General features: G+C 43.6%; 1 long non-coding RNA gene across 1 annotated transcript; it reads right to left on the bottom strand.

Moving 5' to 3' along the window:
- Window positions 1–41,441: 41,441 nt before the first annotated feature.
- LOC144824997 (uncharacterized) lies at window positions 41,442–140,586 on the bottom strand. Its single transcript, XR_013609232.1, has 3 exons — window positions 140,536–140,586; window positions 124,101–124,241; window positions 41,442–41,593 (listed from the first exon to the last, which is right to left on the bottom strand). It is a non-coding gene; the product is annotated as an uncharacterized LOC144824997 (long non-coding RNA).
- Between the last annotated feature and the right edge of the window lie 3,593 nt (window positions 140,587–144,179).

Genomic DNA, 144,179 nt, shown 5'->3' with positions numbered 1-144,179 from the left:
TGCCCAAGAAGGACAGTTTGCGGCCAGCTTATTCCGAGAATTCAGTGTGTTTTTGACGTATTATTGCCAACGTCTCAGGACTGGGGTGTGTCGCCTGGGTGGCATCCAGATCGGTAATTTCCGCCTCGAGCTGAGCCGGAGTAGTGCGGATAGAGCAGAGGACACCGGCCTGTTTACAAATACATTTGCCCCGAATGACGGCCTTAAACCCTTCCCATAATGTTGAAGCTGAGTCCACGGATCAAGTCAAAATAGTTGGTTATAGATGTGTGGATGTCTGCACAAAAGACAGAGTCCCGGAGGGCGTTGGGAGGAAGACGCCAGGTAAAAGCATGTTGCAGGAAATGGGGAGGGCGGAGATGGATATGAACCGGCGCATTTTTGGAAAAGGTGCGAGCCATGTGCACTGCATCGGTGAGCCAGGACAGGGCGTCTGATGAGGTCAGCCAGAAATCTATGTATGAACAACAGCCCCTCACGCTGGTGACGCAGGTCCCCTCACGGGTGTCAGGGCGGAAGTGGCGCCAAGCATCATAAAGAGAGTTATCAGTTAAAATAGATGTAAGAGCCGCGGAGGCACGCGGGCCCGACCGATCCTAGGCCGCCGATATAGTGACATTGAAATCACCTCCCCAGACGACCACTGCAGGGCCACAAGTGGATATGAGGTGCCAGATGTGGTTAAAAAAAAATCTGGGTGTTCTGAGTTAGGACCGTAGACCGCGGCATTTGTAACGGTCTGGGCTAATAGTAAACCGTGGTGGATCACATACCTGCCCTCAGAGTCAGTCAGCACCTGGGCGGTCTGCCAAGGGAGGCCCCTGCGCAACAGAATTGAGACCCCCTTAGCATATGACGAGTAGATGGAGTAGTGGGATTCCCCCCAATATCGCACTTGGAGTCGGGAAATGGATCCGGGCAGCAGGTGCGTCTCCTGTAAAAGACATATATCTACCTTGTGTTGCTGTAAGTGAGAATAAATCAATCGGGCCTTACGGTGGTCATTCAGACCACTGACATTCCAGGTCCAGCAGACGATGTCAGCCATAAGAGGGTGGTCCAGAATGTGACTAGGCGCAAAGCAGGGGGTAAGCACCACAGGCTGGCACAGCGAACATGAAAAGAAGGTGAGTCAAATGGCATCGAAAGGCAGCTCAGGCAGGAGGCTCCGCAAGCAAATAGAAGCAACCCACCGGGGACATCCACAAACAGGGCAGTGTGGGGGGCACGCAGGTATCTAACTGGCGGATGTGGCACTGAGAGCACGGCGCCCGGTGAGCAGGGATAGTGCCCGCATATCCAAACACAGGAGGTGTAGCAGATAAGGGGAAGGAGGGACCAGTGGAGCAGCGTGATCACAAACAGTGAATGACCAGTGACGTAACAGAACGAGGCAGGAAACACAATGCATTGTCGCAGTCAAGACTTGTGAAAGCAATACTGAAAAAAACATACAGTGGTGAACTGAAGCCACCTCCCCCGTAGAGGAGCAGAAAACCCCCAGAACAAGCAGCATGGAAGTGGAGATTTAAAGGCCATTAGTCCGGCGAAATAGGTAGCCGGAAGCACAATGCGGTATCCAGGACCAGACATGTGTAGGCAATGCAGAAAAAACAAACAGTCCGATAAGAAAACAGCATCACCAGAGGAAAGACAAACCCCCCCCGCAATCCCTACAGACCAACCCGACCCAACCACCCTGAACCAAAACAGGGATATCAATGCTTTACCACCCACCCCAATCAAACCCCCCACCGAAATGAATGAGAAAGAAAAACAGAAAAAACCCCAACCCCACTCCCACTCCCACTACAACCCCCCCAATCAGGCTGAGACACCAACCCGTCCCACCCCAGGGACCCAAAACTAGGAAGGGGGAAAACAGATGTGCAGTTGGGAATCATCCCGTGAGGGCAAGGCAGGGCTAGGCATACACCCCTGCAGTAAAGCAGGGTGGCCAAGCTTGGGTATAATCAGGCATCACGTAAGAAAAGGAAAACAACAACAATCAATAAATGGCACTTCATTAATTGTTGCTAAGGCGGTCCGCAGTCTCAGATGGGGATTTAGATGTTGGTGGCCGGGATAATTTTTCAAGCTTCTTGGCGAATGCCAGTGCCTCCCGAGGATCAGGGAAGACCAGAGTCTTTGCGCCCTGGCGAACTCTGAGTTTCGCCGGGTAGGCCAGGGAGTATGGTACTTCGTGTTTCTGTAGGATTCGTTTGGCAGGTAGGAATTCCCGCAGAGCTGCCTGGACAGTAGTGGTGTAGTCTGGGAAAAAGGAGAGGGTATTGCCCTGGTGGAAGTTGGTGCCCCTGTCCCGTGCAGCTCTGACTATGGAGTTGCGGTCTCGGAAATTGAGCAGTCTAGCGATGATGGGGCGTGGGGGTAGGCCGGGACTGGGACGAGGAGCAAGGTGGCGGTGTGCATATTCCACAATGAACACGGAGGAGAGGACGTCGCCGAAAAGTTCTTTGACCAGGGTCTCTACAAAGTCCTCTATACAGGAGATGTTGCTCGATTCCGGAAGGCCTGTTATGCGGAGGTTGCTCTGGCGAGAATGCAGCACACATAGAAAAAGGAAAAACAAGGCGAAATAAAGTATTTCTCCTAGTTGACGCATACCCAGCTTTACAAAACCTTGTACATCTGAGAATGCATCATGTTCCATGAATGTTGCATGGCTACACCCACAGCAATACCTATTGAACACCCCTCTGACTCAGAGTAATGTATAAAAGGGGTCATATTTACAAGGCCATGAAAAGCCATGCAGAGTGACTTTACATGGCCTTGTAAATATGGGCAGGCACACTATACCACTGGTGCAACAAAATAATTGACCCACCGGTGGCGCAGTGGGCTTAAGCCCCTGAATTTCCAGGAAAGCCATCAACACTCTATTCCACATGCTTGCTAGGCCTAGACATACTCAAACAATTCCCTTTGACTTCGATAACAAACTGGCCAAGCTCAACCAATCACAGCAATCATAGGAACCTATCTGTTTATGGGAATGCATTTTCAAGCTGAAGCTGTACAATGTCTTGGTTAGAGTCTTTTCTGCTTACATCTCCAACATCTCCTTCATCTCTGTCTTCTCTGATTTTGCAAAATATGAAGTGACATAACGAGCAAAAGCGAGGGAGTTGTCTGCAACAAATTGTATATCCATATTAGCATTCCATATTTTGAGAATCACAGGGTTGTAGTCATTAATATAACTGGAGGCCACTGTTCTTCCGAGGTTGTATGTATTTTTCGGTGATGTTCATGTCACTGAATGTCTGACTACAGATAAAAAGCTGTTTACTCTTCCTTGAAAAATGACAGGTCGTGGCAATTCAAACCAACATCTTGAGCACAATTTCCATTTGCATCTTTATTTTCAACTATAGTATTTCCCACATCTGTGTGTTTGAAAGCACAGAGCTTGGTGTCTCAGACGTTTTACCCCACTGTCTTTCAGGATGGCGCATGTCACACTCTGTTCTTTAAAAAAGAGAGTACCTACTCATCATTGTCTGTTCACATTTTTAGTGCTTCTTTTATCCATAACAGCATGTGAATATGAGGAGCACCTCTTGCTTGGTACTTTTTACGTCAAAAGAAATCAGTTACCTCATCAAGAGGAGGATTTGTTTTGTTGCAGATGAAAAACAGAATCGCTTGAAACCGGTGGTTAAAATATCTACGAACATTAGGATGATCCACAGGGCAAAGTTCTCCTGCTGTCTTCAAGTTACTGTCCTTAATCCTTGAGTTTGCTTTTCTCAAAAATGCAAGCAGGCATCCCACGCGGACTCTGCACAAGTCAGTTTCATAAATAGGTGCACATACGTTTTGTAACGTACATTTCAGTTCTCCATGAAGATGATCCCACAACTACTTGGTCCGGCTTTGGTAAATTAATCAGGTTGTTCTCCAAGTTTTCATTCTTGTCATGTACTTTGTCAATGAATTCCTTTGCAGAGAGATTTTGTAGGTTTACTCCTGTCTTCAGTATGTGGTTCATAGAATATGATAGCTCAGACAAGTCACTCTCAAACAGAAATTGGAACATGCATGGCACACACTGTGAAATCTAGGATTCTCCGAATATTATCTGGTTGACAGGTATTTAGCTGCTGGTATTTGTACAGGGTGATCATCACAGCTGCCACCTGACCCAGTGGGAAATAGTTGTAGAAAACAGTAAGCCTCTAACCTTTTTTCCGACACACTCATGGGAGCTCCTTTTGCTTGTTTTACTTGAAAGAGATCAATGACATCACCAATAATGTCTTTAAAACGCAGGGGACAGTCTTCTACTCTTACTTTTTCTTTCACTTTCTCTGTTTCTTCACTGCCTTACTCACCTTGTCTCACACTCAATTCTCTTTATCCAGTCTGTATCTCCACTCTTTCCTAAACATCACTGCTTTTTTCTTACCCTTCCACACCACCGTTCTTTTACTACATTTTCTTCACTTATCCACATTCCCCATGTTCACTCAGCTTCTCCTCACTCTCCTTCCACACACTCACCTTCTTTCAGTCCCCCTACTTCACTTCCCTTCCCCTCTCGTCCCTTTCTTTGCTTTCCCACTCATTTTCTTCTCTTCTCCCACTGCACTCCACTTCAGTTACTCTTTCATTTTTTTAAGAATACAGCTCTTTGATGAGAATTGGAGGTAGTTCTGAAAAGAACTTTTTTTTTTCTTCTTTTTTCTTTTTTTTGGAACAAAAACAGGGAATGGGAAACTGCTCAACAGGAGCAAAAGATAATAATCAAAATTAGGACTGGGGACGGCAGCGGTGGTTGTCTAATGCTCGAACCATGAGCATAACACTATGTTCCCCATAACAAAGTAGCTGATCACATGTTCTGCATTTAATTACAGCTAGATTAAAAGCAGGCTGAATATTGGGGATCAGCTCTTCTGGTCGCCCCCTCACCGATGTAGTTGGTCCTCCGGTGGAAGTAGAGGCACCATCCCTGGGAGCCTCTTGTGCCAGAGCCCTGACACTCTCCGGGGCATAGTTCTGGGGGTGCCTCCTCTCGACGTGCCGGATCATTGTGGAGTTTCCAAATGAATATTTATTGGTGGGGTCACCCCGTGACAGGACAGTGTGACAAATCCTGCACTCCACCTTTGGAGCATTTACTTTTTTTTATCATCTGGAATGGAAAAAAACTTCCATATGAAGTGTTCTTTTACCCTGGGCTGAGGAACCTCTTCATCAATGAATCCCTCTGTATCATCTTCGCTGCTGGATGCTCTGGCAGCCATGGTAATCCAAGAAAGATTCGAGATCAAAAAGACAGGTCTTGCAGTCACAACATTGAAAGAAGAAGTGAAGGAAATGGGTGGGGATTTCATTGTTTGTAAAAAAAAACGGTTAGCAACCAATGAAAAGAGTTATTTTAAGGTCACATGACTTGACGCGCTTACGCTGCGCGCACCGGAGCTTTCCGGGGGAGCTTACGCGGTGCGAACATAGGCGTTTCCAGGGGCGCTTACGCGGCACGCCTGAGTGACGTTTTGGTAGCTTTACGGAAATGCAAAATCGTTTTCATTTCGTAAATCAAAAATACTGCTTTTATAAGTATGGTACTAAATGTCTTGCATTATTATTTACTTTTCATACATTTTTTTTTAACGAATGCAGAAATAGCGCTCTCGGTGCGCTCTCGGGAGAGCTTACCGGTGCGCGCACCCAAAGCGCACCAGGAAAAAATGTAAAAAAAATATATATACATTGAACAAATATTTTTTTTTTTAAATATAATTAAAATTGTTGTCAAAAACAGCTAATAAAAAAAATCGTAGGTTACAAAGTCGATATACAAAGGAATTAGCTTTTAAAAAAACTATGAAATTCACAGAAAAAAACCATAGATTACACAAACGTTATAGTTAGGAATTAGTTTTTAAAAAACATTTGAAATTCACTAAAAAAAAACATAGGTTTCACAATCGTTATAGTTAGGAATTAGCATGTAAAAAACCTTTGAAATTCACTGAAACAACCATAGGTTTCACACCTGTTATAGTTAGGAATTAGCATTTAAAAAACCTTTGAAATTCACTGAAAAAACCATAGGTTTCACACCAGTTATAGTTAGCTGAACATTTAACTCATACAAAACCATTGAAATTCCCACGTATAGTTAGTTGGACTCACTATAACTCGCGCGCCCGCAATCCACTGCTGATGATGTCACATATTACATCATTCATGACATGGTCAGTGACATCACTGATGACATCACTGATGACATCTCAAATGACATCACTGATGACATCATCCATGTGATAATACGATGCACCTCCTCACACTCTAATCTAACCTTTGATACACCCAGTGCTAAATACAAACTACCATTGCTGAAACCATTGACACACCAATACCAGTAACTACATACGCACTCACTGATTCCTAGGTCTGCACACACATCCACTCATTCACCCATACAATCACTCATACATACAGACACTCATCAATACAACACTATCATATACACTCATACACCTATAAAGACACTCACACACTGCCACTCATCCATGGAGTACTCACACACCTAGTCAGTCATGCAAAGAATCAATCACACTCCCATTTCCTCATCTATACAGTTATACAGACAACACCTCAAAAATAAAAACATATACTAACACATACTTACTCTCTTATACAATCACTGATACAAGTACACATTGATCCATACAGCCACTCACACAATCACTGGCTCTCATGTACAGTCATTTATATATGCCAACTCTCACAAACACTGTGTTTTACATATGTACCTACTTGGACATGTAGCACTGAGATATCCATTCACTCACCCACACAGTCATGCACACAGTCAACCGCCCATACAGCTGTTTCCACATGCACTCTTGAACCCATACACCTAGTGAATCAACTGGTCACACATCTATGCACAGAGTCACACACCTCACAGTCACCCACACACACACTCAGACTCCCATACAAATACTTGCGCAACCATTCAATAACCCATATAGCCACTCATATAGCTATTGATCAACACATGCAGCAGCTTACACAACAACAGACATACTGATGCACACATTCAGACAGTTTAGTCACTAACCCATGCATTCACTAAGATACATTTAATCATGCACTCATACAGTCAGTCACGCACCAACTAAATCCTTCATCCAGACACTTATACACCCACTCATTCTTGAATATGTAAAACATATTTAAACTTTACAGAAACACACAGTCACTGCATGATGTCACTGCATGATGTCATCAGTGATGTCATTTGAGATGTCATCAGTGATGTCATCAGTGATGTCACTGACCATGTCATGAATGATGTAATATGTGACATCATCAGCAGTGGATTGCGGGAGTGTTAAACCTATGTATTTTTCAGTGAATATATATATATATTCACTGAAAAAACCATAGGTTATAGACCATATATAGTTAGGAATTTGCATTTACAAAACCTTGAAAATTCACTGAAAAAACCATAGGTTAGAGACCATATATAGTTAGCTGGACATTTTATTGACATAAAACCAATGAAATTCCATATATAGTTAGTTGCACTAACTATATATCGCGCACCCGCAATCCACTGCTGATGATGTCACATATTACATCATTCATGACATGGTCAGTGACATCACTGATGACATCACTGATGGCATCTCAAATGACATCACTGATGACATCACTGATGACATCTCAAATGACATCACTGATGACATCATCTAGTTTCTGTGTGTTTTTGTAAAGTTTAAATATGTTTTACATATTGAAGAATGAGTGGATGTATGGAAGACTGAGTGTGTGTGTGGCTGGCTGGGAGGTGTGTGACTCTGTGCATATCAATGTGTACTTGTATCAGTGATTGTATAAGAGAGTAAGTATGTGTTAGTATATGTGTGAAAAGTATGGTGTTCTGTGTTTAACTGTATAGATGAGGAAATCGAAGTGTGATTGATTCTTCACAGGACTGACTAGGTGTATGAGTGCATATGATAGTGTTGTAATAATGAGTGACTGTATGTATGAGTGATTGTATGGGTGAATGAGTGAATGTGTGTGTAGACGTAGGAATCAGTGAGTGCGTATGTAGTAACTGGTATTGGTGTGTCATGATGTCATCAGTGATGTCATTTGAGATGTCATCAGTGATGTCATTTGAGATGTCATCAGTGATGTCATCAGTGATGTCACTGAAGTATGGTGTTCTGTGTTTAACTGTATAGATGAGGAAATGGAAGTGTGATTGATTCTTTACAGGACTGACTAGGTGTGTGAGTAACTCCATGGATGAGTGGATGAGTGGCAGTGTGTGAGTGTCTGCATAGGTGTATGAGTGCATATGATAGTGTTGTAATAATGAGTGACTGTATGTATGAGTGATTGTATGGGTGAATGAGTGAATGTGTGTGTAGACGTAGGAATCAGTGAGTGCGTATGTAGTAACTGGTATTGGTGTGTCATGATGTCATCAGTGATGTCATTTGAGATGTCATCAGTGATGTCATCAGTGATGTCATTTGAGATGTCATCAGTGATGTCATCAGTGATGTCACTGACCATGTCATGAATGATGTAATATGTGACATCATCAGCAGTGGATTGCGGGTGCGCGATATAGTTAGTGCAACTAACTATATATGGACATTCATTGGTTTTATGTCAATAAAATGTCCAGCTAACTATATATGGTCTCTAACCTATGGTTTTTTCAGTGAATTTTCAAGGTTTTGTAAATGCAAATTCCTAACTATATATGGTCTATAACCTATGGTTTTTTCAGTGAATTTCATTGGTTTTTTAAAAGCTAATATCTATAGCTGTAAAATATATTCTTTATTACGTGACGTATCACGTAGCCACGTGAGACGCCTCATGGCGCGTCGCATAACCGTGACGTATCGGCTCTGCAGCGCAAACAAAACCCGTAACGTAAGCGTGCCGGAGCACGCTTACAGATATATATATATTTTTTAACCTTAATTAGACAAAATCCACACGTGCACATATCTTGAGGCCTTGCAAAGGCACATCAAACAAACAGTCCCTACAATTTTGCCAAGTTTGCTGGAAATCTATTCCCTTAATTTTTTTTTTACTGTTTCTCTTGGTTTTCCCCTTGTTACGCTTACCGGGACGCTACCCGTTACGCGAACCGGACGCTCCAAAAACACAAGATGGCGGACTCCCGTTACGCTGCCGGTTAGCTGCCCGGTTCGCGTACCGGGAAGCGCCTCTACCGCGAAAAATCGCGGGGGACTTTAATATCCCCCTCATCAATCCTAGGGGGTCATGAGGGGTTTACCTTGCCCCCTTTCCTTCATTTCCCCCTTCTTTTTTCACCACATCTTGTCTCTCGAACCTACCGAGAGACAAGATGGCGGCCGCTCCGGACTGTTTAGAATGTTGACAGACACCGGAGAGCCACTCAGCTTCGCTTCGCGAAGTTCCGTTACGCGTCAGGTACGCGAACCGGGGCGCTAACCGGAGCGCTGTCACAGATATATATATTTTTTTAAACGTTAATTTCTCAAAATCCACTGGAGCACATATATTGAGACATAGCAAAGGCACGTCGGGCAAATCATATCTACAATTTTGCCAAGTTTCATGTAAATCTATTCAGCCGTTCGAGCTAAAAGTGAGTCCAACCGCCCTATGGAAAAATGAATGGGAAAAACGCGTTTTGGGACCCCCCTTTTTTCTCGGCCCCCCTTGATGAAACCCCCCCCAAATTTTCAGGGGCTGCTATCGCCAGTAGGTAATATGTACATGTATATTCTGGGCATAGTACCATGCTCCTTGAAATGACTGAGTTTTGTTTATTAAATAACATCTTTCTATTTGAAGGCAATATGTACAGACAGGTCTCCGGAACCGCGATGGGCACCTGCTTCGCCCCCAGCTACGCAAATTTATTCGTAGGCTGGTGGGAGGAGCAGGTGGCCTGGTCGGACGGTAACCAATTATGGTCCAACCACATAGTCTCCTGGCACAGGTATATAGATGACCTTTTCATGGTTTGGGAGGGTTCATCGGAAAGTGCCAGGGACTATATTAAACATCTGAATGACAACAATCTAAATCTCCGCTTAACGGGCGAGGTTAGCTCAGTGGCAGTGAGCTACCTCGACCTGAGAATAGAGATTAAGGAGAACAAGGTAACTACATCACTGTATAGAAAACCTACCGCTGGCAACAGCACATTACATGCTGACAGCGGACATCCAGTTTCCCTGAAGAAAAGTATCCCTTATGGGGAACTGTTGCGCCCTAAGCGCAACTGTTCCCAAGATCAGGATTTCATGAGATGCGCTGGGGAAAGTATTGAGAGATTTAAATCGAGGGGATACGATAGTGCCCTTCTAATCAGGACTCTCAAAAAAGTGTCTAAAATCCCACGTCATCAACTATTGACTAATGCCACAGATATAGCAAAACAAAGCAGGGATTAAGGAACGTTTTGTTTAATTACATCATTTTCCGAGGATGCCAGGTTTTTGAAAAATATTCTCAAGAAGAACTGGCATGTTCTGAAAACCGATCCTATCATTGGACAAGACATTCCCCCAGGTCCTCTAGTTACTTTTAAGAAGGCTAGATCTATTAACCCCTTCGACGCTCATGACGAGCTGGGCTCGTCATGAGGTAGCCTCCTCGCACGCTCATGACGAGCCCAGCTCGTCATGTAAAGTGCGAATCCGCAAAATCCAGCGTACGGGCGGAAATCATGCCGCACGCATGCGGTTAAGGACCTTTTGGTACACAGTCACCTTGACATCTCCAAAAAGAAAGATCAAACCTTGAAAGACATGAGAGGATTCTTCCCGTGTGGGAAGTGTAAGGCTTGTGCTTTCAGTAAGAGGGTGTTGGGCTACGAGGTGCCAGGATTGCAAGAGCGTAAGAAAATATCTAAATTCATCACCTGTCAAACTTCATATGTTGTCTACTGCTTGATCTGTCCGTGCAATCTCAAATACATCGGGAGCACGGTAAACGGTGTCAAGCTAAGAATTCTGGAACATATGCGGGCCATATCAAATAAGCATATGAAATCACCAGTAGCCAGGCATTATGCTATAAAACATAATAGCGACAGAGATGCCTTGCAATACTTTGGCATTGATCATGTACCTGACCATGAGAGAGGGGGGGACAGATTGACCAAACTTAGACGTCTGGAATCAAGATTCATAATTGATCTCCAGACAAAGACCCCCAAAGGCCTTAACAGTGGGGAGGAGCTTGCTGTGCATTTGGGAACTAAGGGAAGAGCCGATAGATGGCTGAATTAGGAGGTACACCTGGCCGATCCACAGCAAGATTTATTGTTATACAGGTTGTGCAATAATTAATCAAATGTATAATCATGAATATTTTAATCATTGATTCAATGTGATTTATTGACTTTGAATGAATGTTTATTTAAGATATATGTATCTCTAATTGTAAATACATTGTACTTTTGCACTCTGTAAGATGGCGCTCACCGATGTCTGATGGTGAGCAGTCCTACCTCTCTATCCCTTATTCTTTTACGTGTTGGGTCCCTTTAAAAATAAGCTTCCGTGTTTCACTGCTGTGAACACATTGAGAAAGGGGTTTCCCGAAACGCGTCTGTGTGAAGCGTTAATTGTAAAATAAATAGAGTCTTGTGAGTAAACCACCCCGCGAGTGCCGCTTCCTTCCTTCCCGGCTGGGAGAGGGGGGGCTTTGGAGCAACGATATATATATATATGTTAAATTCTCCATTTTCCTTTGCCGCTCCCTGAATACCAGTTGCACTCAGCGAATTGCAGGTAATTACAAGGTGCTAAAACAAGCAAGGAATTCTTGTGCGGTGTAAATACCTCCTTTATTTCTCCATACAATAACATGGGTAGCTAATGCTTTTCGGCAAACGTCTTCACCTTGTCCAACACCACAACCAGCTGTGAAAGTGTTTTATGTACAGTACTTTCTTTTTATTTATGCCGTTTCTGGAATGGTAACCCTGTAACCACCCCTAGTCAATTCCTATGAACCATTTTGGTTGTTCACTGAGCACCGTTTTATTCATATTTTGGCTGTCTCAACATGTTGTAATATCATAATTTAACTTGTGCACTCTACTACAGTTACCTCTGTGGACTATGTTTTCTCCTGGCTCTTATTATTTAGAACTGTGGCGCCCCTTGAGGCCTAGTTGCCACTTGACAAATTCTCAGAATAAATACATAAATGCGAAAGTGGTGCCCTATAGGTTGGCTGTGAGAGTCAAACTGTATTTCATTTGTAACACATGAACACAGAAGTTTCCACTGAGAGGGAACATTATTCATAGTCATATTCCTATTACTAATCCATTGTCTCTATAATCACCAATTAGCACCTGTCGCCGTCAATTACCTATTTTGTAACAGATGATAAAAATGGAGATTGCCGTAGTTAATAACTGCGGTAGTCAAAGCAGAACTAAGTGCTCACATTTGGGCAATTTTCCCACATCTTTATGTCCTCATTCCTGCGGTCTCAAAGGATTCGATCCCTCGACGTCCTAGCAATTTTACAAGCTATTGTTAGCCTGAATTTATTCCGGAGTTCCCAGAGACAGAAAAAAAACTATTTATTGTGAGTATTTAGATGATGCTTACAGTGATTTCCGGCGTTTGTAATGGTCAGTTCACTGCATCTACTAACAATGATGTCAGCTTTAGTTTAATAATTACATCTGCCTGCCTCTTCCACTATCCGCACTCCTTCATGTTGCTATGGTATTCAAGTCGGGCTAGGGGTTGCCTCCCCTGGCTTGTCCTTTAGTGCCCCTGTAAATGCCTTGCTCTCCCTGCACTAAGGAATAAGAAGGCAGAAGCAGCACCTGCAAGCATTGTCGAAGCCCATAGCTATGGCCATGGTGTGATGGTTATTTTTTGTATTTCATTGCAAGCAAATAGTACCAAAATAAAATGAAGGAAAAAAAGAAGTCATACCTTTACCTAAACATAGCAGCCATATACTTGCAATATTTTTTTTTAAACAGTTCAACTATTGTATATACTTAAATTCCCATCGTAAAGGGGCTTCCCAGCATGAAGATGTAGGAATAGAACCCTTTTTTAGTTTTAATACACATCACATGATACTAGGGGCCTTATATATGGCAATTGGGCATAGGGCAGCACCGCAAGTTTCCTTGCTTGTTTGCCCTACGTCAAAGTGAAAGGGAAGGAATGCACCGTACTTATACAAAACGGTACATTCCTGTCGTTTACCCCTGCGCTAGCACCTTTTCGGCCGCCTAGCGCCAATGCAGGCACACATGGAAAGAGGAAAAAACGAGGAGGAATCTAGTTATTTCTCCCTGATACGCCTCCCCTGGGGAGGTGAACAGTTTTGGCAGCCTTAAAATCCATGGGTGTTGCATGGGAACACCCACCGCTACGCCCATGGAACGCCTAACTAGCGCAGAGTAAGGCAGCACAGCAATTTGCGCAGCCTGGCCTAACTCAGCATCTATGAGGCCATTCAAAGCAACTATGACCTCATGAATACGATTTTGTAGTTTGCACCACTGGAGAGTCACAAAAAGTGGTGTTACGGTAACTTAAGGGGCTCATAAATATGCCCTTAGGATTCTTATTGCCTCTAAGGAAAAGTGATATTGGCTATAAATTACTTTTCTTGAAGTGATCATTTAAAGGCAAAAAATACTAAGACATAAAATAGGATTTAAAAATTGGAAAAGCTTGAGGTATTGAAACAGTAAAATAATGGCCCACCAGCCCTACTTCTAAACTGCACTTCATGTTAGGAGGACGTGCACAAGTGATTAGGCAAAACACCATTAATCACAATTTCAAAAAGGCCAGTAACAGAATGGGGCTATCCATTCATCAAATGCTGTATAGTTTGATGGGCAGAAGTAAAATGTAAATGACAAGACCAATGTAAAGTAAAAACAGAAGAGTGCATTAAGGCGATTCCGAAAACGCTTTTATTTATCTACATATGTATGATATTTTTACTTGCACGAGGCAGGCGAGATGGCTAAAGTAATCATTAGGCCACAAATACAAACTAAACAGGGATACCAGATCCCTAAATACTTTGGCTAGTTTACATATCGTGTCCATCCAATAATATGTTGTTGAGTTGATTAGGGACCGGGGATCAACCCTATGATGCTATCGTGCACAAAATGTTGCATAATTTAACTGCTGGTACCCATTGCTGGAAATGTAATACACTTGTTGTGTGAGCCTTTAAAATAGTGGGCAAGCGGAGGGTGCAGGATTAATGAGAGACACAGTCAACAGGCACAGAGCAGGGCAGTTCTTTGTTTTCTAAAAACTATGCCCCCTAAAACAAGTGCATCAAGTACACATGTGATAGTAAATCTGTTCTGAAACACTTAATTGGTCACAATGAGATTGCATTTTTAAATTCTGTTAGAAATGGGAGATTTATTTACGAGCTCTGGGCCTGCTGGAATGTCATTTTTAATGATGTTGCGGCGGTGCACTCTGCTGAGCCATAGCTGAAAGGCAATGTAAAGCAACCCTGCGTGGTTTTTCATGGCCTCGTAGATATGGTGTGTGGCAGCACAGCGCAACTTATCTCATACTGCAATGGGGCTGCATGCCCTGGTTGTTATGGTGGGTGTTCCCACTTAACACCCATGGCATTTGACACATTCCCAGATTTACAACTTGCTGTAAATCTGGGAATGTGTCAAAAGCCTATGCCTTCACAATGGTTGGCATAAGGGTTGTTTTCATGAAGGAAAGTGTCCACCCCCCCCCAGAAGCAACCTGATTTCAATGCAGACACCCTTGCACCGTGGTGCAAGGCTGGCTGCATTGGTGCTTGGCAGATATTTGTGCACGAGTTGAGTAGAAGAGGACAGAAATGTGCTCTATCGCATAAATATGCCACATTCCTACCCTTTTCTTTTGACGTAGGACAGCACAGCAGGAAGGCTTGCGGCACTGCCCTAAGCCAAAAATAAGTAAATAACCGCCAGGGTCTCTAATTGGAAGAGGTTTGCACCCTGTCGAAGTAGGGACCACCACGCTACTCTGGGTAAGTCAGAAACACACCCTAAATTAATGTGTGCTCACCCTCTGGTGGCTTGGCACAAAGCAGTGAAGGTTAACTTAGGAGGCAATGTGTCAAGTATTTGTGCAACACTTAAACTATAGTAACTCAATGTAAACACCACTTAAAGACTCTAAACATGTTCAGAAGAATAAGAAATATTTATCTAAGTCAAACAAGATCAAAACAACAAAAAATCCAATAATTAGAAGTTGTATTATGAATTTTAAAAGATTGAATTTGAAATGAGTGCTTAGAAGTCACTTGCGATCAAAAGTCTACTTGAGGTCGCTAGAGAATGGTGAAACATTTTCAGGCCTACTGCAATGGAGGGTAGGCCGGCCATATGACACAGACAGGTCTGGCTGAAGAAATACCTTAGATGGAGCTTTTGTCGAAATCAAGAGTTGACTGCGTCATCGTCAATCCACGAAAGGGGAGTCCTGTGTCACTGTGATACCGTTGAGGTCTCTTGAAGTTAATGCAATGCGTTGTCATCGAGCTGTGCAGAGCGTCATCATGGAGATATGCAGGCTGTGGCCATCATCATAGAGCAGCCTCTGCGTTGGTGTCGAAGAACGATGTGAGGTAAATCCTCAAGCAGTCAAGGAAACACATTGACTTTTGCTGAAATCGCTGTAGAAGTCACTTCTGAGGCTCAGGACTAGTTGGTACCTCAGGCAAGGGTAGAACGCATGGGATGGCAGAGTCCAGCAGCACCAGCAGGTTTGCAGGATGTCTTTTATATCCATGAGGCATCAGAAAACAGCAAGCAAGCTAGCCCTTGAAAATACTCTGGCTTCAAGTGAGATGGGTCCAGTTCTTGTCCTCAGCTGGGCAGAGATTAGCAGGTAGAGCGAAAGATCAGCAAAGCAGAGAAGCAGAGAAGCAGTTTCTCAGAGCAGTCAGTCACAGCAATTGGCAATCCTTACAGCACAGCAGTCTTTACTCCAGCAAAGTTATTCCCACGTCCAGTAGTGTACTGATTTGGTACGGTCTGAGCACAAGCACATAAGCACAAAAGTGCCTTTGGTTTAGGAGGTGACTTCAAAGGAACTCTCTGAAGTGCACAAGTTTCCCTTTCAACCAAGCTCTGTCTGCCAGATTATCTGTGGGGAGGGGGGTAATCAGCCCTTAGTGTGAGGATAGGGCACAGCCCATTCAGATGTGAATGTGAGACACATCTACCCCCTGCTCTTCCTGCCCAGGAAGGCTATTAGAATGCACATGAATGCAGAGGAGTTCTCATCACACTCATCTTTTCCTGTGTTTGTGTCTTTCTAGAGGGTATGTACAAAGTGTAGCTGTCACCCATCCCAGATGTGTATTGGAGACAAGCTTCAGGTAAACAGAGCAAAGTTTAAAGCAGAGAAATGTCCACTTTCTAAAAGTGGCATTTCTAAAATGGTAATGTCAAATCCAACGTTACCGCTAAAGAGGATTTATCACCAGCATTCCAAATATATGAAACATGATGTTACTACTCCTTTCTGATCAGGAATTATAGCATAAAAAGTATTTGAAGGAATCCCCAATGCTAGCCGATGAGAGGAGTAGGTCTTACAGCAGTGTAAAACAAATATAGCTGTTTGTCACTGCCAGGGCATGTAAATCTCTGCCCATAGGGTTACTTAGGGCTAACCTCAGTGGTGACTTATGTGCATGAAAAGGGGAGTTTAAGGCTTGGTAAGTGGTTTTAAATGCCAGTCAAGGTGGCAGTAAACTGCACACAGGCCCTGTAATTGCATACATGAGACAGGTTTGAAAGACTCTGTGTGTGGTATACCACTTTTTAAGGGATTTAAAGGTAAACTAAATATGCCAACCAGGTGTAGCCTAATGTTACCGTGTTTAGGGGAGAAGCACATGCACTTTAGCACTGGTTAGTAGTGGTAAAGTGCTCAGAGACCTAAGGCAAACAAAAAGAATTCAGCAAAAAGAGGAGGAAGGCAAAGTGTATGTGGTAACCATGCAAACAGGGTATTCCAACAAATACTTTATGTGTTTAGGCATTTGCTACAGACTTCTTTTTTACAAAATGGGGCACATTAAAAAAAAATGGTGCAGAGCAGTACCACAAGCAATTGTGTACAGGGATGTGCCATATTTACAACAATACAGCTTAGTCCTATACTCACCTCTTTGCTGGCACAAAAAGAGTAGCCTTGCGCCAGCGCAGGCACCTTTGTACCATGGTGCAAGGGTGCCTGTGTTGAAGGGATGATTATTCCTGCGCAAGGAGGGACACCTTCCTGCACAAAAACAATCATCAATTGTGTTTTTCTCCTTCTATGTGTGCTGCACAATGAAGCCCACATAGAAAGAGCAAAAAACAGGAAGAAAGAAAAAGATTTCTCCTTGTTGCACCACTCTTACGCCTCCCCTGGGGGCATGTAAATTTGTGGTGCTGCCTCAGATTTACAGATCCTTGTAAATCTGGAGAAGTGTCAAAAAGCAATGGGTGTTGCTGTAGGTGTTCCTTTGCTGCAGAAAACTGCATCAAGGAGGACCATATAAGGCACCAGTAAGCCTTGCACAGTGTTTTAGCAATGCCTTGTAAATATATTGCAGGGAACAACGTCACAGGAGTTTTGCAAAGAATGATATTCTGGTTGTGCAATGCCCTTGTAATATGTCCCAATATGTTTAAGGGTATAAAAGCAGTCAAGTTACGCTAGTCAATATGGCACTTGCTGGAGAGACCTGAGTCCAGTCTAATGGCAGGTTTGACCGATCATAAAAAGCATAGAGGTTAATGAGGGTTCGACAAAAGTGCCAGCTGCAAGACATAGTTTGTAACAGGCAGGTCACAAATGTGTAATATATGTAGATAGTTTAGAGGGTTACTGCTTTCCTGCTGATTCTCTTATGTTACCAGTCGGGCACAAGTTGTAGTCTTTGTAATACAGCTGGTTATGAACCTGCATGAAGAAGTTGCAATCAAACTGGGAGGCATATGTTTAAAATCCATTTGTTTCTCAATCTTTAATTTTTCTAAGTTTACTAAATAGAGCTCCCTTTGGTAGTAATAAACACTTATAAGTTAGAAGTGTATTATAAGTTATAAGTAAGTGATAACAAAAAGTTCTTAGAGCAATCAGTAATTTTGACTGATACAGTTGTACAATGCATGCATCTCTTTTACATACAGAGCTTGTAAATGAACACAACATGCCTCCAAATTATATTTCACCACTCAAACACTTGTGAAGTGACAAGTTTATTATCTTTGTTTCCTTGATGGTATTGGCACAAAGGTGTTAGGCTCCCAGCATGAATGAGAAAAGGAGTACTGATGGCCATTTAAGGTAGGCATTTGGACTGGACACTGCTCGGTCTAAAAATGTGAGACCTCCCTTACCACGTAGAGGTTGCATCTCTGAACATAAAGCACACAAAATGTGGGTACTGCCACATTTTGAATTCAACTGAATATTCTCTTTTAAAGCACTGCTGCTACTCCTTTCATTTTATTATTTTGACATTGATACTCTACACCCATTAAGAGCCACCAACATTCTCATCCTTTGCACAATTAAGGGCTCCCATATCCTCTACCCACTCAATCAACGAGAGCCTCTTGAACTGTCTAATCCTCCCATTTCTTACACCACAATGCTTCAATGCCCAGGCTGTTAGTCCCAGGTTAGTAAGACCTACATAAATAATCAAACATAAACACATCTGTTTGGAAATTACTTTTCTTTGCATGGCATTATCCCAGATTGTATCCTTCTTTTGCTGAACCCGCTTTTGCTAGCCATAGGACTCTGTACTTTCCTCATGCCAACAAGTGGTAAAGTGCTTATGCTCACCTCTCGGAGCATGTTACTATTGACATACTATGAGGAAATGGCTTTTTACAAGTTCTCAACACCACACATTTTGTCCCGCTTTTTGTCTATTAAGTACTGACATATTGAGTTGGAGAGGTGTGCTAACCAGACCTCTAGGCCAGTGATCCGTAAAAGTATGTGTTTAATTGTTTGATACCCAATTGGCATAAGCTACCTTACTTATAAGTTCCTGGTATTTGGTACCAGGAGTAGCCAGAGTCTTTAAGTGAAAGTGTCCCTCGTAGACTGCAGAACTTATTGTGCTACTCAGAATGTGACAAAATAAGCATGGCTCAGCCTGCTACTGCAGACTAGTAAAGCAGTGTAAACTGCTAACTCGACTTTTCCATTTAAACTAATGACAAAGTCCAGATTTCCCTTTTTAATACATATGTCACCACTAAGGTAGGACAGTCTAGCCCTAAGGCAGGATGCTGTATATTAAAAAGTAGGACATGTTTTTCAAGATGTCCTAACAGTAAAAGCCTCAAATTGATGAATTTTCTGTGAAAAGGCTAGTTGTGCCATTGACAAGTACAGGATTCCTCACTGACCACTTAACTGTGCTAACCTCTGAATACCACTACTAAAGTTGGTATTTTAAGGTATCAAAATAATTATTGCACTAGGATGGTAAGCTGATGATGCCTGAGGAGTGGACATAATATTGCAATCTGGGATAGCTAGATGCCACACTTTGCAGGTAGTTGTTGTTAGGTGGAAAGGGACCTGGTAGCCAATTGGCAAGTAGTAACTACATCCCCCAAGGGCAAGTTGTGGCCATAAAAGTGGCACCCTGGCACCCAGACATCAGATCACACCAGCACCAGGGAGAGCACCAAAGAAGGTCTGCCATGCTGTTCCATGGACTTTGCAAAGAGAGGTAGCACCAAAGACTAGACTGCACCTGTTTATCCTTAAGGCAGCAAAGAGAGGACTGTACCTGTGGTGTCCTGTGTGAGCAAAGTTGTCCCTGAACCCCAGACAGAATTGGGAAACTCCAAGAGTCAGTTGGATGCCTTACTGTTACAGCTCAAGAGTCACAAAAGCTGAAGAAGCCTGCCTTGCTGAGTTGGCATCCACAATCACCTGATCACCACTGGCAGACTGAGTCCTGACACCTAAAAATTGCAGTGAAGGTTGGTTGTGCAAGATGAACACAAGCCTCTTAAAGGGAATTGCAGTCTTCACTGTGAATGGAGACCAGTATAGTAGTAGCAACTGGGTTTTGGCTGGACTGCACTCAGACTCTGGGAGACATCGATCTCTGTGGCCAAAGTCACCCCACCATGTTCATGGAGCAAGGGGTAGCTTCAGAAATACCCCCATTGACCATATCAGCATCCACAGCAGCCTCACCATCCTGTATCCCTTGCATCAGGGCGATTCCATTTATGTCTACAGTGGTTCACCCATAGACCCTGAAAATGTACTGGACTCTGCTTTTACTCTGAGGTAACTGACCTACTAAACCTTATTGGCCCCTGTGACTTGCTTCTTGCCAGAAATGATCACCCAAAGTGGGCAGGAGTCACCAAACTAAATTTAGAGCAGTTTTCAAAGTAAACACTAACTGTGGTAGATGCCAAATGCTTTTTTGCAATTGGAATGAAACATACTCAGTCAGAAAGTGAGGCTTCTGGTTGGCAGAGGATACACCCTACCAAAGCAGGAACCCCAATCCTAGTCAAGGTAAGTCATATACACACTCTAAATTAACCTGTGCTCACCCTCCGGTAGCTGGACACAGAACAGCCAGGCTTAACTCAGGAGGCTATGTGTAAAGTAATTTTGAAACACTTTAATTACAGTAACACAGTGAAAACACCACCGATAGTCTCAACAGCAGTTTGGAAAATATAGCAAATATTTATCTGAGTAAAACAAGACCAAAAACACAAAAATCCAATAGATAGAACTTGAGATATGAATTGTTAAATATTAAATTTAAAACACAGTCCTTAGAAGTCAATAGCGCTAAAAAGTTACTTGAGTTTGCGCTAGACTGGGGTAAATCCAAAGTTTGGGCTGACCGTGATGGAGGGCAGGCCAAGCATAGAACCCACGCAGGGCCCGGTGAAAAATTTCTTCGTATTGATCTAGCGTTGGCGTCAGAAACTTGATGCGTCAGTTCCTTTTTTTTTTTTTTTTTTTTTAATTTTTATTAGAAGACTGACAAAAGAAAATAATCAGAAATAAAAAAAGAAAAATCAACATACATTAAATCTTTGTCATTCCCCCTCTTTTTCACAAGTTTTCCACCACCCCCCACCTTTCCCTCCCCCCCCCGGGCTGCAGGAGTGTCGCAGAACAGGATACATAAAATAGACAAAAAAACATTTTGCGGAACCTGCCGACTATACATATCAAGCTTTTAAGGGAGAGGAACCAAAAAGCCATAAAGAAAACAGGAGAACCAGCACAAGAAAGATACCCCTAGACCCATTGGGTCTCGAAAGTTGACATTCTACCCCCATCCTTAACGCCTAGAGTTCAACCAGTTTGAAAGGGGCTCCCAGATCCGTTCCCCCGCCCTCCGAGCCCTCGGGCCTCTTCTTTTAAAGACCAACAGTTCCCACTTCCCGATGTTTATAAATTTACTAAACCATTCGTGAAATCTCGGGGGGGCAGGATCCAACCAAACCGTTGCAATGCTCAATCTCAGTGTGGCCATCGCAATAAATAATAACTTTCTTTCTGATACATTCATATCCATATCCGCTATTCCTAACATTACCAGCAGTGGTGAAAGTTTAATCAAGTAACCAAACATCTGTTCTAGCCGTTGCTCGACCGCAACCAGCAATGAGGTCAGACTGGAGCATGAGGCGAACATGTGAACACTATCAACAGCAAATTCCCCACATCTAGGGCAATTAACTCCATCCACCCCACCCCATTGATGAATACGATGTGGGGTAACATACATATTTAACCAGGTCTTGAAACATTGAACCTGTAGGTTTGCAGATATGGTTGCTGTTTGACGGAAGCCTAATGACTATTTGCAAATTTCTTGTCCTGCCTGTACGACATTCAGCCAACGACCAAAGTGTTTATCCTAGTCGTCACATCTGGTTTCATTTACCATTTTATACAGCGTGGAGATAGTAGATTGACCACCCTGTATCGCATCAACCAGTGGAATATGGACCCAGCTAACCCTTTTACGACTCAAAAAATCACGTATATGCAAAAATTTAAAGAAATACCGGTTGTTGATACCGAATTTCTGTCTAATACATTCAAAAGACATAACCCCTGTTTCCAAAGCAATGTCCCCTATTGCCAAAACTCCTTGCGTATTCCATTCTCTAAAATAACCATCCATGAACATTTCTGGCAAAAGAGTATTGCCAGTGACAGGAGTATATATATGTATTCTTCCGATTTTAAATAATTTTCTCACAGGTGTCAACACCTTAAAAGCTGCCAGCACGGTCTTAAACCTTACCCGTTTAAAATAAGCAAAATCAATATGTCTGAAAAGCAGTCCCTTAGCTTCTTCCCCGTAAATCAAACGATAAATAGAGATGTCAGCACCGATTGGTTCCTCGCCATCTAATAATAAACCTATATACCGCAACGTAATTGCCCAGTAATAGCATTGAAAATTTGGTAGCGCCCAGCCTCCCCTTTCCCTAGGTAGCGTCATATATTTCATAGCCCGTCTGGGTCTTTTTCCGGCCCATACAAACCAGGAAATAATTCGTTCAATTTTCTTAAACCATATCAAATCAACAAGCAAAGGAATAGCTCTGAAAAAATACAAAATCTTTGGTAAAAAAATCATTTTAACCACATTGCATCTCCCCATCAGAGTTAAATGCAAATTATTAATCCTACGCGCCTCAGAGTCAATTTTACTTAATAAAGGAACAAAATTGATCTCTACGATCTCCTCAGGTTTGGCACTCAGCTCGATCCCCAAGTATTTTGCCTTGCCAACCACACGTGAGTCTATCAAGCTGATTTTCTCGTTGCAAATTATTTGTGTTTTGGAGTCATTAAGATGGTATCCTGAGATCTTACCAAACTTTGTTGTCAAACTCTCAATTTCTGCCAAAGCAATCTGTGGGGAATCAGTCAATATAGCAAGGTCATCCGCGTACCCAAGGATTTTAGTATCTCCTCCTTTGGCTCTAACCGGTTGTATCAAAATATTAGAAATGAATTTTTTAATTAAAGGATCAATATAAATGGCAAATAATAAGGGAGAACATGGGCAACCCTGGCGAGTGCCTCTTAGAATGGTGATTATACCTGTCTGTCTTCCCATAACCGAAATTTGAGCCATGGGCTGTTGGTACATACTCCGAATAGCGCAGATAAACCCATCACCTAGACCATAATGCCGTAAAACGGCCGATAAAAAAGGCCAGGAGACCCTGTCAAAAGCTTTCTCCGCATCCAGCAGAATTAAAGCCATAGGGTCTCCTGAAACCTTGGTGAAATCAAAAAGGGCAATAGTGCGGCGTATATGGTCTATCGTTTCTCTTCCGGGGACGAACCCGTGTTGTTGTGGGGATACTAGCTTCTTGATCATCCCGGAGAGCCGATTAGCGAGGATCTTGGCATACATTTTGACATCACTATTTATGAGCGTGATGGGCCGATAAGATCCTGTCTCAATTGGATTCTTGCCTTTCTTTAAGAAGGTAACAATTCTGGCTCTTCGCCATGATTCCGGGGGTGCCTCCCCCCTTTGGACCCTACGAAACAGCTCCAGCATAACAGGAGTAAGTTGTTGCCGAATGATTTAGTACAATTCGCCCGGTATAAAATCCGGGCCTACCGCTTTGCCCGCCGGAAGAGAGTCTATTGCTTGCCAGAGCTCGTCTATTCTAATTTCGGCATCCAAAATTCGCAACTCCTCAGTGGACAAGGCATCAACCTCGACATCTTTTAAATATTCCTGAATCTCAGCCTGCAAAATGTCATTATCAAGAGTATCCTCATGATATAATTTGTGATAGTATTTTTGAAAAGCTAGAGCAATTGCCCCCTCCTCTGTCACCAAACCCGAATCAGGATCCAGGATAGCATTAATCCGAGAGGCAGATTCTCTTTCTCTAATTCTTGCAGCTAATACCTGTCCCGCTCTTTCACTATTTTCAAACATTCTGGAACGCCATGCCATAAATTTCCCTGCCGCTTTAGCCTGTGACACTTCTGTGATGGCTGACTTGGCTATGATGGTCTGAGTTTGAGCCGAATCACTGTCTCTACCCCCTAGTATTACTTGAGCCAATAATATCTCGGCTTCTTCTAGGTCTTTATACAATCTCTGCATTTTTACCTTCTCTTCTCTCTGGCTTTCCCACCCATACCGAGTTGTCTCCCCCCTGATCCCAGCCTTAAGCGTATCCCATACATTTTGGATCCCAGTACTATTTAAATTTTCCTCTAAAAATGTCGAGATCCAGGGTGCCATAACTTCAATGTATTTACTATCCGTAAACAAACCACGATTAAAGGTCCAAGCATCCGGTTTATTTCTACAGATTTGTACCTTGACCTCGAGCACAAGCGGATTGTGGTCTGACATGACTCTTGGAAACCTCGTAATACTAGAGCCTAACATGAGAGCAGGAGAGATAAAAAAATAATCCAGCCTAGAACAAGTCTTATGTGGTGCCGAAAAAAAAGTAAATCCCGGGTCCTTCTGCTTTAGTACAGCCCATACATCAATCAGCCCGTGTAACTCCATAAGATATCGCAGGACCTGATAGACTTTGGGTTTTCTCCCTACGTAGGACACCCTAGGTTGGTTCATCCATTCGCAACCCAAATTAATATTGAGATCGCCACAAATAATGAGTGGTGAAGGCCAGCCGACCAGCTCCACACTTAGCCACTTATATAGTTCTGGGTCATCAAGTATAGGGCCATAAATAGAACACACAGTAACATTTTTATCAAGAAATCTACCATGTACTATAACCCAACGGCCGAAACTATCCACCGAGGATCGAATTACACTCATCTTCCCCCTACGAGCCAAAATTGCCACTCCTTTGGTTTTAGCCTCCAATCTGGTCCAAGAAACTAATTGATACCCATCAATGTCAAGCAGTTTGTGCCGGCTAGCCTCGATGTGCGTCTCCTGAAGGCAGATAATGTCTGCCCGCAGGAAACGCAGATCTTCTCTAACCCGGCGCCGTTTAGCAGGGTCATTTAATCCACAAATGTTAATAGTGGCTATTCGGATACTAGCCATACTTCCTAACACATAAGCCTATGAAAAAAACCAGCAAGGAGAAGGAAGAAAGAGCAAAAAAAACAGCCAGTCCCCTGTAGCAATCTAGCTTATTGTCGACTGTTTCCAAAGGTAACCCCTGTACATGCCTCCTCCCGCAGCTCCTCCCCCACCCTGCGTCAGTTCCTACTCCCGTAGTCAGGCTAATGCTTTTTCATTGACCCACACTGTAGGGGCCTCGGGTCAGTGCTGTGTTATTGTCAAACTTAACAGTCAGGTCAATGCTTCGTCATCGAGTAGTGCAGAGATGTCCTCGGAACGGCACTGCGTCATCGTCAGAGGACACTATGTTGGTTCTGATCAGCACAGTGGTGATGATGCGTTGATTTTTGCAGAAAACAGCTGCAGAACATACTTCTGAGGCCCAGGGCTGGAGAAGGGATCTCAGGGAAGGGTAGGACTCACAGATGGCAGAGTCCAGCAGCACCAGCAGAGTGACAAAAAGTATTTTGTGACCCTGAGACTTCAGAGAACAGGAGGCGCGGCAACAAGCCCTTGGTGAAACTTTGGTTCAATGATGTAGAGAGCAGGTCAAGTCTCTCTCACTCCCAGGCAAGAAGAAGCAGATAGCAGGCCAACACAGCAGAGTAGCTAGCAATGCAGCAGTCCCTCCTACAGCACAGCAATCAGCAGGCATCATGCCAACACAGCAATTCAGGTAGCAAAGTGGTAGTCCGTCCTACAGCAGAGCACCTCTTCTTCCTAGCAGAGTGTCCTTGGTTCCAGTAAATTTATGATTTGGTGCTATCAGGGGTCCAGTTCTTATACCAAATGTGCCTTTGAAGAGGAGGAGACTTCAAATAGGCATTTGAAGGTCACAAGGTCCCTGCTTTTCCTGCCCTGGCTCCAGACTCACAACACGGGGGAATGCACCTCTTTGTGTGGGGACAAGCACAGCCATATTTAGTTGCAAGTGTCAGCTCCTCCCTCCCAATCTACCACAGGAAGGCTTGTCAGCTTGGGGATGGGCCATCGGGATGCAAATGTTACACCCCAGATCCCTTTATTTGTACGTGTCTAGAGGAAATGCACAAAGCCCAGCTGTCACCCATCCAAGATGTGTATTCAGTGACAGGTAGAGGCACACAACGGTTAAAGTAAAAAAATGCCAACTTTCTTAAAGTATATACAAGCAAGGCTTGGGTCCTTAACTGCCTGGACTGGACCACTATACTAAAGAGAAACAAACAATCTGTCCAGGAAGATTATATACCTTCAGTTTCTAAAAGTGGCTTTTTGAGACTTACAACTTAAAATCTGACTCCATAATAAGTTATGATTTTAAATTGGGCGTCCAGAGACACCAAACTCCAAATCTTTACATCTTCCCATTTGGAATTTTCAGTTAAAAGATGTTTCAAGGTAATCCCAATTTTAACCTATGGGATTGATAGGCCTTGAAGGATTGAATTTTATTTTTTAGAAGTTTATCACTACGTGGACGTGTAAACTCAAAGGTACATGTCCTACCTTTTAAATACATTGCACTTGACCTTTCGGGTTGCCTAGGGCCTACTTAGGGATGACTTTAATGTATTAAAATGTAAGGTTTGGGCCTGGCAAGTCGGTTTACTTGCCAAGTCAAAATGGCAGTTTCAAACAGCACACACAGGCTCTGCAGTGGCCGGCATGAGCCATGGTTATAGGGCTATTGAAGTGGGTAGAACAATCAGTGCAGCAGGCCCACTAGCTGCCTTTCACTTGCAGGCACTGGGCACAAATAGTGCTTCCACTACTAGGGACTTATAAGCAAATTAAATATGCCAATTGTTGGTAAGCCAATGTGACCATGATTTAAGTACAGAGCACATGCACTTTAGCACTGGTTAGCAGTGGAGAAGGGCCCAGATTCCTAGAGCCAACACAAATGAATTCAGAAAAATGGGGAGGGGGAAGGCAAAATGTTTTGAGGTGATTCTGCAGAAAGGACCTTTTCGATCACAGTGATTTACAATGTGCCCTAAATTTTATATATCAGGATCCCTCTGGTAGATTTTGTTCACATTGATGTCCAAAAATTGATAAAAATAAGATTTATATGTATACATTTTGTTGTATTTCCTATGGGTCATGTTTCTTATTCAATTGTTTTGGCACATCCAAATGCCTTACACGTATTCCTTTGTTGAAGCAGGACTCATAGAAGCCACGACTATCAAGGGCTGAGCTAAGAGTGTACAAATTAGCGTGACTGAATCCAAGATGGATTAGTGAGTTGATCGTACAGAGCGCTTGCACAACAGCACCATATAATAAACTGCTTTCCTCTGACATACCACTAATTGGCTCATTTAGGGGCATATTTGATAACATTTCATGCAACGAAGTATAGCATGGGAAATTGATGTACTGCGTGAAATGGAGAGAGATGATCTGCACCATATTTACAAAGATATGGCACACTTCAGCGGTTTTCTAGTGGTGACATCAACTCAGGCACCCTTGCACCATGGAACAAGGCAGCCTACATAGTGGTCAGGATAGTTGTTGTGCAGGAAAGAGAAACCTTCCTGCACAAAAACTATCCTTTTAGGCTATTTCATCTTTGTATGGTGCTCCAGAATGCAGCATATATGCAAAGACAAAAAAACAAGGAGAAATAAAGATATTTCTCATTGTTATGCCAGCCTAGGAAAGGCACACCAATTTTGGTGCAAACCCATATGTGCTGACTATAGTAAGTATGAGTTTGCATCAAAATTCCTGGGTGAATACAAGGGCACGCCCATGCTCCACCCATTTAATGCCTTCCTGATGCTAGCACAAAGTGCTGCCTTGCATTTCATTTTTTTACAAACCCACACGAAGAAAAAAACAGGTTTTGTATCAGGGATGCATCAGAAAAGTGATGCAACTCCAATGCGAAATCATAGTAAATCTGTGCCTCAATTTATTTGTAAGTCTCTAGTATGCAGTCCAACATGCACCACTCAGAGCCTGTAAATTAAATGTAACGAGTTGGCTGCAGCAATCATTGTGCCACCCACTAAAGTAGTACTTTAAACCATGTCAGCAAGACTGTCATTACAGCCTCGATGTGTAGTGTAGTGTGGTCAGTTGCTTTTGAGACTGTTCACAATGCCAGACAAAGAGTCCCAAAAGCAAACAGGTAGATAGTGCACAGATTCATAGATGTGGGATCTTATTAAAGGATAAAATTCAGCCACAGGAAGGGGTTTCAGGGTCAGTGAGGATATTGTGGCTAGATTGTGTTCCTACTAGAAAGAATGCTACAGAAGGTAGGCAACTTGTTCTTTTGACAGAGACTTCGAGTCACAGATTACTCACCTTTTGAATAGCTATCAAAGCAATAACGTATCAGAGGTGGGTCTGGGGAAGGACTCAAACTAGGACATTCTGCAGGACCAAGTGGGCAAAAGGAACATCTCAGCCAACCTGACTATCCAGGCAATAATGCTTCGTGGGCATATGGAAATTTGCCCACATAGCCACCTGGCAAATGTCTAGGACAAGGACTCCATGTGCCAACACAGTGGGAGTATCTTGGGACCTGCTAGAATGAGCATGTAGTCCTTCCAGAGGTTGCTTCTTCGCGATTGGGTAGCAGAACTTAGTGAATGCCACAATCAAGTGGGAGTTGGTTTTCTTCTGCAATGCTGCGCCCTTTTCACTCCAACAAACCCAATAACGTCTTGATTGTCTATCCTGTGTTCTTTGGTGTGATCTATGTAGCATCTGAGCACTCTCTTTGGCTCCAAGCAATGAAGTCTCTCCTCCTCCTTAAGAGGAGTGAAGTACAGCATAGAATGCCAGCAGGGTGAGGGTTTAGCCAATGTGGAATATACATTACCAGTTTATGTGGAAATAAGGAGGTCTATGGTGGATTAATAGAAAAGTCTGAAGTTCACTCTATGCTGTGGTAAGGTGATGGAAATGAGGAACACTGTCTTGTTAGTAATGACTCTGGGAATGGGACCAACAGTGAAGTTGGGAAGCGGAGCAGGACTTCGAGCAGTCCAGTCATGGAGTCTTCTTATGCTTTACAATGCATATATTCACCTCACCTTTCCTGATGGCCTTTGGGTTCATCAATGCGCAGTATTTACAGGCGTTGTAGGCTAGATCTCAGCCCCCACAGGCACTCCTGATCGGTAACTGTCACAGTCATTTGTGGCAGCTCTCCGAGGCTTAAAATTTGTCATTTTAGGGGAAGACATCTAGTAAGCTCTAGATCCATGTCTGGAGGTGTGGAAAGAAAGGAACCGACATCAGCACACTTGAGTGGTGCCTATATAGGCCCTGTATGTCATTTTAAGAGTGGAACTGCATCATTGTGGAGCCGCATATAGATGTACTGCTGAAAAGTTTCTAGACACAATCTTATGCCTGGGATATATTCGAAATGTGAGGAATTTGCAGTTAGAAGTCTCTAGCAGAAAATTAGGAAATATATATTTAATGATTTACATTTCCTTGCAGTGAAAAACTTCAAAATTCCCCATTCACTATGGCAGGGCTAGCTCTCCCATAGGAAAACACTGGGGTACATTTTAACACCGAATTATGCTTAATTTCAGTTTGGGAGCAACTAGAAACATGATTCAAGTATTCATTTCATTAGTAATTTAAAATCCAACTTAATGGTCAAGTTGCATTTTACATTACTGTTTAAGAGGTGACATTTTTTGAAAATTGTCATTTTACTGCCTAAGCCAAAGAGACCTTTCTGCTAGTGTTCAGTGTCACCTTATTGCTGATGACTCCCCTATTGGGATATATGGATTCCTCCTAGACAGTGAACTGAAGCCTTGGGTGTGGGGATGTGTTGTTCTTCCTTGAGGATGATGGCCTGGAGACTATGCTCAGGCACTTCCTGATATTCACATAATACCTACCCTGTCACTGGCAGATGAGGCTCAAACTTGGGCATGTCTCTCTTTTGTCTTGCTAGTCATCTTGGCATCAAACTCAGTAGGAGAAGGAAGATGTCCCTTAACTTGTTCAGAGAGACCGCAGGGGAGATTTTACCCATGACCATAGCCATGGGAAATGTCTGGGTTGACTAAAGGAGCTGCGTCTGGGAGAAGAAAGGTTCTGCCGTGTGGGAATTAGGTAGATAGGGGTACCATGGAAATGTTTACAGTAAAAAACACATGTAGTATAGCAAAAGTAGGTAGGAAGACCCCTGGGAACCTATACCAAATTGTTTAGGGAATAACCAGGCGTTTTCCCCTCCCATAGCTTGGCACTGGGCAGTAATGTGGCATCCCCAGTACCCACCTCAGAACACTTCTGGACTTTTGAAGATCAGAAGGAGGAATGCCCTGCTCTCTGAATTCTGAAGTAAGACTGAATCTGCTTACCTTGAACCCAGGACCCCAGAAGTGACTCCAAAGGATATTTGCTTAATTCCTGTCCAGTTACAGGGACACATCAAGCTTACAGAGCCCTCTCTCACTGCAACTACACAGCTGACTAGTTCCACCTGTACCTGCCCTGGAACTAACTGAAGGTTTCTGCTGAAGTAAGTCCTAACCCCCAAGTGTTGCCCTTATTTATTATTCATTTATTTAACTTTTAAGGCGCACAGCTACCCACACAGGGTTTCCCGGCACCAAGGGATAGCTTAAAAGACTGAATAGAGAACAAAAAGCAAATTATTGCAGGAAAAGCCATGTCTTAAGGCCTTTGCGAAAGTTAAGAAAAATGGTTTCAGTTTTCTATGAAGTCGGTAAGGAATTCCAGATCTTCGGACCTAAGTGGAAGAATGAGCGGCCGCCCATTCTCACCAACTTATATCTTGGAATTACAAGGCCACCTTTATAAGAGGACCTGAGAGAACGTATAGGATGATACGTATGAATGAGTTCCTTAGGACCTGCTCCCTTGGCCTTTGTTAGAGTGTAGTCCTCTTGTCCCTAAACTGCAAGAAGTGGAACTCATAAACTTTTTTGTCAACTTTCTTGCTAACAGAGGCTGGGATCACCACAGCCATTGGTGTCATATTGCCAATCGACCTAACATTGCTGGTGTGCTCCACTGAAGGAGATCTGACTTCCAAAGCAGCATCCAATCTATACACAATGGGGAAAGGCTGCTTTATGATCCAGAGAGGTACTGATTCCCGGAGTTGCAGGAGCACTAACAGCGCGGGGACACACCATTTGATGTACCAGGTGCTCTACAAATGTAGAAATATCAAATATCAAATCAATTTCAAAGCGTTCCCAGACATAGACTTCACCTTTTCCTAGCTTTACCATCTTTCTTGAGCACACTGGGACCCTGCTTTTCATCAGCCTGCCAGCCTGCTGTTGTCAGAATGTGCCCCGGATCCAGCTTGAAGTTTGCCACACTGACTAGTCAATATGGTCACTTCTGATAAGAAGCCTTATTCTTTTACTTTGATCGGGTCTAGTGAAACCAGATAGCAATGAGTGGGGCATTGTGCTTTCTGGCACTATTTTTAATTCAGCATTTAAAAATTCATATCTCCAGGTCTACCTATTTGATTATTTTTTGTTTTAGTTTCACCTTATTCACTAAAATGTTCTCTATTTTTTCTAAATTGGTTTGGGGGTTTTCTTGTGTTATGTTTTCACTTTATTACTGCTTGAGTACTGAATAAATACTTTACACAATGCCTCTGAGGTAACCCCGACTGATTGGTGCCAAGGTTCCATAGGGTTAAGTACAGGTTTATTTTGTGACCTTAGTGGTTCACCCTGACAAGGATTGTGATTATCATTTGAGGTGGGTTCTCACCCCTCTCAACTAATACTCACATTTCTTACACATATGTACATATTTGAAATTATAAGCCTATGCAAATACATTTCAAAATGTGAACGCACATGTCAGAAAGGAAAATGGTGTTGCTTAAAATTGTGATGCAGATTGGCTGCAGATGTCACATAGGTTGTTACTTTACATAACTCTTATATAGTTCTTTCACATGAACATTCATTGCAGTGCACTACATGCTCCCACCGTAGATGCCATTAGTCAGCATGCAGGATCCAAACGGCCCTTGAATTTGTCAGAAGGATCATGCTATAGGGCAGAGTTGCATGACTTTATGACAAGACTTGCCTGCTTTATTTTGTTTTGCTGAAAAACAACACTACATATAGGAACACTTCTATTTGTTGCATAAGCTACAACTTTGATGTAGCTCTACAAGGTGTGCTTTCACACACATGACTGACACAGGTGATATTGATTCAATGCCCAAGTGATGAATTTGAATTACAGGTTATCATGGCCCTGCAAAACACTAGTGTGTGATTGAAAAAGCTTTTGAGTTACTAACAATCCCTAGTAAGTTATTAGGGACAACGTGGTAACATTATCAATCCTATTTCGTTATTTGCAATATCAAACACACATGCACACTCACACTCATACACACACACATACATACACACTTCCCCAAGAAGAATTAGCACTTTCAGGTAAAGTATTTATTACTACAGGAACAATCTGTTCCTCAGTACTTCTAAAACAACTACACAGAATGTTATAAAACAGCATGAAGGCACATTATAAATAATGAGAATAAAATTAATATTTCTAGCACGGTTAATATGTAATCTAGAACCTAACACCTTAACATCTACTTCTGTGCACTTCTCTGAGAGGTCATGGAAGGTAGAGCAACTTGCAGTCTAGAGTTTCTTAGGGTGAATATTCACACTGAATACTTTGTTGACAGCGAAGCTGTCTTATAAGCAGAGGAGAAAAGACAGTGTTACCCGCGAAGGTCAAACGCATGCTGTCGTAGCAATCTTGCTCCTGGACTCTGCTTTATTAGCTTCAGGGTTCAGGTAAGATGAAGCATCTGCGAAATGCGAAGCGTGCTGGCAATAGGTCAGACCATCTCTGGCAGAATCTTGTGGTATAATCCGGGCAAAAGAACTCCCCTGACAAGTGGTCAAGTGTCAATCCTTATATATTAAAACTTATAAGAAAGTTGAATTTCTGACATAAATTTATGATTGTCTAACATAGATTATGGGCAATGATGTGTGGGTCCCGGATGTTTCCTTATGAACAGTTAAGGTAAAACGACATCCAATCGGACTACACTGCCAGCTATATGTCTGTCGCATTTGTTGTTATTTAACCTTGATGCTGAAAAGTAGACATTTTTCCAAGACGAATATAGTATCAAGTGTTGCATCTATGTCATTACTCAAATGATTTGATGCTTTTACAGTTCTCAGAAAGATAAAGTCAGACGACTTCTGCATCTGATGGCAGACATGACAATGATTCTGGATAAATCAGGGAATATGGCAACTTCTACTGTCTAAGATAGAGAAAATGGTGACTTCCACTAACTAAGATGGAGACACAGCCTACAATATTGGAGTTTGACCTTAGGCATTGCACATAATCCCCGGCTTGCGAGTCTGAATGTGACATCATAGGAGTGAATTTAACAAGTAGGGATTTAGCTTATGTGTAGGGAAATTCATGGCCTCAAGTTACTAGGATCTAAAATACTTAAAACAAGATACACATCTAAGCATAATATATAGAAAAAACATAGGCAAACATCATATGTGTAAGTGACTAAAATTATGTATAGTGTTAATATATCAAAGCGCAAATAATTTTAAGCTGTGCATTGTTTTAGATAATTAATGATTACATAGATCACAAGCTATCTAGAGTGATTTATGCATGTACGCAAATACAAATGCCAGTAATGATATGAAATAGAGCAGATTAAAAATATGCAGCATATTTAAAAATTGAAGCAAAATTAAAGAAGTCTTTCAAAAGCAAAAATACTTTCGTCAGATTATAGTTCATCTTCGAAATTGGGTTTCTGGTTTCCAGAGGAAGGCACCCTGTTCAAGCAGAAACCACAATCCTAGTCAGGGTAAATCAGATACACACCCTAAATTAGCCAGTTCTCGCCCTCTGGTACCTTGGCACACAGCAGTCAGGCGTAACTTAAGAGGCAATTTGTAAAGTATTTGTGCAACATTTTAAACAGTAAAACAATGAGAACACCACACAAAATATTCTACACCTAGTTAGAATAATAGAGCTTAATTTATTGAACAAAACCACACAAAAATGACGAATTTCTGATAAGTATAACCAGTTATGAATTTGTAAAGAATAAACTGAAATGTAGTGCTTAAAAGCATAAATTGCCAACAGGGGTATCTGGTCGCAATAGGCTGGGTCAAGTCCAAATGTTCTGGCTGACTGCGATGGAGCGTGGGACAGATACAGGGACCAGCCTTGGCTTACTGTAAGAAAGAAGCCTTCAAAGAGCACAGAGTCACTGCCCTGACTCCTGACTCATTACAGGGGTGTATGGAGCCATTGGTGTGGGGAGAGAATACATGCCATTCTGGTATTAGTGTCAGCTCATCCCTCCCATCCTGCCCAGTATTGTCCACCAGGATGTGGATAGCCCATGAGTCACACCGAAGCACCCTTTGTGTGTGACTGTCTAGCAGGAATGCACAGAGCCCAGCTGTCACCCACCCAGATGTGTATTCAGAGACAGGCAGGAGGCACCAACTGTTTAAAGTAAGAACATGCCAACCTTCTAAAAGTGGAATTTTCAGAACTACAATTTGAAACCTAACTTCACCATCAGTTGAGATTTTCAATTGTGATTCCAGACACGTCAACCCTGGGAGTCCCATATATTTCCAATTAAAAACGACACTTACGAGGTGTAATAAGGTAATTCCAGTGTTAACCTATGAGAGAGATAGGTTTCCAGTAGTAAAACACAAATGTAATGGTTTTCCACTACTGGACATGACCTACTTTTTAAACATGTTGCTCCCTGCCTTTGAACTGCCCAGGCCTACCATAAAGGTGGCATATGTATTAAAAAGCAAGGGTTGGGCCTGGCAAGATGGTTAACTTACCAGGTAAACATGGCAGTTTCAAACTGTACACAGGCTCTGCAATGGCAGGTCTGACACAGGTTTAAAGGGCTACTTAATTGTATGGAATAAACAGTGCTACAGGCCGATTAGTAGCATTTAATTTGCAGGTCCTGGGCACATGCGGTGCACTTTACTAAGGACTTATAAGAACATTAAATATTCCAATTGTGGATAAGCCACTGTTAATGTTTAAAGTAGAGAGCACATGCCATTTAGCACTGATTATCAGTGGTAAAGTGCCCAGAGTCTTAATACCAGCAGAAATGAAGTCTGCAAAAACAGGAGGTCTGAAGGCAAAAAGTCAGGGGAAATAAAAACCAAGGTAACCAGGTCTAACAGTTCATATAGGCTTTTGCGCTATATATATTGAATACATGTCATTGTTCATTGGTCGACTCGCTTGTTGAGTTCATTCTTCATAAGAGAACATGTCTACATTGTCTGATAAACATACAGCATACATATGATCTTTAAGAAATCCATGCAGAGCATGTTCATTGTAATTGCGGATCCTTTTCAGGAAGCTCAAAAGATATTATTGTGTACAACACCAATTTGTCAAAGACAAATTAAATATTGTTTGTGTAATATCTGAAAAGTGTGTTGGGTGTTACATGTGTAACAGCCTCTGAATTTCTGGAGCAGTAATGGCTCTCTGCAGCTAATAAGTTTCAAGCACTGAAATCAAAAAGACCTGCTTTTGTAATAGATTAAACAATAGCTTACTTAGATCATCAAAATGCATAGATTTCATGTATATACAAGGCCAAGGGATGTTCCTAATAATATTTCAACATGGCGAGTACAAGGTCCTTCCACAACACAGTATTGTTTGTGAAACTATTATCAGGAAGGGCTGGTCAGGTTGAACCCAGAGCAAGCATGAATTCTCAGAAACAAATGAGAACCGTCATTTAGGAGTTCATGATGTGTAAGAATGGATGCAATGTGAAAAACAGATGAAACACAACTTAACTCTGGCATCAAAGCACTACAAATTCTTTGTAATGAAATGATGTTGCATAGAAGGCAGTGTTCATGGGGATTTCTGCAATGTGTTGTACTGATACACACAGGATTAACCCTGGGCATAGTTTGCGTAGTAGCGCTACGCGTAACTACGCAAAGTGCACTTCGCACTATGCAGGCTACGCGTAGCTACGCGAACTGCGTAGTGCGGTAGGGAAATGCTATTCACACTGATTGCACAGTGCCAGATGCTTATCTGCACTGTGCAATCATTGCAAACAGCATCTTACACAGTGCAAGCGGTCGTTTTCTGCCGCTCGAGTAGATTTGTACTCCAGATGCAGCTTTCTCAACGCGGACTGGTAGTTTCTCATCGCGAGCGGTCACGAGCATACGCGACCACTCGCAATGAGAAACCTGACCTCCCCGCGTTGAGAATCTCACCGTGAGGTTTATTTTCCATGCTCATGATCGGCAACTTGATGTTGTTGATCACGAACGAGGAAAACGTCTCGCCGGGATGTTGATTTTGCTCGTTCGCGGTCGCCAACTTGACATTGAGGACCGCGAGCAAGCAAAAAATACCCGCTACGCATTTTGGCACTGTGCTACGTGCAATTTGTGTAGTAGCGCAAACAATGCACGCTCCGCGAGTGTAGCCTTGTACTATGCCCAGGGTTACACAGGATCATCCTAATTTTCACCAGCAAATAGATTTGTGTTTTTGACAGTCATAAAAAATTAAATGTTTTAGTGGGCAAGAGAGTAGAAGTCAGGTAATAGGCGGACTGTTACTAACTGTAAATGATGCATCTTCAACTGGTTCTATACTTAATAGTTGTATGTAGATTCTTTCTTGGCCACTGTTTTTTGAGTAACTGTCAAGTTACATGGCTCAAGCATGGCTGTTTCATTGCGAAGGTGCAAAACCTGATCTAAATGTTTGTAGTGCCCAATTTAATTGCATAATTGCTCTTTAACTGAGCCTTCCCTTGTTGTAATAAATTCAGGTCTCCCTTCATGGGTACTAAGGTTGAAGACTGACTGTGTCTTAATGAGTACACTCTTTTAGAAAGCTTGTGCATACAATTGTCGATAACTTTATAAACAGTTTACAGGTTTTCTTGATCTATTTGCCTGCCACTTCTTTCTCTGAATATTTGTTTACATCAGTGTAAATGTTATATATTCCCGTGGCGAGGAATTTTTTATTTCTTTGAGGATGTTGTCGCGGAAGAAAGTCTGGAAAATCCATACTTTCATTAATTAAGGGGGAGTGTTCCTTTACCTCTGAAACACTAGAATTAGCCATCATTGACACAGCTTCCCTACAATGTATGTGATAACTATCATATGTATTGGTGTATTATACAGAGGGTCTGGATGATATGTTTAGGTCCAGGAGTGGTGAAAAGAAAATGCTGCATGCATGTGTCAGATTTATAGGGCCATGAGGCCAAACACGCAGTAGGAAACTGGGTTGAATTGTCAGTTCCATTCTGTGTCATATTCATTGATGTCTGATTCAGACATATTCATTTGAAATTTCCAATTATTGAACATAATCAAATTGACTTTTGGTATAGAAGGTTTCTTTAAATCCTTCATTGCTCCAAATCCCAGACAGGTTTTTTTGTTTAAAAAGATCATTTTTTTCTGTGTTATACAGACCTGAAATAAGGCTTATTTAGTTTTTTAAGCTGTCAGAATTTGATTCCTCAAATTCTTTTCTCATTAACATTTGCTTTCCAATACTCACATATCGAATAGTCAAAATTTGACTAAACTCAGTAGAGTAAACCAGCATGTTGGTAGTGATTAGATTCTTTGAAAGTTGCTGTGCCTTCTTTATGAACAAGGTGTGATCTGTCAGCACTCTGTAGGTAAGGAAATGTATTCAGGAAATTAGAATGACTATCTGGAGGGGGAACCTCACAATGTTTCCACTGTGTGTAATTGTGAATTTCTCTAGGATAGCTAGTCCGTTGTACAAAATAATGTGCAGAGTGATTATACAAATGCAGTTCTTTGTAGTCAGCTGACTTCTAATAAGGATCTTAGGATCTTGATTATTCAAATTAGCATATTTCTGTACATCACACCTCATACTTTTAACAGTTTTAATGTCCAATCATGTGAAATAAAATCAAGTATTACAATATCATTCATTGAAACCTTTATAGCATTAGGCAATTACAATGTCTCAATTGGTCCCATAATCTGATATGTAACCTTTGTACATGCTTTCCCCTCAGGCACAGGATGAGCTGTAATGTTTGCAGCAAGGAGACCTATTTGGGCTCTGTGCTATCAGCATTGTGGCTGTTGTTCACAAACCACAGATGAGGCAATTGTCCTTACAGAGACGAAATGTCCATTGAGTAGCAGTAGAATGAAAAGAATCATTTACTACCACACACTAATAAAAAAACATCCCAAAGCGACCCAGGCATAGGACCACAGAGGAATCACATGCTTGTCACTAAATCAATGATAAGCACAAAGTTGTCTCTGGGATTTTGGACTGCAACATCTCTTGGACACTACCAATCAATTTTCAATAAAAAATGCTTTGAAGTTTAACTTAAACAAGACTAAAGTCATGTCAGTGAATTACAACAAATGAAAGAAATTGGCATGGTCCTTGGATGGTCAAAGGCTGGACCAAGTTACCAACTATAAATACCTTGGCGTATTACTAGACAGTAGAGGCTTGTTCAAACCCCAGCTAGAGGCTATAGCACGGAAGGGAACTACCTTTCATTTCTCAATGAAGCCGCTACAAAAAGTTCTCCCTGAACGATCATTTGGCCCCCTCCTACAGGTGATTAATGCACGCCTCCAGCCTATGCTCACATACGGTAGCGAACCCATGCAAGGGAAGGACGCTAATGCCCTAGACAAAATAATCAGCAGAGCATACAGGGAAATCTTCCGTCTGCCAAATTATGTCTCTCCTGCTCAAATCTGTCTCGAATTTGGCATCCAAAAACAAACGGTAGAGAGAAGAGGCGCCTATATAAAATGCTGGCGCAAAATCAAAGGCTCGGAACGAGGAACCCTAAACGCTCACCTATGGCCAGAACTGTCAATACGATCAAACTCACCCGCTAAGAAATACCTTTTAAACTCTTTGGAATATCTTGACCTAACCAGCCTTTGGGAGTCATCAGCTGACAACAACAATTTCAAAAAGGTGGTAACAAAAGTTACTAAATTAATATCATCTATTGAAGATAAAGATACCCTGGCCAAGAGGGCACATGGATGGGTCGTGCTGAAAGATTACAATGCCCTGAAACCGCATAAATATCTGAAAATGGGCCTCATGCGGAAAACAAAAGATACATTTCTAAACCTGCGCTTTGGAATTCTACCAATTCTACCTCACTTGGCACCATGGAAAAGGAGGCCAGACGAACATCTTTACCGTCTTTGCAAATCAGGGAATGAGGATTTAATCCACATAATCTGTATCTGCCCTAACCTGATAGACATAAGGCGCGCCTTATTTCGACCACTTTGGAATAAAAAAGGTGTAAAAAGCTGCAGGCAAGCCGTGATAATATGCTTCAACCCAGAAGAGGTCCAGTTAAATTGCAGACTGACGAAGTTTTTTGACATTGTATCCACAAGACTTACTCAACTACACGGCACAGTGATCAACGGCATCTAATAACTCGCCAATCAAGAAATAGTCTGCCAAGGTCCTGCCAAGCCAAAGCAAGCTGAGAACATTGACTCACACTTTTAATTTTCACAAGTGGGTTAGAGACACTGTAATCGAGAACGATAACTTGATACGGTTTTATATACCTTTTTTCCTTTAACAATACACGCGTTTTCAAGCTTATAACGATTTTAATGATGTACGTTTTATATTGTGAGTTTTAATTAACTGTACAATAAAGTAAACTGTTAAACTGGTCAAGGGCCACCTGTATATTTCTCCTTGATCTAGGCAGAATAACAGTTCTGTTGCTTTGTATCCCAAGAACAGTGACAGGTAGTCTGTAGTATGGTTCAAAAACTTGCTTGTCTTGGATTTTCTCCTGAACTAGGTCCCCAACTTTGGGAATCCCACCCATTGCAGCAGTGATAGCCACTTCAAAGGTGGCTGCATCAGCGTGGTTTGTGTTATACAGCAATATTCTGGGTGAAGGGCCTCTTCTGACAGGTGGTCAAGTTAGAGTCATTATAAACAGAGGACCTCATTATGAGTTCCGCAGTCCATAGGTCCACCGAACCAGTGTTGGTGGTACAAACATCGCCACACCGCCACACTGTGGGACTGTGCACATTGTTCTTACTGAGGCCATCAGACTGCCACAAGACATCCGCCACCACCGGGATCAAGGCACCATTGAGCATATTCCGAGTTGCCATTTCATTGCCCTTTTCATGGCGGTGATCCCAGCTTGAAATGGGTGTTGGAATCGCAAAGGAATGCGGCCCTAACAGAGCCCACAGCCAGATTTGTAGCTGGGGGTGCATGTGGGGTTGTTTGTAGTGCCCCCCAGTATTTACACTCCCATTTCCTGTACGGTGTGGCATGTATGCCAGGAAGGAGCAGTCAGTGCTCTGGTAGTGGTGGTCTGCATGTGAGGCTCTCCTGTGAGCCTCACAGACCGCCACTGTCAGACCACCACAGGACCACCCGCCAGACCAGGATTTGGCTCCTAATCTGGCAGGCGATCACACCGTGGCTTTGGTGATCCTACAGCAGATGGCACATTGTGCAGTCCCCTATAGGACTGCCAAAGTCATGATAAGGCCCTGAATCTTATCAGTGATTGGAATCTTTGACATAAGTTAAGAAATGTCTGACATAGATTATGGGCATCAAGGTGTGCATCCCAGATTTTGCCTTATAAACATACAAGGTTAAGGAACTTCAATTCAGACTACATTACTTCAAATATATGTCTGTATTTGTTGTTATTAACCATCACGGGGTGAAAAGTAGACATTTGTAGGAGGGTTTGGAACTCGTGGAGTTTGACACTGATGTCAAGTTCCCTATTCATTTTGTTTCAGTTTAATTAGCAATTACACATGTTTCATTTTAATAATCAACTGCATGTTTTTTGGTTTAAAGGTTCTCCGCAACACTCACATTATTCTGGGCTTGAAAAGGATCTTCTGGGGTATTATGTATCTTTACACAACCGGATGATGTCATCCTTGTGAATTATAGGGTTTTGTGACATGCTCAACGTGGATTAAAACACCTGGTGTCTCCTGTAAATTATCAACCTCATGGTGCTCACTGTGCTGCTCTTCTGCCCCTCTGTCCTATGGTGATTCACTGAGGGGTGCCCCTACCCACCTGTTAGGTGTCCTTTACCCTGGGTTGCTTTTGGCACTGACACAACATTCAAAGATGTAGTGCCACTCTGGCATTGGCACCACAGGCTTTGTGACCCTCAGCACCACCTGGTCGTAGCATCCCGATGCTCGGACATCTCCATTTCCTTCTGTTGACAGGTAGCTCCTCAGCATCCACTATGGACTCTAGCAGGTTGTGCACGCAGATAGCAAATTCACGGTGCCTCATTTTTTCAAAAAATAAATAAATAATAACATTTATCACTTGGAGCAATATTAAAGAAACATACAAACATCAATTAACCTGACCATATTGTACTATTTTGTATAATGCCATTCACAAATAGAAAGTACTCTTTCTGCAAAGCCAAACTGGTGATCTGCAGGTCTACGCACACAAGTTCTGAACATATTATGCTGTATTATCAGCATAGCCAACGTTTATGTAATAAAGAAAACAAAATTGTAGATCCAAAGATGGCTTAAGGTTTATGATTTCAGGCACAGCCTTTTGCCTGGAAATGAGGAAGAAACATGCTGGTCATTTTTCATAAGAAAATTCAACACATTTGTGACTCACTGTGCTTGAGCTTCAGCTCTAATACATCTCCTTCTGTTAATTAGGCTAGAACAAGAGGTTACAGCCGTAAAAAAAGGAGGTACTAGTATTACCCCATTTAATGGTATTCTCCTCACTATCATTGGAAGGCATTAACGGTATCACATGTCCTGCTAATTAATGTAAGCGTGTCACTTAGTGAGTTCTGTTGCCAGCTACCTGTCCTCATGAGTGCCTCACACCATCTGTCTGCACTGCTTCTTGCCCAATCCTGGCCTCTTACCCTTTCCTTTTCTATTTTACCTCCCTGCCCTCAGATGTATGTGCTAAGGTCAGACGACATCTGTATCTAATGGCAGACGTGAAAATGATTCTGCATAAATCAGGAAATATTGGGACTACATTGTCTAAGATACGAAAGATGGTGGCCTCCAACAACCATAGGGTCTTTATGTCACTTTCTTATAAAGAAGTACAAATATTTTTTCTAATCTGCTCACCTCCTATTAATCGACTATTGATTCATATTCTCTTGGTAAGAAGATGCTGAAGAAATAGTTAAAGGCTGAAACTTGTTGGCAATGATTAGAGGAAATTGTTTCTATTGTTTGAATTGAAAAAGGATTTTTGATTCTTAAAATGTTGGAGAATGGATTTCTAGATGTCAAAAAAAGTATCCTCCAATGATAATTTACACACTTGGAAATGTTTTTTATTTTATATAGTTACATATGGGGACCCAGCACACAAATATATTATTTGTGTTTAGCTGCGTGAATCAGAAATTTTATGATTTAGATTGAAAAGTAACAATAAAATACAATATTGTAATATTGTATTATGGCAGTGTTTCTATCAATGGTTTCAACTACTTGTTTAAAGTATTTATACAAAAATTAAGACATTTAATAATTCATTAATCTTGACTTAAAGCAATCCATACATTGAGAAGTGATTTCTGAATACTTTACTGACCCATATGTTTTATGATACAGACGAAATGGAGGCACATAATAGCTATTTCTTTGTACAAACTCAATTATGCATTTGAATATATCTTTTCTTTGAGCAATCAACAATTAGTGGACGGGTCCATCTTAGCAATATAACAAGTCGCCTGAAAACATAGCACTGTCTATTACAATAATAAGCCAAAGTTCTGAAAATTCATCAAAGCTCATCAATCTTGCTCCAGTGTGCACGTAAGCTTTGTGGCTCAGTGCCGTGAGTAACATTTTCAGATATTTTTTGCATTTTTGTCAAAAGTGCACCAACTCGTACTTTCACATTTAATATAGTATTTGTACAATCAAAATTCTTGCCTGTCTAACAAAGCTGTGTTTGATTGAAGGAGCCACTGTATGACGTGATCATTAGCACTGGCCATTTGGGGTCAGATATATCATGATTCGCACACTTCTGCATTTCACAGCATTGTGTGAGAATGCGTTGCACTGCTTTAAACCACTTTTTTTGCATCATGATGCACCATATTTAGTATATGGTGCATGGTGATGCAGGGCCGGGAGATGCGTCATGCAGCTTGAAGCAAGTTTGTACTTCCTGTGTGATGCAACACTGACTTGCATGCCGCAAGACACTTATATGTGCCACAAGTTAGCATTGCATCACGCAGGAGTGCAATGCATGATGCAAAAGTTTTAAAAAGCCATGCAGCACAACACAATTGTTTGTACCAACACCTAACCATTTTTCACTATGGAAGGAGCGTCAGGAACAAAGGAGGGCACCAACCTTGAAGATGCTTGAAATCCAGGGCAAAAAGAAGACAAAACTAGACTTAACAGAGGAGGAAAGCTAACTATTGATAAGTGAGGTGACTACAAATGAACTTCAAAAAAACAGTAGAGGAAGTGTAGAGGCAATGGCAATAGAATCACCCTCCTACGACTACAAACGAACACCTTTTGTTTGTCACCTACACGTTGCCATTAGCCAAGAAGGATGCTTCATGGCAAGCAATAGTTGACAAGATCAACTGCATGGCGCCGACAAGAAGGACTGTTGCAGAGTGTAAAAGAAAATGGCAAGACCACAATTGCAGGGCAAAAGAAAAACTGTCCAGGAAGCTTTAGGCCTGCAATGAGGACCGGAGGAGGACCCGGATATCCAGGAGGAGTTGGGCCTATTGGAGGAGCAGGTAGCATCACTTATTCCAACTGAGTTGGTTGCCAGAGTTCAGGGCATGGAACAGTGCTGACATGGAGGACCAACAAGACACACAAGGAGAGTGAAAACATAATGTGTGTAATATATATTTTGAAATTTGCAATGTGATCATTTTCAAACATCAGGGCACAATTACAAACATTTCACTCAATGTATGGCAGCTACTGAAGTTGTTGTGCTACATAGCATAAAAGACAGCGAGCAGAAAATATCACTATTTTCAAAGATATTGGGCATTTCTGCTCTCTCCTTGTGCTGGTGCACTGTATGCAGCCTAGTGCCAACACAGGCATCTTTGTACCACAGTGCAAGGGTGTCTGTGTTACAGCCAGCATAGTTGTTGTGCAGGACGTGGGAGCTTCCTTCCCCAAAGGAATCCTTAGAGGCATTTCAGTCTTTCTATGTGTGTGGAAAGAGGAAATTAGGAGGAGAAATGAAGATGTATTTTCTTGTGGCCCCTAATATAGGACAACATATCAGAATGGACACATTTCCAAATTTTTAAGTGTGAATTAATTTGTCAGTGCCCCAAATACCAGGGGTAAATGTGCAGGAACACTCATGCTTCACCCACAGAATGCAACTCAGTGACTTGTTCTGTCTTGTGTTAATCCATATTTAAAATGTTTGTAGAGTTCTGCAAGGTAGCTATGATTGTAAAGTGTGCATTTAAGGGCTTGCATTGTCTTTGTGTCATCTTGCATGATGCAAGGACAATAGAAGCTTTTGATAAATGTGGCTGAAAGTGTACCACATTCATCACACAATAATCTATAATACAGAGCCACAGTCCATTTACCATTTACCTGTGGAGCATTGTGTGCTGCCTAGCTACACATCATTCATACCTCAAACAAATTGGATAGGGGTCTGCATTGCAGGGTTCTATGTGTGTGCAGGATAGTGTTATACTTTCGCAAGAGTCACATGTAGAGAACAGCCACACAGTCTTGATATTAAGATCCAGAATGCTTGACTTCTCCTCACGCGTGACACACAACACTTCAGTACCTACATATGTGGCACACATCCACAATTACAATAGTATGATGTGTTTTTAAGAACAAACAAACTGGTTGATATGTTTTAGAATAAAAGTTCAGGCTATTTGCATAAATGATAAGTGAGGTAACATGGCCTCTCCATATACATACAAATTTGATCACAACATTTTGTAAAATATAACATCTGCTCTAATTCACAACTCCATTCTGAAATCAATGTGAAACTTAGTGCTTCAGTGCAGGTAAGTGTGTGGAGCTTCAGTTACCTCTATTCACGGAACAATTTTTTTTTAATGCAGATTTTATATAGCGCAAACTCAACCCGAAGGTATTGAAGCTCTGTACATGAGCACCGGTTACTTTACATAGTCAGGCACAGGAAGATTAAGTGATTTGCCCAGAATCACAGGATGTGGACGCAACCCCGATGCTCGAACCCAGGTTTCCAGCACCTAAATTTATGCTTCTGTATGAGTTCCATTTAGAAATATGTGCGGATGCCAAAAATCCACTTCTATTTCACTGTAAACATTTTGAAATAATAGGCCCGCTGAGTCCTGCATCCACCACCAACACCTGAGTAGAAGTATGCACTGCAGAGAGCCAATCCGCAACACACGTGGCTATCTCAAGTTCTTCAGGCATTGGCAGTGGCATCAGTGGTCCACTAAAAAATTCACTTTCCCAGTTTGGGACAGGCAGGGATATAACGTTGCGATATGCTCCATTTGCATGTAGGTGTTTGTTGAGGGAAACCTGGTTCACACTATGGTAAAGTAGGCAAAATGACCAATGTGAAAAAATACTATGCAATCCGGTGGGAGGCATACCTTAAAAAAAGTACTGCAGGTGGTGGGGGTGGTGAGAGAAGGGAATCTGCTCCAATCACTGTGGGAAGTGAAAGTGATCAGGAAGAAGAGGGTGAAATGCTCTTTATGCAAAGTAGCCCAGTCCCAGCACTGCACCAGTATTAGCCACCTCAGCAACCTCTCAATTTGGGGTGTCCATCTGCCTGAAATGGAAGGTTCCCAGACGGACCTATTTTGTCAGAGTAGCTGTTCCAGCATTCCATCAGGATGTGCTGCAATTGAGAGTGCTGTTCACAGAATCCACCTGACAACAGGCTTGTGGACAAGTTGTCAAGCCTCTGATTACACGTGTCTCACTGCACAATGGATCTCTTGTGTGGGGTACAGACAACAGGTATCTCTAGGTCTCAGTGCTGAAGAAAGTTTTAAGGGTGGGATGCAACAGTAGCCATGCTTGTAATGAAGAAATCTCATATTGCTGCAAACATCTTGGAAGCCTTTAACAGCAAGATATTTTAATAGCTGTGACCCAGAGATCTCAGAATTGGATTTGCTGCCACGGACAATGGCAGTATTATAATGAAGGCCATGGAAAATGGTGGCTACTTCAAGGTCCTGTGTTTGCCACTTTGCATCAACTTCATTATGCAAGACTTTCTCACAAAAGTTGACATAGTCAGCAAATTACTGACCACCTGGAGAAGAATATAAATTCATTACAGCCATTCTTTTAAAGCCATGAAGCAGTTGAAGATTATTCAAAGTGATAACAGAGTACCAGTTAAAGCCCTCATATAGGATGTGCCAAAACACTCAAATTCGACCTATTACATGTTGCAACGTCTGAACAGCAGAAATCAATGAAATTATGTTAATAGTGATGTTTGTTTTACTCAAGTTTATAGCATCTCTAATATGTTTATTTCAATTGCCTTTTTTTAAATTAGTAGAAAATAATCATGTGTCTTAATTTGATTTGCATTTACTTTGAAATTATAGAGTAAGGTAATTCCATTTATCTAAGTGCGCACCTGATTTTAAATGGGCTTTGCTCATTCGGTTTGCCAACCATATTCTTTCCATTTCATGAAAAGATACCTATTGTACACTTATTATGTAAAATTATCTACAACTTGCTACTTTTTTCAACATTATCCCTCAGTGTAACATTATCCATAAACTCGACAGCAAATAACAATTGAGTTTTTTCATAACTTTCCCTTACAAATTGACAGAAAAAGACAAAACAATTAATATTAATTAATCTTAGATGCCATAAACAGTTTAGCCTCTTACATAGCAAAAGAGGATACATATTCAGATTGCAAAGTCACTGAATTGCAATATGTTTATGCAAAACGCTACTTAAAATTTTCTGATATTTAAAGACAGATTATTGGGAACACAGAAAATCCTTTAAGTAGCTATGAAACCATTGATAATAGTTTGATGTACAGCACTGGATCCTTCAGAATGCGTTGCCTGTACTCTTTCTTAGACTCATAAATTTGTCTGTAGAGTTTGCTTTTGTAGTAGAGGTAGTTTTTGTAATTCCATGTATATCCTGCCAACCATATTAGAGACTGGGATATCAAATGATAGTCAAACAATGTCATGCCATTTGTTTTCAAATGTCTCCTGCTTTGTTGAGGGCTCATTTAGGGATAATATTTTGGTTATGCTTCCCTTGCCTTCGGGCACATCTGTGATGAATTACATAGATCGGCCTTCCTCTGCTAACACTATATGATATGTTTTTGACGAATGTGGCTGGAACATATTTTTATTGATCTTTCTATAACCTCTTTCATTTGGCTTTGGTTTATATAGATCTGATCTGTTTCATTTACATTTCTGCATAAAGTTTCTCCCTGAGCATATTCAGTGGTCAGAGTCAATTGTAGAAGGGCCTGAAGTCCTATGTTAGCAATGGTAAGTGTTGCTACTCTAACAACAATATTTCCAATACAAACCAGAAATCATAAGCAAGAGAATCAGTGCACAACCCCTTCTGTGGGTGATTATTGTCCCATAAAACATTTTAGAAAACAAACTATAATTTGGCACTGACCTTTACAAATATATTGCCTTAAAAGCATTAGTTTTTACAAGCAGGTCATAACTCATGAAATAACAGACATTGCAGCAAGTGATGTCAGGTTCCAAAAAGGCTTTAGCAATAACAGATCTCACCTCAGAACAATGTGTCACTCATTCCATAATATTCTGGGAAAATAAAAATTTTATCCTAATACTTCATGCCAACATTTAAAGAAAATGAACACCCTTTGTTCTGAAACAGCATCCTTACTTTCCTTTACAAACAAAAAGGTCCTAACTAATACCTTCCCCATAAAGAATAACATTTTAAAGAAAAAGGCGATGGGAATGTGTGGCTCAATGCGAAGAGGCCCTATCAGCCACCTGGCTGATACTGGTTCCCTTTCCAAAAGTGTTATTCTTTTTGTTCATTCTCATGGTGGGCATTAAGGCTTTCAGCAAATCTGATTATTGTATGTTAGAACACTTAGGCAACTAATGAAAGTATGGGCAAACCAATGTAAATTCTGAAACTAAGATCAGACTTAATGTGAAAACACTTTATTGCTATCAAAAAGTCTTGAGCATTATACACAAATAGTTACACTGTCCCATTTAAAGACAATTTATTATTCCATCTAAAATGTAATTTAACAAGCCTGTCATACTTCCACATTCATTCTTCTGTTATGAAATTCATTTTATCCAATAATTCATGGGAAAAAACAGGCCTAGTCAAGGTTCTTGTTCAGATGTAGAACAGATATCTTCTTTTATATATATATATAAACAATCGTAAATACATGCTACAATATAATCAATTGTACTTTTGTGACCTATATAGAATCACATTTATTTAATCATTGGTAAAACATTCTTAAAGACTGAACAGTCTGGTTCCTAGTGGCTTGCAAAACATAAGGTAGGATGGGTGAAGATGGAATTTTCATGTACAACCCGGTTTGTAGGGCTAAGCCTTATGTATGTACAACATGGCTTGTAGATTGTATCCTACGTGTGTTTCAGCTAAGCAGCCTTCGTCAGGAAGCCATTGTAAATGAGTACCTTGTGTATGCACAACTCTCAGTATTCTGGTGGACAGTGGTAGCATAACCACGTCCCTCTATGTGAGGTTCTGCAGATGTATGGGGCAGGAAAGCTTGGACTGGGGTAGGCAATACCATATAATGAGCCTTTTTTATTAGTCGCTTTCTTCTTCTACCCAACTTCTAGTAGTTGATCTGAGCATTGTGGGTTCCAGGTCAGTGTGGTGTGAGCCCGAGGTGGAGGCAATCATTCAGTGTCTCCCCCCCAGTCATGTGGACGGTGGTCACTTAAAGTCACTCTGTTTGCTTTGGGGTGCTTGGGTGATAGGGCCCGGGTGCCGTGTCTTGAATTGCCTTAGAGGCCGAGGTTGGATGCAAATCCCAATCGTGATGGAGTCCTTGCGCCAAAAACAGCAGTCGTGCCAGCAAATCTGAGCCAGGCAGATTTTCACTGCTTTCTGGGGTGGTATTGCAGATCTGGAGTGTTCTAGGCAAAGCTGCAGCAAGGCAGCAAGTTATTTTGGAATTCACCTTTTTCACATGTTTAAACACCTTCTTCCAATATTAAATAAGCCACCTTGAAGCCCATAAGGCCATGGTACATAGTAAGAAGAATTGAGACATGTCAAATATGAGCTGTCCCTGCAGTAACTCAATTTAAAAGTCTACTTACTCAAAAAAAAAAAAAATTACCTTATCCTCTTTGCGGTGTTTTTGTTTTAAGCCTTTTATGTTATTATTAAATTGGTTTGTGAATTTTACCGGTTTAATTTTTTGACTTGTTCGAGTCCATTAAAGTAACTTACATGAATTTTCTCTCAAAAAAATCTGACACTTCTAACTCTAACACCCTTGTGTCAACCACACATTCCTCAATGAAACCTCCATTTTTCTATCTGCTTTATTTGCATCGGGTACCATCATCAATGTATATATTGGATGTGCACTTTGTATATATTACAACACTGGTATTTTTTGGTATGTTTTAGCTCTGAGAAAGTCATAAGGGGTACATTCCCGCTGCGACGAAACGCGTCGGCAATTGGCTAAATAAAGATCGCAAAGAGGAACAAGAATCCCAGCATCTTTCATTAATTTCACTAACTGTAATTTCATTGTTGTTGTTGTGTGCCTTGAATTTGGTAAAATTGTTAGTTTAATCTTTGGATTGATTAGTTTGGGGGAAGCATGGTGCTTTCTCCTCCTTTCAAGAGCACCGCACTAATTTGACGAGTTGTTACAAAGTGGTGTATTCCATATACAACGCCTGAGACTCAATCACCCATGACAGTAGAATTATTTAACATTGGGAGTGTTCATCCACTACTCTACATATTGTTAATATTCCAATTTCCCACATCATTTGAATATTATAGTTAGATACTTGCCTCTCTTCTTGCTTGAATACAGATTTGTTTTAAGAAGCACCCTTCCTCCAAATGTACCGTTTCGGATGTATGATGATACTTAGCATGCCATTACTAAGCATGCATTAACTACGATGTTTTTGCATCGCAAGTGCAATTACTACGCATTTTTTCACTCCGACTGCTATTACTTCCCAAACCCATGAATATCTAAAGAAGTGTCTTTTCACAGCAGAAAATTACTTTGCATGTCTTTACTTCGCATGCAGAGTCTGTTTCATCCATTTTTCTTCTTAGATGTTTGTATTGGATATGAGTGTGGTTGTACGTGGGAGAAGAGGGTGGAGCTGCTTGTTTGGACGTATGTCATTCTTTTTTAATTATCTTTACTTAAATTATCCTTCTTCCCCTTTTGGGGATGTCATTTCGCTTTTTCTTTATATACTACTCTATACTCCTTTTAAAATTTTAAAACGAACAGCCTATTGTTGTTCTATCTCTGCATTACTTCCATCATCCATGCATAATGTTAGCCAATCAATGCCATTACCGTAATTATGAATATTATTTTAAATTCACATTTTAACCAATGGACAGTCACTTCGCTATCCTCTTACAACATCTACTATTCTGAAATCTCCGTTTAAACAAACTCTGCCGCACTTCCGGCAACCGTTCACAATCCTGTAACACCCACAAAATATAGACAAAATAGACAACCATGGGCCAGATGTAGGAAGGCCATTACCGGTCGGTAACGGCCGAAAATTGGTATTTTCGGCCGTTACCGACCGGTATTGAGCTTTCGGGATGTAGGAGACCAAAAATCGACCGAATCGGTAAATTTACCGAATCGGCAAATTTACCGAATTGGTAAAATACCGAATCGGAAATATTACCGAATCAGTAAATTTACCGAATTGCAAAGGTTTGCGATTCGGTAAAATTACCGAATCGGTAAAGTTAAAGAATCGGTAAAATACCGAATCGGTAAATAAGAAGTGGTAAAAATGGATATTGAGATGTAGGGAAGCTCAGAAATACCAAATTTGCTTGAAATTCGGTATTTAAGAGTCGGTATTTACCATGGATTGGAATCAGGTGGTAAACAGGTGCAACCTATAAAAATGGACCCAAAATGCAATTCTTCTTGCACAATGGCGGCATTTTATGTCATTGCAAGACGGCTACGGCTACAGGAGGAAGGAGAGAGGGAATGGCAGAGAGAGGAGCAGGTATACAGACAGAGGATAACCCTGTTCATGCTCACAGAGGCAGAGATACTCCAGAGGTACAGGTTGGTCCCAGACACCATCACAGAACTCATCAGGGACCTACACCCACTGTTGGAGCACACTACCCCAAGGGCACACGCTATTCCTCCCCACGTGCAGGTGCTGTGCAGCCTACACCTGCTTGCGTCTGGGAACTACCAGAGTGTGGTTGCTGTGGTAGGTGGGGTGACCCAGAGCAGCCTGTCAAGGTTTTTCCACAAATTCCTTGATGCCATGTTACAGAGGATGGAGCATTATATATATTTTCCTGCAACCCATGCTGAACTGGTCCAAACAAAATCTGAATTCTACCAGATGGCACGTTTCCCCAATATAATTGGCTGCATTGATGGCACGCACATTCCCATTTGTCCCCCTGCTGCCACAGAATATATATACAGGAATAGGAAGTCCACCCACACCATCAATGTGCAGGTGATCAGCAATGCAAAGTTCGCCATTACTGACCTTGTGGCAAAATTCCCTGGGAGTACCCACGACTCCTATATATTTCAAAACAGTGGCATCTATGCAGAGCTGACTGCAGGGGAATTTGGTGAAGGATACCTCCTAGGTAAGACACAGTGTGCGACCCCTATAACACCTATTGCAGTAAGAAGTACATGAATGAATGTGAGTAATGTATTCCCATTACCTTTTAGGAGACAGTGCATATGCCCTCCGCTCCTTCATACTCACACCTTACCTCAACCCCTCAACACCCAGCCAAAGGAGATATAACCGGGCACACAAGAGCACATGGAATGTGGTTGAGCGAACATTTGGTATCTGGAAAAGCAGGTTCAGATGCTTGCACAAGAGCGGAGGTGCAAGGCAGTATACCCCCATCACCTGCTGTAAGATCATTGCTGCCTGTGCTATGTTGCACAATCTCGCTGTAAAGAGGGGTACTGAGGTGGAGTTGTCAGACTATGAGGATCATGACGACGACATTGCTGTGCCTGAAACACAACCTGCTGGAGTGTCAACACCAAGTGATGGCAGATACAGACGTGAGGAAATAACACGCAACTATTTCTGAGTAAGTGATGAGACAGAGACCTATATTGAAAGCACGCGAATGTGTTTTATTTAGTATGTTTCTAGTTATGTTAAAGAACAAAAGCATTTCACAGCAATGCTCACAGTGAGCAAACACACACAGACAGGTGTTGATTCCACCCACCTTAGTTGTATATTGTCACTAGGCAGGTTTGAATGGCACAAATGTGCAACAGAAATATTAACATCTAGAAATTGAAAGTCCAATGGCACTAGGCCATAGTATAAACTCTTCATTTGCGGCCACGCTTTGCACTGGCAGGTGTATGTGTCTCACCCTGTTCACTGGGCGTTTGCCCTGTACCCTCACCCTGTCGCCTGCTGCTCCTCCTTGTCTCTACGACATGGGGGCTTGCCGTGCTGCTCTTACTGGTGCTACCTTCAGTGTCCGGCACGTCAATGGCAGCAGTTTGTGCACTTTGAGCATTGAGTAGAGCCTCCAGCGCACCGGTCATTCCGGCTATGCCCCTTGTCAGCTGATTGCTGTTTTGAGTCAGGACTTCCTGACTATTCATGCTACGCTTGCATAGCAGGGATGTGGCTGTTGCCCGGCGGTGGATAGATTTCTCAGTCCTCTCTGCACGCTGCCTCTCCCTGTGCCTTGATGTTATTTCAGAGTCCAGTTTTGTGCACAGTTGCTGCATGGATTTGGTCATGTCCTGTATGCCTGTTGCAATGCTCTTGTTAACTTCCACCAGTTCCCTGATGCCCTTACCAATTTCCTGCATGTTGATGTTGAGGTTGCGCATTTGTCTTTGTCTTTGACAGGACATGATGCCCTTGCCCTGCATCCTCTGAATCCTGACCATGGATCCCTCCAGGCCTTGGAAGACACTGGACCCCTCCCCACGTGCACCTACACTCCTTCCTTGTACTGTGCGGCGTCTTGTGGTACTTGGCCCTGCTCTGTGCTGGGCTGTAGTGTGGCAGAGATGTCAGCCTCAGGCAAGTTTTGTGACTCTTCACCCACCATTTCACCAGCAGCTGTCTACATTACAATCAGTGGGGAAACGACATGCCTCCTGCTAGGGTGTGCAGCCGGTGTTTCAATTTCAAGGGATGCTGGCATTTCGGGTGACGAAACCAATAGTGGGGACTGTGAAGGTCTTGAGGAGGCCTGCATTTCTTCACTGATGTCAGGTTCTTGGGAAGGTGGCTGCCCACTCGGAACACCTGTGTCCTGTGATGCACTGGGACCTGGCTCATGACTGTCATCCCTCTCGGGTGCCGTGCCTTCCGCCTCCTGAGACTGCCTTCTGGATGTGTGACCTATGGACATATGAGCACATATCAGCTAGGTGCAAATGTCTCACAGCCACTACAATTAAACATATGAAATTACACTCATTACATGCTGCCTGCCCTTCATTATGTCTACATTCATTTGCCTTACTTGGTGGTTACAGTGCTGTGTGACATGCTCTTTCATTAACTGACTACATGTACCATGATGCATTGCTACTGTTTAGCACAGACACACTGGGACTGGGGCAACTTAGCTGCAAGGGGTGAGGGATGGATGAGGGTGTGAGGGGGATTGCTGTGCATGCATCTTACCTTTTCTAGTTGCAGCTTTCACCGAGCTGTCCACTTCTCCCAGTCCATGGACGCTTTCAGGCTCCAAGGTTGTGGCTACCATCTCCTCCAGGTCGGTGAGGGAGGGTGCTGTGTTCTTTCCTCCACCTGTTTGCGAGGCCTGTTTGTGGTGGTCAGCTAATTTTTTTGTGAGGCTCCTTAGGTCATAAAACCTCTTTTTTAAATCTTCAATGTCTCTGGTGGTCACTCCAACTGCATTTACTTTCTCTAGGATTTCAAGCCAATGCTTCCTTTTTGCTGATTCAGGCACAGTAAGGGAATGCCTTCCAAACAGTCTGTGGTGCACCTTTACCACCTCCTCCAAAAGGACCTGGAGCTCCATGCTGCTGAATTTCAGCTTTCTTTTTCTTTCTGTCTGCTCTTGTAAAAACTAGGTCATGGACAATCAATATTTGCCCGGCGGTATCGCCTCTTTAACCCACAAAATATTAATCAATGAAGAGGCAGGCGCTGGAGACTGGAAGGCAGGAAACAAGGTTTATTCTCTCCGGAGGAGAACACATCAGTTCAGACAGCCAGTATCGTCACGAGGTGCTCTAGCCGCATCTCTGAGGCCCTGGCCTCTTATACACATGTTCATGATCTTTATTGCAGGTAACACATTCTTGTAATGCTTTGAAGTATGAAAGGACATCCTCTGAATCTCCCCCTCAGGCCCGTTCCCACACACATTTACAGTTGAAGTCCCCACCCCGGTCACAACAGGTGATGATTATCGCGCAGCTGGACATCCCGCCGATTCACGGGATGTGGGGGGTTAATCGGATCTCATAGGGTGGGGGCTTTGATCAACTCGAGGGTCCTTTGATGAGGGAAGCTTCCTACTGTACGGGGGGGGGGCAATAAACAGTATCCGCAGAGCTAGGTGGCGGCCTGGGAACGAGGAAGACAAACGGGCACACAGGAAAGGGGGTTTGTATCAAAAAAAGGGCCTGGGACCATGAAAGGAATGAAGGGAGGTGTCGCGCTGGGAACAGGATGGGGTTCTGAGGCAGAGCTGCGCTGAAGAGGGGTTTATGACCCAAGGCATGCGAGAGCGGGGGGGGTTGTCAGCGTGCGGGCTTTGCGAGGGCGAAGGGCTATGCTGGGGGTCAGTGGCGTGCAGAGGGTGGTTCTGATCGAGGCACCTAAAATGGCGGGTGCACACGACAAAAGTGTGGCATCAGGGAAAAAGGCAAGATGGCGCAGATAATGTTTACCAAACCGTACTAATTTTCCACAGTCCTCCCTTTAACATATCCAAGACATCTTGCTGGCCTATTTCCTATCCATGTCTACTGTGGCGGTCATAAGTAAAGAAGTAGGAACCCAGGTGAAGGAGCTATAAACATTACATTTAAAATCTTTCGTCTTAGGAGGCGGGTCTATCGATAAAACTTGTTTGCAGGAAAGTCATAGTAATGCAATGTCGGACAAAAACGATTCTGTAGTGAGAGCATGGAGTACATTTCATAGATACTTGTAGTCATTCGGAATGTGAACTGATAGGTTATTACATATGTAAGTTCTGTTCATTTTTGGTGGGAGCATAATCAATACAATGGTGGCTGGGAGAGAAATGAGACGTAGTAAAAAACAATAATCAGGGGTGTCATTGTTCGAAGGGGAGGTCCCATTGTCATGGACCATCATTAGCGAGTTCTCAGCATTCTTTGTCGTCTTCTGTTGGCACGGTGGAGCTATGGGTCCAGCTCTATTCTAGTTTCCGCGTTGCAGGGCATGACCTTTTCCTCGCTTTTCTGGTCAAAAAGATCCTTTTCGCTCTGTGTCCCTTTGAGTCGATTGTCAAAAAGTTCAGGTGGAAGAAGTGTGTGTGTAAGTAGTCCTTAGGGTAGGTCGGAGAAAAAGGGGGATGGAGCAGGGCCAGATCGGGAACAGACCAGGGGGACGGAAAATTTTAGGTAGGCGGGCTCATGACCGAGTTCAGAGAGCGGGGACTTTTCGGCACACGTTGAACATCGAGCAGGGGCATCAGGTCAGCCCTTTCCTCTTATTTTGTCGGAAACGGTGCCTCGTCCTGCGACTCCTTACTGTTGCGGTCTCGCCTTGGCCAGTGTCGCAGATGTTCCACGATCTGTAGTCAGGCCACGTGCTCCCACATCCGGTCTCTCTCTCCTCCGACAGCGGTACCCTTAAATGAGTTTAAAAAGACAGTCTTTAGAGAATTGGCAGAGGAAGGTAATCACACAAGTCTATTTCTCTCCCAGCTCCAAGTAAATGAGAAACATCCGTTATTTTGGGGTTCACAACCAACATATAAATAATTGACGATGGGCTTGCTGGATTTATTATAACTTTCCTTCGTAACTATCTCTTTGGTGTTTGTTGGTGTTACATTCATTGTCGTGGTACGAGATCTGGTACCTATCCTTTGCATTTTGTTTATTACAATTACGTCAGTTCTTCTGGCAGAGACCCACTTTCCTAGTACGAGCCTTACGAAGCTATACCGTTCTCCAGGGCTTTATATTTTACGAAAAAAGTGCAACGTGCTATCACCATGGTCTGATAGGTATCTTAATGAGGAACGAACATAGGCTAAACAATTTTCCATTCGATCAACGCATCCTACCTTTCAGCTAAACATTTTACTTCTAACAGGGTTTATTGCAACAATTTTTTCTTCATTTTGGTCTAATCTTAACTTTTGCAAATATCCTTCTAATTCCTACATGGTCTCTTACAACCTGACTACTTCATTAAAAAACGAGGTCTTATGGAAGACAACTAGGAACATAGCAAACTGTGGTGAGGGACTATTGTCTTGTTTTGTGTCATGAGGGCGTTTATCTAGCAGAAGGCCACAGTTCAGTTGGTAAGCGTTCAGTGACATTTCTCGAATTCTAAACTCTGTAGCTTGCTCATCGACAAATCATTCCTAGGAACAACGGCTGGCCTGTGTTAGTCGTAAGACGACACATCTCTTACAACCGAGGGTGAGGGACATTAAAAACTCTCGCCCGGGGCAGCTGATACAAAACTGGGGGCGTTCTGGGAAGATGGGGATGTTTCGATCACCTTTACTGTTTGGGTATTGAGACAATTCGGGACGGGGAAGGTCGCGTTATCTGAGGCATTTTTGTTTATCATAGAAGCCGCTGACATGTAGTTCCCTTATTACGGGTCAGATTGGGGAACCTCAGTCGTCTTACCTGTCCTTTCCCTTTTGGCCAATTCTAGGTTTCACATACACAACAAATACTTGGTGGAGGGTCTCAGGGCGGGTTTAGCGACCAACCAGGTACAGGCCCCAAACATTACTATCACAACACAAAATACCTGGGTGTCAAAATCATAAGTCAAACAGAGAGGATCACAACACCGATATTACACCAATAACACCCGTGAGGACATTTTGTGTGTTAAGGATGCCGGCCAAGTCAAGGCTCAAGAGCATATGGAGAAAATGATTCCCATCAGAAGCCACACTGTACCGCCCTCTTTCTCATCATTTGGGTTCTCCTTACCCAGGAGACAAAAACGGCTGGTCAGTTGTTACCGTAGCCGATGAATGTGACAAGGGGGAGGTATATTGTGCAGAAATTAAAGAGGCTCCTGAATAAAGCAGTGTATAGTGGTAATAGTGAGAAGTGAAAGGTAATCGTAAAATTAGGTGAATTGGGTAGAGAAACAGAATTTATTAGTATCTCCCAATCCCTAAGGTTAAAAAGCAAGTGTAAGTGCGGGTTTGAAATAATAACCGTACTTAATAGTGGTCAACATGTTTCTGCATGTAAGTGGAACAAAGTTTCCAATGCATTCGTCAGGACCTATTGGTGGTAAACACTACTGCTTATAATAAATAATGAAAAAAATATCACCTGAAAGTCCCAGGTGTGTACTCAACCATGTACTGTTATTGCGTTGCATCACACGGTATTGGATCCAAACAGAAAGACAAAGACACAAAAACAGAAAAACATGAATAAATCATATTCTCAGGGTTTTTTTTGCTATACAAACCCAGTATGATGGAGACCCATTCACAACTATTCGGACATCACGTTCCAAATTACACTCACCCATAGATGTTGGTTGAGAGGCTTCACCCCACCTGGCTGCAGCTCAGGTTGAAGGAGCACCGCTCTAAAAGTAATGTTATTTTGCTTTTAGAGTTGATTAAACAACAATATGAAAGATTTTAAAAGGTTTAGGCAGAGGTCAGATGTAGCTGTTGTCACTCCATCACTATTTTCCGTGGGCGCCCCACCACCACAATCACCCAGCAATCGTATCAGAGTGGAGTATTCCACCGAAGTACCCATACATGCAGAATCAAAAGGCAGATTGCAAATGTGATAACAGTGCGGCGAGCGAGAATGCTCTCAAGGTTAGGCACTGTTGTTTTAATTTTTGTTTTAATTGTTTTTTATTTTTTATTTTTTTAATTTTTAGCGCGTGTAGCTACTGCTCTTTCAAGCGCGTATTGTACATCTAGCTGGACATGCGTTATTAAATGCAAAGCGCGCTGTCAGGTCAAAGCAGAACGCCCGCCGCCCGCGATGCACAGAGCGAACTGTCAGGTCACAGCAGAACGCCCGCCGCCCGCGATGCGCAGAGCGAAGCCATTACCGCTCCCTAGCATACGCGGGTTTGTAAACAACAGATGGATGCGTTCTAGCAGGCGAAGCGGCCGCCTACCTTTCCGTCGGTGTCTCCGGGCAGTCGTCTGTACTGTCTGGGGGGGCACCGGCGAGCAGCAAGAACAGATGTTTGTAACCTTGGATTCTGCTGAACCGCATCACGTGATGAGGGAACAGTCACGTGGTGCAGGGCATGATGGGACATGTAGTTCCAACTGTGCTTTCACAAATATTATGATAAATACAAATATGCATGTCCAGATAATTACCGGGACATGATATGTATTATAGCATTATTCAGAAAAATCACCAAGGCCTCCAATACAAGAAGATATTTGGAAGTGATTATAAATAAAATTTATTTGTTAAGCACAGGGAACTGTAGAGAGGTCTGGATAGAACCCAAGTCTATCTAATAGTGTAAGGTTCATTAGAAGTGATACTGTTGGTCATTATAAGGATTAGAGAGAACTCCAGGGAATTGGCTCGTTCAGATCCTCCTTATCGCAGTTCAATCGATAGACCCATTTTTGTTCTATTTTGAAGAGGAAGCGACTGATGTCAGTACAGGACTCCGGAATATGAGGTTGTTCCAAGACAGTCCAACAAAAGTCATCCGGGCCATGCCCTTTTTCCAGGAAGTGTGCCGTGAGGCGGGTGGCTTGCTTACGGCAACGCACTGTACTTTTATGCTCTTGTATGCGTGTCCTTATCTTCCTAGTCGTCATCCCAACATATCATAATGGGCACGGACATGTTATCTGGTAGATTAGGTTGCTGCTGTTGCAGTTCGTAAATCTATTTTGTGTCCATGGGCGATTTGTCCCTATGTCCACCACAGTTGATTTACAAGTTTGGGGACAGACTGTACACGATCCACAAGGGTGGTGTCCGACCACAGGAGGTAGGTCCCACAGCGTACCAACTTGTCTGGGTTCCTTGTTGCGTGGGCGTGTATGAATTAGTTGGTCTTTTATATTTTGTCCTCTCTTGAAGGCAAAGATTGGTAAAGCTATGTCGTCCCCGTCGGCTTTCAGGATAGACCAGTGTTTCTTTATGATCCGTTGCACTTGGTTAAATCGACTGTTGAAAGTATTAACAAAGGCAATGCGGTTAGTCTTCTCTTTCAATTCTAGGTTTCATCAATTTTTAGCAGAAAGGAGAGGTAGTGGCATCAGGGTGATTTTATTTAAGACAAATTTTGTGCAAATACTTGCGGTATTTGGAGCCAATTGGGTGGTGCACCAGGGGTGGCGGTTTGCCAATTAGGTGCTAATCGTTCGGAAGAGTGAGAGTGTGGAGGGGAGAGAGAGAGAGAGAGAGAGAGAGAGAGAGAGAGAGAGAGAGAGAAAGAGAGAGAGAGATGTGCAACAATAGGCTAAATAGTACACGTGCGACGTGGGGAGTGGCCGTGTATTAAGATAGGCTATTCAGCGCTTTACGCAACATAAGACATTTCGGGTCTGTGTTAGAATTTCGAAAGCATGCAGTTTGGGACGGACGAGCATTAGGCCAGGTACAGGGGACATGCATTGAGTAAAAGACACCATTGTATCGCACTTCTCGCACTCTCGGTCCTTCGACCAGTCAAGTCAGCGCCTCAGTCGCACAAAAACATTTGCTCATAGTTTCAGACATACGTGACACGTGCCCATTCACGCAACACGGATTAGGGGTGACCGTGTGTCATCATATCATACAACTCATTAGCTCTTTCGTTACGAGAGCAGTTTGCGGGTGTGCTTAGGTGCCACCTTGCAGCGTTAGTCCGCTTCATGTATCAGACATAGCGAGGCTTCAGATCTTCACCGTACCTCGGTCGTGATTCCAATGTAACCTGTAGAGGGAGGAAAAAGAGGGGAAGGGAGGGGGACAACATTCGAGCATACCAAATGCATGGGCACGAAAGTCCTTTACTTACCTCATACTCGTCTTATCTCCTCGGGGTAGAATCCCTGGTGTCTTGGTTTCTGAAGCCAGGGGGGGGGGGCAGTGTGTCCTTATAGGCCGTGTGTAGGGAAACGTTAAAAATCAGAAGCACTTAGTGCGAGGTATCTAGTTGGTAGGTGTATCTAGCTATCGGGGTCCTTAAATCTTTTCCAACGCTGTGATGTTCTAAGGTATATCAGTTTTTCGGCCAACTCTGCTCCCTAGTACCTTTTAGTGCCGTACCTTTATAACATTCTATTATTTACACCGCTTCACTTTACCCGTCCTCAGAAGCCGAGGTCCTTCTCCATGCGTTAGTTCCTAAGCCAGTCGCATACCTGGAGGCAGAGTATCGTGTTTTAGATTCGATCTTCCATCTGGGGCTGAGCAACCATCTTCTAATAACCTTAAAGAGAGAGCAAAGCAGGGTGCACAGAAAAACTCTCCCGCTGATCCCACATTAAAAAACATGCAATACCTGTTCATAATTTGGAAAACCTTTATTTGCACAATCGTTCAGCATGTAGATATGAGGGTGCAATCTTATTTGGCCGGACACGGCGATGGCTGAAGTACGTACAGTAAGGGGGGCTATTTTGCAGCATTAAAAACATTAAAAAAAAGGGTTTATTTAGTCATCTGCAGGAAACTAAAAAGGTCTATCAATAGGTGAGGGATCAAGGGGCATTCATTTCATAATTGGAAGCACAGTCAGGCTAGTTGTAATCAAATTTCCTATATGCATACCGTGGGCGTGTGTCACAAGCGAGGTTACGTATTAGCTACAATAATATCATAATAAATCGTACATTGAAAACAACATTTTTAACGTGATCCTTTTACATGTTCGTCGAGTGAACCCTCCCTCTTTTTCGTCAAGTGTACAAAGGATCATATACATATCTCGGAACATCGAGTCTTTTTAGCTAAAAAACACCACGAGGTGTTCGTAAGTTCTCATTGATTCCGGTGCCATTTTGGGCGGGGCCGGGTTAGTCCGGAAGTAGCATCAGAAAAAATGTTTCCTACAACCGGCGGTTGGACCAGAGTCCTTTTCGGCAGTTCAAAAATTCATGTTAACAGAAGGGATGGCTATGTCGTGGTTATTTCGTTAGCGACCAAGGCAGTTGTTCCTCACTGGAAGCCGGCAGGGGCCGAGGGCTCCGGGGACTTTTGTAGAATCTTCAAGGCCGTGGAGGTGCTGTCGGAGGTGGGGGCTCGTGCCCCGGTGGGCAAGCGTCCGAGTTACATTGCTGGTCAAAGTCACTCTAGCGGCCTAGACCCGCCTTCCAGGGGTCCAGACGCCATTTTGAGGCCCTGCAGCAGCCGCCCTTCGTCGAGTCTGCAAGAGTGGAAGAGACCTTTTGGGGTGAAAGAAATGGAACTCCGTGCCGTAGGAGCAGGACGTTCGGCTAGGGTGCAGCTGTGGTGCCCCCACCTGGGGGGGCGAGGGAGACTCGTTCGCGCCGTCTCCCTCTCCCAGTGCACCCCACGCCGCCCCTTCTCACAGGCATACATGATGGCCACTCCACATCCCGTGCTCCACATGTACTCTTGAGGGCCATCGTATGTCTTGTGCTGCGCAAGTATGGCCGCCGTTGTATGTCCGGTGCTGCGCAAGTATGGGCACCGTTGTATGTTCGGTGCTGCGCAAGTATGGGCACCGTTGCATGTTCGGTGCTGCGCAAGTATGGGCACCGTCCGACTGGAGGATTTCGGTACCGGGCCGGGGGCTGGGAAACCTCCTATCCGAGGAGGTGGGAGAGGCTCGTCCGCGTCGCCTCTCCCTCCCAGCCCAACCTGGACTAATTTCAGCGGAAGTATTTGTGATGGCCGGACTGGGGCTGGGAAGCCTCCTATCCGTGGAGGTGGGAGAGGCTCGTCCGCGTCGCCTCTCCCTCCCAGCCCACTCCGCGAAGAAGAGGATGGGACAGCCATTTCATGCCGGGCCCGTGGTGCCTCCTGGACATCCCACTGGCGATTCGATCGACGGTTGTCAGCAGGCCCCGCCCCACACGTGCTGTGTGGTTCACCTTCCGGATGGGCGTGACCGGTGACCTGCGGCATTTCGGGAACTTCCGGAGTGGGGGTAGGTATTTTGTTTGGACAGGCATGTCTGGGTAATGGGGGGTTGTCTATGCATGCCTGTAGTTGCTCCTTTCTTTTTTTTTTGAGTGGGGGGGGCAGCAGAGAGTAATCAGTCCCATTGCACTCGAAGTTTGCGTTCATTTAATGGAATGTATACTAATCTGTCCGAGACTACTCTGTGTATTGTTTCTATAGGTTCTCCGAAAAGGGTGGCTTTTTTGTGTTAGGGAACAGTAGTGGTAGTACGGGGTTCGTCGCCGGGTAATTTAGAGCTAGACTGGGTTTCCCGTCTTAGCGTTGTTTGATCTATGAGGACTCGAACATGTCGCTGAAATCGGCCTGGCGAAATCTGTGCCATCGGGCATAATCAAACGTGGTGGTTCTATCTGGCCTGTCCATGTCAGTCTGATTCATCTTTGTCTCGCGCCTTTTCCCTTTCTGCCGGCCTGTTATTCCTGTCGGTCCTCTGCTCCTACTCTCGTTCAGTAGAGTCGGGCATTGGGCTTTCCAGTGCCCGGCATATTTACAAAAAGCGCATTGGTTTTGCCCTAAGTCTGGTCGTCCTGTGCGTAGTGTCGGGGGATTACTTTCGGGTCGTTGTGTCCTGGGGTTGTCCTGTCGATATATTCCTTTACCTACTCTGTCCTCGTCTCTTTTCTTTCGTTGCATTGCTTCTTTGCGCCACATACCGAGACTGTCGAGCATAATAGGCGTTGTCTTATTATTACGAAGGGCTATTTCTAACGTTTCTATTTTATCAAGATCGAAGGATCCTATCAGTGGCCACTGTTTCTCTTGATTTTCTTTGGTATACCTGTGCCACAGCTTACTATAGGCTATGGTAACTAATCCATAGTTTATGAACATGTCTTTATTAGGGGTGCCTTCCAGCGGAGCTAGATGATCCACCTCTAATAAACGGTCCGGGCTGAACCAACTACCAACCAGTGGGGAGAAGACAGACATGACGGCTCGCAACGAGGACAAAAAGTCAGCACTGCCTATCTTATCACTGCGTGCAAAGACTAGACAGAATATTTCTATTCTACGTTGTTTGCAGGCAGTGAATACCTCATGAACCAATATCAAAACAATTAATAAACAACCAGTGGGGAGAATAAGTAGGTCCGCAAAAGGTCTGCGTCCTCTACCCTTTCACTATCTGCAAAGGGGAACCTGTTCTTTCCTGTTTGCAGACAGAGAATCTCCAGAAAACAATCCGCGAACAGTAGCTCGGGGTCAAAAACAGTTAATCAGTGTGGGAGAGGGAATCTCCCGAAAACAATTCGTGAACAAATAATCAATCAGTGGGGGAGAAAGATAGGCACGCTGGCTGCGTTACCTATCCTTCACTGTTTGCAAAGAGAAAGAGCCTGTTGTTTCTCCGTGTGCAGACAGTGAATCTCCAAATAAGTCAACAAAGAGTAATACTAGTATTTTCCGAACCATTAAACAATCATTTCGCAATTCGTCGTGTTTACACGACCTTACCCGGACCGTATGGACAGTTTCTTGTCTTCCGAATCCAGCGCCCGATCGTCCTCTTTTCCTCGTATTCCTCGCAGCACTCCTGATGGTTCCCAGTCAGGACCGTAGATCACTCGAGAGAGGTCTGTTCGGAACTAGTGAAGTTCGGATGATCGGCTGCCAGACGAGGGTCTATTGGGCAAGAGCTCTCCCGATCGTTGCAGTCGTTCACTCTGTCGTCAGGACCTCTCCCACTGGATCCACGTGTCGCTGATGGGCCCCACGCTTGGGACGCCAATTGTAAAAACTAGGTCATGGACAATCAATATTTGCCCGGCGGTATCGCCTCTTTAACCCACAAAATATTAATCAATGAAGAGGCAGGCGCTGGAGACTGGAAGGCAGGAAACAAGGTTTATTCTCTCCGGAGGAGAACACATCAGTTCAGACAGCCAGTATCGTCACGAGGTGCTCTAGCCGCATCTCTGAGGCCCTGGCCTCTTATACACATGTTCATGATCTTTATTGCAGGTAACACATTCTTGTAATGCTTTGAAGTATGAAAGGACATCCTCTGAATCTCCCCCTCAGGCCCGTTCCCACACACATTTACAGTTGAAGTCCCCACCCCGGTCACAACAGGTGATGATTATCGCGCAGCTGGACATCCCGCCGATTCACGGGATGTGGGGGGTTGATCGGATCTCATAGGGTGGGGGCTTTGATCAACTCGAGGGTCCTTTGATGAGGGAAGCTTCCTACTGTACGGGGGGGGGGGGCAATAAACAGTATCCGCAGAGCTAGGTGGCGGCCTGGGAACGAGGAAGACAAACGGGCACACAGGAAAGGGGGTTTGTATCAAAAAAAGGGCCTGGGACCATGAAAGGAATGAAGGGAGGTGTCGCGCTGGGAACAGGATGGGGTTCTGAGGCAGAGCTGCGCTGAAGAGGGGTTTATGACCCAAGGCATGCGAGAGCGGGGGGGTTGTCAGCGTGCGGGCTTTGCGAGGGCGAAGGGCTATGCTGGGGGTCAGTGGCGTGCAGAGGGTGGTTCTGATCGAGGCACCTAAAATGGCGGGTGCACACGACAAAAGTGTGGCATCAGGGAAAAAGGCAAGATGGCGCAGATAATGTTTACCAAACCGTACTAATTTTCCACACTCTGTGTCCTTGCTGCTTGCCATGTTTAAATTTTAAAAGAGCACACACTCTGTCTGCTGCTGCTCCCAGTCTCTCTGCTCCAACTGCCTCTCCAGAACCTTCTAATTAGTTGCAGCTGCCTGTGTAGCCACTTCCTGGTAGGAAGGGGGAGGGTGGTTGCACCTGATTGGCTGTTGTGTTCAGTTTCACTTTTGCTTGCTGTCCGATTCGGTATTTACCGAATCGGTATTTACCGATTCAGTATTTACCGATTCGGTATTTCCAATGCATTCCTATGGGCCTTTTGCCCCATAGGGATGAATGGGAAATACCGATTCGGTAAATACCGATTCGGTAATTACCGATTCGGTATTTTCCGAAAGTCCGATACAGAATTTTACAGATTCGGTAAAAAATACCGATTTTTCCCCTACATCTCATTTACCGATTTTTGAATACCGAATCGGTAAAATTCGGTATTTAAGAATTGGTAAATTCAGATTACCTACATCTAGCCCCATATCCTTTAAAATGCAAAATATTATTAATTTTGAATCTTCTTACCTCTTCTGCTAAGTTGCATGCTTCTCCTCCTCACTCCTATTCTCCGTATGACATATGACGTTTCACGTTATCTGGGTCACGGATTTCATCTTTCCACAAAATTAGAAAAATGACTTTCTTCTCCATATAATATAATACTAAACCGTGGGATTAAAGTCTAGACTTATACAGTTAAATAAATTAACTATGAGAAGAAAGTTCTCTTTATTTTGTGCAAAGATGAAATCCTTGACGCAGATAACTTTACACGTCACACGTCCAACAGAGATACGAAGGAGCGAGGATGAGAAGCATGAAACTTAGCAGAACAGGTAAGAAGTTTTAAACTTAATATTATTTTTTAAACGTAATATTATTTGTAAATAATAATAATAAAATAAAATAAAAAAATAAGCGAAGTAAAGTAATGCGAACTAACAATATTTGCGTAGTAAAAGCATGCGATCTTTTAGCATGCGTAATGGTCAACACGTAATAAAAAATGCGTACATAAAGCATTGCGAAGTAATGGAGCTGTAGTAATGGTAGATTACCATTTCTAATATTTTTAAGAGTGAAGTACTTTTAAGTCTTAATAGTAGTGGTACAATAGCCACAACAATTTGCATTTTGGAGGTTAGTTCTCTAATACTGTCATGAGTGGACAGACCCATAGAGGTTTAGAAATGCAGTTACTTTTATTATGGTGTCCCTCTCAACTCAATTATCTTATAATTACTATTATTAAATTCAAAATTCTGATCATTGGTTAAAAAAAAACATTGAGAAAAATCATGTCATGTTTTACTGTTGAAGTAAATTAGAGGATTGACCTTTTCAAATAGTCTGTTTTATTTAGTCTTGAGATATTCTTGCTTTTGTGAAAAACGTGATGTGTGATATGATGACTGCTTAGAAGTTGGGTCAGTTGTGCCTATAGATAGATATAGATAATTCGTGGTTTAATAAAATAGATAATCTTCGAGTTGATCTTGCATACTTTTGGGGATTTTTTATGTTTGGTTTTTTAATACTCCATATTACTGAAGCATGGAATACTGCCAACTGGTCTGTCTTAATATACTTTAAACAATATTTTTAACTGAACTAAGCCCAATAGGGTTTCTTCTTGTTTGTTTTTTCCATTTACCTCAGACCCTTGAATACCTGGAAAACACATTTCTCTGTGGTTTTCAAATATGAGACATCACTTGAGTGGGTCACATAAATTAGATATCCATGTTTGAGCTATCAAAGCACTTAAACATGTTAATATTTGTATGGACACTACTCATGGGATTCTTGGTTACAAACATATCATTGGAAGGCAGCCCCCAAATATTTTTAGTCAGAAATTTGGGGAGTAAAATTATGTCAACTTATAAAATGTACAGAGGGATAGCTGTGGATAGGGCTCTGCCATTCGCCTTGGGGACTCTAATATGTGCTATCTACAAGAACTTGGGTCTGATGCCCCAAACATTTATTCTAATACCATGCTCCTACAGTTTGCAAGACCATTGCATCTAAGATATAATCACACTCTTGCAGTAGCTGTTTTTTAATAACAGCAGAATCTTAACGGATACTGGTCGAACGTAGGGTCCACTCTCAGTGAACCAGAGGATGTCCAGATAAGCTCCTAGATTAGCTCTTTTACATGCCATGACTGGCTCTGAGATTGTCCCCAAACATAGGAAACTGTGCCTGGTGATGGGATTGGCTACTGCCAAGCTCAGTGTTCTCAGCCATTGGAGAAAAATGTTGGTTCCTAATAGAGCCGATTGGCTCAAAAAACTAGCAAAAATTGTCAGTGGTGAATGAATCATCTCTAGAATGAATTACTAGATTGATACTTCTGCCCAGGTTTGGGAACCCTTTTTGCTGCCACAGGGAGGAATAGGCTGAAGAATGGGTCACTCTGTTATATTTCTCCTCTTTTTGTACTCTCCTTCCACCCCTCCTCCTGTTTCTCTTTTGTACGTCCTCAGAACCTTCAGATGAAGGCAGCCTTGGAATGTTGACAAGCTGCGCTTCACAGAGAGTTACTGGCACCAGCAAGTTGAGGGTGCAGGTTTCTTTTACTGAATAAAGAAGTTTCAACTTACCTTCATCGTGAAGCTTTACTTCATTTTGGCGACGAGGGAAGGGATGCTGTGACAGGGACAGCGCTGTTGATTTTCGTCTTGCTGGTTGCCTGGTCGAGCTGTTGCAGGTCCAGTTCCAGTTGTAAGCAGTTCTCCACGTACCATTGGAATTTGAGTCTCCTCCATGCGGTGAGGTGTCCTTCATTCTTTCAAGGACATTCCTGTTATTTAGACTGTTCCTTCAAGGGAGTGACTGGCGTTTACATTGCCCACTGCCTACCCCCAATAATTTACTGGGGAGGTCTTCTGACTTCCAGCAGCTGCAGCGTTACAAAGAAAGCAGTCATTTGTTGTCCAGGTCTGAGGACTGCCAAACGGTGTGTAGCCTAAGGGGAATAAAAACCTATCTCCCTCACAAATAGTGACGCGGTTCCTGGGGACCAATTTCTACCTTCTCTGTACCTGTCAGCTTAGCAGCTTCATCAGTGGGATTGCGAGTTGCTTTTGAGTCGTGCACTGCACCTTATCAGGCTTCCCGGGGGGCACCAGCGAGAGGGTGTGTCTGCCTCTCAGTTTTTGTTTCCTCACGCGGTGACCTCCACCCCTTTGAGCGCCCGGTGTCCTGGAAACTGCCTTGTGTGTCACTGCACAACTCTAGTGGGTGAAGGATCCCACCTGCTGGTTGCCCTCCACATCGGTGGAACGGGCAGAATCTCTTCATGGCACAATTTTTTCCAAGAGGCAGAGAGAGTAGGAGAGGCTCCTGATAGTTTCTCCCTTCATTCTTTGAGGGTCCGAAGTGAGAGGAAGTCAGTGACGCCTGTCTCCTCACAGCGTTTACTCTCAGGAAGCCCCAAGTGCCTTTAATTTCATTCTCTGTAGGTCCTGGGCAAGAGGAAGTCTTCGGCGTCTGTCTCCTCACAGAGTTTCCTCTCAGGAAATTCCTGCCTCCTCAATTAGACTGGCCTGGCTAAAGGGAAGAACAATAGTCATAGAAAAAGGGTTATAGTACTCAGTGTGAAAGCGCTCCAGTAGACTAAAAGTGTAATACTTTCCTTTGACCTTCTTTATTATTGAAAATTGCCTCTCACTGTTTACAATTTTTTTTTTCCACAGGTATTAACTTTCCATTCCCTTACAGAATCCCCATTGTGTTTAAGATCTCTGGTAGATATTCCTCATTGTCTAATAGTACTGTCAATAGAAATGGCTAGTGCAGGCATGAGTCAGCCACCCCGCTTTTTGAATGAGTTAGGAGAGCCAGAAATACAGTGGAGAAGCAGGGAAGGGATCTTCAAATTATACCTAATAGCCATTGGGGGTGGTAATTTTTCAAATGTAAGGAAGGAACATATACTGTTGCATAATCTGGGAATTCAGGCAGGGAAAGTTTTTGAGGACATCACAGGGAGACTAGTGGAGGATGAACCAATTGAGGAGGAGGCAGGGGTTGATGTATATGAATGCACCTTGAGGAAGTTGGAGGCACACTTCAGGGTTAAAATAAATGTGGTCCTAGAATGGCACAAATTCTTCAAAAGATGTCAAAGGAAGGTCAAGAAAGTATCCTCGTATGTTGCGGTGTTGCGGGGCATGTCTGCCACTTGTGAATTTGGAGCTCTGACAGACTCCCTTATTAAGGACCAAATAGTCAGATGCACAAATTATGTGAAGGTTCAGGGGCAATTACTGACCAGGAATCCTGACCTTGAAGAAGCAATTAGTATAGCCAAAAGGTTGGAACACACTGCACTGTGTATGAGAGAGATGAAAATTTCAGAAGGGTTTAAAGAAAAGGGTGAATCAAAGGCCTCAACCAGTGAGGAGGCAGTTTGCAAAGTAGGTGAGAAAAATAGAGAGGTTTCCCAAAATAAATCGGAGGGCTTGCAGTGTTTCAGATGCAGTAGCCCAAATCATTTGGCAAATAATTGGAAATGCCCCGCTAGGAATATAATGTGTAGGAAGTACAATAAGAGGGGGCATTTTTCAAAGGTATGTAAAGTATCTAGTCCCAAAGTACATGTGATCAAACACCCAGAGGTAGAGAGAGAAGAGGAAAATACTTTTGTTTTTCAGATTGAGTATGGGAGCAGGGGTGAAAAAACTCAGTATCCTACATGTGAGATAAGTCTTGATGGTGAAAAATTCAAGGTTTATGCTAACTCATGTTCTCCTTTTACATTAGTGGAGAAGAACATTTTTAATGAGAAGTTTTCTAAACACAATATCAAGTTAGAAGATGCTGATATAAGTCCATCAGGGTATAATAGAGAAACCATACCCTTGGAAGGTATGGCGAGAATGAGAATTTCATTCAAAAACAGATACACAGTGGGGAAGGTTTATATAACCAAACAGGGCTCGAGTCTGCTGGGGTGGAAACATCAGAAAGAATTAGGAATTACCCTGGACCCCAATAATCATGAGCAAGTCTTACTTATTGAACCCCCAGTGGCCGGTGCCAATCTCACTAAGGAATTTCCAGATGTTTTTAATGAAATTTTGGGTTTGCTAAAAAACTATATGCATAAAATTGTTCTAAAAGATGGTGCTGTCCCAATAGTACACAAAACACGATCCATCCCCCTGCTCATGAGCGAACCCTTAAGATTGGAAATTGAAAAACTTGTAAACCAAGTTGTTTTTCAAGAAATATAAATTTCAGCATGGTTGGCACCCATAGTCATCACAACCAAGGATAGTGGACAGAGTATTAGGCTATGTGTTGACTTGAGGGACTTAAATGCCGGCATTTTAGTTGACCGACATCCTTTACCGAGGATCCATGAGATGCTGAGCACTATACAAGGAGCACAGTTTTTTAGTGTTCTCGACCTTTCCTCAGCCTATTATCAGATCAAGCTCCATCCTGATTCTCAACCTTTGACAGCATTCACCACCCCATTTGGCAACTACAAATTCTTGAGGATACCATTTGGGTGGGCGTCTGCAGCTTCAGCAGTTCAACGAGCAATCCAACATGTCCTTTAAGATTGCCCTAAGACTATGTGTTTTCAGGACGATATTTTGATCTATGGTTCAAGTGAAACAGAACACAATTCTAATGCTGGTTTGGTTCTCAAGAGGCTAAGAGAAGTTGGGTTCACTACTAAAGAAAGCAAATGTAAACTAGGTGTTACTTCAGTTGACTATCTTTGGCACACAATCTCGGAGGAGGGCATAAAACCAAAGATTGACCTCGTTGAAGCAGTAAGAAGAGCACCTACTCCAAAGTGTAAAGAGGAAATTCTGTCTTTTTTAGGTTTGGCTGAATACATGGCTAAGTATATTAGAAATTTTTAGATGCTATCACAACTCCTCAGAAATCTCACAAAAAAGGTCACCACATTCATTTGAGGTAAAGATCAAGAGGAAGCGTTAGAGAACATAAAGGAGTCTATCATTTCAGCCCCATTCATTGGCAACTTCGACGTGAATAAAGACACTATAATTTCCACAGATGCCAGCAGTAGAGGCATTGGAGCCACTCTATCACAAAGGATTGACAATAAAGTGAAGGTAGTGACCTTTGCCTCTCGAACTCTGTCAGGGGCTGAATCAAATTATTCCACAGTAGAAAAGGAGGCGTTAGCTGTTTTTTGGGCGACAAAACATTTCAGTTTCTATGTATGGGGTTTACCATTCGAAGTATGTACAGATCACAAACCCTTCTTGTCTTTGTTCACTCAAAAGGAAATGGAAAACATGACCCCCACATTGCAACATGGGTCCTGGGCCTTCAAGGCTTCAATTTCAAAATGGTTTATAGATTCCTGGTCAACAGAATAAAGTAGCTGATTTGTTATCAAAGGCACCAGTGGAAATGGAAAATGTAGAAGCCACAGGAAACGAGTGTGTTCTGGAGGTAAGGATTCCAGCTGTAACAAAAGACCAATGGGACTCTCACATAGAGCATGATGATATCATCAGCAAAGTAAAAACATATGTAATCAAAGGAAGGCCCAACAAATGTAAAGACCATCCTGGGGACATGCAACCATATTGGAACGTAAGAGATGACTTGTCTATTAAGGGGAGGTTTCTTCTCAAGTCAGGGAAAATAGTTCCGCCTGATGGGCTGAGAAACCAAATAATTAAACTTACACACGAAGGGCAATTGGGGCGGAGTTTCTGCAAGGCAAGATTAAGATCTGAATATTGGTTCCCTGGTATGGATCAGGTAATGGAAGAAAAGGTGAGGGACTGTTATGCTTGTGGAATGAGTGATGAATCCAGGAGTACCAGGTGCACACCTCTCATACCAGTTGAGATCCCCAAGATTCCATGGGACAAGCTGGGATTTGACATTACTGGCCCAATACATGCTAAAGGACCTCAGGAATGGTACCTTTTAGTGCTCATTGACTATGACTCCAACTGGATCACCTACAAATTAGTGAAAAAACATCAACACAAAATCCCTAATTGTGTTCTTGAGAGATGTGTTTTCAAAGGAGGGTATTTTCTCCACCATAGTCATGGATAATGGCGTTCAGTTGGTGTCGGTGAAATGAAGGAGTTTCTTCAGGACATGTTCATTGCCCACATATGCACTCCATTTTATTGTCCTAGGGCTAATGGGAAAGTACAGAGGGCAAATCAAATGATAAAAGAGTGCATTCAACTGGCAGTCAAGTCAGGGAAACCAATAGAGTCAGCAACTAGAGATATGCTATGGTCATACCATACTACATCTTGTCTCACCACAGGTCATACACCCTTTAAATTGTTGAGGGGAGGATGGCAGGCTCTAAGTTGTCCCCCAAGTGGCTGAGCCCAAAAGATAAGTTAGAGGTCAATCCGGAAGAGTTCAGTAAGAGGGTGGAATCCAGACAAAAGAAGTACAAGGAGTGGTATGACAAGAAATGGGGTGCAAAGGACAGGTCTCTCAGACAGGGGCAAAAAGTTTACATCAGGAAACTCGAGGGGATAAGTTGTAAAGGCGACAAATATTATGCTCCAGAGAAAATAAGAGAGGTTAAAAAGAAGGTGGTCATTCTGGAAGACGGGAAAAAGTGGAGCATGGATCGGGTTGCCATAGGCCCGAACGAGGTGGGACACAAGGAGGCCAGAATGCCATTCTCTCAGGGTACAAGATCTGATGAGGTTCAGGTGAGAAGAGGGCTAAGACAAAAAAACTCTCCTGGTTGGCACAAAGACTACAGGATGGTGTGATTATCTGCCTTCTTAGAGAAACATATAATATCTTCAGGTCTTCTGTGCAAGACCAAATGTTGAAATGTTTTTCTTGTTCAGCCCTTTCCTCCCCCCTTTTTTCTTTTCCCACATAGCTCCACTCTCTGTCTGGTTTTCCTGCTCCAATCTTTCCTTCCTTGCCTTCTCACTCTTCACATCATCTGCCTTTCTCTCCCCTTTCCCTTTCCTCTTTCTCCTCTGCTCCCTCTCTTTTCCTCAGGGAGGAAGATGTGTTATATTTCTCCCCTTTTGGTACTCTCCTTCCACCCCTCCTCCTGTTTCCCTTTGGTACATCCTCAGAACCTTCAGATGAAGGCAGCCTTGGAATGTTGACAAGCTGCGCTTCACAGAGAGTTTCTGGCACCAGCAAGTTGAGGGTGCAAGATTCTTTTACTAAATAAAGAAGTTTCAACTTACCTTCATTGTGATTGTTTACTTCACACGCCTGATAAATGCATGCTGACTCCTTCAAATAGTGTTCTGAATGGCTGGGGTTCCTAATTATGTGACTGTTGCTGTTTGCCCATCGGTTTACTGATAGGATGAATGCAGCATTCTTTGCATTCCTACCTGTTAAGAGGCACTTGTACCAGGCAGAGCTTCATAACGAGAGGGGGAGACCCACCCTACCTCATGCCTTACTTCCTATTACAGACATTACAGGCATTGTGACACAAGAGACGACATCTCCTGACAGTGTAGGTGAAGGGGTGCTGTGCAGATTACCCAGTGACAGATTTAAGTGTGGCCTAGCCCCAAAATGTAAGTTCCGGGGAGGCAGAGTTGAGGTATTTCGGGTTGGTGTCCCTGACTTGGGGGCTAGGCCATGAAATGCAAAGGGGTCAAGTAATTAGCTGGGGTTTATTCTTATTTGTAGGTATGGGTTTAACCTGCTTCCTGTGGGCTGAGTGGGTGATGATGTGCATTAGCCATATGCTCCACAAAAAATGCTTGGGACCCGGTTCACAAAGAGCCTCCACAGTCATGGCAGAGGCCCAGCAGTCATGGGCAAGTTTCAATACTCTTGGCGGGACCTCAGCACTGCAGTTTCTCATTGCAGAGATTCCACAACAAGAGCTAGGATTCCACCATAAATGCGACGCCTCTGTCGTGACTGATGAGACTCTTTGTGAACCGGGCCCTCGATTTTTACTGTAATTACTATTCTGCACAAAGGGATTGAAACTTTAACTAAAGAAGAATTGATGGGCAAAAGAGAACAAAATAATTGTTTTCCTTTACCTCGTGAAACAAATGTTCATTATCTCCTTACAGAGCCTTCCCTTCTATGGATGATGTTTTTCTTTGTTATTTTCGTCTCATTGTTTAAAACATATCTGAATTCCTTCCTTTTAGAATATATAAATTGGGTTTCTGGTTGTAAGAGGTATGCACCCTGTCCAAGCCGGAACCACAATCCTGGGTAAGGGTAAAACACAAACATACATTAAATAACCAGTGTTCACCCCCTGGTAGCTTATCTCACAGAAGTCATGCTTAACTTAAGAACCAATGTGTAAAGTATTTGTGCAACACTTCAAACAGCAAAAGAGTGAAAACACCACACAAAAAGATACCACACTTGGTTAGAAAAATAGAGCTTAATTAATGAACAAAACAAGATCAAAACACAAAAATCCAATAAGTAGAACAGGAGTTATGAATTTTTAACGAATAAACTGAAAGCACCAACCAGGGCTAATTGGTTGTGCCAGACCAGATCAAAGCCAAAAGTTTAGGCCGATCGCGATGGAGCACTGGTTGGACACAGGGACCAGCCCTGGCCCACTGAAAAGAAGTACCTTGTTTTCGTCTACGTCAAGGACTCGATGCTGGGAGCAGAGGAGGCGATGCATCGTCTACCATGCACAGAATACAGGTGATGTGTTGACTCTGAGCCACGCAAAACCAAAGATGATTTGGGAAGGGGTTCAATGCGCAGCGCAGTTGGCGATACATTGAATAAGATTCTCGCATGCTGCAATGAATTTTGGCTGTTCCTTGCAGTAGCAGCAATGTGTTACAGTCGATGGAGATGCGCCGGTTCCGAACCGCACATGGTGTTGATGTGTTTTTTGTACTGGAACAGCAATTTATAACCACCTCCATGGGCCCAAGACTGAGTTGGCACCACTTGGCACGGCAAGATGCACAGATGGCAGAGTCCAATTGCTGGAGCAGGGTGTTTGGAAGTCTTTGATATCCTTGAGATTTCAGAACATGAGGCAAACTGGCAAGCCCTTGGAGTCACACTTAGGGTTCTGGGTTTGAGTTATGTGGGTCTAGTCCTTGTCAACTCGGCAATGTGGGCAGCAGACAGCAGGTCAGCATAGCAGAGCAGTAGTCCAGCAGAGTAGCAGTCCAGCAGACTGGCAGTCAATTCAGCAGCACAGCAGTCCTTCTTCCTGACAATATATCCACAGGTCCAGAAGTGTACTGACATGTTGGTGTCTGAGGTCCAGTACTCACAGACAGCTATGCCTTTGGAGTGGGGTAGACTTCAAAGAGGCATTTGAAGTGCACAGAGTCCCTTCCCCTCCTGCCCTGGCTCAAGACTCATTACAGGGGGGCATAACACAGACTACTTAGGTGTAAGTGTGAGACTTTGCCCAGCTCCTGCCTCCCATCCTGCCCAGGATGGCCCATCAGTATGTGTATGGCTCATCAAGTCGCCCCTAAGCAACCTTTCTGTGAGACTGTGTAGAGGGAATACACAAGCCTCCACTGTCTGCCAACACAAGCATGTAATCAGAGACAGGAAGCAAACACTAAATGGCTAAAGTAAGAAAATTCCAACTTTCTAAAAGGGGCATTTTAGACTTCTAGTTTAAAATTCAACTCCCCCATAAATTGCCTTTTTAAATTGTGATACCAAAGACACCAAACTTGGGGTCCAATCTTTTCCCAAAAGTAAATGACACTTACAAAATGTAATAAGGTAATCCCAATGCTTTCCGATCTGAGCATTAGGCCTTGCAGTAGTGAAAAATTATTATAATAGTTTTTCATTACTAGGACACGTAAAACTGAAAGTACATGTCCTACTATTTAAATACACTGTACCCTGCCTTGGGCTAACCAGGGCCTACCTTAGGGGTGAGTTATATGTATTAAAAAGGGAGGTCTTGGTCCTGGCAAGAGGGTTAACTTTCAGGTTGACATGGCAGTTTAAAACTACACACACAGGCTCTGCAATGGCAGGACAGAGACATGTTTAAAGGGATACCTAAGTGGGTGGCATAATCAGTGCTGCAGCCCATTATTAGCATTTAATTTACAGACCCTGTGCACCTGTAGGGCACTTTACTAGGGACTTACACGTAAATTAAATATGTAAATTGTGGATAAGCCAATTGTTAGAACAGGGGGTCTCTAGTTGGCTGAGGTAGGTACCTTAGTCCAAATAGGAACCCTTGCTGCTAATCAGGGTAAGGAGGGACACACCCTTAGGTAACCCCTGCTCACCCCCTGGCAGATTGGCACGAGCAGCCAGGCTTATCTCCAAGGCAATGTGTAAAGTATTTGCAACCACACTCCCAGTAACACAGTGATAACACCACAAATTGAGACCACACTAGTTTCATAAAAATAGCGGTATGTTTATAAAAAAGAATACAATGAGACCAAATTTTAGAAATCCAACATATGCGTATTCGTAATATTTTCCTTGGCTGGTTATTAGGCCAGGAATCACTTGTAGGTTCTTGCGGTATTAAGGAGCAATTCACGATCTCTAATGCAGTCCTAATGCAATGCTATGCAGTTCGTAATGCAGTTTGTAATGTAGTAATAAGACAGTCCTTAATACAAGAATCAGGCAGTTCGTAATGCAATAATAATGTGGTTCGTAATGCAAGAATCAGGCAGTTCGTAATGCAATAATGATGCGGTTCGTAATGCAAGAATCAGGCAGTACATGATGCAATAATAATGCAGTTCAGAAATCTGCACGGTCAACTTGGGCACCACTTGGCCTCAACAGCTGAGACAACGGTCGTAGGCTTACAGGGGCACCCCCGGCACTGCTGGGCAGATACAGGCCGCTCAGGGACTCAGCGTGCCTCACGCAGTGCAGCAGGAGAGAGATCGGAGCACTCCTGTACTCCTCCTGCATGCCTCCTCAGGCCCCACACGCATGCGGCTCCTGACCGGAGTGCAAGCCTTACCTGGGGGGTGCGCTGCCTCTCTCTCTCTTGCCGCTCGTCGGATATCCTGCTGGACGATCCCAATCACGTTTCGGCTCTGTTGCTAGGCAACGCTGTAACCGGATGGGTTACGGCGCTGCCTTCTCCTTCGTTGACGATCTTGGGCAGATTCTTTTTGATGAACAATGATCATGATCCCTTTCACCTTGTAGCTTCCTTAGCTTTAAGAAATCCTTTAGCACGTTGCAGCTCAGCCCAGCAGCAGTGATCTTTACTCACAGCCTCAGTTACAATGACAGCTCGGGTCACAAACAGCAATGCAGCAGCATGGACGATGTTTCATGCTGCGTGGGCAATGTGGTCACTGGGCACCTCGTAAACAGCACCACAGACAACAATGCAGTCTAAGGCATGCAAAAAGCACATGCACACAGCGGCCCTGAGACACACTTCTTAGTTTCAAGTAATCCCTTTGCACATTGTGGCTCAGGCCGGCGGTGGCAATCTTTACACACAGGCACAGGCCCACATCGTCGCTGAGACACCATTACAAACATTTATGTTCCTGAGTTTCCACAACATGGGGACCAGATCTCCTCAGGCCCTTGGAGACACGCTACCTAAGGATACAGAACACCGAAAAGTCCTCTCAAGCAGAGGGACACAGCACACAGCAAAGTCCCTTGTCCTCTCCTTAGTCAAATCAGCAAACTACAGGCTAGCCCCAGAACACACAGCAAGGGCAGTCCTTCTCTTCAGTCTCTTCAGCTGTTCTTCTTTGGCAGAGGCTCCCCTTGAATACGAAGTAGTTTCAATCCTTTTTCAGTATGGATTTCAGTCTTGAGTACAGGAGTTTCAGCTCTTAAATTTATACCCCTAAATACCTTTGAAGTCCTTGTATTCAGGGGGCTCTGACCTCAGTCCAAACCAGACCTGGAAGCCTTCCTGCCAGTGCACATCCTCTTCCTTTGATAGTCAGGGTCTGGGGCCCAGACGCTCAGCAGGAGGTGGAGCCATTCTCTGGTGGCAAAAACACAGCCCTCCTCATATCCAGGGGTCTACTCCTCCCTCACATCAAACACAGGGCAGCCTGTTGCTGTCTCACCTATTCCTCCCTAGGTTCAGGACACTTCCCAGACCCTGTCACATCCAAACACAGACAGGCAATATACAACCAGGCAGAGGCATACAGGATGGTTTAATACAAGTAACCAGCCACTGGTTTCTAAACACACAATTCAAAAACCATCTTCACAAAAAGATGAATTATTAAATTCTGAGTTCAGGCACACAAAACTCCATCTCGCCATCTTATGCCTATAGGAAGATATGCTGGAAACATGAGACACATCATTCCCCATTCTGTCCCATGGGCATGATGGTGTTGCAACAGTGAAAAACTAATTTGGCAGCACATGGTACACACCTCAATACATGTCCTACCTTTCACATACCCTTCTCCTAAGGTGGGGTACCTTGGGCATACTATAGGGGCGTCTGATGTGCATAAAAAGGGAAGGTAAGACCTGGCAAATGGGTGAACTTGCCAGGACAACAAGGCAGTTAACAAACTGCGTGCAGGCACAGCAGTGGCAGGCCTGAGATCTCTTTTTAAGGCTACTTGTGTGGGTGGAACAATTAGTGCTGCAGGCCCCCTAGTAGCATTTGCATTACCAGCCCTGGCACACATAGTGCACTTTACTAGGGACTTTACTAGTAAGGCAAACATACCAATTATGGACATAACACTTTATACAGGGAGCACTTGCACTTGGACACTGATCTGCAGTGGCAAAGTGCCCAAAGCATCTAAGTTGGCAACATAATGTCAGAAAAAGGTCTAGGAGAAAGGCAAAAAGTTTAAGGAACTTTAGCCAAAAAGGGCCAAGTCCAACACAAATGTTACCTTGTTTTATGCTTAACTGCTTAATGCTGTCTTGTACATAAGACAATGGGTTTATCACCACAGGAACGTCACAAAAAGTGACAGTCCTCAGGTGATAAGGCCTTGTAAATATACCCCAAAGTCCCCAAATTACAGTTAGCGCATGTTGATGTGTTGTATCCCTTCAATGCTGTACAATATATAAAAATATCTGCAAATATAGCAACAGGCATGAGCACAGCAATGTTCAAAGATAAGTAAAACATAACAGTGTCAATTAAATTAAAACGTGTTTCATAATGCCTGCATACAAATGATACATAGGTAGTTATGTTGAAGTACAAAAAATACAATCATTTACTTGTGATATTGTCTATTTTCAGGTGACCAGGGATATGGTTTGCAGCCATGGCCGATGGCCCCATTTACTAATCCACAGGCAGAATGGCAGAAGAAGTACTACGCAGCTCTGTCCAAAATCTGCAATGTGGTGGAGCGCATGTTTGGGGTACTGAAGTCCCGTTTCAGGTGCCTTGACAAGTCAGGCGACTGACTGCTCTATTCACCTGCCATGGTCTGCAAAATAACATTAGATTGTACAATTTTTCAGAACACAATAAATGTGTAGGGACCAATGTCCCATGGGACTTTGAGGGGTCAATCCCACATGAGCCTGAAGAGCCAGAGGACTCTGAGGGAGAGTTTGAGGTCGGCAGAGACAGGAACAAATTGGTGACATTTTTTTAACCAGTAAAATGGAAATGAGGTGAATAATGACAGAACCCATGTTAACTTTCCCTCCAATAAATATGTATTTTTAATTCATTTTGTGGTGTATGCGTAAATGCCAATGTACATATGTAGTTTATCATAACTTATCAACTAGATGTGGGCCTTAAAATGTATAATATGTATTTCATAGCTGTTGTTAAACATAGGGGTGTATCTCCTGCTCAGAACAAATCAAATGTGTTTCTGTGTTTTGCTGTATCAAAGTGGGTCAAATGTGGCGTTCAGTATATGATGAATGACAGATCTGCCAATTAGTCTGTCCCAGAGCCAATCTTTCAATGAATGTGCATTTTGCATATGGGCTAGCATGCAAATTAACAGCACATTGCTGGTACACATGCTTCAGTAGATACCATCACAGATCATGGGAGACATCTGTCATGGCAAAGCCCTAGTTTCAGGTGAAACAATGTCAATAGGAAAGGAACGTTTCTCCGTGTTTCACCTTTATCAATAAATTATTGAATTTCCCAAACAAAGTCCAGTACACAGTCCAATGTTTTCAAATTCAACTCAAATGTTCCAAATATATTAATGAAAGCACATCATATCATCAATTACATCAAATCTTTTCAGCCTCATATCAGAGATTCAATTTCATCAAATCTTTTCAGCATACGTGTTCGTCCTAACCCAGGACTTCATCATGGCTGAAAAAAGGAGGTTTCTACAATCATCAATCCTATGCAATGTAGATAGTCAAGTCAAGTCAAGTCAAAATATATGTTTATTATGACCTTGGTCTTTAAACAATACAGTGAGTAAAACGCCGATTTGAGTATGTAACATAAAATTGTACACCTATTATTTTTAAAAACGTTTCCATTAAAATATCATACATCATTTTAAAACTACATAATTTATATACAAATATTAAAACCTGTACACATTTTTATCCCTCCGAGGGTTTCTTCTGCTAAACTAAGAAAATACAGTAATGCAGGTTATTCTTTGGCCCTTAGCGCCCCAAGGGCCTCCTTTAAGAACTTCCCAAGGGCTATTACAATATCCAAATATGGGATTTCAGAAAGGAGTTTCACCGCCTGAAACCTTGTTTTTACCTCATATTTTAGAAATACTGGGCGCAGCCACCTTTTCCTATATTCTAGGAGTACCACACAGTCTAACAGGAAATGCATCAAGTCCCCCTTAGTTCTCAAGTTGCACCTACAGTGACCTTCCTCATCTAACATTCTTATATTGAGGTCTCTGTTTGTTACCCATGGATTGATACCAATTCGAAGCCTCAGTATCTCTTGCCTGAGGCCACGGTTGGGTAATCTATCGAGATATGGGAACCAATTATCCTGGGGCCACGCATTTAGCATGTGTGCCACAGATTTTTTCTTAGTTAGGTAGCCCATATCAGTTGATTTCGAGACCTCTTTCCCCCTTTGCTTCAGATCGCCTTTGGAGATAAGTATTTGGAATGAACTCACATCCAGTTCGATCTCCAGTGCATTGCAAATCCCCTTCAATTTTTCCCTACTGGACTTTGCCCATTTTAACTCGCTTTTCTGTATTTCTTTACGACACCAATATGCTACTTTTTTACTTTCGGGGTCGTCTAGTCTCTTCCAAAATCTGATCACTGCCATCTGGGTTAAAGTCACCCAAGACTTTGTACCTAATTCAGTTCTGATGGCTTGTATCATTGCCGATTGAGGAAGAGATAGGAGCCTTTTTATGCAGTTGCCCTCTATTGTGTCCCAAGATCCCTTACCGCTCAAGTAAAGGATCTCTGCGCCATATAAAACTTGCGGGGGGATCATTGCATCAAAGGCTCTGAGTAATGGACGGTGTGATTTCTCGCCATAGTCCCCATTAAACCTTTTTAGGCCACATATGGAGGAGAGGGCCTTTACTTTTTGCGATTCCATGTGGGTAGACCAATTTAAGGCCCTGTCGAACCAGATACCCAGATAACGGTACTCATCTACGGTCTCAAGTTTAATGTTCCCTATGAACCATCTGAATCTGCATGGCTTTTTCCCAAAGCATAGGGTTTTAGTTTTGTCCAGATTGATGGTTAAGAATTTATTAGCACAGTAGATATTGAAAGCGTTTAGCTTCCTTTGGAGGCCTCTCTCGGTCTGGTCTACTATCACCAGGTCATCCGCATACAATAGGCAGGGTATCTTGTTTCCATCCATTTTAGGACTGGCACTACCTTCCACCTCAAGGTGTGCCGGGAGGTCTGACAGAAAAATCGAAAATAACTGAGGGGCCAGCACACAACCCTGTCTTAGCCCGTTGACAATAGGTATTTTGGGAGTTAGGGAGCCCCCAATGTCTTTAATTACTTGCCCCCAATTTTCCCTATGGAGTTCTATTATTATAGTGAGAAGGTCATTTGGGATATTTAGCCTCTTTAATGTATCCCAAAGGCTAACTCGATCCACAGAGTCGAAGGCTGCTTTGAAGTCGACGAAACAACAGCATAACTTGCCATTTTGTTCCGTCGACTTCCTCGCCATCGCCCATAGGGCAAATCCGTGGTCTATTGTCGAGTGGCCCGGTCTAAAACCGCCCTGTTCTATGGGGATTATTTGGTGCGCCTCAACCCACATATTCAATTGTTTTAGGACAATCTTAGCGAATACTTTTTCTCCAATATCTAGGAGATTAATCAGCCGATAGTTTCCTGGAGCGTCTTTGCTCCCCTTTTTATGGATCGGCCTGATTATGGCCCCTTTCCAGGTTGGGGGAATTACTCCTTCTTTTAGTACTACCTGGAACATCTTTGCAAGGAATTTTGCCCACCATTTAACCTCAGTCTTCAGGATTATTGCAGGTAAATTGTCTGGGCCTGCTGCCCGGGTTAACTTAAGATCTTTTATTATGTTCTCGACTTGTTCTTCATTAAAGTTAACTAAAAATTCATCTGAGATTCCTTGCCAGGATTTGGCCTTCATCTCCTCTCTTGGACCCCTCACCCCGTATAGTTCTCTTATATAGGAATCCCATGCTGCCTCACTCACCACACAGCTTAATTCGCCCTCTGATGATCCAGCTGCTGCCTTTACTAGCTGCCAGAATTGCCTTAGGTTTTTATTCTCTATGGCGCTTAAGAGTTCTTGCCAGCATTTTTCTTTATATGACCTTTTTGCTTCAAGGGCCATTAGCTTGAATTCTTTTTTCAGCTTAGTTAGGTACTCATATCTCTCTAGTGTAAACTTCTTTTTTTGTTTCCTTTGTTCAGCTCTTATCTCCCTTTTTTTATTTTGGCACTCCACAGAGAACCTTTTGCTACGATTTGAATGTTTTGCCCTTATCGGCTTATCCCTTTTTAATTTTATCTCCAGGCATTGAACTAGTTCTTCTAGTTTTTTCATAAACCATTCTAGTTTTTTATTCTCATAGCTTTCGGGGGCTGTTTTTATTTGCATGGCCTTCAATTTATCTACGAATTCCTCTGTTAAACGTGTTGTCACTCGTTTAGGATACTCAACCTCCTGGGTAGACACTGTTTCACGCTGTAATTTCTTGCCCCCCGCTATTACTATGTGTAGGGTTTTGTGGTCGCTCACCTCTTTCTGTTCTAGCTTGAAATGTCTAATCTGGTGGAAGTTCCTAGCCTGTAAAAAGATATAATCAATTGGGCACTTCTGTTGCCCTGGAATAAATGTTTTTCCCGCTGGTGTATCAGACTCAGTTCTTCCGTTTACACAATGGAAGCCCCTGCCTCCTAGGATATTTGTTAAGTCACGGTCTTGTCTCGCTATTTCCCCAGGTGGGAATCTTGCTGGGTTTATACCGTATACCTCTAACTGTTCCCTATTCCAAATATCAACCTTTTTTGGGTTCAGTTTATGATTGAAGTCTCCCAGAATCATTACTGTATCTGCAGGATAATTTTCTAAAATACTATCTATATCATTTTTAAAAAATCTCATTTCCCTTACATACTCTTCCCCATTATCCCACTGCATGTATACGTTTAATAAAATCAACATTTTGTAACTTTGATCCACCGTCATGAGTTCGATCCTACTTGCTAGAACCCATTTGCAATTTGTTTTCAACAGTTTTATTTCCCTCAATACTTTTGTTGATACCAGTGTCAATTGGCCCCCAGACGGCCTCCCGCGGTTTTTCTTTATAGCGGGATGATTAATCTGGGCATAGCCAACCAGAGTTGGGGTATCGTCGCATAACCAGGTCTCTTGTAGGCAGGCAATGTCTACCTTGATTATAGTTTCCTTTATATATTCCCATTTTTGATCATTGCCTAGCCCATTTACATTCCAAGATAAGAGACCTAGTTCTTGCGAACCCCCTCCGTCCTATTCGACGTCGCTCATACCGCCTTCATCCTCTGTATCCATGGTATTTCTTACAATACTTTCCCCCTCGGGGGTATTATATAACGACCAGTTACCCCATGAAGAGTCTTTGCCTGAGTTATTGATTATAATATTCAGCGCACTTCGGTCGCCTTTTGATTCTTTATAAACAGTAACTTGTCTCTTCTGGAGCCCCGCATGATGTTTTAAAAAGTTGTATTCTTTCGCAGATTTTGTCTCACACTCGGGGATAATCCTTAATCCCTGTTGCATTATTTCACTTGAGGCATTCAGGATTGCCCTTTTTACCAGGTCGGAATATAGGGTAATTTTTGTTATTTCCTTTCCCTGCTTATTTTCTTCAAAGCCAACCTGCTGAAGGTCTTTAGTTCCAATTCCTCTCAGACTGCCGCAATTTGCGAATGCGGCTAGAATCTGTGCTCTATTTGGGGGGTTTATGGCTCTTAACGACTTCCTTTTCCTCCCTGCGCTTATCAGATCCAGGAATAACCATTTGTTCTCTTCACTCACACATAGATTCTTGTTCATTTCGTTCCCTTGGTTGATACTTGTTCTTCCTCCTCTCCGCCCTTTGTTTCTCCTATTGGGTTCGCCATATTTCTGTGCTCTTATCCTCCTTTGATTAATAGACCGCTCCTCCCTTGGCCTTGCTCTTTGGCTTATCATGCAAGTGGGGGGAGGGATCTCTGTTGCCTCCCGAAGCGTCTTCTTGTTCCTTGGCACTCTCGGGGTTTTAGGTGGCGTAGGAGATTTTGCCTTTGTCTGGGCAGGTCTATGTGTTTTCACTGTTGGGGCTGTTGCTTTAAGTACTGGCTTCTTCCTCCCCTTCCTTGATTCTTTCACATTCCTTAATCCTGCTATTTTCTTTTGCCTGGTTCTTCCTGCCCTGTACCTGGGCCCGATTGTGGTATACCCTCTACAACTTTTTATCAGCATTGGTCTTCTTGAAATATATACGTTGTCCATAGTGATTGCTGAGTCCTTTGCAGTATGTACTACGAAGTTCATTTTGGATTCCAGAGATATCACACTTTCTTCTTCCAGTACTATCCTGTTGTTTTCCACCGTTGGTTGGGCTGCATCTGTTACCATCACCCTACTTGGTAAATGGCTTTTTATTTCTCCTAGTTCATCCTCAATTTTCTTTAAGTGATGTTTCTGAGCTTTTAACACTCCGTTATTTGCGAGGGATACTTCCAGGATTCCCTGAAGTGCTTTCTGCATTAACAAAATTAGCTCCATCAGTGAGGATGTGGGGGTTTCGGAGATCTCCGAATCCTGTGTCATATTTCTTACTGGGATTGCTGGATAGCTTGCCTTTAGGCTATCTCGCTGAGTTGGGGATTTTTGCAGTGGAGGATGTTGATGGAATTGATCTGGTGCACCCCCCCAAATTGCGCTATGATTTTGATCTACATTACCCCTAAGCTCCTCGATCCCTTGTGACAGTAGTGAGAACATTTTAGGTGAAGATGATAGACGAGGCGCCCTGATTTGGTGGTTTTGGCTCTGCAATGTCAGATTCAATGAATTGCAGTATGTCCCTATCTCCTCGTTATCAGGGATGGCGTCTTCCTGGCCTTCACCCTTGTTTGCCCGACTCTTCTTTTCGTTGGATAGCCTTATAATTTCGCCACTATCTGCGCCACTATCTGCGCCAATTTCCACTATGTCTTCTTCTAGTGCCGATGATATTGCTGGGTTTGATGATTTGTAGTGTTTACCTACAAATTCTTTTACAGACTTTGATGCTGCCGTATTCTCTTTCGATTTACTGGGAGTTTGAATACATCCTCTTTTTGCCTTCACATGGTTCTTCGTTACTCTCTTGGCTTTTCCTTTCTTCCGTCTCCCTTTACTATTTTCTACGGATGTCGTCTGGCTTTCCTGGCTTTCGACCAGGGATTTTGAGCCCTCCCGTGAATTACTCTTTTCTATCTCGTCTGGTAATTTTTGGCCTCTTTTAGGTGCCATTTCTTGGCGCCAAACTGTTGCTATACTGACGGTGGTAGCTTAATTTTTTACTTATATTAGAAAGGGTATTAAAAAGGATCACACTTACCTCTGTTCTACCTTTGATGCCTTCTGCCTGCTGCCTGCTGCCTTGCCCCACTTGTAGCTCTATCTGTTTTATTTTCACCCACTTCCCTGTGGGGGTTGGACTTTATTCTCCTTGTGCTGCTTTTGGTTTTGCCTTAAGCACTCATCTCGGCTCTGCTTATCCTGCTTGCCTTCGCCTCTTAATACTGGAGGCAGGGTAGGCTTTAGGGCAAATGCGCTCTCAAACGCGGCTGTCTTTTTGCCACTGCAGCATTTCGTGAGGCCCACAGCGTTCCACGCACGCTGCACCCACGTTCACACCCGCACCCCGGCTCACGCTGCTCTGTGTACTCCGCAGCTATACGAGGCGGGGGGGTGGGGGGGGGGGGGAAGGGTCGTCGTATGCCTCTGCTTGCTCCTGCCTCTACCGCGAGGCGAGGGCTTTCTTCACCAAGAACGCCGCTGATGTCCGCGGCTGGTGCGGCGGCTGGAGGGAAGGTCCTAGCGGTTTCCTCGTTTAACGGCCTGTGGTAATCAAAACCTTCGTAGGTTCCAGCTTCGGGACGCCGCTCTGCTTCTCGCTTCCTGCGTCTCCACGCAATTTCTCGACCTCTCGACGATGTAGATAGTCAGCAAGATAGATCAGTAGATGTAGGTCGGTGACTCTGGGCCTTAATAGCGATAATGAGTTACATTATTTCTTGAACTAATTACTTCCTGACCAATTTTTTGGAGAATTAGAGTCTGTTGAAATATCAGTTGTTTTTGTTTAGTAAGAGATTGATGAAGACTTGAATGTGGCATGTAATACAATGTAGGACGTTATGGAAAGAAATGGTGACTTTGAGACAAGTGAATGACATTCTGGCTAAATGGCTTAATAGGTGGCAAGGAGTATCAAAAAATATTGCACTGTAAAATATGTGGGAGTGTGGTTAGAGATGTAGGAGACCGGTATTACACCATTGCGATTATGGAGGGTTTGATTCACATTGAAAGTTTTAGAATATATTCGAGTGTTAGTGCTGAGGTGATATGGTGTGACAAATAGAGGAGATAACCTGGACCGTATCGGAGATGAGCGCATGGGAACCTATTAATTGCGTATTTTTAAATAAAAAACCATTTGGGTTTAATGATGTAAAATATTAGGAAGTAGTCACTCGGAGAGGATTGATGGCAGGAAGATTTGATTGGTTAAGAATGGTATCGGACCTCAGAGGAAATCGATCGTATGGTTGCATACTCAATACATTGGAGGGTAGAATTTTTTTTTAACAACGTAGGAGGTTGGAGTCAGAGTATTGCGAGTATGAAGGACTAGATTTACACTGAATGTTTTTAGGTTCATGAAATTAACGTAGAACGGTATCATTGATGAACACGTTAAATAGGTTACGCGAGTATAGGCAAAGTTGAATAGTGGAGACAAGCGTAACATTAGCATCAGAGAATAGCGCGTTGAATAGGCTGCGCGTGTGAACCAAAGAAAATGAGAGTTCATAAACAGGAAATAATTTTTTTTAAACGACGTAGGCTGCGTGTGAGACCTATGAAATAGTGCATTCACAAACAGGAAACAAATGGGTGAAAAAACTTTGAAGCAGTAAACAGGTATACAGAGGTGGGTGCAGGCAGCGTAAGACATGATGAGGGCGTTGAATAGGCTGCTCGTGTGAACCAATAAAAAAGTGCGTGTTCACAAACAAAAAATTATTCGGTATAAATGACGTAGGCTGCGTGTGAGAACCCAATGAAATTGTGCGTTTAGAAACAAGAAACAAATTGGTGAAAAGATGTAGAAGCAGGAAGCAGGTACACAGAGGTGGGTGCTGGTAGTGTAAGACATGATTGGTTAAGCAAGGTATCCGACCGCAGGGGAAACCGAATTCAATGGGTATTTTAGGGTGGCTTACATGAAGGCGAATGCTATTGGTTTAGACGATTATTGGAAATGAAATAGGATTGGTGTATTTGCTCTTTAAAAATAAAGAGTTAGCGAGTGGTTTTGAGACGGCGGGAGTTATCGGACCGGCTGTTCAGGGGAACGACTTACAAATATCATGACAGTGAGAATAATATGTGCTTGGGGTCTCAGTAAGGATAATGGAGGCAGTTAAGGGAGACATATTGATTTTTAGTATTGAATAGTTCACTTTGGGAGTGATTAACAGTAATGGGAAGGGGAATTTTTTGATAATTCAGTATATTAATGTGAACAAGTACTTTGAATAAACCACTAGATTGGGTATAATAATTATGCTTGGTGGGGCAGAGATAGCCTGAGTAACAGTCTGGGTAAAGGGAATTTTGATAATTCATTGTGTTAATATGAACAAGTACTTTGAATAAACTGTATAATTGTGCTTGGTGGGGCAGAGATAGCCTCCGGAGTTTGAGAATAGAGCTGAGTTACACTTGGGGTTAGTTGTTTATCACTAAAAGATGAAATTGGTATATATACTTTTTAACGCAGAACTTGGTATGCGTGATTGAGCTAGAGATGACAACAGGATAAAGAATTTGGAATATTGTGAAACGTGAATAAGAATTAATTGATATATATAATTCACTGAAAAAACCATAGGTTATAGACCATATATAGTTAGGAATTAGCATTTAAAAAACCTTATTTTACTCACACAAAACCATTGAAATTCCATATATAGTTAGTTGCACTAACTATATATCGCGCACCCGCAATCCACTGCTGATGATGTCACATATTACATCATTCATGACATGGTCAGTGACATCACTGATGACATCACTGATGACATCTCAAATGACATCACTGATGACATCACTGATGACATCATCCAGTGACTGTGTGTTTCTGTAAAGTTTAAATATGTTTTACATATTGAAGAATGAGTAGATGTATAAGTGTCTGGACGAAGGATTTAGTAGGTGCATGACTGAATGTATGAGTGAGTGATTAAATGTGTCTCACTGAGTGCATGGGTTAGTGACTAAACTGTCTTAATTTGTGCATCATTATGTCTGTTGTTCTGTAAACTGCTGCATGTGTTGATCAGTAGCTATATGATTAACTATATGGGTTAATGATTGATTGTCCAAGTATTTGTATGGGAGACTGAGTGTGTGTGTGTGGCTGGCTGGGAGGTGTGTGACTCTGTGGAGATCAATGTGTACTTGTATCAATGATTGTATAAGAAAGTAAGTATGTGTTAGTATATGTTTGAAAATGTAAGGTGCTCTATGTTTAACTGTATAGACAAGAAAATGGAAGTGTGATTGATTCTTTACAGGACTGACTAGGTGTGTGAGTAACTCCATGGATGAGTGGCAGAGTGTGAGTGTCTGTATAGGTGTATGAGTGCATATGATAGTGTTGTAAACATGAGTGATTGTATGTATGAATGATTGTATGGGTGAATGAGTGAATGTGTGTGTAGACGTAGGAATCAGTGAGTGCGTATGTAGTAACTAGTATTGGTGTGTCAATGGTTTCAAAAATTATACTCTGTATTTAACACTGGGTGAAACAGAGGTTATATTAAAATGTGAGGAGATGCATTGTATTGTCACATGAATTATATCATCAGTGATGTGGTCATTGATGTCAAATGAGATGTCATCAGTGATGTCATCAGTGATGTCATTTGAGATGTCATCAGTGATGTCATCAGTGATGTCACTGACCATGTCATGAATGATGTAATATGTGACATCATCAGCAGTGGATTGCGGGTGCGCGATATATAGTTAGTGCAACTAACTATATATGGAATTTCAATGGTTTTGTGTGAGTAAAATAAGGTTTTTTAAATGCTAATTCCTAACTATATATGGTCTATAACCTATGGTTTTTTCAGTGAATTTTCAAGGTTTTGTAAATGCTAATTCCTAACTATATATGGTCTATAACCTATGGTTTTTTCAGTGAATTTCAATGGTTTTTTAATAGCAAATATCATAAGCTGTCGAATGTCAAGTACGTGGTAAGTGAAAACATTTTCGTGTTTATGCACACTGATCTGCTTTGAATGGTGCCCCCCCCCCCCTCATTTCTATTAGGAGTACTCTCTCTTTGCAGATAGTGAAAGGTAGTTAACGCAGGCCTTTACCCCCGTTGTAATACGTCGTGCCTGCTTCTCTCTTCATTTGATTGATTGTTATCCAAGTATTTACTGTTTTAGAATTGGTTCTCTTTGGTTCATTCTCTATTTACAAACAAACACAGAGTCGCAATACTCTGTTTAGTCTTTGCAGATAACGAAAAATCGTGTAAAAAAAAAAGAAAAGGAATCGAGCAAAATCAGTAGGCCACTAATGGGATCTCTTTTTGACCTCGCTAAAATAGAAACATTAGGAACAATCCCTCATGACAAATACAAAACTAGTGAGATGAACTGAACTTCACACAATGATGGCTGCAAAACAGCTCGGCTCCGCCACCCACCCCGCCCAAAATAACGATAAAGAGCGGCTGCCATGATTGGTTGCGGAATGGCCACGACGGAGCTACGAAATGGTGCTGCTCTCATGCTAAACCCAGCTTCAGTCTGAAACATCCAGAAACACTGTAGACTACCAATTCGATCAGTTCCGGTAGCGCCCCAATGTAACCCGGTAGAGAAGAACTAGCCCTCCCCTCTTTGACTGATGGTTCTTGTTGCCTGTCCCTTCTGTTGTCATTTAACAGAACTATTTAGCCTGCTGAAAGGGGTTGTGTTCCGACCGCTGGTTGGTGGAGACATTTTGACTATATTCTGGACCTGCGTTGTCGCGTAATGCGTCATATGACGCGCCGCGTTAGCGCATCCGGAAGTCATCCGGGGCGCGCAGCGCGTAACGTAAGCATAACAAGTCATGTGACTTGTTAAAACTTTTCATTGGTTCATTTTACTTTTCTTATTCTAATGATGAAAGGCTTGGTCATATGACCTAAAAATTACGCTTTTTATTACTTCCGAACATTATTTTTTCTTAAATATATGTTATAATGTTCCAGGCTAATGTACTTTCCCGGAAAATTTACAACTGTCCTGCAAGTAAAATATATTCTTTTTTCGAGAAAAAGAGCGTTTCTTCGTCCCATGACGGAGCCGTTGAGCAAAAGAGGGTCGACCTGCTGTCTTAGTCGCCGATACGCCTGAATATGAGATTCTTATCGATCACTTTATGTTGCAGGAGTAGAAAACACAACAGCCCTTGACCATTTATCTTTACTGCGTTCCTTCGTATTATACCTTTTACCCTTCATGTAATTGGTCTGCTTTATTTCACTTGCCTTTTAATGATTCTAAAACAGTGACTATTATTAAAAACTTTACCAATGTATATACTACTACCATGTTTTCTTTTAAAAACCTTTATTGTGAAAATTTCATTATACAAATACGAGCCTATAACCACGTGGGCCGGCCACGGAGCAAACTGTAATCGTATATGATGAGTAGACATTTACACTGTAGAGGAACGTAACGGGCGGGCCATTAGGTTGCAAGAACTAAGGTGTCTAACAGTTACGGAATCGGTGGACGTACATTTTATAATTAAAATACGACAGGGCCAGTTACAATAAAATTATCTAGATATACATTTGCGGGCAAGTACCATGGGTGACGTTAATTCGAACTTTCAATAGTACAGTAATCAATAACACATCAGAACTTAATATCAATAGGGATGTCGAAATATTCAATCAATTCTCGTCCCCGCCCGCCATGTGCTTCAAAACTGCATACGTATCTCGTGATTTCAAGGTTCTGCAACCAGTACACAACAAGGAGTTACGAGTCCCATTTATTCCGGCACCATTTTGGGCGAGGACGGGCAGGTCCAGGATATAGTCAAAATGTCTCTACCAACCATCGACTATGATGATGTTCATATGCTGTATTTATTAGAGTAACACTCATCTGTCCACATGAAATTAATTTGCCACAATCTAAACATGTCATTTTAATCTTTCCAAAGTTCTTCTAAATATTTGGGACCGTTTCCCTTGCCTCTGATGCTGTCAGTGCCACTTCTTTGATGAATGTACTAGCAGGTCAGGGGTTCTCCTCCAAATCTCTCTTTTATGCAGCACTATAATTAATTGGTGCCACCTCTCCATATGACGATGCATGGTATAGTTACCATAATTATATATTTTTTCGGTTCCTCTGGAGAGTTCATCGTGGCAGATGAAGCGTGTAACGTACCGGGCATTTACCTTTTTTTGCATGTACAGGAAAGGAAAAAAAAATCGAGCGTCCGAGTTCTAAGGTGTCCCAGGGCCATTTTAGTGGACCAGGCCCAAATCCAAAGAACAGGCCGCCATTTTGAGAGTCCTGTTGCAGCCGCCTGTCGCTGTAGCATCAAGAGCAGCCAAAACTCAGCTGAATGGCAACTGAAACGGTAAAGGGGCACCCCACTACAGCAGACGAGCCTCCACCTAGGAAGGCCCGTTCACGCCGCCTCCCCCCCCCCCCCCTTCGGGCACCCCACGCCGTTATTCGGAGCAGTATTGTAGGATGGCCACACCAGTGCGGCAACTTGCTAGACATCACCTCGGTGGTAACCGAATCTCAGCGCCTTGTGGTGTCTTCTATTCAGAAAACATTGTTGTGCTGCCTTCGACCTATTCGCCGCAAGTGCGCACGCAACTCAGCTGCATAGCTTGCTAGACACCACCTCGGTGCTAACCGAATCTCAGCGCCTTGTGGTGTCTTCTATTCCAAAAATATTGTTGCGCTGCCTTTGGCCCCATTCGCACATCGGTCCGCTACTGACGCCATCTCACAGGCTAATGGGGCGCCCCACGCCGAGTTTCAGCATTGTAGGATGACCACACCAGTACAGCAACTTGCTAGACATCACCTCGGTGCCATCCGATCTCGGCGCCCCACTGCAGATGAAGTGCCTCTCAACTATGAAACCACCACGGTGACATCCGGATCTTGGCGCCTTGTGCTGGTTCCGGCCTATTCACACATCGGTCCGCTACTGACGCCACCTCACAGGCCAACGGGGCGCCCCACGCTGAGTTTCAGCATTGTAGGATGGCAACACCAGTACAGCAACTTGCTAGACATCACCTCGGTGCCATCCGGATCTTGGCATCTCAGCGCCTTGTGGTATCTTCCATACAGAAAATATTGTTGCGCTGCCTTTGGCCCCATTCGCACATCGGTCCGCTACTGACACCATCTCACAGGCCAACAGGGCGCCCCACGCCGACTTTTACCATTGTAGGATGGCCACACCAGTGCCACAACTTGCTAGACACCACCTCGGTGCCATCCGGATCTTGGCGCGTTGTGCTGCCTTCGGCCTATTCGCACATCGGTCCGCTACTGACGCAAACTCACAGGCCAACGGGGCGCCCCACGCCGACTTTCAGCATTGTAGGATGGCCACACCAGTGCTGCAACTTGCTGGACACCACCTCGGTGCCATCCGGATCTTGGCGCGTTGTGTTGCCTTCGGCCTATTCGCACATCGGTCCGCTACTGACGCCGCCTCACGTGCCAACGTATTTTCTCCGCCTTTTATACCCTATGCCGCATAACAGGTCATGTGACTTGTTTATAAAACTTTTCATTGGTTCATTTTACTTTTGGTTTCCTAATGATGGAAGGCTTGATCATATGACCTAAAAACAACACTTTTCATTGGATGAAAACTTTTTTTTTTTCCCAAACGATGAAAGCCCCACCTTGTTTCTGGATGTTTCAGACTGAAGCTGGCGTCAGCATGAGAGCACCACTATCTCGTAGCTCCGTCGTGGTCATTCCGCGAGCAATCATGGCAGCCGCTCCCCACCGGAAACCTGCAGGAGTCGGGGGCCCCCAAGACTTTTGTAGAATCTTCAAGGCGGAGGGGACGCTTTCTAGAATGGGGTCCAAGACCTAGCAGACAAGCGTCCGATTTCCAAGGTGTCCCAGGGCCATTTCAGTGGACCAGGCCCAAAAAGGAAACAGCCTGCCGCCATTTTGAGAGTCCTGTGACAGCCGCCTATCGCTGCACCGCAAGAGTGGGCGCAACTCAGCTGAATTGCGGCTTTTGACACAGTGGACCAAAAGCGGACGGAATGGCAACTGAAACGGTAAAGGGGCGCCCTACTACAACAGACGAGACTCCACCTGGAGAGGCCCGTTCACGCCGCCTCCCCCGGGGCGCCCCACGCCGTTATTCGGAGCAGCATTGTAGGATACCAAAACCAGTGCGGCAACTTACTGGACATCACCTTGGTGCCATCGTTCTGCTGCCTTGGAACTATTCGCACAACAGTTTGCTACTGATGACCCACCCCCCGCGACGCCCCACGCCAGAAATCTGGACGTTGTGCTGCATTGGGACTATTCGCACAGCCGACCGCTACTTCGTTGTTTTTCCCTAAAAATGTTTATATGTTATTACTGTTTTTGTTTTCTTGTATATATTTATAAGTTATTAAAGTTTTATAATCTTACTACTTTGTTGGAGTGCTATATATTTTTAATGTGACACATAATTGTAAAAACTTTGATGTACAAAGAGTCATCCCTGGAATCTTCCGCTTCAGGCTCGGTCCCCTCCCCAATCACAATACAGGATGGTTTTCAGATAATAGGAACGCGTCTGCTGTGACGGATCTCATCGAGTGTGGGCCTTGATCTACTATAACTCCTTTGAAGAGGGGTGATTCTTTACAGCTGGGGCCATAAACTACATCTGCAGGGCTAGCTGATACCCTAGGACCGGCCTGGACAATCGGACACAGAGGAAAAGGAGTGTCAGAGGGTGCGGAAGTGAATAGGGCGAAAGGGAGGTGTCGGGCGGGCACAGGGTGTGATTCTCAGGGAAGAGCAGCGCAGATGGGGGGTGGTTTATTATCCATGCATAAGACAGAGAGCGGGGGTGACCACTGCCTGGGGGAGATGCTTGCGAGGGTGGGGAGCCATGCTAAGGATCGACAGCGTGCACAGAGTGGGTCTGGTCAAGGCATCTAAAATGACTGCCGTGCACGACAAAAGTGTGGCATTTGAAAAAAGGCAAGATGGCGCAGACAATGTTTTTCAACACTTCCTGATTTCCTTCGAATCGAACGTTAACAGACGTTGGGGCATATTACCAAAGTTAAGCGATATTTATCCCTAACGATGCTTAGCAACGATTTTTTTACCGCTAAGCATCGTCAGAAATTATCGCAGATAAACCTTGCTATTATCAAGGTTTATCGCAAATACGATAAAAAACGACCGCAATGCATTAATATCGCTGAAAACTCAGCGATATTCATGCATTACCGAGCTAATGCTCTTAGCCATGTTATCCACCTCCCATTGGATAACATGGCTAAGAACTGCTCAGGGCAGGTGCTAGCTTTTGGAGATATTCGCGCTTATTGCGAATATTTCCAAAAGTTGATAATAGGAGATAGCGATGTTAGCGACTGTTTCCAGTCGCTAACATCTTGGCATGCCCACTTTGCATGTCATTAGTGATAAATATCACTCACATGCAAAGTGGGGCCCAAGATGGTCGCTATCTCCTACTAGCCGTCGCTAACTGGTGTTACCAACAGCTAGGTAATACAGATATAATTTTATCTCCGCGAAGCGGAGCGCTGTTACAGATATATATCTTCTTTTTGAACGTTAATTTCTCAAAATCCACTGAAGCACATATATTGAGACCTAGCAAAGGCACATCGAGCTACCAGTCCCTACAATTTTGCCAAGTTTCGTGCAAATCCATTCAACCGTTCGATTATTATTATTATTTTTTTTTTTGCCCCGCGGGGCCCTTTTAAAACCTCCACATCAAACCTAAGAGGTCAAGGAGGATCTACTATGCCCCCTTATGGTCATTTGCCCCTTCGCTTTGGCCTCCTCTTGTCTCTCGATCCTACCAAGAGACAAGATGGCGGCCGCTACGGACTGTTTGCAATGTTTACAGACGCCGGAGAACCAATCAGCTTCGCAAACCTCCGTTACGCGAAGCGGAGCGCTGTTACAGATATATATCTTTTTTTTAACGTTAATTTCTCAAAATCCATTGGAGCACATATATTGAGACCTAGCAAAGGCACATCGGGCTACCAGTCCCTAATATTTTACCAAGTTTCGTGCAAATCCATTCAGCCGTTAGATTATTATTATTATTTTTTTTTTTTTGCCCCGCGGGGCCCTTTTAAAACCTCCACATCAAACCTAGGGGGTCAGCGAGGATCTACTATGCCCCCTTATGGTCATTTGCCCCTTCGCTTTGGCCTCCTCTTGTCTCTCGATCCTACCGAGAGACAAGATGGCGGCCGCTACGGACTGTTTGGAATGTTCACAGACGCCGGAGAACCAATCAGCTTCGCTTCACAAAGCTCCGTACCGCGAAAAGTCCGCGAACCGGAGCGCTGCCCGGTCCGCTGTTACAGATATATATCTTTTTTTGAACGTTAATTTCTCAAAATCCACTGAAGCACATATATTGAGACCTAGCAAAGGCACATCGGGCTACCAGTCCCTACAATTTTGCCAAGTTTCGTGCAAGTCCATTCAGCCGTTCGGGCTAAAAGTGAGGCCAACCGCCCTATGGAAAACTCAATGTTAAAAACACGTTTTGGGACCCCCCTTTTTTCTCGGCCCCCCCTTGACGAACCACCCCAAATTTTCAAGGGCTACTCAGAAACAAAATGTGCCATTTTCCTGAAAATTTCAGCCAATTCCGTCCACAAACGCCAAAGTTATTAGACATAGAATTTTCAAAAATCCCATAGAGAAAAAATCCTAACTATATATACCTACTGGCGACCGCCAGTAGGTAATAAGGTACATGTTTATCACAAACAATAATATAAATAGATATGGTGGAAGTAGAAGATGAATTGATAAGAAACTGTTCCCATTAAATAGGGTATATGGTTGCTGTCACATTATTAGTTGGAGAATCAGTTCTACAATCAAAATGGTAATTATAGATGTAATTTTTTTTTTAGACAGGTGATTGATGGGAGCTTTTAAACAAAATAATCGTTGGACTTAGGATCAAGAACAAAGGCTCAATAAGAATTCAATAAGGTAATTTATTCCAGATTTTTTTCAATGGCAATAGGAAAATGCATAAATGGTCGTTAAGTAGAAATTCAATAACATAAGGTTGTTTATAGATTTCACGTATAGCAAGAAAACCAATTGAGGTGGGACCAAGGATCTATAAGAGGCCTTAAAAAGAATCAAGAATAAGGTAGTTCTCTGACAGCTAAAAATTACGTGATTTTGAAGAATTATATAGAAGACCTCACAGCAGATTGAAAATGATATTTGGAGAAACCTTGATTTTTTTTAATAGTAGTCAACAATAGTTATATAACAACTTGCAGTTAGAAAATGGGGATGTCCTCAATTTTGATGAAATGATGAAAGTTAGGTTTAGTGAATTACCTGAGTATTTCAATGTCATTATTATGATTAACATATAATTGTACTAATTAGGTGATTTAGGAGAACAAAGTAGAAGAGAGCTCAGTAATAATTTGCAAGATTAGTCAAATTAAGTGTATAATTTGTTTGCCAAATTGATACTAATGGAATCTCATCCTAGGTGGAGTGATATTAGAATGGAGATAGGCAGGCATTGTTATTTGGAAGCAGTATTGTGAATGTAATTTATTTTGTGAGTAGTGTTTTTCATTAATATAATGTACAACTTATTAAATATCTACATTGCATCGGATTGTTGATTGTATATATCTCCTTTTTTCGGCCCTGATGAATTCCTGGGTTAGGACGAAATGCATAGGCTGAAAAGATTTGATGAAATTGAACTAATGATAACGGGCTGAAATGATTTGGTGAAATTGATGATATGATATGCTTTCATTAATACATTTGGAATATTTGAGTTGAATTTGAAAATATTGGCCTGTGGACTGGACTTTGTTTGAGAAATTCAATAATTTATTGATAAAGGTAAAACACAGAGAAACGCTCCTATCCTATTGACATTGTTTCATTGAAGATTGTGGCCTGTGAGCGGTGGACCACAAAGAGTTGAGCCCCCGCGCCGCACGGCCACCAGCTGCTGCGTGTGCCCCCAGTGCCTGCCTCTGTCTCAGCGCCGGCCTCGCTGCCGCCCTGAGCGATCTCCGTGGTGTTTCCCCGTTTTTGCCTGTAATTGTGCTTGTTTTTGCCTAAATTTGTGCTTGTTTTTATTTCTTCCCCAGATCGTGTGTCACTGTATTTCTCACCCGCTTTTTGCCTGAATTTGTGCTTGTTTTCCCCAGATCGTGTGTCGCTGTCTTTTTCCCCTGTTTTCACTTAGATTTGTGCTTGTTAATTGCCGTTTATCGTCGCGCTTTGCCCCCGCTTCCCGCCACCGCCTTGAGCCCCGCCCCTTTTCTCTTCTGTTTCCCTCCCCGCTCCCGCCTCCCAGCTGCTCCGCCCACCCGCGCACTTGGCCTTAAATGGCGACCGTGCGACACAGGTGAGTGTGACCCACTTGTGGGACACCCCCGCGCCGCACGGCCACCAGCTGCTGCGTGTGCCCCCAGTGCCTGCCTCTGTCTCAGCGCCGGCCTCGCTGCCGCCCTGAGCGATCTCCGTGGTGTTTCCCCGTTTTTGCCTGTAATTGTGCTTGTTTTTGCCTAAATTTGTGCTTGTTTTTATTTCTTCCCCAGATCGTGTGTCACTGTATTTCTCACCCGCTTTTTGCCTGAATTTGTGCTTGTTTTCCCCAGATCGTGTGTCGCTGTCTTTTTCCCCTGTTTTCACTTAGATTTGTGCTTGTTAATTGCCGTTTATCGTCGCGCTTTGCCCCCGCTTCCCGCCACCGCCTTGAGCCCCGCCCCTTTTCTCTTCTGTTTCCCTCCCCGCTCCCGCCTCCCAGCTGCTCCGCCCACCCGCGCACTTGGCCTTAAATGGCGACCGTGCGACACAGGTGAGTGTGACCCACTTGTGGGACACCCCCGCGCCGCACGGCCACCAGCTGCTGCGTGTGCCCCCAGTGCCTGCCTCTGTCTCAGCGCCGGCCTCGCTGCCGCCCTGAGCGATCTCCGTGGTGTTTCCCCGTTTTTGCCTGTAATTGTGCTTGTTTTTGCCTAAATTTGTGCTTGTTTTTATTTCTTCCCCAGATCGTGTGTCACTGTATTTCTCACCCGCTTTTTGCCTGAATTTGTGCTTGTTTTCCCCAGATCGTGTGTCGCTGTCTTTTTCCCCTGTTTTCACTTAGATTTGTGCTTGTTAATTGCCGTTTATCGTCGCGCTTTGCCCCCGCTTCCCGCCACCGCCTTGAGCCCCGCCCCTTTTCTCTTCTGTTTCCCTCCCCGCTCCCGCCTCCCAGCTGCTCCGCCCACCCGCGCACTTCGCCTTAAATGGCGACCGTGCGAACGCGCAGCGGTCACGCGCAGCGGGCGCGCCGATTGTGCGCCGAAGGCGCGCCAAAGGTAAGCCCGTCTGCGCCCGTCCGCGCCTGGACCGCGCCCAGTGCCAGGAGCCCTGGCCCCCACCGACGGAAGCCGACCCGACGAACCTACAGCGCCGCCGACCTCATCGCACTCAACACCGGCCACATCCCAGGATGTCACCGAGCCGCCCCGAAGCACACCCACGGACCTTTCAGCTGCCACGCCTGCAAGTTCACCTGCATCCGGACCTTCCCTGCACCCGCCAAGCCGAACTCCAGCAGCACCCACCTCAAGTGTATCCTGCTCAACACCCGCTCCGTCCACAGACACGCCGTAGAACTCTGGAACCTGCTCGACACCACCGCCCCCGACGTTGCCTTCATCACCGAGACCTGGATGAACGCCTCCTCAGCCCCAGACATCGCCATCGCCATCCCAGAAGGCTACAAGATCGTCCGGAGGGACCGAGACAACCAGACCGGAGGAGGCATCGCCATCATCCACAGAGACACCATCCGCATCACTACCAACACCGATGACACCCTCACCACCGCCGAACACCTGCACTTCCAGATCCACACCAACCCGAAGACCACCCTCAGAGGCACCCTGATCTACCGACCCCCGGGACCATGCACACGATTCAGCGAGGACATCGCCGACTTCGTCAGCCCGCACGCTCTCCCCTCCGCCGACTACATCCTCCTGGGGGACCTCAACTTCCACCTGGAGAACAACAACGACCGCAACACCATCACCCTGCTCGACAACCTCGACAACCTCGGACTCAAGCAACTGGTGACCACCCCCACCCACCTCGCCGGACACACTCTCGACGCCGTCTTCTCATCCAGCAAAGACGTCACCTTCAGCCACGCAACAGGACTCCACTGGACGGACCACAGCTGCGTCCACTTCACCTTCAGAAGAACGACGATCCACCACCTCCAGCAACAGGTTGCTCGAAGAAGCTGGAACAAGATCACAGCCGACCAGCTCACCGCCTCCCTGAGCCAGCACCCTCCCGCCAACTCAGCGAACCCCAGCCAGGCCGCCGACAACCTCACGAAATGGATCAACGACTGCGCGGACGAACTCGCCCCTCTGAGAACCCCACCCAGCAGATCCTGCAGCAGAAAAACACCATGGTTCACCGACGAACTCAAGAGCTCCAAGAAGAACTGTCGAGCCCTCGAGAAAGCCTGGAGAAGGGAACCAACGACGGACAACATGACCACCCTCAAGCTCGCCACCCGGAAACACCACCAACTGATCCGCGCCACCAAGAAAAATGCATACAAGGACCGGCTGGACAACAACGCACACAACTGCAAGGAACTCTTCAACATCGTGAAAGAGCTCTCCAACCCCAGCGCCGGAAACAACGACATCACCCCATCGCAAGACCTCTGCAACTCCCTCGCGTCCTACTTCCACAACAAGATCACGGACATACACAACAGCTTCAACAACCAACCAACGCAAGCCACAACCGCAACGACGCCACCCACCACCACCCTCCGCACCTGGACCCCGATCAGCACCGAAGACACCATCCGCACCATGAACTCCATCCATTCCGGATCTCCGACTGACCCCTGCCCTCACCACATCTTCAACAAGGCCGACGCTGTCCTCGCACCCCACCTGCGGGACATCATCAACACCTCCTTCGACTCCGCCACCTTCCCTGAGAGCTGGAAGCACGCCGAACTCAGCGCTCTCCTCAAGAAACCAACAGCAAACCCCACCGACCTCAAGAACTACCGTCCCATCTCGCTCCTCCCGTTCCCGGCCAAAGTCATCGAGAAGACCGTCAACAAACAGCTGGCCGCCTTCCTCGAGACGAATGGATCCCTCGACCCCTCACAGTCCGGCTTCCGAGCGAACCACAGCACCGAGACCGCCCTCATCGCCGCCACCGACGACCTTCGAACCCTGATGGACAACGGAGAAACAGCGGCCCTCATCCTCCTGGACCTCTCCGCGGCTTTCGACACGGTCTGCCACCGCACCCTAGTACAGCGCCTCAGCAACATCGGAATCCAGGAGAAGGCACTGGAATGGATCACCTCCTTCCTCGACGGAAGAACACAAAGAGTCCGCCTACCACCGTACAAGTCAGAGGCCACCAAAGTCATCTGCGGCGTCCCTCAAGGATCCTCACTGAGCCCCACCCTCTTCAACGTCTACATGAGCCCCCTCGCGACCATCGCACGCCAACACAACCTCAACATCATCTCCTACGCTGACGACACCCAGCTGATCCTCTCCCTGACCAACGACCCCGACACCGCCAGAGCCAACCTGCACGAAGGGATGAGAGACGTAGCCGAATGGATGACGACCAGCCGCCTGAAACTGAACTCAGACAAGACGGAGGTCCTCATCCTGGGCTCCACGCCCTCCGCCTGGGACGACTCCTGGTGGCCCCCCGCCCTGGGCACCGCACCCAAACCGACGGACCACGCACGCAACCTGGGCTTCATCCTGGACTCCTCCCTCTCCATGACCAGACAAGTCAACGCCGTCTCCTCGTCATGCTTCAACATCCTGCGCATGCTACGTAAGATCTTCCGGTGGATCCCCACCGAGACGAGGAAGACGGTCACCCAAGCCCTCGTCACCAGCCGACTGGACTACGGCAACGCCCTCTACGCCGGAACCACCGCCAAACTCCAGAAGAGACTCCAGCGGATCCAGAACGCCTCGGCGAGACTCATCCTCGACATCCCCCGACGCAGCCACATCTCCGGACACCTGAGAGATCTGCACTGGCTCCCGGTCAACAAGAGAATCACCTTCCGGCTCCTCACCCACGCGCACAAAGCCCTACACGACCAAGGCCCGAGCTACCTCAACAACCGGATCAACTTCTACACTCCCAAGCGCCTCCTCAGATCAACCAACCACGCCCTCGCCGCCGTCCCCCGCATCCGAAGAGCGACAACAGGAGGAAGATCCTTCTCATACCTGGCCGCCAAGACCTGGAACTCACTTCCGACCAATCTGCGCCTGACCCAAGACCACCTCTCCTTCAGGAAGAAGCTCAAGACCTGGCTGTTCGAGCAGTAGCGGCACCCCCCCCCCTCCCAGCGCCTTGAGACCCTACGGGTGAGTAGTGCGCTCTACAAATGACCTGATTGATTGATTGATTGATTGTCATTGAATAACGACTAGTGTGCACAGGCGTTAAGCCCTCACCGCCTTGTTTGTGTTGCCTAGTCTCAGGTGTAGATGTTAAAATGACATTTAAAACAAATGCATCCATGCAGCTTTGGGGATGTGTGGAAATCGCATGACTTACTGTTAGCATGAGCTGAAGCCATTTTGTTTGCGGCATCCATTTGCATTAGCCATGTGTTATCCATATGATTCTGCCATCCTCACTGTTGCCTGCCTTCCTATTCTGCTTGAGTCATCAACTGTAGTTAACTCCTTCAGTACTGAGCCAGAACACTGTGCATGCTCCGAAAGGCTCTAGCTGCTGGAATGCACCTGTCGTAGAATGTAACTGTCAGGCTCTTTCAACTGACTAAGCTGCACTATGTCCCCTCCCATGTTGCTGAGTAAGAGGTTTTTGTCTGCATATGTTAGTCAATAGTTATTCTTGAACATGCTTGTACCTACTCTTTGAGTCTCCATGCTTATTCAGCAACATGGGGTCGATTCCGATTCGGGAAAAAAAGTCTGTACGATTTGTATCCGGAGCCCTCTCCGTACAAATCGTACCCGTCCGTCCGAGTCGCGTAGTACGATCCATATTCCGTGAATCCGTCTGAATCGTCGCGATCCGTACGTATTGCAAGGCTGAAACCGTGAACCGTACGACTCGTACACATGCCGTACGACCCTACGAGTATGATCCGGACCGGGGTATGAGGACGTGATTCGTACGGTCCACGTCAGGTAAGGGCGAGTCGTACGGAAAAGCACACAAACACATACACACCGTACGGTCAGTACCCCCATGATCGCAGGGGTACGGTGCGTACCCCTGCGATCATGGGGTGTACGCACCGTACCCCATGTATGATGGGTGTACGCACCGTACCCCATGTACGATGGGTGTACGCACCGTACCCCATGTACGATGGGTGTACGCATCGTACGTGGGGTACGGTGCGTACACCCATCGTACATGGGGTACGGTGCGTACACCCATTGTACATGGGGTATGGTGCGTACACCCCATGATCGCAGGGGTACGCACCGTACCCCTGCGATCATGGGGGGTACGCACTGTACCTGGGGGGGCCATTCCGTACCTGTTTCGGCGCGAACTCTGCTTTTACGGCTGTTTTCAGCTCCCGTAGAAAATGGGTCGTACGGTGCGTCCCCGACACGTATCGTACTTGCTGGGTCGTAAAAACCAGCCACAAACCGTTCAGATGTCGCGTACAGCGTGTTCCGAGGGAGAATCGTATGGAGATTAGAGTCGTACGGTCTCTGTACGACTCGTATGGAGTACGGCTCCTGGTACGAATTGTACTTCGTCGTACGTACGGGGGACGTTGCAGGGTACGATTCGTACGGGCAAAACGCTCCGAACGGCTATTCGGAGCGGTTTTTCCCAAATCGGAATCGGCCTCAAAGTGTATATGAAAGGCCCCTGGTCTCTGTATTCCTTGTACTATCCCATACAGTGCCCGAGGGTGCTGTATTAATGTAGTCCCACTCATGAGTGATTAATAAACTTGTTGTTTTGACAGCCTCTGTGCCAATCTCTATCTTAAGGATCAGTGGACTGATAAGGGTGAACCCCTGCAGCAGTGAGCCCCTAAAAAGCCTTACGTTGGCCTAACGGCTAAGGGGCTCGACCTCGGACCTGGGGATCTGGGTTCGAGTCTCGGTAACGATGCCAAAACCTCCTGTGATTCTGGGCAAATCACTTAATCTCCCCGTGCCTAAAAAAAAAAATGAAAGTGTGTGTCCTCATGTAAAAACGTAACTTGTGCTATGTAAAGCGCTCTGATACCTGATTCGGTTCGGGTCTAGTTCACGCTATATAAAACTCTACAAAAAAAAAATTCTTCCACAGATGCACAAAGCAGCACACTTGTAACACCTTTCCAGGGCTGATTGATGGAAATACTAAATTTGCTCACTCTTGATCCAATAAACATTTACCATGCATTGCACAGCAATGTAAGGATGTTCAAAGGCACGTAACAAAACATAATAAATTGATGAGGTAGCAAAGTGTGGCATTTTTAAGAAAAGTAAGACAAGAGAAATGCTTGACAGCCATCAAATCACTTTGGGAAGACCTAGAAGGTTATTGTGTGAAATGTGTATGTCAAATGCCAGCACAAATAGTTGTGGAAATCGACAATTCAACCCTGGGTCACTGTAGTGAGGCTACAGGTTCAGTCACCTCTTCTAAAGTTCTGCTAATGTGTATTTAACTCACACCTGCCTGGTTGACCAGGAAGTGCATATGCCTGTGCAAGACATACATAACACATAGTTTGAAATGTGGAAGAGTGAGCACATGGTTAATATGTGTGCTTGTAGTGGGTGTTCAGCTCTAGTACAGTACAAAGGGACTGTAGTACTGAACAGTGAGCACAGACTGAGTGTGTGTGCTGCATGCCAGTCTGCTAGTGGTAGCATCAAACATGTGGATTACAGTCCTGGTCACTGAATGTGCTGTGACTCTACACTGAGTGTAGAAGAACTTGCCCCACTACATAACATGGAAGACCTTGTGTTTCTTTGTGGGTAAGACATGACTGCATGGGAACAACATAAGCATCAGTGGGATTTCACCAGTTGGAGTTTGATAGTCCAGAAAAGCTGCAAGCTGGGTGGGACATACTCTGGAGTATCGTAGTGCCAACCTGTTGAAGTGCTTGCCTAAGTGTGCATTGAATCTGTGACCAATCACAAGGAAGGGGCCTGCACACATCTCAGGAAGATAATGCTTGGGCTGAATAGGGTACCCACAAGAGTGGAGCAGAAGGCCCAGGATCAACCTTTCAATGGAAATATGATTGTGGCTAACATCCAGGTGTGGACACTGGAAATCCATATGAAAATTGTTGTGGGATCAATTAGCTATGGAGTTCTGGCTTGCTGTGAATCCCTGCTGCCTGCTGTTCCCCTGGCTGGGTGAAAAGGTCTGCCCATGCATCTCTTGAACTCAGAGTAACTCAAAGAGCAATATGCCTGGCCTCCTGTTATAAAGTCTCAGGGACATTAAGGACTTTCAACCACCCTGTTTCAGCACCTGGACTCTGCCATCTGGCAGCCTGCCATGCCAAGTGGAACCACCTCAGTCCTGGACCAGTGGAGTGGGCCTAAGATGTTTTTCTCCAGCCATGATTCTTCTGTATATCCAGCAAATTGCCTTTACTGGACGGACTGGAACCCACTCATTGCCCCTATGTCATGGGTTGGAACCTGCACATCTCCCTATTGTGCAGATCGGAAACAGCACATCACCCCATTGTGTGCGTCTTAGCTGCATATGTACAACTGTGCACTGCATCATGCAATATACATTTGTGCAGCATTGTGTTAGACAAATCAACACAGATGTCAAAAACGTGCTGGGTACACACAGGAAATAATGCAGTGTGTGTGGCAGGTTGCATACTAGGAAGTTTGAAAGTTACTTTCACTTTTTGTTACTGTCTGTTGGTTGCAGTTGATAGCTGGTGGTGTTGAGAGTGTTTTGTGGAAACATTTGTTGTTTTTGGTGTAGTTGGTGTCTGGTCTGTCCCTGTTTTATCTTGTATTGTGTATGTTTTGTATTTTTGGTACTGTAATTTGTGATTGTATTTGTCTTTGTATTGTTGGGTGTTTGCCATTTTTTCGGGATTTAGCAATTTAGCGATAGCTCGTTGTTTAGGGGGGTTTTGTTTTGTTTTAGGGTGTTAATGTTAAGGAGGGTTAGTGCCATGCCTGGGAGGGGTAGAGGGAATAATTATTCAGAGGGAAAGGTTGGTGGCTTAGTGTGGCTGATAGTGCACTACAGAGGGACAGCTCCTCCGCTATGGCGGGGGAACGTCACCCCACGCCAGCCTCAAAACTTGAAAAATACAACGATATCATTTCTTTTGCAAGCTCTTAGGACTGGCCAGAGTCTTGGGGGCAGCCCCATCATGGGGCAATCTCGAGGGGGACTGGTGAGCACTGCTCAAAGTGTGCATATCAGTTTGGCCAGCCATCTCAGGACGGCCAAACCGACATGCACACTTAGCTGTCTCAAACTTGAGCTCGGTTGACTGATTGGAGGCAGCAAGAAAAGGGTACCAGTCTCTCTGGGATTCCAAATTTAGGTGTTAAGACTAATCTTGACGATGCTTTCATGATGCCAGCAGCATGTGAGTAGCATCAGGATTGGCTGCAGGGGAGTCTGGGAGCATGTTCTGCATGTTCTGCAGTGAGGACTCAGAGCAGGAGAGCCGTGGGGGGCAGTTGCGTTTTTTCCCCTTTTCATGTGTTCTTCATTGTCTGTCATCCCCCCACTTCTTGCCTCACCACTCTGCCTGCACACCAGCAGCTACTGGCACTACCTACCGCAGAAGATGGCTTCCGGTCTAAAGTGAGCCAAGGCTACCCCCCAAAGTATGGAAGAGACCAATGGGAGAGGGTGAGATAGCACATGTTCCAGGTAGGCCTGTATGTATGTACCAGCTGGAAGTAGTGATGTTGCTACATTAGTTATGCTAAACATTAAGCACTAAATGTAGCTGCTTTGTGTGTGTGCCTTGAGACACACAAGATAAGGTAGAGTGATACCAAGTGGCAGAAGTATGAAAAGGTCACACTAAGCAGCACCCCTGCTATACAATATGTATTTGGTTTTTTTTTGGAGCAACAACTCATGGGGCAAAGTAATGGCAAGTAGCCCTTTCCCCAATAGAGGGTCACTACTGGCCAATAATCTGCCCTGATGAATATGTTGGCATGTCAATGTAATTGGATATACAATGCATTGATGCTGTGTCTCAATCAGCTGATACTGTCCTTATGTCTCCAATCACCTCATACCACCATCCATACTGTACATGTTATAAGGTGTATCTGTGTGGTAAGTCTAACATGAATGTACAAAGTGATATATTCATTATCAGTATGCACAGCACAGCAGGTTATCTTGATGTGCAGATCCAAAGTGAAAGAGCAGGGATGTATTGTCTATGTTACGGTGCATTCCTGTTCTTTCCCCTTGCAAAAAAATGTTGTCTGCCTAGTGCCAATGGTTTCATCTTTGTGTCATGGTGCAAGGGGGCCTGAGATGATACTGGCCAGCAATGCTTAAAATATCACACCTGAAGCATGCTTCAGACATGTGATATTCAACTTCTTTGACTTTTTACTTCCAGCCAGGTTAGCCCTGCAAGGTGACCAGATGCATTCCATGTCATACAATGTATACATATGTGTGTTTAGGGTGTTGAAGTGTTAAAATACACTGGGATGTCATAGTGATTATTTTAGAATCTTTGTGTTGTTGCAATGTCTACAATGCATTGTCTAAATTATTGTCTTGTAGGTGGACAGGGGAGAAGCGACAGCTTCCGGGATCTTAATGAGACAAGTTTATTTAATGAGTGTATAGTTGTAGCTCTGTGATGTCTGTATGTGATCCATGATAGTTGTAACAGTGTGATGTGTATCGGGAGGTATTCATCACTTGCAAATAAATGATTCAGTTTGCCAGCAGAACAGAATGTGTCCACAGAATCCTTTAGAAATGACGAGGAGGCATGTTATTTTGAATGTAGTGACAATTTAAGCAGGTCTCCTGGATTTATGCATTTGTGCACCTGTGGTGATGTTTGCAGATTTATTGTTTTGAAGCTTTTGGCACATAATACATCTGCTGCTTAATCTGCAGATGTTAACCACGAATAAATTGTGTCCTACCTCAAACTGTACAATAGTAATTCAAAATGTATCAACATGTGTTGCTGCAAAGTGGAATACGTTCAGTAATCTGGTATAGTCATGTTTCTGTTGCCCATTGCTATATTTTAGTATGAAACAGCTACTAATAAGGTGCAAGCAGCATCACAACAGTGTTATCCAGTGTAAAAATGAAGAAATAATGAAAGAAAACTATTCGAAAATGGGCGTCATTATGCCGCTTATTCTGCTTTATCTTGCATCACACTGTACTCAAACCTGCATCATAACTTTGACCTCTCCTGCAACATAGTTCTAGTCGGACTGAATATAGATGTGGGTAAATGATCTTCCTGCTCAACACTTGAAATTTGGGGGACTCATACCTGTTCCTGTACCTGTTTTCCAAATTTAAACGCAATTAGTTTAAAAGTGGAGGACAGTGTCAGCAGAGTAGCCATCACATTCCAAACAGTGTACTACTGATAGATGCTGGAAATGTAGTAGTCACATCCCAAATATTTTCCAGATTATGAAATAGGCCCATGAAAAAGTACAAATAACATCTCAATGTGTGGCTCTGTAAGAGTGTGAGTACAATTCATGAAGTATGTGTAATTCATCAGTTTTAAATGTTACCTGAGGTATGGCTGTTGTAATCCTGCTTCAAGGGTGACTTAGCCTCCCTCAGAGAAGTCCATGTCATACCTATCTGAAAATGAGTTACGGAGGAACAATTACATTGATGCCCTGGAAGCTGCAGGAATGTAGGGCTGCTACTCTATTGAACCATTGTATTGTACAAATCATTACCTTCCTGTCTGACTGTTGTACATTGTGAATGTAGATCTCAACATGGCAAGGTTCTGGTCCTATGGCTTAGCAACTGTAAACTGGATGTCCGCCTGCATATCTCAGTGAATGTGTATTTTTTAGCACATTGTGCACATTGTCTGGCTGTTAACCCTATGCTTTTTCAGTAGGCCTCAATGCATGGATACAGTGTCATTGGCATGAATGTGAGCAGCAAGATAAACGCAGTAGGATTCACATGTACTGGCACTGAATTGCCAGCCTCATGTCCTGTATATTCCCTATGTGGCACTGCCTACAAGTTAAAATGCAGGAATGCACAGTATTAGAAAGGATACAGCACATTATAGTGCTTACCTACTAGTAGGTACAAAAGGGGGTGGTGATGGACGGAGCATCTGAACCAATCAAACACTCACACCAGTCAACAGATCTGGGTTTAATCCATCACCGTTCTTTAGCCCACTCTGCCACCCCAGTTCAGACATGGCCATATGCAAATCAGTCTGACCCTGTGCCTCATGGGAACAGTCCAGCCCGAACTGCCAAGCCATGCCTTCCCTGGACCGGAAACAAGCTTCCGAGGACCGGTTTCTGGCATTTCAGCCGTCTTCAGCCCGGCTTGCTTGAGTCCAGTGGCAAAGTGAGCAAGGGACTCACGTCTGAGCATGCCAGAAAATAAGGGGACTTATTTGTGTCCTTACATTAAACTCAACACAGCTAGGCAGATTGATTCCCTGTCATGCCTGAAAGAGTAAGCGCAGGAACGAGCCACATTTTACATTTTGTGGTGCATTCCTGCTTTCTGCCTACAATGATGAAACATTTGCATCCTAACATCATGTTGCAAGGATGCCTGCATTTGCTCCAGCCATCCGTATGCACCCCATCACTGACCAAGATATGTAATACTTTATTATCTCTCTCACAATCCTGCCCTCTACCTTTCATACAGCACTACACAACAATGTGCCATGCAGTACTGTCGGTCATGCAATATGTGCAATATTGTCCCCTAGGGGCCATATTTGACACACATCCATACAGCTCTATACAGCCAGCAACCTTGCTGCATTGGAAGAAAGGGGGTTTGCATGTCTATGCCATGATTTAAATTTGTCAGGGAAATCCTTTAGTGTCCTAGTACACACACAGTCATCTTCAGAATCCACAACAGTAAACACTGAGAACCATCGCTGATGGAAATAGCCACCGCCACACTTGGAAGTATGCAACAGCTCAAGCTCACTCTATTTCCTCAGAACCCAAGGTGCTCATCTGCAGAGTTACGCAAATCTCTTCAGTCAACCTCCATGCTCTGAAAATTGTAAATGACTCATCTGGCACTCATCATTGAGGACCAGGGACTCTTCATCATCTCTTATACGGATGACACCCTGATCATACAGTAACTCATAGGAGACAGCAACACCACCAGCAATTGTTACATTATGCCATTCACCAACATGGCTAACCTTATGTGAGGGTTAATGGATTCACATGACTTGGCCCAAACCCCTCAAACTCCAACCATCCTGGAACCCTGTACATCATCCTGGCACTTACCTCACCCTGAGACTTCATAATCCCTTTGTCACCTCCTCCTCTTTTCATATAATTTGCATAGTCAAACATTTCTTCATGTTATGTTATGTTAATTTTTATTTCTATAGCGCACGGCTACTCCAATGGAGTGTCCCGGCGCTTTTAAATTGGCGGCTCATAACCAAGAAAACATAACACAGTTACAGGAGAAAAGGGGCGGAAAAAAAACAAACATCCAGAAACAGAAATTTAGAGAGTGAAAAGCCACGTTTTGAGGCCCTTTCTGAAAGACATCAAATTGGAGGTGCAACGTAAGGCCAATGGTAGGGCATTCCAGAGCTGTGGGGCCCTAAGCCTAAAGGAGCGCCCTCCAATTCGGGCTTTCTTTATTCGAGGAACCGTCGCAAGAAACAAAGATTCCGAGCGCAGAGCACAGACCGGGCGATGAAAGGCCAACCTGCGCTGAAGGTATTTCGCGCCAGAACCAAAAAGTGCTTTATGAGCCAGTGTCAATGTTTTGAAGACAGTGAAGCGACTGCAGAAGACCGGACACTCTAGCTCTCCTATGAAGGCCAAAGATGGCGCGTGCAGCAGAATTCTGCATCACTTGCAACCTTTGCACAAGATATTCTGGAAGGCCCAGATAGAGGACGTTGGAGTAGTCCAGTCTGGAGCCAATTAAGGCCTGCACCGTGATCCTCCTATGTTCTTCCGAGAGCAGGGGAAGAAACTTCGAGAGCATCTTGAGAATGCCAAAACATGTGCCAGCAAGACCAAGGATATGAGATCTCATAGTCAGTCCGTTCTCGATCTTAATCCCCAGGTTTTTAGCCAGCTGGGACGCATGAGCTGGGGGGTACATATCCATTGGCCACCATGCATGCCATTCAGGGTCCGTGGCACAGCCAAAAAACAGTACCTCGGACTTATCTGAGTTGCATTTGAGGCTGTTCAGATGAAACCACCTGAAAACAGCCCCCAGGCACTCTCGAATACTCTCTCCGTCAAAATCCTCACCCCTCTTGCTCGTAAAGAGGAGCTGGGTATCATCGGCGTAAGAGACGATCTGGGCCCCAAAAGACTCCGCCAGTGCCGCCAAAGGAGTCATAAAGATGTTAAAAAGAGTCGGGCTCAACACAGAGCCCTGCGGAACCCTGACTCCCAGAGGCGGCATCTCAGCAGAGCTAGGAGAGGCCCAGACCGTTTGACGACGGCCCGCTAGAAAGGACGAAAACCAGCTTAGTACCGTCCCCCTCAGACCGATGTCATAAAGTCTGGCGAGGAGCCCCTCATGGGGGACGGTATCAAAGGCTGCCGACAAGTCAAGCATAACAAGCATGACTTTGCCGCCTGAGTCCAGAACCTCCTTAATGGCTTCTGACACCTCCAACAACGCTGTCTCGGTACTTAGGTTGGGGCGGAAGCCAGACTGGGAGGAGTGCAACAGGCCATTAGTCTCCAAGAAGTCAGAGAGCACGCAATGCACGTGCTTCTCCACGACTTTGGCCAGTGCCGGAAGGAGAGAAATAGGTCTATAATTGGCTGGCGCCTCCGGGTCTAGGCCAGGCTTCTTAAGAAGAGGGATCACCATCGCCTGCTTCCAGATGTGCGGAACCCGCCCCTCACTCAGGGAGAGGTTCAGAAGAGGATTAACCAACGGGTTAATCACCGCCGCCATCCTCGCCAAGAATTTGGCCGGACACGGGTCTAGCGGGGACCCAGATTTGAGAGAAGATAGAAAAGCCAATGACGCAGAGATGGAGATAGGCGGGTAAACAGCCAAGATCGGATCCACAGTGACCAGCCATGCCAAGCCCCCCCCAGGACTATGGGAGACTTCGACCCGCATCTCAGGAAAAGAATCCTGAATTAATTTAATTTTAGCCGTAAAAAAGTTGGCCAAATCGCGCACCCAAGAATCTAAGGGAGCGGCCTGAGAGAAATTCCCTCACAATACCAAAGATCTCCTTACAAGAATTGGATGCTGCCTCTATCCTCCTAGCAAAGTAACTCCTCTTCTCATGCAGGATGTCACGGTGATAGCTTTTAATCGCCGTCCTATACACAAGTCTGGCCGACGGATCATATTGAGCGCGCCAGGCCCTTTCAGCCACCTTGCACTGCCGACGAGAAACCGACAGTGCTTCCGAGAACCATGGAGCGGAAACCCGCTTAGGGGTGGACCGAGGGGTTAACACTGGAGCTAAATCGTTTAGCCTGTCAGTCAACCACATTTGCAGCGACTCTAAATCCCGCTCTAGGTCACCTGAGAGAGGACAGGGGTGGTCAAGGGATGCCTGAGCAAGCTTCTCAGGAGTCACCCGATGCAGCGCCCCGGAGAGAGATCCGTGCTGTCTAGGCGCAGTACACGGGAGTTTCTTCGAACCCGGGACATAAAACCTAGCCAGCCTATGGTCGGACCAGAGAACCGGAAGAAGTTCAATACCCTCTAGAGGGGACGAGGAAAAGACCTGATCCAGGGTATGACCCCTGTCGTGTGTTGGACCGGCCAGGAACGGTGCATGGCCGAGGGGAGCCGTGATATCAAGGAGCTTACTCGCATCCGGGTCCTCACCAGCATCCAAATGGAAATTGAAATCTCCCGCCAGTACACAATGCTCAGCACTCAGAGCCAACCCGGAAATAACTGCCTGCAATTCCTCGAAAAAGGATCCAACCGATCCAGGGGGGTCTATAAACTAACAGCCCTTTAAGGGCTTGATGAGGGGCCAATAAGATAGAAAAAGCCAGGGATTCAGCGCCTGTGATAATGTCCGTAGGAATAACGGAACAAGTAACAAGCTTATTCACCACAAGGGCCACCCCTCCTCCCCTACCCTTCAATCTATCTTGCCGGAATATATTGTAGTCCGGCGGGATAGCAGCAGCAATATCGGGATTAGACAAGTCCCCTAGCCACGTCTCTGTCAACATGAGGCATAAAGGTTTTTCCGAAACCAGGAGATCAAAGATCTCCTGAGCATGTCTGGGCACTGATCTCGTATTCAAGAGCAGGCAGAGATGTTTCACATTGGCCACTTCTCTCTTTGGTGCAGTGGTCGGAGTATACCCCGGTGACCACCCACAACCAGGACATTGCCTCTTACCCTTGTGCCGAGCAGGGAAAACAGTATGACAGACACAAGAAGATAATTGAAATGAGCGTAGTTCCGACGCTGAATAGCATATCATTCTCACCGCTAGGCTAACGTGACTAAATCACCAGACCCTCCCGCCGCACCGACGCCTCCGGAACGCTGACGGGCGCAGACTGGCAAGACTCTGGCAAGACTCTGGCAAGACTCTGGCAAGACTCTGGCAAGACTCTGGCAAGACTCTGGCAAGACTCTGGCAAGACTCTGGCAAGACTCAGGCAAAGCGAGGGCAACCCCGCTGCGCGATCCCGCTGCGCTGTGGGGACAGGTTTAAATAGGTCCTCCAAATGAGTTCCCAACCGCCCCACAAGAACGCTCAAAATGGCGCTGCCAGAGCGTCGCTGTCCCTCCCAAGATGGCGCCCAAAGTCAAAGCGCTGCAAACCCCAACAGCCCGAGGACCCGGACCCGCTAAAACAGCGGTGAGTAACAATTATGTGAAGTAAGGGGGCACTCCCAGATAAAATCAGGGGAAAAGAGAACACAAAAAAAAAAATACAAAAACTGGTACTTAAAACCGAGCGCGCTGACCAAGCAGCACTAAAAGCAGTAACGAGCCGCCCCTCCGGGCAAATGTTTCCAAACAGAGCGTGCAGCCAAAGGGACCGCCTTAAATAGGTCCTCCAAATGAGTTCCCAACCGCCCCACAAGGACGCTCAAAATGGCGCTGCCAGAGCGTCGCTGTCCCTCCCAAGATGGCGCCCAAAGTCGGAGCGCTGCAAACCCCAACAGCCCCAGGACCCGGACCCGCTAAAACAGCGGTGAGTAACAATTATGTAAGTAAGGGGGCACTCCCAGATAAAATCAGGGGAAAAGAGAACACAAAAAAAATAAAATACAAAAACTGGTACTTAAAACCGAGCGCGCTGACCAAGCAGCGCTAAAAGCAGTAACGAGCCGCCCCTCCGGGCAAATGTTTCCATGGCTTCCTCCTGACACCAGTGAGACCATCAACCAGACCCGCATTATATGTAGACTGTAGTACATGTATACCCTCTACCACAGAATCTCTGCACAGCTGATACATAAGAGGCAAACTATAAAGCACACCATTGCCAGACAATTACTGAGCCTACCTCGGGCACACATATCACACCCTACCTTATTAAAATACTATGCCTCCCCATTCAGACACACTGGCAGTTCAAGATGCTCAGCCACACCTACAAGGCACTACACCACCAGGTACCCACCCAGCTCACACACCATCTATGCTTCCAATAAACAATCAGGGGTCTCCACTCTGCATCACTTGCACTCCCCCCCACCCCCAATATCCATATAAGCAAGACATGGCAGGCAACATCTGAAGAATCCTAAAACAGAACATCAGGACTGTTATATCGATTTGTGCTAGTAACTGTACACCTAGCTCTTCAAGTGATCCTACTTGAAAAGCATGCTCATACTCATCAATGGATACCCTCATAAGTGACAAGTGACAAGTTGGCCCTTTGCCAAGCCACATTAAATTACATTCAACTTGTTTTCCCTATCCTCAAGACAAGCACACTTGAATTATGGCGCAAGGGGACTGCACTGGCATTTCTGGCAAGTTTCCAAGGTCCATGATTGATGTGCCGCCCCAGGTTTTTTCCTTTGTAGTGTGGGACTTGTAGTCCTGGTCAATAATGTTGTACAAAACAATACAAGTTCTGGTATTCAAAGGACAATCTGGACAGGGGCTGCACATCACACATGGACCTCGAGAAAATAGTGACTGGCCAATAAAATTACAGTTATGTGATGCATGAGTGAACATTTGAGAGATTCCTGATGTTTCCCCTTGCACGCAGTGCAGCATAGTGCAGCACAGGTGTATATTTACAAGGGAAGTTTTTTCACTTTTGCAACAAGCAACATGTTGCAAGTGTATAGAAAGCCCAAAATGTTTTTTATGAAACTACACAAGGCCATCTTCCAGGCCCATATTGACTTGATACATCTGGAGTAACGCAACGCAATGCAAATCACTGCATTGCATTAATCTGCCCTGGAAATATGTTTCCTGGGTATTGCATGGGTGTGCCCACGCAACTCCCATGGACTTTGATATATTTTCAGATTTACCATTACTGGTAGACCTGGGAATATGCCAAAAAGACATACCCTCTCAGGGAAGGCGTAATGAGGAGAAACATCTTTATTTCTCCTCATTACCTCCTCTTTCTATGTGTGCTGCTGCATTCTGTCTTTTTTGTTTGGGTGACAATGTTAACCTCACCCACTATATGTTGCCAAATCGGATCCTTCTTTGCTATTGGTAGTTTTGAGGTGACAAAGAGGAGGTGTTCAATCTTTGTCACTTCACTGATTAGGGGTTGATTCCCCTCCTCACTGATATTAGACTTCCTCTTCTCCTGAGCTGCTGTATGATCAACTTGGTTGAGGTTTTTGTCCTACTAGCTTCTAGTTGCTCCCTCAATTTTGTTTCTATTGAGAAGTTCTGTGGTTTGAAATGCATTACTTTTTCAAGCTTTCCACAACAGAGAGCACTTACATGCTTTACAACATACAAACCAACTTTGGGACACTGTTGGAAGGTGAAAGTAGGTACCTACAGCTAATAACAACAGTTCAGTAAAGTCTTGAAAAATTAGTCCTTGCTCAACCCTTGGTAGGTTGACCTATAAGTAGTCAGGCTTAACTGTGTGTAAAGCAGTAAATAAGTAGGACACAACACACAATAACATTCCAAATGCATTTTATAACAACAGGACATATTTGTATTGATTAAAATGACATAAAAATCTAATATAGGGATCCAAAGATTTGAATGTTTAAAGATTAAATGCAAACATATACTTTTTAAGGTTTAAAAGCATAAAGCGCCAACTAGGGTCACGCTTGAACGGGACAAAACCAAAATTTCAGGCTGATCACGATGGATCACAGGTTGAATATGATGAGGTGGTTGAGGCCAGTCACAATTCTACCTTCACACTTTTTTGGTACTTTTTCTCACAATTCCGAATGAGTCTCCTGGTCAGGCCGAGTTGCGATTTGATGATGACGGCTTGCTTAAGCGCGAGTCCTCAATGATTCCTGGAGGTCCTGGTTCTCATTGTCGATGGTGATGGGCTCTAGAGCTTTCAGTGGGACAAACCTGAACATCATGATGAGTCGTAGTTCGACATCACCGGCTTGACTCTAAACAATGGGTCGGTCAACTTATGCAGCATTTTACTAAAAATTCTCCACATGATTTCAAACTTCTGGATCTTTTTTCCAGAAGGTCCTTTTGGAGTCTTGTAGTGTCCACAACACCAGACAAAGTTCCAGAACCTCTGAGCTGCTCCTTCGAGAGTTGGGAATAAAATTCCCACACCCTGGCCAGCTGGGCTCTTCTTGGTGGAGTTGATGCAGGGGACTTTTTTAAACTAAGTTTTACCTATTGATTTTAGAGAATCCACTCCTCATACTATTAAGCAAGGTAAAGTCCTCTTTTGTGACGCTCAGAGTGTGCAGAAATTGTAGTCCTTATGAGTGCAGTCCTCTTTGGTGCAGACCAGGGGTTCAGCAGGGCAGTCCTTCTTCTTAATGTTTCTAGGTAGGGATCTCAGTTGCTGGGCAGCTCTCCCATATTTATCCATTTTTCTTGGCTGGAAAAAAAGGGAGCACTCCTCACCAATGGGTCACAGGGTGCCACTCTCTGTGACGGCCACTTCCACAGAAGTGTAGCATTTTCCTGTCCCAGAAAGCACTGATCTACAAAAATCAAATAGAAATAATCTCTCCTGGAGGGTGAGGTCTGACTAGCCCAATCCAATGGTGTGGCTAACTTTTCCCTACACTCCTTTACAGGAGCTCATAACTCACTGGGAGTGCAGGAAGTAGGAGTGGGCCTGATTTCCGTCATTGTCTTTGCCCTTTTGAAGACCAGTTTGGCTACCCATCCCCCTTCCTGTACTGGCATTTGCTGTAGCAGATCTCCCACCAGATGTGTGTTTTGTCTCAATTTAGGCCACTTTCCACCTCATTAAGGCAGCTTGGCTCAGCCTGTCAATGGCTTGCCAATCAGAAGAGGCTGCTACAGGGCTGAATGGGGATACATTTAAGAAAGCAATTCTCTAAAATCTTTCCTGCAATAGTTATAAAATATTCAACCTTGGCAAGTTGTGGGATTCATTGCAATTATTAATTTGACACTTTTTTTTTTAGCTCACTCTTGTCAAATGATAGACTGTGTTAATGTTAATTAAAGCCTTCCCATATTAGCCTACATAGCTAATGTACTACATAGGGAAAAAGAAAATTGGCAATGTTTCCCTCACCAGGGCATATGAAATAGCTTTTATAATTTCCTTGCTTATTTTAACATGGCATCCTACCCATTGTACACTTAGGGCAGACCTTAGGGGTGACTTGTATGTACAAATAAAGTAATTTAAGACTTTGGAAGTACCTTTAATTCTAAAGTCGAATGTGGACATTGTTTTATTTTAAAAGCAGCCTGCAAAGCAGGGCTAGCTGTTGCAATGACAGCAAACACCACAGTAGTGCACACTTAAGTGCATTAAATCTATAGGCCCTACAGCCCTACCAAATACTAGGCATATACAGGTAGATTGTCAGTACCAATTGTAATTACACCTTATTAACATATACCTTCTAATCAGAGCACTGGCCCAGGGCCTGGTTAGCAGACACCCGGGCACAATCAGAGTCAGTAACCACCAGAATGAGTCAAAAAATGGGGGTGATCAGGACAGAAAGAATGACTTTCTATCAGTCACATAGGTAGCAGTTGCGTTATGACACTTTGCCCCATCTTTCAAACCATTGGGCCTGAATTTTTTATGTACTTTTGGTACTTGCACCGTCCCATCAATATGGTGCATAAATGTCTCAAGAAAGTGCTGCAACACAGCACAGGTTTTTCTGCCGAAATGCTGCCACTACTCAGCACTGTGTCAGAAGTCATAAATATACCCCTTAGTCTACAAGTATGTGCATCTTTTCAGTAGTCATGGTACACAGACATTAGTTGATTCATTCCACAAGACCTGCATTAGAAGACCAGGGGGCATATTATCAAGAAAGGGCGTTACATTATCGCCGCTTTTATCGGCAGGAAACTGCCGAGAAAGAGGCGATAATGTGCTTGATAATATGCTCTATGAATTCCAATCGAAGCCCATGTTAGATGTGAAGACATCTAGCATGGGCTTCGATTGGAATTTTCAGACTGCGATCACATTAATTTTTAGGCTCTTACTTATATAGCTCATACACCAAAACCACTGAAACAAAGGCTCATAACTGTAGTGTTGGGAATAACCCAAAGCTCAGCTTGAGGCTACATCTACCATTCAAAGGCTGGAAAACAAATATCCTGGGGGCATATTATCAAGAAAGGGCGTTACATTATCGCCGCTTTTATCGGCAGGAAACTGCCGGTAAGGAGGCGATAATTTGCTTGATAATATGCTCTATGAATTCCAATCGAAGCCCATGTTAGATGTGAAGACATTACACACATTTGGGGGTCGCTAGTGAGGTCACTGTAGCTTTTCAACCAATTTGTGCTAGAACATGCAATATTAGAAACTGCTTAACATGGCAATAGCAATATTAAATTACTTTTATGGAACTCATTATTTCAACAATGCTTTTTAGAGAATTATATGTCAGATCCCTTTTCTGACAAAGCCCCATGGATTTATTTATTGATCACATTTCAGTCAAGTGCGATTCTTAAGATTTTTTCGTCGCAATGCACAGTCTCAGTCTGATAACTCTATGTGAAGGAATGTAATCTTGTTATTGCTGTGCATAGTAGTTCGTCAAAAATAGAGGGCCTTATTTATGAGAGGATAGTGTCACGTTTGCACCACACAATGTGGTACATGCATGACGCAAACCGCTAAGTCAGATTTTTGAAGCCTCGCAAAACCACTTTGCAAGGCTCTGAGTGGCTTAAACAATCTGGAGCAACACAACGCCGCACGAAACGCTGCATTGCATTACTATGCCCTAGGAAGGCATTCCATGGATGCTGCACGGGTGGTCCCATGCAACTCCCATGAATTTAGATGCATCCCGAAATTTAGAGGAACTTGTAAAACCTAGAAATGTGCCAAACCCTTTCACCTTCCCAGGGCAGGCATACCGAGGAGAAATAGATATATTTCTCCTCGTTTCTTCCTTTTCCTATTTGTGCTTCATTCTGCAGCACACATAGAAAGAGGAATATACCTCCCAGAATAGTTTATGTGTAGGAAGGTGTCCCTTCCTGCGCAAAATCAATCCTGCACGCAACGCAGGCATCCTTGCACCATGGTGCAAGTTTGCCTGCATTGGTGCTAGGCTGCCAGAAGGGCGCCAGAGCAAGGGAAGGGGCAGGAATGCACCAATTGACTTGAATACGGCTCACCCCTGCCCTTTCCCTGTCATGCAGTGCAGGGTGGCTTGCTGCGCTGCACTGTGCTACTTCCCTATAAATGAGTCCCATAGTTGATGTGGGAACTTAAGCTTCTCACGTTAAAGGTAATCTATATTGAAAAGGTATTAATGGATCACATTTTATAAAAACACTTTAATCTGATATGAAATCTCACAATTTCCCTCTTGTAATGGAACATAGCATGCATGCCATATTACATCTGATTACAATGCAGAAATGATTTCGAAAAGGTTCTTCCCGAAGACGAAGGTCAAACATAAACACGAGCATGCAACAACTGAATCAGTGTTCATCAGATGACCTTGCGTGCAGCTGCTCTTCATCAGTGTCATCTGGCACACACAGGAGTAAATTAACGTGGCATAACATGAATGAAAAGGAGGAGCTGCATATCAGTGAAGTATGCGTTTGAGTGTCGTTTAATGGTAGGAGAAATGTAATGCTAGAACATTTTGTAGTGATTCTGGTGCAGAAACCATTACTTTTTCGGCACTTGAAATGATGTTCTTTCCCAGGAAAAATAGACTCTCTGTGGTAGGAGCATCCTATGTCGTTTATCTAATGGAGCAGCTGTCAATGGACATTCGATCTTCTCATATTTTGGATGTGTGGGTGTGTTTTGATGCTAGGCAAACAAAAAATAAAATAAGTGTAAATCTCTAGCATTTTCTTTTTCACTATGTTTATTTGTAAGCGGCTACTTTGAAACAGTTTATCAGCATAGATGTTATTTCACCAACATTTCAGGGGTAGTGGGAGTGACATCACATACCCCTTGACCTTAATGACATCACAGAAAGTGGCAAAGTATGACCTTGGACTCTAAATCTTCCCAGGAAAAGATGTCACATGACCTTAAACCTGATGACATCACAATAATTGATATTGACATTTCACAAAAAAAGACTTGCAGAGAACTCCTATTTATGGGCTGACACGATGACACTTTTACTCATGTGAAGTAATAAAGTGGAGGTTTTATTCAAACAAATCATATTTTTTTCTGTAGTCATAATAATGAAACATCGCAAGAACTTATAGGAAAACATGTTTTTCGTCCAGTTTTTATTTAATAAGACGACTGTGCATTGTACTGCTGAACTCACTTATTTTAGATGACCTAAAGGGTAATGTCCCTATGAAAACTACAGAAAATAAACAGAGCTCATCAAAACCTTGTTTACCTTCTAGTGTTCAGTTGCGACTGGTGTTATTTGTAAGTGGAGTGGGGAAATACTTACTTTAAATTGTCTTTAGGGAATCCGACCTCTTCTATGGTGACATGGAACATTTTAAAGCACGAGCTTCACATACATTTGCTAAAAGCTAAAGACCCTGAAAGGCACTTATTTAATATTCAAGTGCTTTCCTAGTTTTCCAGGCCAATGAAACCTCACACTCTTAATGAGTGGATCCCATTTCTTTTTTCAAAATTAGTCTATGTCAAGAATTTCCTCCATTGTGACATAGGCAGCATTTTGTCAAGGGCATCTTCCATCTGCCTTGGTTCCCCTTTAGGTCAAAAATGTCCAACAGTATGCCTGCGTAAGACCTTTTTCCTGTTGCTGTAATGCACGACATGAATGCCTAAAATCACCTCTGGTACCTTAGGGACATCATTTTGTCATGGCCCCCCTCCTATATGTCACACTTGTCCACCCTTATGCCAACGTTAACCTCCAGTTTGCCAATGTCAGCCATCACAGTGTGAATGGTGCCCCTTCTACCAAGATACCAAAAGTTACCTTCAGTATGCCCACCTCTGTATTTTTTAAGGGGTGCCCCTGGCCAAAAATGACCTCCAGTATACCAGCAGGAGCAGTTTTTGCGTGGTTCTCCTCTTCTGCCAGGTATTCCACCAAGTATGCCAGGGCCAGTATTTGGTCAAAAGTACTTGTTTGCTCACAGGTGCTTGCTAAGAGCTGCCTCCAGTATGCCAGCACCGGCAATTTGCCGTGAGTGAATTTATAAGCCAGAATTGCATGCCACGACCAACTGACAACCTGCAAGCATAACGTCACATGCTCACTGAAACTCACCTGCTGTTATTCATTCTCACTCAATAATGCACTCGTGTTTATTCTCAATTACACATCACTTACTGGCAAACAGTCTAACTCTAACTCATTATCGCTTATTCTCACTGACTCATTCATTTGCACTCACTTTCACTCATATTCATTAATACTGTCACTCACACTTTACACTCCTGCATTCACTCTATTGCTCACTCACTCTGAAACACTCATCTCACTTACCGGCACTAGTTCTCTACATTGCACTCACACTGGGTGTGTGTCGTGTGCTCACGGGGAACCGCAGTGCTGATGCAGAGGCCATCAGTGCTGTTAAAGAAGTTCCTGCGAGGCACCATATAGACAAAGGAAAACTCTGCAGACTGAACACAAGGGTCACAGATAACAACCATCCATAATGTTCTCGGGTGTTCAAGGTAGGTAAAAGGGATGGAAGCAATTCAGATGTGGAACATGCGTTACATTCAATTATTCTAAATTCTTAAGAGACCTGTCCATGATGACTTGTGTTGTACTTACGTTGCTATATGTGTGTGTTGTAATGCTTTTTGTACATGATCACTTTTTATCTGGGATGTTCGTATGGCATATGACATACATGTTCTTTGCGTATTTTCACATGGAGCTTGATTGTAGTTCCACACACTTGAATTTATAAGCAAACAATGTCTTCCCCGAAATGTTTACTTATCTGCACACAAATTACAAAGTATTGGTGGCTAAATCCAGGCCCTATGCTCACACTACAGACAGCCTCCCCAGACTTCCAACAGCTCCAATCTCACTGACTCAGATATGGGTGATTCTTTCACTGATGGCAAAAACCACTGCACGAATTCAGTGATGTAATGGAAATAGCTAAAAACACCAGTGAGTTCCCAATCAATTGGGAGGAATGAGAGAAAGATAAGGTGTACACATCCAATAATAGCCACAATGAAAACAAATAAACAGCTTTTGGCTGAGGCACGAGGCTCATTTTGTCACTACTGCTTGTAAGTCAGTCAAATATCTTTATCCGGCTGACTTGCAGCCATAAAAGAATACATCATCAAAATATTTAAAACACAAATAAAAAATGTTATACAGACAATGTATGGTACATTTCAAGACAGTGGTAATTCATAATCGAGGTGTAATAAAGGTAATTAATGATGTTGATATTTCTATGAAATAGCAGCATGATCTAGAAACAGTATATAGTGAACTTTGTGATAAACCCCTGCCCCATGGACCATAAAATCCCAAAGTAGTACATTAAAAATTGAAAAGAAGAAATAATTTCCCAACAATATTACATAAGCGGACCACTGTAGAGATATATCTGTAGACCAATAGACAAGTGAATTCATCATTTAAAAGCTGGAGATGATATAAAGCTGTCCGACACTTCCTGATATTTAACATTTTTAAAAGGGGAATAATAAAATATACCTTGGCTTGTTATGAAGTTGACAGAAAAACGGGAAATGAAGCGTGCTCTGTGTAGATTATGAGTCACAAGGGCAAAGATCCAGTTTAGCATCATAACAGGCTTTACGGGGATAAGAAACCAAAAGGTACGAGATACCAAACCTGAATGTAACAAGATAAAACAATTTAGTGTGACAGAAATAAAAAGAGAGATAAAGCTCAACAACTGGGGAATGTACTAGAAGCGAAGTGTTCTGAGACTCTCTTTTTTACCATCTCTAGGCGCTCACTAGACAACTTTAGACAGGTCAAGTAGTCCTTTTTCAATTTGTTATTTGGGATCTTAACAATGTTCCCTGGATTATAAAAACAATCCACCAGCCCCATTGACTCCAACTGTTTTTATATAGCTAAACAAGGGTTTCTTCAACATGTAGTCAAGTTTGAAACAGTCTAAGATAATTGTGAAATTCCGGGCTGGCTCCTCCTTTACCCAAATTGAATGCCGCAGTAAAACTGGTGCAGTTTGTATTCGAAAAGACAAAAGGGTCAAACCAAGTTCACTATGACAGATAGTAGCGGGAAGACTACTGGAGACTGTCAGCAAACGTCTCATAAAGTTGTTAACGGCTACTTGGAGACAAGCCAGATTAGAGAAGCCCTCTTCAAGGTGACAGAGCATGAGCGGGCCTTATAAATATTGATGATTGAATTGATCGGGCTTGAGCCTGGCTTTTTCGTGAACCTGAATACTGCCTCCAGATTTTGATTAAAACTACTGACCCTTGTTTCAACTAGATGGTGCCAAGTGCTTTTCTGATCAAACGGAATTCCCAAGTATGAAAAAGGTGGGACATCCTTTCATTGTCAATAAAACATGATTTTAAAATGGGGCGAGATTTACCTGCTACCATAGTGTAGGACTTTGCTGTGTTAGTCTTTAAATCCAAATCGGTCATATAATCGTTAAACCTAGTCACAAGCTTCTGTAGGCCCACGCTGGTTCTAGACATTAGAACACAGTCATCAGCATAAAGTAATGCTGGGAGATTTATGGTACCTATCTTAGGGACATCCACATTTCCTTGATTAATATAACTTTCTAGGTCATTAATGTACAAACAAAATAAAAAAGCGGCAAGGACACAGCCTTGACGAACCCCACGGTTCATTTTAATGGGAGCTGTAAGTTCCCCACCAGGTCCGTACCTGACACTCCCAGTCACATCCTGATGCATCTGGGCTAAAAAATTGACTAAATATAGATCAATGCCCTAATCTAGCATGTTTTCCCATAATCTCCCACTCTGCTCCCTGTCAAAAGCTGATGTAAGATCCATGAACCCGAGTTAAAGGGATTCGGTATTGGCTAATGTGTACTTGCTTATGACTAGGTGCAGATTAAGACACTGCTCGACAGTTCCCAGGCCCCATCTGAAGCCATATTGTACATCTGAAAACTACCCGCTTTCGGCTACCCAGGTCTCCAACCGTTCTAGTATGACCCTGCCCATCAGTTTACACGTGCAATCAATTAATTAGATAGGCCAATAGCATTTTGGATCCGGCCTTTCCACTTTTTTTTCAAAATGGGGACTACAATCACGGAACTTCTTATATTTTTCCTCAACCTGGCACACAATCTTGCGATACTCTATGCAGACTAGGGTAGAACAGGGGCACCACGGAAGAGCAGAGTGGGACCATGTCATCAGTTGGATGTGCTCAGTGTAAGAAATTGGGTTGGTGGTTGACTGGTGTGTTAACCCTGGTCAAGCAGCAACTACAATCCTTGTCAGGATGAGGCACAAGCCAACCCTAAATTATTCTGAGCTCAACCCTCTGGTAGCGTATCGCTGACACAATATTGTGTATATAATTGTCAAAAATATCGGAAACAAATATAGTTTACCATAATATTGTGATCCTATATTTATAATGGTAAGTACAAAAATATCCTTGACATAAATAGCGTCCAAAAATAGAAAAAACATAGATTTTTCAATTTAAAAAGAGTTTATCGTATATTCCACCAATGTTTAATACTCTACTATTTATAAATATACACTTATATAAACTCACATATATATGTACATATATATATTTATATAAACATATCTATCTACATTTCTATATGGAAAGTGTAACATATATTAATAAAACATATTTTAAATGATAATTTATACTATATATATATATATATTTATATATATATACATATATTCACTGAAAATACCATAGGTTTCACACATATTATAGTTAGCTGGACATTTCACTCATACAAAACAATTGAAATTCCCTCGTTATAGTTAGTTCAGCTAACTATAACTCGAGTGCCCGCAATGCACCGCTGATGGCGTCACATATTACATCACTCATGACATGGTCAGTGACATCACTCATGACATCACTGATGACATCTCAAATGACATCACTCATGACATCACTGATGACATCATCCAGTGAATGTGTGTCTTTCTGAAAAACAATATATTTTTTATATATGTATATCTAAAGGTCGATGGAAGAATACATGGGTAAATAAGTGTCTAAATGGATGTTTTTTTGTGAAATTGATTGTATAACTGACTTATTAAGTGTATCTTAGTGAATACATGTATTAGCGAGTAATGTTTAAATATGAAAATATCTGTATCACTGTCTCACTTTGTGTATAAGTGGCTGCATGGGTTGGTGAGTAGCTACCTGAGTGTCTATATGGGTTATAAGTTGGATTTTTGAGTATCAGTATGAGTGTCTGTATGGTTTGGTGGGGGGTATTAATTAGCGCATAGATGCATGAATGACTGGCTCACTGTTTGTATGTGTTTTGAAGACCGCTTGTGTGCAGGACTGTATGGGTGGATGAGTGTGTGTATGGGCGTGTTAGTGAGTGAATGGCTGTCTCAATAGTATCTTTATGAGTAACTACATATGTTTTAAACTAGAATATGTGAATATTGATGTATATAAGTGAGTATATGTGAGAGTGAGAGATTGGAAGAGTTCCTATATAAATAAGTATGTGTTTCTATAAGTGATTGTTTAAGAGAGTAAGTATGTGTACGTTTCTGTAGAAGTAAGTGAATTGGTGTGTATAGCTGTATATGCAAGTAAATGGATGTTTTATAGTTTATTTACATGTGTGAGTATGTGTGTGAGTAACTCTGTGGATGAGTATTGGTGTGTAACAGGATTTATAGGTGTATGAGTACATATGATGAGTGAGTACATGTATGAGTGACTATATAGAACTGTTGGTGAATGAGTGGATTTGTATGTAGATGTTGGAATTACTGAATAAGTTGTTGTAACTGGTATTGGTATCTCAATTTTTTTGAACATTTTGAATATGGGTATCAAATGTTATATTAGGGTGAGAGGAGGTCTGCCACTCTTTCACAAGGATGATGTCATCAGTGATGTCATTTGAGATGTCATCAGTGATGTCACTGACCATGTCATGAGTGATGTAATATGTGACGTCATCAGCAGTGCATTGCGGGTGCGCGAGCTATAGTTAGCTGAACTAACTATAACGGGGGAATTTCAATGGTTTTGTATGAGGGAAATGTCCAGCTAACTATAACATGTGTGAAACCTATGGTTTTTTCAGTGAATTTCTAAGGTTTTTTAAATGCTAATTCCTAACTATAACATGCCTGAAACCTATGTTTTTTTTCAGTAAATTTCTAAGGTTTTTTATATGCTAATTTCTAAATATAACTTGCCTGAAACCTATGTTTTTTTCAGTGAATTTCAAAGGTTTTTAAATGCTAATTTCTAACTATAACGTGCCTGAAACCTAGGTTTTTTCATTGAGTTCTAAGGTTTTTTAAATGCTAGTTTCTAACTATGCCTATAGAGGTAGGATATGTGAAGAAGAAAAAACACACAGAAAGAAGCAGAAGAAATGTAGAAAGAAGCAACAGAAGTCTACAAAGATGAAGAAAAGTGCAGGAAGAAGCAAGATGTGCAAAAAGAACAGAGGAGCAGAAAGAGGCCTTGTTGCAAAATCATCTTGTGACCTCAACTTTTTCAGGCAGGTACTGGTGGTAACTAAGTCTGACTAACCAGGCCTAGAGCCAGTGCTATGCTAAAAGACACTTAGAATACAGTGAAAACACCTACATACACTAGGGAACATTATGCATTTGGGTACCCCTGGGATTAGCATGACCTCCTCTCTAAGGCCCCAGTACATATTAGGACAGGGAGATTAAAGCTACCTCTAAGTCAGAGGTGCAAAAAGGCTTTGCCCCTCCCTTCACCACTGTGCAAACGCGCCCCATGGCAGGTTTTAAGTTGGGGGATAAAGTCCCCTTGAATCCTGAGGGTACCTGGGGTCAAACTAGTCCACCAGGTACCTCCAGCAAGGGCCACAGAGCTGTGTTGCAGAGAGGTGTAAAAAGGGGCGTGGCCTGGACCACCTCTCTGCAAACAGGCCTCCGGCGCTTTTTGGAGGTACCTGATTGGGCTAGTTGGGCCCCAGGGGCCCTGAGGATTGAAAGGGAATTAATTCCCCAACCTAAAACGCGCCACATGGTGTGTTTACACACATGTCACCTCAGGCTCCGCCCCCTCCAAGCAACACTCTGCAAACGCGCCAATAGGCGCGTTTTAAGTTGGGGAATTAATTCCTCATCAATACTAGGGGCTAGGGGTCCCTGGTGGCCAACAAGCCCACCAGGTATCTCCAGTAAGCGCCACAGAGCTGTGTTGCAGAGAGGTGTAAAAAGGGGTGTGGCCTGGACCACCTCTCTGCAACGCAGCCCTGTGGCACTTACTGGAAGGGGTGGGGCCTAGGCACGATCCTGTTTATTTTATTTTTTTATTTTTTTTGTAAGGGGGGCTGTGTCCCCCCCCTTCTTTTCACTTTTTTTAGGGCCCTGGGGACCCCATCCCACAGGGCCTGAACCCCAATAAAAATATATATATATATTAACGTGAAGGGGGCTGCATTGTCCCTGCTCCCTTGGCCAATTCCGGGCCCCGGGGACCCCATCCCCCGGGGCATGGCCATATTGTTTTTATTACTACGGAGGGGGGCTGCATGGCCCCCCTCCCATTTGTGGCCCCGGGGACCCCATCCACCGGGGCCGGCCTTTGCGTTATTTTTTTCCCCACCTCGTCGGTGACCGTGGGGGGAGCCCCAATGCCCCCACGCTCCCTGCTGGCTCCCCGCCTCCTGCGGGAGCCGGCATTGCTTTTCCACATGGGGAGCTGCTAACATGCATCTCCCCATGTGGAAAAGCAATCTGGTTTACATTTCTGAAAAGAGAGCAGGTTTCCTTCTCTCTCTTCCAAAACCAAACCCCAGTTTGCTATGACAGCGTGGGAGCCATGGGGCTTCCGCCCTGCGATAGCAAACAGCAGTGTCCCGGGGGTGGGCACCCCGGAACACTGCAGGAGCAGGCCTGGGGGCTGGTAGTCCCCAGGGCCATCACAGGCTCCAGGAGTGGGGCTGTGCGGCCTCCCTCCCAATATATTGACAAAGCCCTGGGAAGGTGGTGGTCCCCGGGGCTCGGTGTCGTAATTTAGCAGCGATTAGATTAAGCATTAGCAGAAGACATCCTGTATTTAGAGACTATCTTGTCTTTCTATGGAATCCATTTTGTATTTGGCAGCCATTTTAGATGGCCATGTGCTCACCATGTACTCAGTCCTATCTTGCTGTTCTCTGCTCGGTATATTTAGCCTCTTCCTACTACTTTGCACATGCTCAGTTGTGCTTGCAGCTGCTAATATTCTGTAACTGTCAGGATGTGCTTGCTAGCATTGGCAACACTGTTAGCTCCTCCTACTTGTCGACTGTGCATTTTCTGTATGACCATCTATGTGTGTAACTCTTCTTATGTGCACTTGTACTGCCCTTTTTTAGCCCCTGTGAGGGTATATAAGAGATACTGTGGCCTTCAGTCCTCAGACCATCTCATACAGAGTGCTGCGGCTTCTGTGTGACATGGCCTCACTTGTTGTAATTTAATAAATATGTTTCTCTTGATTACAGATTCTGTGCCAATTTTTTCATGCTGCTTTAAAGGATCAGGTGTTAGTGCAAACCCCTGAGATGGGATTTTTGATTTCCATCATTTGGCGCGCCAACTTGGGGCTCATCAGAGCGGTGACTATCTGAAGGAGTGAACTTATCAGGAGTCAGACATTTACTGAGGAAGACAAGGCAGGATTCTACTGAAGGAGGTACCAATTCTGGGGGTTCTTAGTCTCTGTAGCCCAGTCTACTTCTGATCTTACTGATTTTTTGATCCTCCACATGATGGCACCCCTGACTGAGAACATTTCTGGCGTGAATATTTTAAAAGAAAAGACTGTTAGGTCATTCAAAACTTGGCAGATAGAACCTGGACGCTCGTGCTTGGTAAGAACCATTTTATGGTAATTACTGTGAGCTTATGGTAGCCAGTGACTCGCAAGGCAGTTTTAGGATACGCTTGCTGTGGCTTATGGATATGGATATGGATATGTATGGATGATCGATCATATTTATGATATGGATTATGTGATATATGCGTTGCAACACATGTAGGCAGGTAATGTGGAGATGTTTCTCCATTTATGGTTATGAGCGGCGCAATGATTAAGTGCCATTTTAGATTATGATAATGCATATTTTGCATTATGTTTGTTTGCATGCCTGTTCCAAACTCACATGTAAAATGTGTAGTTTTATGAGAGGTACCATAGTGAGATATGAATTGAATTAGCCGGCTTCCCCTAGAGGGAAAACTTAAAATAGGTTTTAGGTATGAAAACATATTTCTTCCTTGGTGAAATTTTTCCCCAGGGAATTTAAATATGCCCATAATACACATGAGGATCCTTTGTTCTGTACAATTTTATGTATGAAGATATGCAGAGGGGTTTTTGGTGTTCTGCCAGCCTGAATTAGTGAATTGAAAGTATTTCTACTTCAGTTTTTAGAATACTGTTGAGAATAGGGTTTCTCCTTGTAAATATGACTTACGACTGGGATTTACATAGGTGGTTTGGATGCAGTCTGTGAGCTGTGTTTTGTTTCTGGCTTTAGTGTTGACCCATGGTTTAAAAGGTGTGTTTAAATGTCTAGCTGGTTTGTGGTTTTTTTCCATTCATGTAACTTTTGCTTGTACATTGCGTCGTCGCTATTTACGAAACATGGCTAAAGCGCGCTGTATTGTGTGTCTTTTCTGTTTTACCCCTTTCTGTTTATGTCTGAACTGAGCTCATATGTATTTTTGTGGTTATTTTTGATGTTTTCAGTCTGTTAAACATAATGTTAGATTACTTAATATTAGGGAAAAATTCGATAGAAATTCAGGAATGACCTATGTGATGTGCTAAACATAACTATATGTTTCTCCTTAAAGTTATAGGGTAAGGAATAGCGCACATGTACAATTGTTAAATGTTTAAGGGATGAACTTAAAATTCTTATTCACTAAGGAATATTAAAGGCCTACAGCAGAAAAATGAAATGGTGTGTTTTTGTAGACGACACTCTCATAACATGTTTACTCCTATACATCGCATTAGATGTTAACAGACAAAACAGTTTAGCTGGAGTGAATTTTTCTGAACTCGAAATGTGTATTCTTGCACACGCATTTCAAAGCTTGGAATGTCTGTTTTTAGTAAGGCTGCCTCCAGGAAATTTAACACTGGGTAGGGCCTGCCGTCAAGGACACAGCTGTTGTTTTCGCAGGCCATGTTTATTTAGCCAGGACTTCTTCCTTAAGTTAAACATGCAACTTTGCATCTCAGAGTGTTATTTTGAAAGCAAGGTTTACAAAAATAAGGTTAATTATTTGTATCACAGACAGACATTTCAATTTCGGTTTTCCTTCTCTTTTAGCATTTTTCTCGTCAGCACATGTCTGGCTCTGTTGCTAAAATCATTGTCCTTTTCAAACAAAAGTGGCGCGAAGTTGTCGTATATTTAAAATTGAGCTTATGTACTTAGGCTTGTGAATAGGTGCTCTAAAAACATAAGCAAGGGGCAGATTTAGAATAGGGATGCAGCTTGGTTTTAAATATAGGATTATTACAAAAACGAAATATGGAGAGTAATTTTTTAATTATGACATAAAAAAATATTTTGAAAAAAAAATAAGTGCTTTTTAAAATCGTTTTTTGATATTCATAAAGCTTAATACTCATACTGTAACCTCCTAGCATTATAATTTAATTTAAGTTGTGCAGTACTGCATAATGAGGACATTTATGTATGGGACCTTCACTTGGCGCAGGCGTAAGAAGTCATTTTTTTTAAAGATTTACATGAGATATGTCTAAGTCCGATTTCTGCAATCTCTAAAGAACATTTTGAGGATGATTAATATGTAACACAATTATAGGTTATTTATTTCTAAGTGCCTCAAATTGCAAAAACGATATTGAGTTAAATAGACCATTTTAAAAGGCTTTCTTGCCATTTAAACTAGTTTTATAATGCCTTAGGCTTCAGTGAATGCATACATTCAAGTATAATACAAATGTGCACGTTTGCTTTTTCATAGCTTAGTGAGTTAATGTGCCCAGCGCAGAGGCTTATGTTTAATATCAGGGTTGAAAGTTTTTGACTTCAGCGGGGCCTACTGAGCCATTTATTTATTTAAGGTTGATACAATATTGCATGGGATAGTGACACACATTAATTATTCACAGGCTCTGAGAATAAATAAATTGTAGTTCTCTAAAAGAAGTAATATATTTAAAATGTCTTTTTTAAATAGGGTTGATTATTGCACAGACTTGCAGAGACTTATTGTCTTTGTCAGTTTCACAGGGAGGTTACAAGAAAGCTTGGTGCTCCAGCCAGATTTTGACCTTTAGGTCAGTGTGGTGGGGGCTTAGGAGTATGTGACAACAAATGGTGAAATGATTGCTTGGAAAAGCGTCACGCAAAGGAGCCATTCACGTCGACATTTGAAGAGTGCATTCCTGACACGGCTTTTTATAAACAGCAGGGCTTAAACTGGGGGGTTGGTGTAAGGGACACGCAGAGGCTGTGAAAGAGTTTTTGCTTAAGATATTTTGTACAGTTACAAAAACTGGGTGGTTCTACTTGAGATTTTGCGTGATATGTGAAGTATTGGCTGTATGATGAAACAAAGATGTGTTTTTATGACTTCTTTGAAATGAATTATCTGTGCATTTTTATGTTTTTTGCATTTCTTCCATGAATTTTCCCTGCTTTTCCTGTGTGTCTGACGCGACACAGTAAGTTATATTTGACAAGCTGATCTTCACTGACTGCTTGATCTGCTGTCAAAAGGGTGAGGATGGATTAAAAGAAGGTGTTATTTAGGTATAAGTCTGACAAAATTAAAATGGGCCCGAATGTTTTTGTTTTTTTTATGTTATTGGAGTGTTTATTGTTCAGAAAGTGCATGAAATGGTGTTGCATGCTATTGTGTTTTTTCTGTGCTTAGGTATACAGCAAAGTATATCTGATGGCTTGGCATGACATGTCCTATATTATGTATGTTTGTGATCCATGTTGGTGCTTTTGTAAGTTTTGCTGTGTTGTGAAGGGATGACATGACGATGTATATCCTTTGAGCAACAGTGGTTAAAACTTGTTAAGTGGTAAAACTTGCTGATACTAAATTATGATATATGATATTGTTATATTGTGAGCAAGAACAGACAGCACTTCACCAAGTGCATGCCTATGTGGTTATAATATATACAGCAAAGTGTGTCACCTTTACTCACGTTACTGCTCTTTTCCCTTAAGGAAAAGGCAGCCTCACATTTATATTTCCTTGATTGGACCTAAGGAAGCAATTATAGATCTGTGACTCTTATGCAAGGTGACCTAATTTCTATATAGTATTAGTTAAATGATGTTCTGTCTTAAAAGGAAACCAGGTTTCATTTTCCCCGAGAAAGGAAGGAATGGGATCACTAGCTGAGATTACCGTAGATGGTGTAGTGGCCAGCGGTAGAGTTATAATATGTGTACTATTTTTGACTTTTTTGTATCACCCATGCTCTTGGCATTATGTCACAAACTTGACTATCACCCAAGTACTTTTTGTCCTTCCTATAGATTTTTCTTTTGCTGCTTCTCCCCTGATTGATGTCACATTGTGCCTAGTTTTTGGGGATTTTAGCTGTGTTCTAGTCCTATTTTCTTTTTCGTTTTTCTTTCACCATTTAGAGGTTTACATTTCCAGACTACAGTGATGTATCAGGTTCCTCTATAATATGTGTAATTCCCTTTTGTATGACCAAACTGGTTTTCAAAATTTCTTTAGGCCTACTCTGATGTTTTCTAGTCTGACTGTTAGGGTAGTGATAGATTATAGTAAGATCAGTTGTCCACCTCAATAGGAGATACTTTCACGAGTATTTAGTATGACAAATTCAAATGCCTATTCTAATTTGGTTTTTAGTTCTTTTTCCCTGCTGCTTTAATTTTTGGTGGGATCAGATGTGTCCTAATCATAGAAATACCAGGACTCTAGTTCTTGTCTGTTGTTTCTACATTGCTATTAGCTTTTGTATTGTATAGTCCACCTGACGCACAATTAGTCTACATGTCCCTGATAATCTGTATTATGTGATTTCTCTTTTTGAGGTGTTCTAGATAAGGAATTTAGGAACACCTAGACTTGATCATTGAGGAAAGTTTGTTTACCCCCTTAGACAATGTCACTGTGTAAAAACATCCACTCAAACAGAATTTGTATGTAGCTGTTTTCCTTTAGATGGTAGAGGGTATGCTCTCACATGGAACCCCAATTGAAGAGGCTAGAGGTGCTGTTTTACCTACTACCTTTTGTCTTTGTACTCTATGACAATGACAGTATTTTGTTTTAGATCACTATAGTCCCATGGTGTATGGCCACTCCTTTGAAGATTGCAGGCCACCTGCTTGCAAATCCCCTGCAATGAATTGTTTTTTGTATACTTGCCAATAGGTCCAGCCTGTGTTTTTCTTTACTCTCACATAGATAGATGGAAGTGGTTCTTGGGTGCCTTGCTAATATATGGGGCATCCCAAGACTAGGAAGTATTTTCTAACACTCTGTTGATAGACTGTTTCTGTGCCTTGTCTAAAGACAATTTGTTCTGTCCACCAATAGATATTTGCTGCTGTACAAACCACTACCAGAGGGGCCCGGACATCAGATTCAGCCTGGGGAGTCAGCGTCAGCACCAGTGCAGCTTGAAACCAAAGTGAAGGTAACCAGCACAAGCATTGCTGGCAACTAGGACCTCAGTGAAGGCGGAAGCCCTGTGATTAAGTGTGTACCCCTGCCACTGTTTTGAGCGAAAGACGGGGTCACAAATCAGAAAGGAGAAATCGTGGATCATGCCTAGCTGAGAGTCACAGACCGACCAGAATGGCAAGGAGGTTTTGCTTGAGGTGACCCCTTCTGAAACAAGGGTTGCTTCAGAGATCCTAGAATCAGGCCTCTGATTTCTGGTCCTAAAGTGAATACAAGTTTGCACCTTTGTTTGTTGGTCAAGAGATACCTGGGTACACTGGATGCAAATGTGTAGCCCCAACGAATGAGCAGTGCGCCAGCAGAGCAATATAGGAGATAGGGAAGGACTTGAGATTAGGGTTCAAGTGCTGTGTCTCTGGTGCCTGTTAGATTGAAGTGAAGAGAAGTGGTGCACTGTTTGAGACACTGGACAGGATCACCAAGAGCATTTGCCTGTTGGGTGACTGCCCTATCCTGAAAGAAGAGACTTTTTTTCCTTGAAACTGGACTGTGATTCTTGAGTTGCGAGTTGTGCAGCTCCACCGTGGAAACAACAAGAGCTTGCCTGTGAGGCTCAAACGGACACAGGGAGAAGACTCCCCCTCTGGTTGGTTGTACAGCGGCTTCAATTTCCCCAAGGACTTCCTCTTTTTTGTCAATAATGTATCCCTTTTAGTTGTCCCATTTTTGAAGAGCAGCCCTTTGCAGCTCTTGGCCCTAATTCCTATGGCCCTGTGTGGTCCTCCTGGTCCCAGATATGCTTGATGTTCTAGCCATCATAAAAGGAAAATGTAACAGTCAATTGGAAAATGTTTTTATTAGATATGAGCTGTTAGCTGTTCTGAAATTTAAAATGAATAGTCACTGAAATGCATAGGAGCCCTGAAAATGTCTACTAGATGATTTTAGGATTTGCTTTAGCTTAGGCCAAGAAAAATGATAATTCTGTTTATAATAGTGGCCATTGCTTTCCCCTACTGTCTGTATGTTTATTATGATCCAATGCCCGTTTTTCTTGGATTCCTGCTGATACCCTTAGTGAAATGTTTAGACTGGAAAATGCTCCTCTAGCAATGAATTAAGATATTGAAAAATGTGAAAATGAATGTACAAATATTTTCTATGTTCTTACTGGATCATGGGAATGTCTTCAGCTAATGCTGAAAGGGTCGTCTGTCGTAATTTAGCAGCGATTAGATTAAGCATTAGCAGAAGACATCCTGTATTTAGAGACTATCTTGTCTTTCTATGGAATCCATTTTGTATTTGGCAGCCATTTTAGATGGCCATGTGCTCACCATGTACTCAGTCCTATCTTGCTGTTCTCTGCTCGGTATATTTAGCCTCTTCCTACTACTTTGCACATGCTCAGTTGTGCTTGCAGCTGCTAATATTCTGTAACTGTCAGGATGTGCTTGCTAGCATTGGCAACACTGTTAGCTCCTCCTACTTGTCGACTGTGCATTTTCTGTATGACCATCTATGTGTGTAACTCTTCTTATGTGCACTTGTACTGCCCTTTTTTAGCCCCTGTGAGGGTATATAAGAGATACTGTGGCCTTCAGTCCTCAGACCATCTCATACAGAGTGCTGCGGCTTCTGTGTGACATGGCCTCACTTGTTGTAATTTAATAAATATGTTTCTCTTGATTACAGATTCTGTGCCAATTTTTTCATGTTGCTTTAAAGGATCAGGTGTTAGTGCAAACCCCTGAGATGGGATTTTTGATTTCCATCATCGGGATCCATAACAGACCCCCAAATTTACATAATTAGTGCCCCAGGGAGGTTGAGGTCCCTGGGGCGGGTGGGGGCAGTGTGCCTCCGCATATTTAGTTAATGAGAGCCCCCTGGGTGGCGGTTGCTGTGGCTGTGGGGGGGGGCAGTGTGCCCCCGCATATTTAATTAATGAGAGCCCCCTGGGTGGCAGTCCCCGGGGCTTGGGGTGGCCTTTTAGGCCCCCCAAGCTATAACAAAACTATCCCCGGGGGTGGCAGTCCCCGGGGCTGCGGGGGGGCCATGTGCCCTTACCAATATTTATACAATGCCCCGAGGGGTGGCGGTCCCCGGGGCAGTGTGGGGGGGATTGGAGCCCCCACACATGTTTTTCACTGCCCCGGGACCTGACCAACCTGGGGGCTTAAACTAAAACAAAGTGCAGTCGGTTGAACCAAGGTACAAGTTGTCTACCAACACTTCCTAGTTTGAAGTGTTGACAGCCAATTAGAATGCAGCTCGTGGTCGGGAGGGCCCGCGGATCCTCTGTGCCTCCAAATGTCAAAACTTTTATTTTTTGATTTTCTCAGCAACTACTGAACGGAGTTACACCATTTAAGAAAAAGAGTGCTTTCTGAACCAAGCACTACCTTTCTACCAAATTTGGTGTAATTCCATTCAGCAGTTCCAGCTGTAAAGAAACACACAAGGTAGTGGTGGTCAAACTAGTCGCACTTCAAAGCAAAGTTAACAGATACAGGTATAATCGCATTGTACGACATATAGATGTAACTATACACCAGAGAATCCGGTAGATGCCACTCAGGATAAGATACCCCACTACCTAGAGTATCAATAATCACAAAACACAGAGTGGATTGTACAGTAATCTACACAAAGCAAGTAACCCGGCACTCTAATTATTCATATCTATAGTTTTACAAATCAACCTTTGGAGCTAAAACAACACCACGATGATGAGTGAAACTTTCTATCACAGGAATCATGTGTAGAGACAGATTTAATTAATTTCTTACAAATGTTTATTCGCAAGTAAATTTCAAAGGAAAATTATTCTTCCTCAATAGCACCACAACCAAAGTTTGAATATTCACAAAAGATGAGTTCTGTAGTTTCTGTAATGTATTCATAGTCCCACTTCTTAGTCAAATAGAATGAGAAACAGCCAACGCGCATTTCGTCATCACCGTGACTTCCTGAAGGCTGTAAAGATAATCATAGATACAGCAGTTGGCATATGTGTTAGAAATTGTGTATCCGCATTATACCTCCTTGCGTTAAGTGAAGACATGGTATAAACACAGTGGTCGTAATGCAAGGGCAAGTGAAGGGAAAAGAAGCACCTCGAGCAAGAAAGGAATCAACGTCAGAGAATATTCGACATCTAAGTATAGCGTGTCAATCCACAGACACATTCTCGTGCAGTGATGGTTATTTGGACAAGTTAGATTGTGAGGGGATTATCTTAGTGAGAAGAACAGAGTGTAAGGTAAGATAAAGAGAAGAGCAACGTGAAGGTCAGAAGAGAATGGTCCTCATAATTTTGTGCAACCCCCAAAGAGAATACTATAAAGTACAGAAAACAAAATGACCTTATATTGTGTAATTAACAAGCCCTGATACCATTTTCTTTGGCTCTGATATCCCCGGAAATACTGAAATAAGAAAGCGGTATAGAATATCAATTAAAACCAAATAGGATTAGTATCCAAAGACCCTTTCTTAATTGCGCTTAGAGTTGGATTCATATCTAAAGAGATCTCGCTTGTAGCGACTGATAATCGATCCCTGCTTCTCCTGTTATATTCTGGGCATCAAAAAGCATCAATTGCACATGCACTTCCAGCACAGCAAATACCTAATGATTGTAAAGGTTTGCAGTCAAAGATTTATATGGTAACGACACCATAATCTCAAGATTATTTGTTTCTTATTGACTAAGCAACTTACACGGGCCCCAGTCAGAAGTAGTCGGCCTGGCTGGCGTTGAAACGAAAGTGTATATATGCCCCAAGAAAAGGTCGTTTGGACAAGGTTATAGTCGGTAAAATTCTAAAAGACAAAAAGATCATGCACAGAAACAATTACTGTTCCAATATAGAAGTTTCCCTAATTCTTGATTTGTAGGAGTAGTTCGCATTAGATGGTCCAAATAAATTGTCGCGATTTTGTCATAAGACACTTACTGACAACAGTGAAAGAATCTATGTTATCAGAGTCTTCCAACATGTGGATGTCCACGCCCTTGAAGTACCATAGGCAAGATCCTACATTATTTAAAAGGACAGAGGATATTCCTTGTTAAGTTAACCTCAGTTGTCGATGAGTCAGGCATTTGTCCATGTGCAGGATGTATTATTTAAAAACAACTTACATTAATAAAATACAAAATGCCATCTTATTCATGGCACAGTTCAGTTGCAGTGTTCTGGGTACTGTGATAAGACCCTAAATGTTAAAAAAGATATAAATGTAATTGTTGTCACGATCCTGATTGTATGTTACAAAATCATCACCCAGCAGTATTAAAATGTCATGAAGAAAAGACCACGTGTTCGTCTTGTGAAACATTCCCACGATTGTATAAAATGGGTGTAGCACACTCTACTGCAATGGTTAGAGCGGCAGACCCTGATGCAGAGGTCTGGCCCGGGACCAGGGTTCAAATCCCGCCTCGGCGGGTCTTTGGCTATATTTCCTCAGACCTGATAATTCTCGCCTCGGTGCCTATTCTAATCATGGGTCCCACTCTGCAACTCTGGGCAATAGCTTGCTTAATCACCACAACGGCCCCAACAGCGCTGGGATGCCTGGCTTCACCTTGGGGGTGCCCAGGAGTGGACATTTCACAGGGAAAAGCCAGGAATGGTTCCACAGCGGTATGCATTACAGCGCCAGGACACCCAAGGGTATTAGTGCGCTTTACAAGTACAAATTACATTACATTACATTACATGATAGGATTGATAGAATGTAGGAAGGGCTACGAACTCCCAGATGAGATTACCATTAGAAGGCAGATTTGCATAAAGAAAGGTAGCAAAAAACTGCTGTCATAGTTGACCTTGATGGCCTACTGCTTACATTTCATATACGAGTTGTCCACAGTGAAAATAATACTCATGTCAGATGTACGTGTCTAACCACAATAGTTTAACACAAACACCTCAGAAGTCTAAAGTCCAGTCCATATGTCTGAATGCATATAAGCTAGTATATTTAGTCAGAGTACGACATATTAAAGATTAAGGGATGAATTCAGTTCCCATGTTAAGTTAAAAAGTCCCGCATTGTTGAACGTAGCTAGTTTGGTTCTCAAACTCCATAGCCCTTACGAAAATGCATATTAGCTTGTATATTTAGTCAGGGTGCGGCAAAATAAAAATTAAAAGATTAATTCAATTCCCATGTTAAGTCCCGCATTGTTAAACGTAGCTGGTTTGGTTCTCAAAATCCATAGTCCTCACAAAAAATATAAAAACACGTCCTTCTGCACTAACCTGTTAATTAGTAGCAACAGTTCCAGCACACTGATCCCATCTTGTTTCACCAAACAGAGTCAAAGCGCATTGCAGCAAGTTAAATATTTGACACTGACCCGGAAGTGTTGTCGGGGTCGAGGCCAGATTAATAATGAAACGAAAGACGGACTGCTGTCTCACTCCCAGTAAGAGCGGCCATTACAGAGTGATACTCCTTCTCTGTTAAAGTCTATAGTAGTGAACCGCGAGTGATTCAATTTGCAGTATAAACGAGGCCCAGAGTCGAAGAGAATCAATTAGAGCATGTGGCCTAGAAACACCTAAATAGAAAATAGCAAAAGTAATAGATTGGTGAACAGAATTAAAAAGGGACGCCCATATTGAGAGGGGGTTGGCGTGACAGATTGTAATCTCACATCTCCACCAGTCAACATGTCTGATCCACAAACTCTTCCTATATGTTACAAAGTAACATATACCATTTCAGCATATGCAGTGTTACAATAAAAAATATTCAAATGGGCAATACAGCAGTACCTCCAAAGTAGACATATAATGTTGGTAATACCGACATTTACTTCAGATTATATAAAGCCCCATTAATCTTGCATTGTCCATATTTGTTGTTTACAACGGATTTTTACAACACGTTTTCAGAGAATTATTTGAAACAAGGGAGTTTTTCAAGATAATACTGTCTCCAGATCATATGCAGGTCATATAAGTCAGAGTATCAGAATGCAAGGTAAATTATGCAGGGCCCTTTGCATACATACATATTCAAATTAGCAGGTTACAGCTATACCTACATTTCCAGGATTTTTAGATTGTATAGAAATACCCCCATTTCTTATATCATAGCCCTACTCCTAGTGACCATAACTACACCAATACAGATACGTAAGCACATGTTTATACATATTATTCAGATAACGGCTCCTTGATACAACGACGAACTGCGTCTAGCTAAGGCGCAATGCAAACGCTCTGAGAGACAGTGGAGGATGGCCTTCTTGACCCAGGCTAAACAGCTAAGAGGAGGGCCTACCATGGGCTGATTAGAAAGGCAAAGGCAGCTTCCTTCACGCTACTCAGTTCGGATTCAGACCCCGACACTCTACGGAGTCGGCTCTACTCATGGCGGTCGAGATCATCAGGCAGGGGGAGGATGAGGGCCAAACTATGGCCCTGATTCTCCTGGATTTAAGTGCAGCATTTGACACTGTAGCACATGTCACCTTGCTACAGTGTCTGAACGAAGGTGGGATCTCGGGTGCTGCACTGAAATGGATTCAATCCTTCCTGGCGGACCGGGGTTTTCAGGTCAGACAGGGGGGCTGTTACTCTAGAACGGTCAACTTGGGTCTGGGCGTACCACAGGGTTCATCCCTGAGCCCAACTCTATTTAATGTATATGTCTCCCCAGTAGCAACTGTAGCTGAGAGCCATGGGCTGCGCATTGTGTCCTATGCCAATGACACGCAGCTGGTCATCTCCCTATCGCGTGCGCCCGATCTTGCTGCGGACAGGTTCAGAGCATGCATGCAGGAGCTTGCCTCCTGGATGTCGACCAACTGCCTGAGGCTGAATGGCATCAAAACGGAAGTGCTCGTGGTGGGAGGGGGCCCGTCGGTGTGGTCATCGGCATGGTGGCCTTCCTGTTTAGGGTCGGCTCCAACACCATGTCAGGAAGCCAAAAATCTGGGTGTAAGGCTCGATGCTGAACTAACATTTGTGCCCCAGATCAGCCGGGTGGTGGGGGTGTGCTTTGGCATCCTGAAAGGCCTACGGAAGGTTCTTGAGCTCCTCCCTACGGAGGCCAGAAGGACGTTGCTGCATGCCCTTGTCACCGCACGATTGGATTATGGCAATCTTCTCTACCTGGGTGCCACTAGCAAGAGCCTTGACCGCCTACAGGTGTTACAAAATGCCGCTGCTCGCTTGGTCTTTAGGCTGCCCAGAAGATCCGCCTCGAAGGCCGCATTACAGGCACTTCACTGGCTTCCGGTGAGAAGTAGAATTGAGTTTAAGGCTCTGTGCACGTGCCACCGCATGATGGGCGGTAAAGCACCTAAACCATTACAGGACCTTATTACTCGCTACGAGCCAGCCCGAGCCTTGAGATCCTCTGGCTCTGGGCTACTGATAATCCCCAAAGTGAAAAAGGCACGCATGGGGGTAGGTCTTTCCGGTTTCTTGCACCCAGAAGCTGGAACAAGCTCCCGCTGGAACTGCGCCTGGAACCGTCCGAGTCCAGATTCAGGGGAAAGTTGAAAACCCACCTATTTGGTCAGTAGATTGCCTCTCTGGGCTGCTGTGACTGTGCTGCTGCCACTTACCATAGCGCGGGGACACGCCGGTGTGCGTAATCAGGCGCTTTATAAACCTTCCTATTATTATAGGAAATCATGTAGCTCGCTGTCAGAGTTGAGTCCCTGTTCGACCGCTCTCAATCTAATGATCCATTGAGTTTCTGTCCTAAACAGGTTGAGAAGTCGGTCACCACCTCTTAATTGGGGCTGTATTTGGGTTATTCCATGATATCTGATACCCATCATGCTTGTCAGAGGGTGTGACTCATTAAAGTGTGTAGCAAAGGGATAGTCCATTTTGTTGTTTCTGATTGCCCTAATGTGTTCTGCAATTCTTTCTTTCAAGGGACGTAGTGTACTGCCTTCATAAATGAGCCCACAAACACAGATTAAGCAATAAACCACATATTTAGTATTGCAGTTTATGAATTCTTGTATTTGGTGTTTAGTCAGTGTGTTGTATTAAAAATTGGTCAGCTTTTTCAGAGCAAAGGAGCAGACATTGCACTTAGTGCATTTGAAAAAAACCTCTTGGTTTTGTAGGTAGCCAAGTAGTGCCTTGAGTTGTCGGGGGCAAATAGCTAGAACAAAGGATATTACGTAAAGTGGTACCTCTCCTGTGTGCCACTCTAGGTTTCCTCGTAATGTGTGGGTCTAGAGATTTGTCCAGATGGAATAAGTGCTAATGTTTGATCAGGATCTTATAGATTTCATGGCTCTGAGTATTGAAGCTGGTGACAAAAGCCAGTTTAGTGTCTTTCTTTTGCCTGTATATCCTTCTCTTGTGTGTGTTGTGCAGAAGAGATTCTCTAGAGATGTAGAGAATTCGAGTTTTGGCTTCATCCACAACCAATTGTGAGTATCCTCTCTGCCCAAACCGTACCTCTAGGTTCTTCAGCTCTGAGAGAAACACAGATTGATCACTGCAGTTTCTCCTCAGTCTGGTCATTTCACCCATTGGGATGGCATTGATTTGGGAACTGGGGTGTGCACTAGAGGCGTGCAAAACTGAGTTGCATGCCGTCTCCTTCCGAAAAAGTCTGGACACAATTTTACTGTCTTTCACATACAGAATGATGTCAAGAAAATCAATCTCAAGTGGACTGGATTTATATGTGAAACCGAGATTGAATGCATTGTTGTTGAGGTGTTCCACAAGTTTTACAAGACATCCCTCATCGTCCGACCAAATCATAAAGATGTTGTCGATCTATTGTGACGAGTAAATAATATGTTTCAGCCGTGTCTGAAGTTTCCTATGGGAAATGCATTTGGTCACCTCTTTTTCTTTAATTTCTTAGGAACTACTGAATGGATTTCTACCATTTAACAAAAAGAGTTCTTTCTGAA

The sequence above is a fragment of the Lissotriton helveticus genome, chromosome 3_1, assembly GCF_964261635.1.
Source record: "Lissotriton helveticus chromosome 3_1, aLisHel1.1, whole genome shotgun sequence".
In the NCBI taxonomy this organism is placed as follows: domain Eukaryota; kingdom Metazoa; phylum Chordata; class Amphibia; order Caudata; family Salamandridae; genus Lissotriton; species Lissotriton helveticus.
Note: the sequence above shows the minus strand (reverse complement) of the source record. Positions and strands in the feature narration are given on the sequence as shown.